Source organism: Erythrolamprus reginae, chromosome 5 (genome assembly GCF_031021105.1).
Source record: "Erythrolamprus reginae isolate rEryReg1 chromosome 5, rEryReg1.hap1, whole genome shotgun sequence".
In the NCBI taxonomy this organism is placed as follows: Eukaryota; Metazoa; Chordata; class Lepidosauria; order Squamata; family Dipsadidae; genus Erythrolamprus; species Erythrolamprus reginae.
This window is the reverse complement of record NC_091954.1, coordinates 24,737,348-24,849,681: the sequence shown is the minus strand read 5'-3', so window position 1 is coordinate 24,849,681 and position 112,334 is coordinate 24,737,348. Positions and strand designations below refer to the sequence as shown.

The 112,334-nt window shown below is 39.1% G+C and overlaps 2 protein-coding genes across 2 annotated transcripts; both read right to left on the bottom strand.

Moving 5' to 3' along the window:
• Positions 1 to 20,993: 20,993 nt before the first annotated feature.
• Positions 20,994 to 44,270, bottom strand: LOC139168384 (putative lysosomal acid lipase/cholesteryl ester hydrolase). The gene is made up of 9 exons (XM_070753963.1): positions 44,169 to 44,270; positions 42,488 to 42,605; positions 37,425 to 37,623; positions 36,527 to 36,636; positions 35,603 to 35,739; positions 34,870 to 35,016; positions 34,036 to 34,107; positions 22,173 to 22,238; positions 20,994 to 21,224 (listed from the first exon to the last, which is right to left on the bottom strand). Exons 1-9 carry the CDS (start codon positions 44,268 to 44,270, stop codon positions 20,994 to 20,996), a joined length of 1,182 nt encoding a protein of 393 aa, XP_070610064.1.
• A 22,653-nt stretch (positions 44,271 to 66,923) lies between these two features.
• Positions 66,924 to 90,700, bottom strand: LOC139168382 (putative lysosomal acid lipase/cholesteryl ester hydrolase). Its single transcript, XM_070753961.1, has 10 exons — positions 90,598 to 90,700; positions 88,331 to 88,448; positions 82,684 to 82,882; positions 81,785 to 81,894; positions 77,151 to 77,280; positions 75,444 to 75,450; positions 74,972 to 75,118; positions 74,153 to 74,224; positions 68,221 to 68,286; positions 66,924 to 67,272 (listed from the first exon to the last, which is right to left on the bottom strand). Exons 1-10 carry the CDS (start codon positions 90,697 to 90,699, stop codon positions 67,036 to 67,038), a joined length of 1,188 nt encoding a protein of 395 aa, XP_070610062.1. The 5' UTR covers position 90,700; the 3' UTR covers positions 66,924 to 67,035.
• Between the last annotated feature and the right edge of the window lie 21,634 nt (positions 90,701 to 112,334).

The following is a 112,334-nucleotide window of genomic DNA, read 5'->3' as shown; positions in this document are numbered from 1 at the left end:
ACCTAGAGAACTTGATACTGAATGGATCCTACATAAAGCTTGCAATGCAATATAATTTAAATAGCTCATAATTACAAGGTGCATTAAAATAAAGCCATGATCCTGATTACCTGTATTGCAGCTCCACTCATCCACAGATTGATTAATGTCATGGATATTGACCAATCTTTCAACTTGATTTTTCAATCTGATCTTTGTCAACAATGCATATCTATCAGATATTTTTAAAGAGCAGGATCAAGAAGCAGAATTGAAATGCAAGTCTGATTAATCAGTGGTACAACTTATTCTAAGACATTGTGGGTGGTTCATCACTGGAGGTTTTAAAGAAGAGACTAAGATCCCTGGTTCCCAGGGTGGGGCCCACGCCCCACAGGGAGGCACTTTCATTTTTAATGGGGGCAATTGTTTAAACCTAGTTAATGGCCTTTTAGGCTTCCTCCATGTGAGTAGTTCACTTTTTGAATAATAAGAATTATATGTCATGGGGAGGGGGGAGGCCTCTCAGGATTTTAGAGATGCTTAGGTGGGGCATGGCCAAAAAAAGGTTGGGAACTACTGGACTGGATAGTCACTTCACTGAAATGGTGTAGGATCTCTTGCTTGATCAGAGGTTTGGACTAGAAAGTCTCCAATGTCTCTTCCAGGTCTATTCTGATTCAACTTCTGATTCAAAACCTGGTCAGGAAATATTTTTGAATGAGTTTTTATTTCTAGGTCAGATAAATTGATGCACTGATGGTCTGACCAAACCTTTATGTATGTAAAAATCAGAAGGAAAGAAGAAAACAATCAACTGTCCAATGAATGGCCTCAGTTACAATACTGATGAGTGTGCTTCTGAAAGACTTGAGAACAGATTGTTATGGAAAAAAATAATTTTGCGTGGTCATTTTGTGGCACGTAAAGGCAATGGCATTTATACTTAATTGATCAAAGGCAGTTACAGGTCTCATGGTTCTTTTTCCATTCCCATTGCTGAATGCACTTCGTAGGATTATTGTAGGAAAAAGAGGAGGAGGAAGGAGCATTATGAACATTTGTTACCTTGAATGACATATAAAGTAATAAAGCTGGGGTTTAAAAAATCAAATAAATAATCAATCTAGAAATCCTAGAGAATGGGTAAAAGAGGATTTGGAAAAACACAGGTGACTCACTCTGACAGCTAATAATATAAACATGTTGGTGTGCTTATGCACATCCCTTACAGACCTCTTAGGAATGGAATGAGGTCAACAGTAGACAGTTTAAGGTTAAAGTTATAGGACTTGGGGAAAGAAAGATTGTATTCCAGGAATTGACCACTCTGTTGCTGATTTAGAACTCCTCCGCATTTGATCTGACCTAGTTAAATAGTGTTGATTTCCTACAATTTAACCAACAGCTATAAATATTTCCAAACTAAAAATGTAAGATTTGGTGAAATGTGACTTATACAGGTTTATACAGTATATGAAAATATGTAGATGTTTATATTCTTTTTTTATATATGGTGGAGGAGTAACTATCTATCTTTTTGAAAATATTATCTTCTCCTCACAAAGACCCCAATTCTGCAGTGTTGGGCTGAGCACTTCCAATCTGTATTGAACTGCCCATCTTCCATCATCAATGAGGCGATCGACAGAATGATCAACAAAACCAATCCCAATAACCTATTTTCCAACAAACAATTTGGTTTCAGCAAAAGAAAATATCCTGTAATCTGCAACTCTTACACTGCAAAAACACATGGACCACTCAACTTGATCGGAGTAAAACAATAGACGCAATTTACATAGACCTTTGCAAAGGCTTTGATTCAGTAGTACATAACAAACTACTTCTGAAACTAAAATCCTATGGCATCTCTGGACCACTGCATGACTGGATAACCGTGTTCCTGTCTAATAATTGTCAAAATAGGAAGTGCTATATCAAATCCTCCTCCTATCAACAGTGGTGTCCCTCAAGGCAGTGTTCTAGGATCAACACTTTTCATACTCTACATAAAAGATCTTTGTGATCATATTATAGGGAGCTGTGTTTTCTTTGCTGATGATGTTGAACTATTTAATACCACCGACAATGCTGCTTTCCTTCAAAAAGACCTTGACCATGTAGCAGAATGGTCAAACAACTGGCAACTTCAAATCTCAACCAACAAATGCCCTGTCTTATACATGTCAGTCATGAAGGCCTGTGGTGCATCATTTCAAAGTTTGGGTGTCCTGATAAATTCATCCTGTTGGTACGTCAATTTCACAACAGTATAATGGTACATGTGCTTGACAATGGAGGGGTTTCAGAGGTCTTTCCCATCCCAAATGGTACTGACTTTGTTCAGCATAATGTTTTCAGCCATGCTGTCAGATATCTTCCAGAACAGTTCCTTGTGAGTTAGCCTAAGATACAGAACCAATGCAAAACTGTTCAGTCTACGAAGACTTCAGGCTGTCACCAAGATAAAGGAGACTGTGCTACACGATGTCATCTTTGCTGATGACTGTGCCCTGAATGCTGGATCAGAGAAGGAAATGCAAGCCAGTGTTGATAATTTTGCAGCAGCATGCGACAACTTTGTTTTCCTTATCAACATAAAGAAGACCAAAGTGATGCGTCATCCAGCCCCGAAAGTCAAACACCAAGAGCCCACCATCACAGTAAAGGGACAAAAGCTACAAGCAGTGGACCAATTTACATACCTTGGCAGCACTCTCTCCCATACAGTGACAATTGACATTGAGGTCAGCTGCAGAATCGCCAAGGCAAGCTCTGCATTTGTCACACAAATGAACAACGTGTGGAACCAACCTGAAATAAACCTTGCTACAAAGTTCAAAGTCTACCGAGCAGTAGTGCTAACTTCTCTGTTGTATGCCAGTGAGACTTGGACTCAGTGAAGGGCCACCAAAAATGTTACTACCAGTGTGGAGGAAAAGTAAATCAATCGCAAGTTTCAGACCTGTAAAAGTCAATATTGACCCGGACAGTATAGTGTAACAATTAGCACGTAGCAACAGGTAAACCAACCCCCCCCCCCAACCCCCCGCAAACCACACTGATAATAAGAACCCCTCAAAAGAGGAAAAGTAAATCAATCACAAGTTTCAGACCTGTAAAAGTCAATCAATCACAAGTTTCAGACCTGTAAAACTCTTCGGGTCAAATAGACCCGAAACAGTACACGTGTATAATTACGTTTTTCTGAAAAAATAAAATTAAAAATTAATTTTTAATTTCATTTTTCATTTGTTTATGATCAGTCATGTTCACATACAGTTTACTAATGAAATAGGTATTCAAAGAAAAACCCCACTTACAGTAGCTAAAATCAACAGTTTAACTCTGTTGTTATGTTCAGGTCTATTTGACCCGAAACCATACATGTGTATAGTAATTATGAACAGAACAGAAGGGTTTTAAACAAATAATTGCCTTACCACTATCAAGCTATTCACTAAGGCTGCATTACTATTACTATTAGTCTTCTCATCGTTCCCATCTCCTCCCACTTATGATTGTATGACTGTAACTTGTTGGGTGTATCCTTACGATTAATATTAATATTGTTTCCTGATTGCTTATTTTTATCCTATGACAATCATTACATGTTGCACCTATGATTCTTGAGAAATATAACTTGTCTTTTTATGTACATTGAGAGCATATGCAGCAAAGACAAATTCCTTGTGTCAATAAAGAATTCTATTCTATTCTATGATGGCTGAGCACTTACTCAGCATTGCTTCTTTTGAATATTGTTTCCACTTGATCCCATCAAATGAATCAATGTTCAGACTTATCATATATTTGTTTCAGTATTGGGACTGATTACTCTGATAATATCAAGGCAGTCTATTCAGATAATTACAATTCTTCCCTTGTGGATCAAATGAGGAATCAGGTGAGCTAATAAAACAGAATATAGGAGATGTGAAAGGAGACGGAGGCAGGTGGGTGGGGCCAATCAAAATTTTCCCTACCAGTTTTTTGAACCAATCAAATTTTTCATTACCTGGCCATGAAAAACAGTCAGAACCGGTAGCATTTCACCCCTGGACTACACAAACTCTCTTTTATACTCTGCAATTCCAAAAGATTTCAAGAAAAAGGGTAGTTTGGCTGGGGAATCACGGCAGCAGGTTTTATTTTGCATGAAAGAAATCATGCTTTTAAATTTTTTTTGGAAGGGAGAATGTCACTAGAAATGCACGCTTGGTTTCCTTGTTAGTAATTGCTTTGGGGTTGGGGTTTTTTGTGTGTAGGTGTGTATGTGTGAGGCCAGGGGCCTAAAACTCTCCTTTTGTTGTTGTTGTTGTGTGGTTTACGTGCAAATGCACGCAGGGACCTGGGGAAATGTCCTAGTGGTTGTGTGTTGTGAGCACCCAGCTTTTGTGCCATAGAAACGGGCCGGGCGGTAGGGTTGCAAAAAAAGCGGCTATTGTGGTGGGGATTCCGACAGGCTTATTTGTGGTTGGGACGGAGGGGAGGGGCGGTCCATGGAGAGACAAGTGTAGAGACACCCCCCCACACACACACCTCTAAGTGTATCTCATGGGATGTGTGACCATGCAAAAGTGACGCCTTCAGATCGTTTATCTCCAATGCTTTTTCTTGTTTGTGTTGTTTTGTTTGGTTTTGTTTGAAATTAACCTGCTGAAAGTTTGCCTTGCTCGGGATAAGACTGAAGTTTTGCACCAGAGGCCATTCAAAGTGCGAGGGAACAAAGGCATAAAAATAAAAATAAGGCCATTAGAATTTTTTATTTTGAACCCCATCCTGCTGCTGATGAGATTCAGTTTCCTTGTATATGTCCAGCCCATCTCTCTCCTTTCCCTCCTTCCTTCCCTCCCTCTTTCCTTCCTTCCTTCCTCTTTATTCCTTTCCTTTCACTTTTTCCCTTTTCCTCCCTCTCTCCCTCCCTTCTCCTTCCTTCCTTTCTTCCTTCCTCTTTCTTTCTTCCTTTCTCTCTCTTTCTTTTCCTCCCTCCCTTCTCCTTCCTTCTCTCTCTTTCTTTTCCTCCCTCTCTCCCTCCCTTCTCCTCCCTCCCTTCCTCTCTCCCTTCCCCTTCCTTCCTCCTTCCCTTCCCCTTCCTTCCTTCCTCTTTCTTCCTTTCTCTCTCTTCCTTTTCCTCCCTTTCTCCCTCCCTTCTCTTTCCTTGCTTCCTCTTTATTCCATCTTTCTTTCTCTCTTTCTTTTCCTCCCTCCCTTCTCTTTCCTTCCTTCCTTCCCTTCCTCTTTCTCTTTCTTTCTTTCTTTCTTTTCCTCCCCTTTCCTTCTCTTTCTTTTCTTCCTTTCTGTAATCTCACGTTACAACCTTTTGCAGGAGCCCCATGATTGTGTGATCAAAACTTGGCCACAGTTTCATATTTATGATGGTTGCGGTGTCCTGAGGTCACGTGACCCCCTTTTGTGTGACTGTCTCACAAGCAAAGACAATGGGGAGAAGCCAGATTCACTTAACGGCCAAGTTTCTAACTGATCCACGCCCAGGCATGAAAATGTGCCGCTCAGACATTATACTTTTCTGCTCACACTGAAAAAGAATTAGAGGGAACATTGATTGTGAGGCCTCAAAATTGCTATTTCCCCACGTAGCACTATCAACAGTGTAGAATGTAGCTACTGTCTAGAGCAGGGATCCTCAAACTTGGCAACTTTAAGACTTGTGGACTTCAACTCTCAGAATTCTCCACACAGCTATGCTGACTGTGCAGCTATGTAGCTATGCTGGCTGAAGAATTCTGGGAGTTGAAGTCCACAAGTCTTAAAGTTGCCAAGTTTGAAGACCTCTGGTCTAGAGGGTTTGGCATGCTTGTTGCCAAAAAGGAATATGGGGTCTTCTCATATGTCAAAAGTACAAACCCAAAAGTGCATGAAAACCCATTTAACAAGAAAGGGGATCATAATAATACATGTGAGAACTGTTTGTGAGAATGTCTGTCAAGCTAGCAGAGACATGTAAGTTCCTGACCTTTTGCTGTGTGTTGTTGAATCTTCCTTTCAACAATGTTGAAAGCAAGCAATTGACCACCAGAGAAAGCTTGCTGGTTCTATAAGAAGATATTAGATAGCAAGCATAAGAGTTATCGGATCTTCAATGCTTTTGAAGACCAGGTCAGATAGTAATAATTCCAAATTGGTTAGTAAGTTGCTAGAAAAAATAGCAGACTACTAGATGATACCATCCAAAGATTGGCCCTCTTCCTCTTTGGAGGAGGCCTCACAAAACTAATCTTTAGTAATCTCCCAGAAAAATCGTTTTGAGATGACCATCTTACTTTGTAACTTCATCAGTGTTATTTCCAATTAAGAACAAGATAATCATTTTAAATGAAAAGAGTTGATGTCTGTTATGCCGGCCCTTCACTAAGAGCCCCTCTAATGAATTAGCAAGGTAAACTCAGACACACACACTGTCTCAGAGTAAACAGAAAGTCAGTTTATCAAACCAAAAGTATTGCACGCACGCACTTTAAACCGCCAAAGTGCTCTCCCACAAACCACAAGCCTGGAATGCTGTGAAAAGCAAAAACAAAACAGAGCAAATAAAGGCAGCTGTGAAAGCATCACAGCCACCCCCCTTCAAGAGTCCACAAGATGTACTTAGATGTGAAATATCCAAAAAGACTTTGTAAGTCCTGGAACAGTCCAAATCAAACAACACTCGTCCGCCTCAAACAGATAAACTTCCATATGCGCTCTCTGCAACGCTGGTCATTTATCAGCAACCCCATTAGCCTAATTACATCAGCCACAGGTGTTTTATCACCAGCGATACCTACACAGTTGGTCCCTTCTAGCCATGAGCCTGCGCATTCTGGCATCAATCCACCGATCCTCCACCTCCGAGTCTGATGACTCACTAATGGGGTCATTCCCTAATGGGGTGGTTGCATCCATTTCTCTATCTGATCCTTCTTCTCCCCCAGCATCTGACCTAGGTGATGACTCCTCGCTGTCAGAAGCTGATGGCAGTAAAACAAGTCTCTGGGAACCTGAGGATTCTCCTAAGCCAACATCCAAATTCCCGGTTGCAGGAGCTGGCCCAGAGCCAACCACAACAATGTCATTATATATTTTGATTAAATCGAAAACATGTCTCCTCCATAGGGAAAAATATATTTCTCTGGGTTATTTCTGAAAAGTTATTCTCTATAAAACGCTAATGGCTCCAGTAGCAGATTATCATTCCTTTCATTAACCACACCTTGATGGGGGTGGAGGTGGAGTAGCAGTTCAGATTTACTGTTCTTTGCACTCCAATAAACCCATAAATAGCTCAGAGGGTGGCTTATGTGCTGTCTCTTCTTGCTATGCAGTGAAATCTTTTTCCTGCTCCCATTCTCATAACTAATATCATTTACAAATCAGCTTATTTTGTGTCTCAAGTATATGGAAGAGCATATTAGTACTAAGCTCTTCTTAACAATATTGCAGGCAGTTGGATTGCCCAGTTTCTCTACCATTTGAGTCTTTCCTCATCAGCACCACAGCAGAGTTGCCAATAAAGCTGCAATCTTGACATAAGTGTTGTAGGAGGCAGTTGTCTTGGAGTTTTGTAGCCACTAGCAGAGTATAGTAGCCAAACATCCTTTGGAAGGCTTCCAAAAGAGATGAAAAGAAAGCATAGCCAATACATTGAGACAAAGCACAATGTAAAAACATGCAAATACTTCACAAGTTGGCCTTTAGCAGAAGTCCAACAGTCCAGGGTGCAGTTATTTATGCACATTTATAGGAAGATATAAATAAGCCATCTGTTTAGGATCCAGTACTTTTGGGTCTGTCTTGATTTTGTATCTGTCTAATTTTGTATCTGTCTAATTGACTTTGTGGCTTCATCTTCAGATTTAGTGACTTACCAGTTTTGGAAAAATTAATCCTGCTGGAACATGCAATAATTAGTTATATCTAAAAATTCTAGCTAGACACACTTGACCGAGCTTAGTTTATATGTCTTCATATATTCATATGAATTTAGGAAAAAATAAAAATAAATAAAAAAGAAGCTACACGCCAATCTATACCTATATTTTCATTACATTGGGGAAAGAGGACAGAGGTTTTTTAGGTAAAGGTAAAACATACGTGCTAGTTGTTTCCAACTCTAGGGGGCGGTGCTCATCTTTATTTCTAAATTGAAGAGCCAGCACTGTCTGATGACGATTTTGTGGTCATGTGGCTGGCATGACTAAAAGCTGAAGGCACATGGATTGCTGTTACTTTCCCACCAAAGATTGCCTCTATTTTTCTACTTGCATTTTTGCATGCTTTCAGACTGCTAGGTTGGCAGAAGTAATGGGAGCTTACTATGTGGCACTAGGGATTCAAACTGTTGAACTGCTGACCTTTCTGATCAACAAATCTTAGACACTGAGCCACCGCATAATGTTTTTTATCTGTCCTAATTGGAAGTGTTTGTTGGAATATTTGGAAGTATTAGTCATCATTCTGGGATCTGGCTCTCCAAATTATTTATACTCCATAATCCTTAACCCATGCTCCAAAGTCAAAATTATTAATCACCCCTATTCTTGTAACAACAATTACTTGAATTCAATTTTAAAAGTGTTATTCTTACCTGTTAACTTATTATTCAGGAGATCTTGAGTACTGAAAAGATGCTGCATAAGGTTTAACAGAATATAGTAAAGCACCAGTAAGACAATGAATCCAGAAATTTAAGCAATTATAAATGATGATGTAGGCACCGACCTGAACAAATTTGTTTAGACATTCTGAATGTCTTCAGGTAAATCTGCACCAACTTTAATTTCTTAAATGTTCAGTTTTGCCTGACTCAAGTTTAAGGTTCAAAATAGACATCCTTTTCAATGATGTTATTTAAATTAAACCTGTATAATGAATCAAGGAATTTTCTTTTCAGGAAATATGCATTTGTGAGAGAATTGTTGCTTGGCCTACAAGTTGTTTTGAATTTAGACTTAGTCTTACTCATAAAAGAGCCACCCTAACAAGTGACTATTAGTTGATACAATGGAATGTGCACTTCAAAAAGCAGTGATGAAAATTTTGGGCAAAACAGAGGTTTCCTAGAGAGAGGCTTGATTTAAGAGATTGGAGTAGGGCATGGCCAATGTCCCAGCAATACGGGGTTCTGCACTCTGCATAAAACCCCAAACCCCAGCTGTTAGTAGACCTGGAACCATACCAGAATCAGGTTAGATCTGCCCTGAGGGGCAGTGGAGAAGTGAGGCACTAGTCAGGTGCCTGGAGGGAGGGGCTTGCACACACACCCCCTCAAGAGCTGCCACCAGCCTCTTGGCCATCAGCTGAAGGAACAAGTCTGTTGCCATAGCTGGTTTGGCCATGACTGGATTGATTGATTGAATGGAGATATCATGGATTGCCTGATTGATAAGATCTAAGTGTTTGTGCTGGAGAGAAGTGAAGAAGAACAGAGTTGGGTGAGTGTTTGGTTGATTTAACGATAAAGAAGAAAACTTAAAACTTAAAAGGAACTAAAATGTAGTGAGCAGCTACCTAGCAATTGGAAATAACATAGAGAGACTTAAAGGAACAAGTCCTTTTATGAAGGAACAAGTCTAAAAACCCTATTTGGATTTGGTTAGAGTTAAAGAGAGTGAAAAAGAGTAAGAATAAAAATTTGGAAAAAAATATTTTATAAGTCAAAAGTGGTTTTAAAATACAGACTTTCACCTTTTTTTTTTTTACCCTGCTGTTCTGTTTAGAAAAAATACCTAATCTTATGTTCCCGGGTCTATTTGACCCGGACTGCAAATTGATCATTTTAGGTACTTATATTTGGTCTTTTTGAAAGCTTTTTTCACCTGGAAACAAGTTTGAACATTTCTGCACACAATGGAATGAAAATTGAACTGAAAAAATTAATCCTTATTGGTTTATTTTGCACATAAATGTGCCTCCCCCCCGTTTTTGTGAAATGTTTTTCAGTTTATGGATAGTTTTGCTTGCAAAATGCATTCTATTTTACTGAAGTTGGTATGGGATTGGTAGATTGAACATTTCTGCACACAATGATATGAAAATTGAAATGAAAAAAGTAAATCTTATTGGTTTATTTTTCTGATATAATGCATGCCCCCCCTGTTTCTGTGAAATAGTCTTCACTTTATGGATAGTTTTGTTATCAAAATGCATTCTATTTTACTAAAGTTGGTGTGGGATTTGTAGCTTGAACATTTCTGAACATAATGATATGAAAATTGAACTGGAAAAATTGATGCATATTGGTTTATTTTGCACATAAAGTTATTTCAATTTATATTAAAAAATATGCTGTTAATTTCAAACTTACATACTTTTTTTTAGTAAAATGGATTTCTTTCATAAAATTAGTTCTCTGGCTACAATGTGGTTGATTTTCAAAAGGATATTCCAAATATTTCTAGCCAAATATGTATAACAAGTGACAATAATGGCACACAGCAAGGCCGAGGGGGGGTGGCCCTTTTGTGGCAAAAATAAACCAATAAGAACCATTTTTTTCAGTTCATTTATATTTTTCTTATGTTCAGGATTGTTCAATTTAGTATATCAAACCTTTTGGGGGAAAATTCCTTAGGGATTTGTAGCCTTAAAAAATATAAATTGACATGAAATTCAGAAAGGATGGGGGGAGGGGCTTTTTGATCAAAATAGAAATATAAGTCTCAATTTTTCCATTTCAATTTTCATATCATTATGTTCATAAATGTTCAAACTAGTTTTCCAGTTGAAAAGGTTTTCAAAAAGATCAAATTCAAGTACCTAAAAAAAATATTTTTGGTCCGGTCATATACGAACAGAAACAGATTCGAAGTTATGATTTTTTCCCCCCAGAAAACAATTAGCCACCACCCCAAAAATATTTTTTGAGTAAATGAATGCCTAATATTTTAAAGAATATTTCGGATTTGGAGCATAAAAAAATAAAAAGTGAACATGGTTGCAAGCAGCCAAGGGGGGGGGGGGAGGCCTTATTTCTGATGTTAAAAAACCAGTAAGAATCATTTTTTTCAGTTCCTTTATATTTTTCTTATATTCAGAAATGTTCAAGCTACCAATCCCACACCAACTTCAGTAAAATAGAATGCATTTTGCAAGCAAAACTATCCATAACTTGAAAAACATTTCACAAAAACGGGGGGGAGGCACATTTATGTGCAAAATAAACCAATAAGGATTAATTTTTTCAGTTCAATTTTCATTCCATTGTGTGCAGAAATGTTCAGACTACTTTCCAAGTGAAAAAAGCTTTCAAAAAGACCAAACATAAGCACTGCAAATGAAGAGTTTTCGGTCCGGGTCAGGGTGACCCGGGAACAGAAGATTTGTAACTTTTTTTGCCCAGCAAAAACTAAGCCCCCCACCCCCCAAAAAAAATTCTCATAGAGAGAACCCCTGAAATGATGAACAGTCATGAAATTTCAAGTTTCAGATATGCAGGGAAAATTTTTTACAGGGACTCAAACTTGGCTTCCGGTCACATACCACCCGAACAGAACAGCAGGGTTTTAAAAGAGCTTTTTGGGAAGCAACATCGCCATCTGCTGGATATAAATATTGCAACTGATTGTGGAAAGATTTGGATTTGGACAGCTGCAAATTGACCTTGCTCGATAAGTAGAAGTTTGAAAGAACTTTATGATGTACTGTTTTGGTGAATTTTGGATTGGATTGAATGGAAATGCCAAGAGATTATATGGATTTAGGCTTATTTTGTGAATTGTGAACTTGAAAACATGGAAGTGTGTATCTATGAAGAATTGATTGAGATGATTAAAAAAATTTATGAAGATATAAAAAATTGCATTTTAGAAACCAGGGGTGAAAAACAAGTAGAAATGAAATTGGACTATAAATAATATTTAGAATATACAATGATTATTGATATTGTTGGAATGTTACAAGATTTGTATAATTATTCTCTTCAAAGATTTCTATATAAGATTATATAATTGACAAATGGAATTTTTTGTTGTTGTGGAGATACAAGAATGTTATTAACCAATGGATGGAAATGTAGAGATAAGACTAGATGTTTTTAAAAAAAGAAAACAAAAATGGAAAGAGACACAAAATGGGGAAAGATATTAGAAATTTAGGGCATTTACAAATGACAGAATAAAAATAAAAATATTAGTTAAGATACAAATTGAGGAAAGGGAGGAGTATAACCTTAAAAAAAAAGAGAGATAATGAATAATTTTGGAAGATAAACAATGGCAAATAATTAGGAAAAAAAAGAAAATTAAAGCCGGTAGACTCAGGTGATAAAAATAGGAGGTGAGGAGGCAGCATTAGATAATAGTAGATATACTTGGAAGATTATATTATATATTTAAAACTGGTTAAAGGGAAGCTGTAAGTTTAAGAATAACAGTGATGTTATTGGGTTTTGGATTGCTTGTCTGTTAACCACGTAACGGATTAGGACTCAAGGAAGTACAAGAAGGAGAAAGAGGAAGGAGAAAGGAAGGAAGGGGAGAGTGGTAGGAGGGAAGTGGGTAAGAGAGAGAGAGAGAGGAAAAAGAAGGTAGAGGGAAAAGTGGAAGATAGAGGAAGGGGAATAATATGAAATATAGAAGGAAAACAGATGGGAGATAAGGGTAAAAAAGTGCAAATTTAAGATATTTATTTTGAATAGATATACAGTAAGTATGTAATGTGTTGATATTATGGTTTATGTATGGATGTAAAGTTTGTGAAAAAATAAATAAAAATAAAAAAGAATTAAGGCATTGTGATTTCTGAACTGGATTGGGTAGGAAGAGATTCAAGGTAGTCACACCCTAGAATAGGGTTGGATTAGGTGGATTAGGTGGTTATTATTTTAGTTTGGCAAGATTCTATCCATTAGGTGTAGGCAACTAAGGACTGAACTTGATTGTGTTTTGCTGTTTTGGTTCTGGGCATGGGCCAGATGGTTACATTTAAATTAAATCCCACTGATTTCAATTAATAGGATTAATTAACCTTAATCACAATTAAGTCTGGATCCACCCTGTTTCTCATAGTAAAAAAAAATTACATTGTACAGACTATACACTTGCACTGTTCAGGTCATATACCAAAAAAGGTTTATTTTAGGTACTTAAATTTGGTCTTTTTTTGAAAACCCTTTTCACTGGGATACTAATTTAAACTTTTCTGAACACAATGAGAGTAAAATTGAGATGAAAAAATTAATGCTTATATTTTTATTTTGCTCCCAAAAGCCCACCCCTAGAGTTTTTGTGAAATTTTTCCAATTTATGGTTAGTTTAGCCTGTAAACTCCATTCAATTTTGCTAATCCTGGTGTTGGATTAGTAGTTTGAACATTTCTGAACAAAATGAAATGAAAATTGAGCTGAAAAAATTGATGCGTACTTGTTTATTTTGCTCATAAGAGCCCCCCCCCCTTTTCTCAAGGATGTCACTTTATAAATTTTTCTAGGCTCCTAATTCCAAATATTTTCAATAACTTTGGCATTGAATTACCAGTTTGAACATTTCTGAACATAATGAAATGAAAATTGAACTGAAAACGTTGATGCTTATTTGTTTATTTTGCTCATAAAAGGCCACCACCAGGCTGTTTTCTGTTTTTTCAGTTTATATACAAAACATGCTGTTAATTTCAAAATTACATACTTGTTTTTAGTAAAATGGATTTCTTTCATAAAATTAGTTGTCTGCCTATCATGTACTTGCTTTTCCAAAGGATATTCCAAGTATTTTCAGCAAAATCTATATAAAAACTGAACATAATGGCACACAGCAAGACGGTGGGGTGGGGGCCCTTTGTGAGCAAAATAAACAAATAAGCATTGTCTTTTTCAGTAAAAGCTGCATATCATTATGTTCAGAAATGTTAAATTTAGTATAATAAATTATAAAAACCATAACTTGGAAGGCAATTGTTAGAAATTTCCACAAAATGCTAACATATATCATTTTACTGTTAATTACCTGAAAAATATCATTGCAACCCAACACTGCTGCTCAATCCTTGAAGGTTATATAGAAAAAACCGAATTTTAACAGCTTTCCAAACATTTTACGAGCAAAAAACCACCATCACTTTGGGAGAGCAAATTCTGAGAGAAGGGAGTCATAGCAGGAAATGTCTGTTTCTCAGCCTCCCAGCAAAAGATGTAGGGAGTTGGGGGAGGATTAATGACCTGAGATGAACTATTAAATTATATTAGACAAACAGATTCCACCTATTTATCTGTTCTAATCTATGATTTAATAAAAACTCTTTTTAAATTAAAAACAGAGGTGGGTTTCTGCTGGTTCAGACTGGTCCTTTAGAACCAGTAGTGGTAATTTCCCCTGGCTCGCCGAATTAGCAGTGATGGCCGGCTGGCCAAGTCCCTGAACCAGCTATCTCAGGTGTAGGGAGGCCCTAGATATACCCATGTGATATACCCATTTATCTGTAATCTTTATTGGAAAATAGATACTCATTAAGGTAATATCCAAAGTATCAAAATATGATTTACAACTGACAAACCAAAATAATGATTTTAGATGCTTTACAACAGGGATGTCAAATTGGTGGCCCTTGGGCTGGCTGTATCACATGCAGGCCATGCCCACCCAAGCTCCATGAAAGAGAAAATATTGTGAAACATTACGTGGCAGTGACGTGATGCAGTGAGTTTGACACCCATGTTCTACATCACCTTGATCTTTTTAAATTAACATTTGAAGGTCAACTGAACAGCTAAGCACAGAAAAGCAAAATTTCTTCCATATTTTTTTTAAAATAAAAATAATAGTGAAATAATCTTGCAATAGCATCAATACAGACAATTACAGTAGAATTTTCTATAATTTATTTATAATCTAAAGTTTTGCTACTCTGATCCGATATCTGGAAGACTAGAAATAGATTTAAGTATTTTTATATTTTTAGTTTTGCTTTCACCATTAACATCAACCTTACCTGTCAGGCTCAGCTCACAGATGAGACAATTGAGTCCAATCCTTTTATTGTTTATACCCAATAAACAGAATCTTGCCAAACTAAAGCCATAACTTTCTACCCTATTGAGATATCCTGAGAGATTCTAAAGTATGGCTTCCCTGAACGTCTTCCCTTCTGCCCTATCCAGCTTGGGACTGCACAATTTCTTCATCCGGGTCTCTTTCTAGGAAAAATAAGTTGGCCAAAAGTCCATCCCCTTTTGGCCAACTCAACATGCAGGTACATGTTAAATAGCTTTGTAGGTCATTACCAACACTTTGAATTGTGTCTGGAAACCAATCGGCAACCAATGCAGTCCGCAGATTTAAAGAACATAAATAATCATGTAATATTAAAAAATTAGGTAAAGAAAAGATCACATTATCATTGCACAATCTTTAAATGTGACAGTTAGGAAATTAATTTCATCTGCATAATTTCTCAGAAAGAGCCATAAAAGTTCTCTAAAAGAGAACCATGGAAACCTTGACAAAAAATTGTAAAAATGTAAAAGTCTTTACACAAAGGGTAAAAACAGTCCAACCTATCAAAAACAGCATCACAAAAAACATATCAGGAACATAAGTTAAAATAGGGAAGAAGATAGTAAAACAGAACTATTGAACTATATCTTTCAAAGATCCTGGAGGACCAAAGAATTGCCAGAGGACTGGAAAAGAGCTGATATAGTTTCCATCTTCAAAAAAAGGTAAAAATTAGATCCATTAAACTACAGATTTATCAGCCTGACCAGAGAAGATTCTGGAAAAATAATCAAGCAATGAATCAACGAACACCTAGAAACAAACAAAGTAACAACCAAAAATAATAGCAGCTTAAAGTATAAACAAACATTGCCTCTAGTAATCTCTTAAGCATCTTGTGCTGCTATATAACATTCTACTCACCCAAATGATATTGAATCCACTTCAAATGATATTGATAAATATTTCTGGATAATATCTTTATGTTTTAATGCATACTTTATAAACAATACTGTGTTTTCATTCAAAATGTATTTTTGTAGTACATTTCGCTGAGATAAGCATCCTGGTTTGATACACGCAGGATAATAATTAGTGTTGGGCGAACCCAATGAAGTTCGGGTTCGGCGAACTCACCCGAACTTTGCCGTGAAGTTTGTGTGAGTTCACCGAACCGGAACCCCAACTTTTGCTTGCAGCAAGCCACTGCAGCGTCCTTTTCTATAAAAATAAACAAGGAGGTGGGGAATTCCCACCTCCTTTTGCTTCCTTTTATTTTTACAGAAAAGGATGCCGCACTGGTGCTGCAAGCAAAAGGAGGTGGGAAATCCCATGAAGGGATTCCGGGGGCGGAGCTTTGATGTCACAGAGACTCCTTCCTCCCTGTTTCGGCCGGCCAGGAAGATGCGCGTATCATGCCGTCTTGATTGCATCAGCGGAATCCCGCCCGGCTGCTCTGTTTAGGGTGACCCGCTCCCTTCTTAACCAGGGGGGAGTTGTGGAGCCCTTGCAGAGTAGTGCCGAGGATTTAAAACATTTTTCGCTGATAAAATCGCTCGGATCCAAGCGGATCTCGACTCCAATTGGAAAACAGAGTCGACTGACAACGAGTCAGTCGAGGTGACTGGGGCCCGTACTTGTCCACCTGTATGGGAAGAGTTTGATCTGGTGACACCTGATGAAGTGGACAAGGCCATTGGAGCTGTGAGTTCCGCCACCTGCTTACTGGATCCGTGTCCCTCCTGGCTGGTTTCGGCCAGCAGGGAGGTGACACGGAGCTGGGTCCAGGAGATTGTCAACGCCTCCTTGAGGAGGGGGTCCTTTCCGGCTCCCTATAAGGAGACACTTAATAGTGCCACACTTAATAACTATCGTCCAGTCTCCAACCTTCCCTTTATGGAGAAGGTTGTTGAGAAGGTGGTGGCGCTCCAGCTCTAGCGGTCCTTGGAAGAAGCCGATTATCTAGGTCCTCAACAGTCGGGTTCCAGGCCTGGTTACAGCACAGAAACTGCTTTGGTCGCGTTGATGGATGATCTCTGGCGGGCCCGGGACAGGGGTTTATCCTCTGTCCTGATGCTTCTTGACCTCTCAGCGGCTTTCGATACCATCGACCATGGTATTCTTCTGCACCGGCTGGAGGGGTTGGGAGTGGGAGGCACTGTCCTTCCTTCACCGATTCTCCTCCTACCTATCTGGTCGGTCACAGTTGGTGTTAGTGGGGGTTCAGAGGTTGATCCCGAGGTCTCTCCCTTGTGGGGTACCTCAGGGGTCGGTCCTCTCCCCCCTGCTATTTAATATCTACATGAAACCGCTGGGTGAGATCATCCAAGGGCATGGGGTGAGGTATAATCAGTACACTGATGATACCCAGCTTTACATCTCCACCCCATGTCCAGTCAGTGAAGCAGTGGAAGTGATGTGCCGTTGTCTGGAGGCTGTTGGGGCCTGGATGGGTGTCAACAGACTCAAACTCAACCCTGATAAGATGGAGTGGCTGTGGATTATGCCTCCCAAGGCCAATTCCATCCGTCCGTCCATCATCCTGGGGGGGAAATCATTGACCCCCTCAGAGAGGGTCCGCAACTTGGGCGTCCTCCTCGATCCACAGCTCACTTTAGAGAAACATCTTTCGGCTGTGGCGAGAGGGGCGTTTGCCCTGGTTCGTCTGGTGCACCAGTTGCGGCCCTATTTGGACCGGGAGTCGCTGCTCACAGTCACTCATGCCCTCATCATCTCGAGGCTTGACTACTGTAATGCTCTCTACATGGGGCTACCTTTGAAAAGTGTTCGGAAACTTCAGGTCGTGCAGAATGCAGCTGCGAGAGCAATCATGGGCTTTCCCAAATATGCCCATGTTACACCAACACTCTGCAGTCTGCATTGGTTGCCGATCAGTTTACGGTCACAATTTAAAGTGTTGGTTATGACCTATAAAGCCCTTCATGGCAGCGGACCAGATTATCTCAGGGACCGCCTTCTGCTGCACGAATCCCAGCGACCAGTTAGGTCCCACAGAGTGGGTCTTCTCCGGGTCCCGTCAACTAAACAATGTTGCTTGGCGGGACCCAAGGGAAGAGCCTTCTCTGTGGTGGCCCCGGCCCTCTGGAACCAACTCCCCCCAGAGATTAGAGTTGCCCCCACCCTCCTTGCCTTTCGTAAGCTTCTTAAAAACCACCTCTGCCACCAGGCATGGGGGAACTGAGATACTCTTTCCCCCTAGGCCTTTACAATTTTATGCATGGTATGTCTGTACGTATGTTTGGTTTTATAATAAGGGTTTTAACTGTTTTAATATTGGATTTTTATATGCTGTTTTTATTACTGTTGTTAGCCGCCCCGAGTCTACGGAGAGGGGCGGCATACAAATCCAATAAATAAATAAATAAATAAAATAAAATAAGTCTCTGTGACATCAAAGCCCCGGCCCCGGAATTCCTTCATGGGATTTCCCACCTCCTTTTGCTTCCAGCACCTCAAGCAAAAGGAGGTGGGAAATCCCATGATGGGATTCCCCACTCTCCTCCCAGGCAGTGGCGTTTTGCGGTGTTTGGCCAAACCCAAACCTGAACTTTTTTAAAAGTTCGGGTTTGGATTTGGCATGCTGAATACTGCAAAGTTCGGCACGATCCCGAACTTTGCAGGTTCAATTCGCCCAACACTAATAATAATGTATTTTTTGTTCCTGAATGTTATATAAAGTTTGACTTGATGTGATGTGATTATCATATTCATCAATCTCAATGTTGAAAGAAAGTGAAGTAGTGGACATGATGTGCTGGTGTCTGGAGGCTGTGAGGGTCTGGATGGGAGGCTCAAGCTCAACCCGGAGAAGACTGAATGGCTGTGGGCATTGCCTCCCAAGGACTATTCCAAGGACTATTCCATCTTTCCATCCTTAGTCCTGGCGGGTGGGTGTTGTGGTTGGCTCTGGGCCAGCTCCTGTGGGGGTTGATGTGGGAGAATCCTCCCATTGTCTGAGGCCAGTTTTACTGCCGACTGCTTCCAACAGCAAAACGTCTGTAGCAGATAGTGAAAGTGAAGTGGGATCCACAGAAGGGTAATTACAGGCAGCCCATTAGATAGTCGCCCCATGAGTGACTCATCATCATTATCATCATTGGATTTGGAAGGGGAAACATTAATAGATGTGCACAGATGCAAGGCAATGTCAAGGAAAAAGCAACTGCATAAATACTACAGGAAATAAGGGAGATCACCTGTGGCTGGGGGTAATTAGGCTAATGGGGCTGCTGTTAAATTGCAAGCATTCTTGCATCTGGGCGTGGAAGTTTATCCGTTCGGTGAAAGAGAGACGTGTACTTTGCATCAGGATTCTACAAGGACTCTTTGAACTGTTTCCAGGACTTTTGAACTAAATCATAGTTAGGTTTGTGACTTGAGAACTCTTGAAGGGGGCTGGCTGTGATGTCTTTACAGCTGCCTTTTATCTGCTTTGTGTTTGTTTATTGTTCTTCACAGAATTCAAGGCTGTTGCTTTGAAGGAGAGCACTTTGACTGACTATAAGTGTGTTTGGTTCGTACTTTCCTTTTGATAAAACCTCAACTGTACTTTCCTTTTGATAAAACCTCAATACTTTTGAACTTAATTGGGGGCTCATGTTGAGAAGCCCGGCAGAACAGTGGGAACCATTAAAGCCATCAGAGAGAGTCTGCAACCTGGGTGTCCTCCTAGATCTGTAGCTGAGACTGGAACAACATCTCTTGGCTGTGGCTAGAGGGTGGTTTGCACAGGTTCGCCTAGTGTACCAGTTGCGGCCCTTTCTGGGTCAGGAATCTCTTCTCACATCTCATCATCTTACATCTTGACTATTGAAATCCGCTCTACATGGGGCTACCATTGAAAAGCATTCAGAAACTACAATCGTTCCAGAATGCAGTCACATGAGCTGCTGTGGGTATGCCTAGGTACACCTACATCACACCAACACTCTGTGAGCTGGCTCCCAATCATTTTCCAGATGCAATTCAAGGTGTTGGTTATCACCTTTAAAACCCTACATGGCTGAAGATCAGATTATTTATGGGACCGCCTTCTGCTGCCACATGGGAGAGCCTTCTCTACGGCAGCTCTGGCTCTCTGGAACCAACTGTCCCAGAGATCAACACAGTCCCCACCCTCCTGGATTTCCAAAAGGTCGATGACCTATACCATCTAGCTCCAGCCATGGATAGGAATGATATATTTTGGAATTTTAAACTGTTATTGCATTGTTTTAAACTGTAAAAAATTATTAAATTAAATTAAATTAAATTAAATTAAATTAAATTAAATTAAATTAAATTAAATTAAATTAAATTAAATTAAATTAAATTAAATTAAATTAAATTAAATTAAATTAAATTAAATTAAATTAAATTAAATTAAATTAAATTAAATTAAATTAAATTAAATTAAATTAAATTAAATTAAATTAAATTAAATTAAATTAAATTAAATTAAATTAAATTTATTAAATTAAATTTTAAATTAAATTTTAAATTAAATTTTAAATTAGTAGTTATTCTGAATGTAATGGAATTACGGTAAGTGAAAACAATATTCAAACAGGCATTACTAAAACAGCCATAACCCAATAAATGCCTGCATCAATTCATGTATGAGAACAAGTTTGCAATAGTGAGTAAAGCATCAGGCTAAAAACCAAGACACTGTGACAGACCTTTTTCTTTTGTACTTGTGTACCTGTGTAGTCTGTAAAACTATTTTGCTACAACAAAACTTTTTGTTCACCCATATTGAGTACAACAGAAAGAAAAACAGACACTGTGGAACAACTATCTACATATACATGGATCACATTAATAAAATATATCAGCTAATCTACTCAAGAAACTTTGATTTACATGAATTTCTGTAAAATAAGCAATCAAGTAAAGTAATGATCTAAACAAGTATAAAAGTAGTAAACTAGAGAAAAAATAGAAAACATGAAATTATTAAAGGGTATGCATAATTTGCTTTTTAATAATCTCATTTCATTTAGAAAGCTACATGCTAAGATTTCAAGAAACAGGCAAGCGGCTGAAATATTGTTTTCTCCAGAGATTCCAATACTGATACTAATGCTTCTGCATCAGTTCAAGAATATCGGGATAACAGCGTTGTACGCCATCCAAACCCAAGATAGGATCAAAATGTTGCCAGTCAGGAATATCTTTATAGAAAACTAAATAAGTGATTCGAGTAATCAATGATTCAATATTTCTTCTTTTTGTAGCAATATCTTTTCCTCCACTCCATACGGCTACTGGTACATGAACGTCTTCTATTTTATAAAATGGAGGTGTTGTCTATGGATGAAGAAAAAAAGAAGAATGTGATTTGAGAATCACCCACTGTGCAGAGAAGTTGTCTGATGGATTCATGGAATGTTGACAGCTGATTAAAGTCAACTGTCAGAATTATCTTTCAATCATAGAAAAGTTATGATGAGTAGGTGTCTAATTGTTAAAGTGTGGCACCAGAAAGCAAGAGGACAGCAATTTCAAGAGGATATCACTAATAACTTTGATAAAAAATGGTATTAACTTATGATACCTTTCCATCTCCTCCTTCTATGGCTGTGAGGGCAAACCTCTGGCACGGGTGCCACAGGTGGCACACAAAACCATATCTGCAGGCACATGAGGTGTTGCCCTATGTCAGCTCCAGGACACATGTTCACACTGGCCAGTTGAACTAGTTCTTCCTCAGGGCGTGGGGAGGCCATTTTTGCCTTCTCCAGGCTTCAGGAGAGCCTACTGAAGCTTGGGGAAGGCGAAAAATGGCACAATAGGCCTCTTGAAAGTTCAGAAACTAACTTTCGGTAGGCCCATTTGACCCATTTTTCACCATCCATAGGTTCCGGAGGCTTCAGTGAAGTATGTGTGCTTGTGTGTGGGGAAGCGTGGGGGGAGGGGCAGTTGTGTAAGCATGCATGGGGGAAAAGCATAGTATTAGGGGTGTGGGCACATTCATGCATGCTATTGCAGGCATGCACACTCTTTTGACACCTGAGGGAAAAAAGGTTTGCTATCACTGTTCTATGGTCTTGCAGCCAGATGATACTGTCTTAATTTCAGGTGTTTAGAGAAAGTGAACATCTAAATGTGTGCTTACTATCACATTTTTTTTTGTTCAGAGATTGTTCCTATGGCTTTGCTTTCGTCTCCTTTACTTCTGAAGCAGCCACCATTACCATTTTAGCATTTACCACTAGTATTTCACTAGAATTTTAAAAAAATCATACTTTTTCTTACCGTGTTGTATATTTCCTTGTTCTTATCACCATAGTCATAACGTTTGAATTCCCCAGAAAGTATAATCTAAAAGGAAATGAAACTATTATCTACAATTTAAAAATTAATCATAAATTCTTACTGTTAAGAAATATTAATGTGACTTCCGGTTTGGAACGGAACTGCAGTGGGAAATCCGGGACAGGGCTCTGTCCCCGACACTCCCTTTCCCCCCCCCCCAAAGATCGCCGTTTTGCGATCTGATCGGGCTTGGATGGTCTGATCAAAGAACAGGGGGTCTCCTGGATCCCAAGGAGCCAACGGCAAAGCTCCGGAGGGAAGGGATTGCCCCGCAGCTTTGGGGAAGGAAGAACCATGTCTTGGTTTTCGCCAAGGACACGGCCACAGCAGCACGACCGCACCAGAGGAAGGGAGAGACGATTAGAAGAAGTCAACAAAAATAAGACTGATAGAGAAGAACAAAAGAGAAGAAAATAAGAAAGTTACAATATTAAATTCTTGGATTCCACAACTTTTAAAGTTAAAAGAAATTATTTTTTAAATTAAAGGCGGACAAGAGAAGTAAGGAAAAGTTTGTCCGGTTCCTGTGTGTGCGTCCTCTCCTTGGTTTTGCCGTGGGAGAGTTAAGAGCTGGGAGCCTCGATCAGCTGGGGCTCGGAAGATGGCGGCCGCTGTGGAGCGAGCGAACTTGACAGCCAGGCAGACCAAGACGCCGAGCAGCTGTGTGGTGGGTGCGCTCGGCGCTGGAGGAGACCTGGCGGACGGAGGACCGACCATTGCGATAGGAGAGAGGAGATTGAAAGGAGACCAAGGGAGGAGGACTGGTAGATCAAGGTCTGATGGTGGGAGAGTTTTACAGACATGGATGCCCCCCTCCCTAGTCTGGGGGGGGAGGGAGAGAGATGCTGAATGATCCTTGACTTTTGAATAACCTCTGCCCCTGAGAACTTGGCACTTTGAGAAAATTGGCACTTTTGAGGAACTTGGCACTTTGAAAAACTTGGCACTTTGAAAAACTTGACACTTTGGGAAACTTGGCACTTTGAGAACTTAGCACTTTTATTAGTTGCTGCTGACCGTATTTCCTAATCGAATTGAATTATTCATTATTACCTATGTTTGTATTTTTATTGTTATTTTTAGTCAGTTTTAATAGTGTTTTTAATATTAATATCGTTCTTAATTGCTATTTTTATACTGCTATCAATTTAATTGCTTTTTTAACATAATTGGGGTTTTATATAATGGGTGACTGGGGTACATATACTTGTGGGTATGAATGGAATGATTGGTATGATTGGGGGGGTGGGGGGTGGGGGGGATATGGTATGGATGAGTTGATTGACAGTAGTGCGAAAGACAGTTTTGGCCCACCTGACGCCCGGGAGACAGGGGAGGGAGGGACACCGATCTCTGGGGTGGCAGAGGGTCGGAATATTTCAGTGTTGCTGGGGAGAGGCAGATATGGCGGGGGCCACAGAGCTAGCCGTTCCAGGTGAACGAGGGACCGTTGCTTAATAACGGTCCCTTGTTCCGGCTCTGTGAGCCCAATCTTGGGTACTGGTGATGAGTGTAACTCTGGCCCTGGACTCAGGTTGCTGCTGCTTAATGCCAGGTCGGTGGTCAATAAAGCTCTCCTCATCCGGGATCTGATCCTGGATGAGGAGGCCGACCTGGCATGTATTACTGAAACCTGGCTGGGCCCAGAGGGAGGTGTTCCTCTCTCTGAGTTTCAGAGAGCTGGGTTTCAGATATGGCACCAACCTCGACCCCAGGGAAGGGGGGGAGGAGTGGCTGGGTTTCAGATATGGCACCAACCTCGACCCCAGGGAAGGGGGGGAGGAGTGGCTATTATAGCCAGGGAGAGCCTTTGCCTACGTGGACTCATTGCTCCGGAAATTGCGGGTTGCGAGTCACTCTTGATGAAGTTGGACTTAGGGGTTCAGGTGGGCTTATTTCTCACGTACCTGCCTCCCAGCTGCGTGTCAAAAGCCCTGCCTGTGCTACTCGAGGAGGTAGCCGGGTTGGCGGTGGAGTTCCCCAGACTTATTGTCTTGGGGGACTTCAATCTGCCATCACTCGGCGAAACCTCTGGGTTGGCACAGGAGTTCATGGCCACCATGACAGCCATGGACCTGACTCAAGTGGTACGGGGTCCGACTCATGAGGGGGGGCACGCACCTGACATGGTATTCCTTTCCGAGCAATTGAGCAATGGTCTGAGACTAAGGGGCTTAGAAGCAGTGCCTTTGTCATGGTCAGACCATTTTCTACTACGGCTTGACTTCCTGGCTCCAATCCTTCCCTGCAGGGAGGCGGAACCAATGAAGATGTTCCGCCCCAGACGCCTGATGGACCCAGAGGGCTTTCAGACGGCGCTTGGGGTTATTCCAGAGGCACTCATCCACAGTTCGGCGGAGTCTCTTGCGGAGGCCTGGAATACGGCTGCTGCGGAGGCTCTCGACCGGATTGCGCCTTTGCGACCTCTCCATGGCGCTAGACCCCGTAGAGCCCCATGGTTCAACGAGGAGCTCTGGGAGTTGAAACGCCAAAAGAGACGTCTAGAGAAGCGATGGAGGAAGAGCAGGTCTGAATCTGATCAAACACTTGTAAGAGCTCATATTAAGACTTACAAAGTGGCGCTCAAGGCGGCAAGATGCGCGTACCATGCCTCCTTGATTGCATCAGCGGAATCCCGCCCGGCCGCTCTGTTTAGGGTGACCCGCTCCCTTCTTAACCAGGGGGGAGTTGGGGAGCCCTTGCAGAGTAGTGCCGAGGAGTTTAACACGTTTTTCGCTGATAAAGTCGCTCAGATCCGGGCTGACCTCGACTCCAATTGTAAAACAGAGTCGACTGACAATGAGTCAGTCGAGGTGACTGGGGCACGTACTTGTCCACCTGTCTGGGAAGAGTTTGATCTGGTGACACCTGATGAAGTGGACAAGGCCATTGGAGCTGTGAGTTCCGCCACCTGTTTACTGGACCCGTGTCCCTCCTGGTTGGTCTCGGCCAGCAGGGAGGTGACACGGAGCTGGGCCCAGGAGATTACCAACGCTTCCTTGGGGAGGGGAGTTTTCCATCACTCTATAAAGAAGCGCTTGTGCGCCCCCTCCTCAAGAAGCCTTCCCTGGACCCAGCCATACTCAACAACTATCGTCCAGTCTCCAACCTTCCCTTCATGGGGAAGGTTGTCGAGAAGGTGGTGGCACTCCAGCTCCAGCGGTCCTTGGAAGAAGCCGATTATCTAGGTCCCCAGCAGTCGGGCTTCAGGCCCGGTTACAGCACGGAAACCGCTTTGGTCGCGTTGATGGATGATCTCTGGCGGGCCCGGGACAGGGGTTTATCCTCTGTCCTGGTGCTCCTCGATCTCTCAGCGGCTTTCGATACCATCGACCATGGTATCCTTCTGCACCGGTTGGAGGGGTTGGGGGTGGGAGGCACTGTGCTTCAGTGGTTCTCCTCCTACCTCTCTGGCCGGTCGCAGTCGGTGTTAGTGGGGGTCAGAGGTCGACTCCGAGGTCTCTCCCTTGTGGAGTACCTCAGGGGTCGGTCCTCTCCCCCTTGCTATTTAACATCTACATGAAACCGCTGGGTGAGATCATCCAAGGACATGGGGTGAGGTATCATCAATATGCCGATGATACCCAGCTTTACATCTCCACCCCATGCCCAGTCAACGAAGCGGTGGAAGTGATGTGCCGGTGCCTGGAGGCTGTTGGGGCCTGGATGGGTGTCAACAGACTCAAGCTCAACCCGGATAAGACGGAGTGGCTGTGGGTTTTGCCTCCCAAGGACAATCCCATCTGTCCATCCATTACCCTGGGGGGGGAATTACTGACCCCCTCAGAGAGGGTCCGCAACTTGGGCGTCCTCCTCGATCCACAGCTCACATTAGAGAACCATCTTTCAGCTGTGGCGAGGGGGGCGTTTGCCCAGGTCCGCCTGGTGCACCAGTTGCGGCCCTATCTGGACCGGGACTCATTGCTCACAGTCACTCATGCCCTCATCACCTCGAGGTTCGACTACTGTAATGCTCTCTACATGGGGCTACCTTTGAAAAGTGTTCGGAAACTTCAGATCGTGCAGAATGCAGCTGCGAGAGCAGTCATGGGCCTACCCAGGTATGCCCATGTTTCACCATCACTCCGCAGTCTGCATTGGCTGCCGATCAGTTTCCGGTCACAATTCAAAGTGTTGGTTATGACCTTTAAAGCCCTTCATGGCACTGGACCAGAATATCTCCGAGACCGCCTTCTGTCGCACGAATCCCAGCGACCGATTAGGTCCCACAGAGTGGGCCTCCTCCGGGTCCCGTCAACTAAACAATGTCGGTTGGCGGGCCCCAGGGGGAGAGCCTTCTCTGTGGCGGCACCGACTCTCTGGAACCAACTCCCCCCGGAGATCAGAACTGCCCCTACTCTTCCTGCCTTCCGTAAACTCCTCAAAACCCACCTTTGCCGTCAGGCATGGGGAAACTAAACATCTTCCCCTGGGCACGTTGAATTTATATATGGTATGCTTGTGTGTGTGTGTGTATGTTAGTATAGGGGTTTTTCTTAAATTTATAATATTTTAATTAACTGGATTATGTATTGGATTGTCTTTTCACTTGTTGTGAGCCGCCCCGAGTTTTCGGAGAGGGGCAGCATACAAATCCAAATAATAAATAATAAATAAATAAATATCCTTGGGCAAAAGGGAACAAGCAGCCAGAACTTTTTTTTCTCTCAAGCATAAATCGTAAAAATAGAAAGAAATATCATCTTTTATGGTTGATTTCCCATTCCTGAAGAGAAATCTAGGGGATGAGGGCAGATGAAGAATGGTGAATTAAGAATCACAAATTTAAGTTCTAAAGGAAAAGGGAAAAGAGAATTGGAAGCAGCTATTGTTCCTGGACTTCTTTTTGTTTGTGGAAGGATCATCTTTTTTGAAAACAAACAGAACTTAAATTTATATAAAAGTTAAAAAGGAAAGAATAGATACATTGGAACAGAAAATACACTAATAAAAATAAAAGACTGAGCTGTAATGGATTAATTGGCTTTTTGAAATTTGAAATTTGCACCTTATATTCGCTTTAAATTTATTACGAATCAATGAGCTGGAAGAAGATTAAATTGGACCGTTTAGAAGATTTAAAAGTGGAAATGGGCGATCTGAAAGCAGACACAGGTGAAATGAAGGAAAGGATGAAAGAACTAGACAACAAAGTAGCAGAAATACAACAGACTTTGAAAGAGAATGAACAAAAAAAGCACAGATAATTATATTAAAAGAATTTCATATTAAAAAAACTAATAGAAAATTGTTATGTAATTCAAAATTAGGGAATATTTTTACTAGTCTATCAGATCAAAAAAAGAGAGGTATTGCAATATATAGAGAGAATTCAATAAACTCCAAACAACTATATACTGTTCAGGAGGGTAGAACTTTAATTGTACAAGTGAATATAGATCCAAAACCTCTCATTATTGTCTCCATTTATGCACCGAATGATAGTCAAGCAGAATTTTATAAACAATTACATTAAAAGATAAATGAATTAGCTATTGAGAACATGATTATAATAGGCGATTTTAAAGCAATTTCAAACAGATTACTGTACTGGATCATTCAGGGAAAAAGAAAGACAAGAAAAAGAAAACAATATTACCCACAACTTTTCAGAAAATGAGATCGGAATTATTATTAAATGACATCTGGCGGGAGCGACATCCCCTAACTAGACAATATACCTACTACTCAAATCCTCATAAAATTTGGACAAGAATAGATATGGCCTGGGCCTCGAAGTACAATTACAGAACAAATTAAAGAAATAGAGATAGACATTAACACATGGGCGGACCACAATCCCTTAGTTATATATTGGAAAAGACATAGAAAACAAATCAAATGGCAGATGAATAGAAACATTATAAGAGACCCACAGTAGAAGGAATGGATAGAAAAAGAATTAGATTTTTTTTAAAAAAATAATAAAAACTCAGAAACATCTTTACAAAACTTATGGGACACTGCAAATGCATATATTAGGGGCCTAACGATTTCTTATACTGTGAGGAAAAACAAAGAAAAAAAGAAACAATATGAACAATTAGAAAAAGAATTAAAGGAATTAGAAGTAGTGTCACAACATAATTCAGATGACCAAAAAATAAAAGGATAAAGCTTATAGAACAAGAACAAATAGCCGAAAAAAAGCCAGACAGGAATACTTTGAACATGCAAATAAACCAGGACGATGGCTTGCATTTAAACTAAGAAAACATAGACAATCAAAAGTAATAAAGAAATTGGTAGATGATAAAGGAAAAATAAAATTTAAAACTGAGGAAAAATCAAAAATAGTGGAGGAATTTTATAAGGAGCTTTATAAGAAAAAAATAATAAAAGAAGAAGAAATTTTCCAATACAGTGATCCCCCGGTTATTGCGTTCCCGACCATTGCGAACAGGCTAATTTGCGATTTTTCAACCCGGAAGTCAAAACACCATCTGCGCATGCGTGCCCTTTTTTCTATGGGCACGCATGCGTAGATGGCGCCGGGCAGATCAGCTGCTGGGTGGCTTCCCTGGGTCTTCCCCCTCTTGCTGGCGGGAGGGCGAAGCCCCCCCAGCACCCGCTCGCCCGCCGTTCGCCCGGCCACCCGCCCTTCGCTGCTCGCCCGCCCGCCCTTCGCCCGGCCACTCGCCGTTTGCCCGCCCTTCGCCGCTCGCCCGCCCTTCGCCCTTCGCCCGGGAAGTTCGCCAGGAGTCAGTGGAGAAGCCGCGCGCCTGTTTTAAAACGATCGGAGCCGGCCTGGGGGGGCTTTCCAGCAACCCCCGAGCCCCCAACCCGGGCTCGGGGGTTGCTGGAAAGCCCCCCCAGGCCGGCTGCGACGTTTTAAAACACGCGCGCCGCTTCGCAGCTGTCTCCTGAAGCCGAACGCTAACTTCCGTGTTCGGCTTCAGGAGATAGCTGCAAAGCGGTGCGGGTGTTTTAAAACGTCGCAGCCGGCCTGGGGGGCTCGGGGGCTTGCCCCCGAGGCCCCCAGGCTGGCTGCGACGTTTTAAAACACGCCCGCGGCTTCTCCGCTGACTCCTGGCGAACTTCCCCGCTTTAGGAGTCAGCGGAGAAGCTGCGCACCTGTTATAAAACGATCGGAGCCGGCCTGGGGGGGCTTTTCAGCAACCCCCGAGCCCCCAACCCGGGCTCGGGGGTTGCTGGAAAGCCCCCCCAGGCCGGCTCCGATCGTTTTAAAACAGGTGCGCTGCTTCTCCGCTGACTCCTAAAGCGGGGAAGTTCGCCAGGAGTCAGCGGAGAAGCCTCGCTGCTGCGGCGGAAGTAAAAACACCATCTGCACATGCGCAGATGGTGTTTTTACTTCCGCAGCGCTACTTCGTGAAAACCCGCTCATTGCGGGGGGTCCTGGAACGGAACCCTCGCAATGATCGGGGGATCACTGTATATGAATTCCTCGGCTTTACCTTTATTATCCAAAGAACAACAGATGAGCCTAAATAGTCAATTTACTATGGCTGAACTACAGACAATCTTAAAAAACCAAAAGAACAATAAAGCTATAGATCCAGATGCCATTCTGGCAGAATGGTATAAAATAGAAAGTAATGTAGTAATGACAAATATGTTGGAAATCTTTAATTGGATTATAATGGATGATAAAATCCCTAAATCAGGGTCAGAAGCACTAATAAGTCTAATACATAAAACAGGTACAGATAAAGATAAGATACAAAATTATAGACCAATATCCCTATTAAATGTTTATTATAAAATTTTTACTTCTATTTACGCACTAAGACTTAAAAAGATTTTAAGTGAAATAATACATGAAGATCAAAATGGCTTTCTACCAGGTAGACAAATAAAAAACAATTTAAGAACGATCATTAATATGCTAGAATTTTATGAACAACATCCAGGAAGACAGATGTCATTAGTATTTCTAAATGCAAAAAAGCCTTTGATAATGTAGATTGGACAGTTATTAAAATGCAATTAAATAAAATGAGATTTGGAACAAAATTTGTTAATGTAATAGATGCAATATATTCAAATCAAACAGCAAAAATTATACTAAACAATGAACAACTTGAAAATTTTTAGATTTTTAAAGGGGTGAGACAGGGTGCCCTCACTCACCTCTATTGTTTATATTAACCTTGGAAGTTTTGTTGATCAAGATAAGGGCAAATAATAAAATTAAAGGGTTAAACATTGGAAAAGAAATTTATAAAGTACAAGCCTTTGCTGATGATGTGGCTTTTATAATTGAAAATCCCATAATATCAATACCAAATTTAATAGAAATAATAGAAGAATATGGTAAAATTGCAGGTTTAAAAAGTAATAGAAATAAGACACAACTATTAACTAAAAATATGACAGAAACACAAATAAGACAATTAGAACAAGTGACCGATATGAAGATAGTTAAGAAAGTGAAATATTTAGGAAGTTGGATCACTGTATAAACAATTTCTTTAAAAAATGACAATTATTTGAAACTTATTGGCAAAATTAAAAAAAAGATTTAGAAATATGAAATAACTTACAACTATCCTTCTTAGGGAGAATTTCAACAATCAAGATGAATATCCTACCAAAAGTATTATTTTTATTCCAGGTGATACCCATAAACCCAGGAGGGAACTTTTTTAAAGAATTAACAAAGATAGTTAAGAAAGTTGTATGGCAAGGGAAAAAGACAAGAATAAAAGTAAGTGCATTAGAAGATATTAAAGAAAGAGGAGGCTTTGCTTTACCAAATTGGAAGTTATATTATCAGGCTGCAGCCCTATCTTGGATTAAAGATTGGATAACCCTAGAAAATAGAAGATTACTAAACTTGGAAGGCTATGATCTTATGCTGGGCTGGCACGCATTTATCTGGTATGATAAAGATAAAACACATTCTTACTTTAAAAAACACACAATGAGAAAATCCCTATTAGAGGTTTGGAAGGACAGAAAGATCCATTTTTAATTATCCCTGAGTGGATTTCTCCAATAGAAGCAGTTTGTCACCCTAACCTAATCCAAGAAAGGAAGATAACGAAATATAAAGAATTAATAGATGAACAAATGAAATTAAAATCACGACAAAAATTGCAAGAAGAGGTAATAATAATTGATTGGTGGCAATATGTACAGATCCAGTCTAGGTATCAAAAAGATATCAAAACATATACATTCAGGAAGAGTAAAAATTATTTAGGGAATTTGTTAATTACTAATCAGAAAAAACTAATAGGGAAAGCATATAAATACATGATAAGTAATAAAAATATAGATCAGACATTAAAAGACAATATGATAAGTTGGTGTAAAAATATAGGAAAAGAAATTGATTTTGGAAACCTGGGAAAAGGTTTGGACATATAATTGGAAAATAACGAGTTTCATTGAAAGAAAACCAGATTAAGATGTTTTATAGGTGGCACTTGCCACCCAATAGAATTGCTAAGATGTTCCCAAATATATCCCCAAACTGTTGGAAAGGTAAACAAGAAATAGGTTCCTATTATCATCAGTGCCACAAAGCTAAATTATATTGGAATAGAATAGAAAGATGGATAAAAGAAATTATGCTACATGAGATTAAGAAAACTCCAGAATTTTTCTTGTTAGGTATAAAAAAACCAAAATTATAAAAAGGATATTTTTTATCTAATAACCCACATTTTGACAGCGGCAAGGATAGTTTATGAAGTAATAAGGAAAATGATAGAATGCGCAGAAATGGATATGATGACGAGGCGGTTAAAAAATAAAGAAGAATCTGATTTTTATAATATTTCGGAAAAGATTTACCGTATGTATAGTTGAATAAAAAATGGTTAAATGAATGGAATACAAAGAAAAATGTATATTAATTGGATTTTTTCTTTTTTTTACTTCCTTTTTTATTATTATTAAGAAAGGTTAAATTACATTTAAAAAAAACTTCTTTTCTTACCTAAAATATTGTATTGATTTTACAAATTCTAGTGTTTTTCTTTTCTGTATTAGAAAGACTTCTACTACGAGCGGGACAATTGTATGTCTGTCCTGTTCGTCCTTTTATGATAATCAATAAAAATACTTTTTTAAAAAAGAAATATTAATGTGATATATATATATATATGTACAATATTTTTTATCTGGAATATTATAAAGAAAATAAGTGAAAAATAATATTTACTATTTTATTATTTTTTATTTTGCTAAGTATGTAAAGTAATAGCATATTGAATAAATTTTAAAATGTCAAATATGTACAACTAATAAAAGGAACTAACCCAAATGTAATGTGAAATCTTAAATAAAAAATAAAACTTGAGATAAAAAATATCTTAGATTGGTGCTGAACAGACATTTACATGGAAATGAAGTATAGTGAATGTGTTGTGGTTGGCTCTGGCCCAGCTCCTGCCCCAAGGAATGTGTAGGTGGATGCAGGGGAAACATCAACATTGCCGACAGAGTCAGATAGTGCAGTTTCCTCGGACGAAGAATAAGGTGGTGATGACTTGGAAGAGGGGGGCTTGGCACACAGCCCAGGAAGCCAGTCTCCATTATCTTCGGTCGATTCGGACGAGGAAGTGTTAGACCCACGCATGCGCAGAATTATGCATAGAAGAGACCAGCTGAAGAAATATTACAGGAGATAAGAGAGGCCACCTGTGTGTGGGTTGGGCTCCAGTAATTAGAGCTGCTGATATAAATAGCAAAGTGTGTGTGTGTCACTTCGTGGAAGAAGGAGGGCTGTGATGTTTCTTCATAGCTGCTAGCTAAGTACTTAGGACTGATTAAGGGGATTGTACAGCCTACAAGGTTGTTTTGGGACTAGTACTTTTTGCAATACAAAAAGGGTGCTTTGTTTCTTTTGAATTTCGTGATAAAGAACATTGTTTTGAACTTTCAAGTGGGTGGGTGTCTGAAATTTTTACCCTTGAATTTTCGGGAGACTCATACCATAGAGAACGGCAGAACATAATGAAGGATTGTTGGAAATTAATTCCTCCTAGATTTTGGAAAATTACCTTTATGATAAAAATAACAACATGGACCCATACATGTCCACATATCTTAGATTTTATCACATTTATTTATCCAATTTATCTGCCCATGATTTGTCTAAGCAGTTTTACAATAAAAACAAAAGCAATAAAACATTTTAAAATAACCAGAAGAAACAATACAAAAACAAAAGTATGCTTTCAAGTTAAACTTAAGTATGAAAGAGTTAGTTTTATAACTTAACTGTGTACAGTACAATAGCATATAGATTTCTACCTTTTTAGTACATTTTAATTACTGCCATGTAATACTAACTATGATTTCACTTTTTTGGCTGTACAGCTAATACAGTACATAGTAACAGTATAAAATACAGTAACTTGCCAGAGTCCCCTCTTAGTGTCCTCTCTATTTGGTAAAGATGAGAGAGAGTTCCTTGATATTGGTATATAAATCATTGTTTTGTGCAAAAATTATTTATAAAGCACTAACAGTAAAAAAAACACTTTAATGGTAATGAAGCGGTTGTTGTATAATATTGATTTTATTTTATTTTTAAAATCAAATATCAAACAATTTATTATTAGGTTTGGAAGGAGAAGGACTCTTAGATACCATGTTTCTTGACTAAGGAACCCCACAATGTGGTAAGTGGGCGGGGGGGGACTCTCTATCAAAAAACATTTTATTAAAAAATGTAAGCAAGTAAAAAATGTTAAAACTACATGACCAATAAACAAACAAGTAACCCTATTTAACATGCATTTTATACTCATACAAACCAATTATATAAGTATAACACTTTGACATCCATTTCGATTTGCCTTGAAAATAAACTTAAACCATGCTCTACCTGACTCCAATGATTGATGTTTTTTACTGATGTAAAATCAGGATTGATCCCGGCATACACATCTGCCCGACTCTGAAAAATCAAAAATAATCTACATTTTTATCCTGAGGGAATACAGTATATGAAAAGATTACTTATTGTTATGTACTTATATTGTTAAGATACAAGGAAATTGGGGAAATAACTGTTTCCTCCCATACTTCAATTTTTAAAAATAAATTGCACACAACCACAGACAATAGGAAAACACTATTGGGACAATATGTGAATACCGGTAAGTAATTTCTTATTATATGCCTTTAAAAATGTCTCCCCAAATGTTTATAATAATTTTTCCTTGAATTTGTAATGGTGAACTAGGGGCCAGTTCACTAAATTTATCTCAATCTGATTGGCTGGAGAGAACCAATTACATCATTCTACTTTCTCAAAATTTTAATATATAGAATGGAAGTTGCAATGACTAGTAGCAGGAAAGTTATAAAATGCCTGAATCTGCTTCAGGCCATTTTTTAAAAAAAATATTTGTCAAACAGAAATTACAAATTTCAACAAACAAAATAAGAAAATCTAATCTGATAGGGATGATAGGCATACCAGTATGTCTATGACGATAGGCATACATGCACACCTTCCCCTTAGGAACCTCCTAAACATGGAGTGAGATCCACAGAAGTCAAATTGGAATTAAAATTGAATATTAATGGCTGAGACAACTGAATCAGGTTAGATATTCCAGACTGACAATTCTGTTACAAAACTAAATTTTTGTACTTCATTTGGCTAAAAGTACCTTCTTTATAGAAAGTATAAATAAAAATAGAGCTTACTTACTACATTTAGATTTTTTTGGTTAAACCCTCCTGCAAGGAAAATATTTTGTAGGCACAGTCGGTCAATTCCTGGGTAGCTGCATGCATAAATCAAATTGGTTTTAACTTTCTCACTAAAAATGGAAAATTCTTTAGTGCCCCATATAAGCTGCAAAATAAAATGACCCATCAATATTTTTTATAATTTAAAAAAAAATATATAAATATTTTGAAAACAAGTGTTTTGTCAGAGTATTACTGTACTTACAGACAAAAGGAAATAAAAAAGAAGTTAATAGTAAATATTAACATACAAACTAATAGCAATAGTAATAATACGATAGCTGTGATAAAATAGTATAACCAAAAAGTTAAATGTCTAAATGTCTTTTTACATTTTCTTATTTGTATTTTTATCCATCACTATAGTTATATACATCTTTATTTTCAATATTTACATTATTAATATTCATAATATTACTTTCTCAAATTTCTACCTCTTGCCTCTATTCAGTCATAAAATTTATCCCATATCTGATAGTACTCTGAAGATTCTTTATTTTTTATTTTTTTATTAATTTAATTTAATAATTTAATGCTGATTAGTGTACATTCAAAGTGAAAATAAAGTTTCTATTCTATTCTATTCTATTCTTCTTATAAGGTTTAAGTGTTAAAAACATGCATTAGCCCCCTATAGCTGGGTTTAGACTCTATAGCATACAGGTAGAACACCTGAATAGGTAAATTCCTACTTCTCTGAGTCGGTCTGGAATTCTTCCAATTATACCAAGTGTCCCACTAACGCCTTTCAAGGAGTAAGCAGGTGTAAGGCTTATAAAGAGCTTCACTTTATCAGTGAGGCAGGGCAGGTTCGCAAAAGCCACGAAACCTGCAAAAAAGGAAGGATTAAAATATCAGGATTGCATGATTCCTCTATGTACTTTTAGGGATGGCCTGAATCTTATCCCTCTTTTTGAGAAAATCTCTTTCTCCCCACATACAAATTAAACCCCACAATTTTTATATTTCTAGTGTTGGAAGGTTTTATTTATTAATTCTCAGCCTGGGGAGAATTCTTTTTTATGAAAAAAGAAAAATAATTGTTTCTGTGTTCCAACAAAACACAAACTCTGCTATGTTTCCCACTTGAATCTTAAAGAATTTCACTGCTTCTATCGGTCCTTTTTATCTAAAATTTGTTCCCATTGTCAGTTAATGCCTCTACCTAATGTACTTGATAGTGGGGAGAAACACTTAAAAGACATGAACTGTCAATCAATTTAATGAAATATTGTTGAATATGCCCTTTATTGGTTAGAAGGCCTCACAATTCATTCTACCAATTCTACATCCATAGCAGTAGTGGGATTCAAAAAAAATTACTACCAGTTCTGTGGGTGTGGCTTTGTGGGCATGGTGTAGCTTTGTGAGCATGGCTTGGTGGGTGTGGCAGGTGAAGGATATAGAAAAATCTCCATTCCCTCCCTACTCCAGGTTAATGCAAAATCCCCATTTCCTCCTGATCGGCTGGGACTCTGGAGGCAAATATATGGGGGTGGGACCAGTCAGAGGTGGTATTTACCTATTCTCCGAACTACTAAAAAATTTCACTACTGCCGGTAGATAGAAAAAACTGTTTGATTATAAAATGATACCAAAACTGTGTCTTAACTTACCTATTCCTCCTCCTTGGGAATGTCCAACATAATGTAAAGAGTCTTGTTTTGTTTTATGTAGAATGAAGTTTATTGTTGCTGGGATATCATAAATTGCCATTTCATGAAAACTACAACACAAAAATACATAAAAATACAAAACTGTAACTTTATTTGCTTCTTACTATCCTTGGACCTTAGTGTTGGGCCTGGTAATGGAATTGGTAATAGTAATTTAATGGGGCCTTGGTCTGGAGGCTCTTAAGGAATTCATATTATTGCACTGTTCTGTACTGCACTCTTTGGATTGTACTGTACTATGCTATGCTACACTATACTACACCTTTTTTTTCCTTTAAGCCTACTTTTTTGTGGTATATGACTCATTCCAGGACATTAATTAGTAATCATGCATTACATTGGCATCCTTCAGTCTCGAAAACCATGGTATCATGCTCTGGATTCCCCAGAATCTTAGTCATCATAAGATGGCCATATATAAGAAATATGTGTAATATGTTCCCATATTCTAGATATCTTGGTCAAAGAATCTTCCTCTAACTTTACATTTAAATTCAGAAGCTTCAGTAACCCATGAAAAATAAACAGATTAAAATTTACAAATCTTTTTTTTCCTCCCTACTTTCTGTCTTCAAAATTCACATTTTTGCCAAGGCAACCAAAAGCTTTTTAATGAAGCAAACTAGAATAAAAATATATCACGGTTAAACAAAATAACATGTTATTTTTATGTATTTCTATTTTGTGACATTGCTTTTTAAGTAAATGCTTAATGTATCTATTTTAAACTTGGCTAATATAAAATGCAAATGTTCATTCTTAATTTACATTGAACCTAAAACAATAAATTTGTAGAATTGACCGAATGTTTTCATTATCAATTTTCCTTAAAATTTACCTGAAATTCCAGAATTTTTGCTGGTAAATTGAAAACTCTTTGTGCTTTCTAGACCAAGTGGTCCCTCTAAAATTTATTATCCAGACATCATAGCCAGCATCTGCTAGGAAAAATCCCAGGCTGTTGCTAGGAAGATTTGCGATCCAACATCTCCCTTCCCACAGAAAGCCATGTCCCAATAAAACAATTGGTCTGGGTCCTGCAAGAATACATGATTTATTGTATGTTATCTATAAATACAAGGCTCTTCCAGAAACAGTGTATTAATCGAGGAAATACATTCTGCCTTGTTTAAATGCCTTTCCAGCAACACACAAAATATGAGCCAGCAATGTACAGCAGCGGCTAAAAAAACCAAAACAATCTTAAGCTGCATCAACAGGGAGATACACTCCAAGACTAAGGAGGTATTAATACCACTCTATAATGCCCTAGTCAGACCACACCTAGAGTACTGCATTCAATTTTGGTCACCCCATTACAAAAAGAACATTGGAACTCTAGAGAAAGTACAGAAAAGAGCAACTAAAATGATAAACCAAGACATATGAAGAGAGGTTGATGGAACTGGGCATTGATAGCTTATCCAAAAGGAGGCCAAGGGGGCATGATGGCAGCATACAGATATTTGAGGGGTTGCCACAAAGAGGAGGGGGTCACACTATTATCCATGGCACCAGAAGGCCAGACCAGGAGCAACGGATGGAAACTGACCAAGGAGAGATTCAACCTGGAAATAAGGAAGAACTTCCTGATGGTGAGAGTGATCAACCAGCCTGCTGGCAGAGGTTGTGAATGTCCCATCACTTGACACATTCAAAAGAAAATTGGACTGCCATCTGGTGGGGTGGTGTAAGGTTTCCTGCTTGAGCAGGAGGTTGGACTTGATGACTTGCAAGGTCCCTTTCAACTCTATAAATAAATAAATAAATAAATAAATAAATAAATAAATAAATAAATAAATAAATAAATAAATAAATAAATAAATAAATAAATAAATAAATAAATAAATAAATAAATAAATAAATAAATAAATAAATAAATAAATAAATAAATAAATAAATAAATAAATAAATAAATAAATAAATAAATAAATAAATAAATAAATAAATAAACAAACAAACAAACAAACAAACAAACAAACAAACAAACAAACAAACAAACAAATAAATAAATAAATAAATAAATAAATAAACAAATAAACAAATAAACAAATAAACAAACAAACAAATAAATAAACAAACAAACAAACAAACATTTACATTACAATTTTGTAGAGACCTGCATTAAAAGGTCAAAATATAACTTGGATCCTTGCACATTTGTTGAGAGCCCCATAAATCAAATGCCAAATTATTATGGGCCAACTACAAGAACCTTGGAAAACATGTAGTTAGTGTAATGTATTCTGAATAGGGGCTATATATTGCTACACAAACTGTCAGCCGTGGTTTGCCCTTCAAATCCAGATATCTGCAAAATCTTAATTATGCTACCCTAATCCATCACTGATATTTGTTTCATAATATCTGTAAACTAATGAACTGAAATAAATCGGGGGGACAGATGGGACTGAGTCCATGGAGAGGGGTGGCATACAAGTCAAATTAATAATAGTAATAGTAATAGTAATAGTAATAGTAATAGTAATAGTAATAATAGTAATACATTGGATAAAAATTGAGAATATTAAATATATAATAACATAAGAGGTTTGATGGAGCTATAAATTACATAATTCCCTAAAATCATTCCTGGAGCCAAAATAATTGTGGTAACCCATGCATCATCAGTATCATCTTTACAGAAGCAGTCTGGCTATCATATGATTCACCAGCTGTAGCTTCCAAGCTGACCTTAGGGGGAACCCAATTTACACCATATAGTATTCAGTTTGTCAGGTGCACATGGTTCCTGTCACAAAGGTGCCCTGGTCCATGGAGCGCTGTAATTGCTCTGGTGGTTGATGCTTGAAGGGGACTCTTGACCTGGTTTTTCTTTCCAGCAATGTAAAGTAGAACTAGGAAGATGCACAAGTCATGGACCAGCTCTTTGGGGGTGAGCCTGACCTTATCAAGACCAGGATCAAAGTTAATGGATCCCCATAAAGTAGCAATTCTAATTGTCAGCAGGATTTTATGAGCTTGTTTTAGCCCAAGATTGACTCAGTCTTCCATCCTTCTGAGGTGGGTAAAATGAGGACTCAAATTTTTGGGGTAATATGCTGTCTCTGAAAACTGCTTAGAAAAGGTTGTAAAGCACTGTGTATATAAGTCTAAGTGCTAATGCTATTGCTATCTAGTCCCTTGAAGCCTCCAGTACCATTTCAAAACTTCACTAACTCTAAGTCTTGCAATATTGCCTACTGGAGCAATCAATCAAGGCTTGACTAGTCTCCCTTCATTATTACTAATAGGGACTACACTTTCAGGTGGGAATTATTTATGGATAACCACATAGTAATGCTTATTACTCCCAGCTCTTGATGCTAGTTTAGGAACATACCATAGTTCAGGGATGTCACAATCATGTTTATACTTTGTCTACCATCTCAATTAGAATGGACAATGCGGTTTCTGTTTCATGACCAAGATTCAGAGTAATGAAGATATTACTTCCCCTGGATTCCTCTATAATGGGAACGTTTTCTCAAAATCTTTTCCTAATGTTGGAGATCAGTGTAAGGTTGGAGATTAAGTGAAAGTTCTCAAGTACAGCTGGAATAAGGATTATTCCCTTTAGAAGACAGATTGCCATGTTTCTTTCATGACAAGGCAAATGGCATAATTTTCCCTTAGAGAAACTTCACATATTACTTTGGGCCTGACACCTTAACTATCTCCTGAATCCAGCCACAGGTGCTCCACCTGTAAGAGCCAGAAGGTGCTTGTATCCAGATCACCAAAGGCAAAGCTCTCATTATGAAGAAACCTATCATTGCTTTGGTTCCACAAGTTCAAAGGAATATTGGAATGAACCACCAATCATAATATACTGCTAACACCTGCACATTGTAGAATGGTAATATAATATTCAAGCTAAATATCTATGGCTTAAAAAGAAGCTATTTTCCAAAGTTGAAAACAGAAATAGCTTTGCACTCTTCCACTGCCCCAGGGGTGGGTTCCAAATATTAGCAGCCTGCTGATTATGTAATTTTGGAGTCAAGGATCTGGCTCTGTCTGTGCCCATCCATTTCTGCTGCCATCTCTTTTTCTGATTTTCCTTTGTTTGGATGGCTTCTCCTTGTTCTGTGCTTTGAAAAAAAGCCTCCCCACCCACCCACCCCGTTAAAACTGACCTTTATTTCTTTGCCTAAAGCACAGCTAGTCAGTTCCATAGCTGTGTTTTGGGCTGAATCCACCTTCTGAACATGCACAGAAGTCAAATTGCTTGAGCGCGCATGTGCAAAATGTCACAATGCAAACCAGCGGGGATGGTCATTGGAACCCACCCCTCAAAGGCAGATTGAGTTTTTAACCCTGGTGTTCTGTTCGGGTCTGTGAGACCCGAAATCAAAATTTGAGACCCTGTAAAAAGGTTTCCCTGGATATCTGAAACTTGAAATTTCATGACTTTGCAACATTTCAGGGGTTCTCGCTATCATAATTTTTTTTGGGGGGGGGGGGGGGGGCTTCTTTCTTGCTTAAAAAAATAGGCCTAAAGTTCTGTTCCCGGGTCGCCCTCACCCGGCTGGAAAATTCTTCATTTGAGGTACTTATGTTTGGTCAATTTGAAAACTTTTTTCACTTGGAAAGTAGTCTGAACATTTCTGCACACCATGATAGGAAAATTGAATGGAAAAAAAATAATACTTATTGGTTTATTTTGATCATAAAAGGCACCCCCCCTTTTTATGAACTTTTTTTCAATTTATAGATAGTTTAGCCTGCAAAATGTGTTCAATTTTACTAAATTTGGTGTGGGATTGGTAGTTTGAACATTTCTGAACATAGGAGAACTATAAATGAACTGAAAAAATGATGCTTATTGGGGGCTTTTATCAGAAATAAGGCCTCACGCCCCCCCCCCCCCCCCAAAAAAAATTCTTGAAACCATTTTCACTTAAAAAAAATTTAGGATCTAAATCAGAAATATTTTTAATATCTTAGGCATTGATTTACTAAATTTAACATTGCTGATCATCATAAAAATATTTTTTGGGGTGTGGGGGCTAACTTTTTTCTGGGCAAAATTTTACCTACACTTGTACTGTTCCTGGGTCTATTTGACCTGAAAAAGAAATTCTTTTAGGTACTTAAATTTTGTCTTTTTGAAAACTTTTTTCACTGGGAAACTAGATTGAACATTTCTGAACAAAATGATATGAAAATTGAACTGAAAATATTGATGCTTATTGGTTTATTTTCATCAAAAAGACCCCTCCCCCAATTTTTGAGCATTTTGTGTCAGTTTATATTTTTTTTAGGCTACAAATCTCCAAGGGATTTTCCCCCAAAAGGTTTGATGTACAAAATTGAACATTCCTGATCATAAGAAAAATATAAATGAACTGAAAAAATTGATGCTTACCGGTTTATTTTTGAATATAAGATCATATGGTCTTATAGTCGAGTATAAGCCTACTCGAGTATAAGCCTATTTGAGTATAAGCATGGGGGGCCTTTTATGAGCAAAATAAACCAATAAGCATCATTTATTTTCAGTTCAATTTTCATATCATTATGTTCAGAAATATTCAAGCTACAAATCCCACATCAACTTTAGTAAAATAGAACGAATTTTGCAGGCAAAACTATCTATAAATTGAAAAAAAATTCACAAAAACGGGGGGGCGCATTTTATCAGCAAAATAAACCAATAAGCATTATTATTTTTCTTTCAGTTTTCATTTCATTGTGTGCAGAAATGTTCAAACCTGTTTCCAAGTGAAAAAAAGCTTTAAAAAAGACCAAATATAAGTACCAAAAATGAACAATTTACCGTCCGGGTCAAATAGACTGGGGAACAGAACTTTAAGGTGTGTTTTTGAGCAGAACAGCATTAATGACCACTTGAATATATATGTAATCGAATGTGGAAATGCCACATTTCAGACTTACCTTCATGCTGGGGACAGTGTTTTCCATGAGGAATCCTGTTTAACTGAAGATAATAGCCATCATCAGTCAGAACTTGATACTCTTCACTGGGGTAGCCCCAATATTGGATGATTTCAGTCTGTAAATGAAATAAATTTGTACTCAATATCTAAGGTGAACAGCTATTTTCAATAAGTTAAATATACAGTGGTACCTCAAGATACGAACCCCTCGTCTTACGAACAACTCAAGATATGAACCCGGGGTTCAGAAAAAATTTGCCTCTTCTTACGAACTTTTTTCATCTTACGAACGCCAAACCCGAATTTCCGGGTTCAGCGTTCGGGAGGCTGCTGGGAAGCCCCCCGGCTGTTTTAAAAGGTGACAGCCGGGCGGCGGGGCTTCCCAGCAGCCTCCAAACGCCGAATGCGGAAGTTCGGGTTTGGCGTTCGGTTTCGGGATGCTGCTGGAAAGCCACCCGGCTGTTTTAAAAGGTGACAGCCAGGCTGGGGGGCTCCCCAGCAACCTCCCGAACCTGGAAGTTCGGCAAAAGTTTGGGGTTCGGGAGGTTGCTGGGAAGCCCCCCAGCCCGGCTGTCACCATTTAAAACAGCCGGGCGGCTTTCCAGCAGCCTCCCGAAGCCGAACGCCAAACCCGAACTTCCGCGTTCGGTGTTCGGAGGCTGCTGGGAAGCCCCGCCACCCGGCTGTCACCTTTTAAAACAGCCTGGGGGCTTCTCGGCGGCCTCCCAAATGCCGAACCCAGAAGTTCGGGTTTGGCGTTCGGCATTCGGGAGGTCGCTGAGAAGCCCCCAGGCTGTTTTAAAAGGTGACAGCCGGGCGGCAGCGTTTTTGTGCTGGTTTTTTTTTTTGGTTGCACGGATATAATTGACTTTACATTGTTTCCTATGGGAAACAATGTTTCGTCTTACAAACCTTTCATCTTACGAACCTCCCCCTGGAACCAATTAGGTTCGTAAGACGAGGTATGACTGTACTTCTGCTCCATATATCTTTGTGGATTTATCATGGGTCATGATCAAAACATTTAAATATGTTAAAGGGTTAAATAAGGTTCAGGATAGAAGTGCTTTTAATAGGAAAGTGAACACAAGAACAAGGGGGCACAATCTGAGGTTGGTTGGGGGAAAGATCAGAAGCAACATGAGAAAATATTATTTTACTGAAAGAGTAGTAGATGCTTGGAACAAACTTCCAGCAGACATAGTTGGTAAATCCACAGTAACTGAATTTAAACATGCCTAGGATAAACATCCATCCATCCTAAGATGATATAGACTTTCTTAACTTTTTCTTTGAAACTTTTTTTTTCTCATTTCCTATAAGAAAAAAACAACAACCAAGACAAACTTGTTTTCCAAAAGACAGTTGCCTTTTGGAAAAAGCATTTCTGGGACAACTTGGGTTAACCAGAATCTCTCTAAATTACTTTAGAGGTTCTTCCTAAGTGATGAGTTAAGATACTCTTCGTATGTCAAGGACTGAAGCAATGAACACAATCACAAAAAAAATATTATTGTTTTATGTAAACCAGTGTTTCCCAACCTTGACAACTTGAAGATATCTGGACTTCAACTCCCAGAAGTCCCCAGCCAGCATTCACTGTCTGGGGACTTCTGGGAGTTGAAGTCCAAATATCTTCAAGTTGCCAAGGTTGGGAAACATTGATGTAAACAACTTACGATTTTCATAAATCCTTCAGGATTCAAATGTCTTCTGTTGAAAGAGCATTCTGAATTTGTAGTCTTCTGGATTAAGCATACCAATGCCAGAAGCACCCACATCCCACCTGTGAGTAAAATAATTATATTTTAAGATTATAATTTTAATGCCTGAAAATCTTCAGGAATCATTTTTGATAGGTATTAGAATATATTTCCCAAAGGCCTGACTGTATTGTCTTCACAACTAAAACAATTTGGCAACTTTTATTAGTTGGCATTTCCTAGATTTATGTTCTGAGAATAGCTGACCATTCTCACTATAGGAATAATAATTATACTAATAAAAAAAATCTATTCTTTTTTTTAAAAAAAACCCTATTTACATTCAAAAAATAATTTAAAGTCATTTAAGAAGTATTAAATATTAGGAAAACCAGCAAGCCATGTCAAGCCGAACTCTTTATTCAGTAAAGCAGAACAACCAGAATGATAGGAACATCGGAAAATGATTCATCTCGGCCGTGCTCTGACATCTCTTTTATACATGTGCTATCAGGCACAGCAGCCAATAGCAGGCACAGGAGCGCCCACTCTATGCAATAGCCCAGTGTTTCCCAACCTTGGCAACTTGAAGATATTTGGACTCGCATTCGCTGGCTGGGGAATTCTGGGAGTTGAAGTCCAGATATCTTCAAGTTGCCAAGGTTGGGAAACACTGCAATAGCCAATCAACATGGTCCATGTGATTAAGGATGCAGGGATGCAACAAGAAAATATTATTAAAGAAAAGATCTTGGTTTTGATAACTACAAAACCTGTTCTTCTACACTATAAATGTCTGTGTGGATTGAAGTATGTGGTATGCTTTCCTCATTGTCATGTACTGAAAATAAAAACAAGGTACATGAGAATGAGGGAGGTGTGTCACATATTTCAATGCATACATGTAGGAAAACAGAGTTTTGACTGCTCTATTTTTTCAAAGTATTGGATAATAATCATTCTGAAACCTGACTCTTTAAATGACTCAAACTCCATGATCCCCAGCTAGAATTATTGGTCAGTTCTGTCACTGCAAGAAAATTAAATTCAGTAGTAAAAGTCTAATGCTTACCTGTTAAGTTTATTGTCCTGGAGACCTTGAATACTGAAGAGATGCTGCATAAAGTTTAACAGAATATGCTAAGTACAAGTAAGTTGGTGAATGTAACAATTTAGGTTATTATAAATGATGATGTAAGAGATAAGCTGAACAAATTTTCTAAGAAAACCCTTAGGTTAAAATCTATATCCAGTAAAAGTTTTCAGTTGGCTGACTCAGGGAAACAAAAGACAATCCAGGAAAACAGAAACCGCCACACAATTGTCTGAGGCTTCTCATTATCTGTATGTCTCATTATGCTTAAGGATGTTCACTTTTTATGGGATTTGGACATGAAACACCTTGGGAAAGAACTCATGGATGGTGCCTCTTTATGAAATTTTAAAAGTAGGTTGATAAAAGCTTTGAAGACTCCTTTTTAAATTCTAAGATCAATGAAAGATTAAATCCTGCAGTGTCGTAGGAAAAATTTACAAGTCAAAGCAAAAAGAAGGAATATAAAATTGAACTATTTGATCAGCAATGATATATTTATTTGATATTTCTGTAACTTCTAATGAATCTTTTGCTTAACTATGATGGAAAGAATGATGATGATGATGATGTATAGATTTTATTTATTTTTTCTGTTTAAAACTTTTATGTAGCTGCCCATCTTGTTTAATAATTAATTAAACAATATAAATAATAAAATAACATGATACATAAATAGATTAATACTACAAGCAATAAAAGCCTGGCACTGATAAAAGTTAGATCAGTTAGGTTCTGGGCACAGTTAGGTTCTTGGCAGAAGAATGTTTTCTATTTTTAACTTTAAAAGAAGGTGAAAATTTAGAATATATACGGTAATCTTCAACTTACAACCAGAATTGGAACCAAATGTTCCATTGCTAACCAAGGAGATTGACTTTACAACCTTTTGCTAAGCAAATCCCTTAAATTGTTAAGTGAATCAGCTAATTAAGTGAATGTCTTAGATCATTTAAGATAAGTATTCCAAGGTCCTTGTCTATGAGGTCATATCCATATTTGTGTTCTGGTTTTTGTTGCCAGTCCATTTGTTGGTTGAGATTTGGAGTTGCCAATTGTTTGACCATTCTTACACATAGTCAAGGTTGCTTTGTAGGGCAGCAGCATTGTTGTTGGTGTTAAATAGTTTTACATCATCAGTGAAGAGGACACGGCTGTTTATAATATGATTGCAAAGATCATTTATATAAAGTAGAAAGAGTGTGAGTCTTAAAACACTGCCTTGGGGGACACCACTATTAAACTGATGCAGGATTTGATAGGGTACTCCCTACTTTGACTATTTGTTGCCTGTTTGACAGGAATGCAGCTATCTACTTATGCAGGGATCCAGAAATGCCATAAAAGTTTAGTTTTAATAGTAGTTTGTCATTGTGATGATGTTTGTTCATCATGTTTGAAGAGGACCTTAACATCTAACAGGTTGTGGGCTGTCCATGATGTGTCCACTGGTGGCTGATAAGGCCTATAAGGGAATGAAATGTTCTGCCACATGTCGGGCAGACATGTGAAGGCATCATTGTTGCAACATTTGCAGATTCTGATTGTAGCCTAGGTTTGGCAGGGCACTCAGAGGCGATCTGGTGGTAGCCTTGCATAGATAGCCTTGCCTTCAGTAGGAATCTGGTAGTAGCCTTGCCTCAGGGACTATTCCCATTTGGTGGTAGCCTTGTATTTGGTGGGAATCTGGCAGTAGCCTCTGGAACACAGCAGGATCCAGTGGCAGCCTTGTCTCAGCAGCCTTGCCTTCAGCAGGGAACCTGGTGGGGATCTGGTGGTAGCCTTGCCTCAGATTTGGCGGTGATCTTCAGCGGAGATGGCAATCTGGTGAGAGCACGAGCCTCACCTTGGCTGGGGATACGACTTCACCTTCATCAGGGATATGGTGGGAGCCTCACCGTCTGTGATCCAGTGATCTGACGGGATCCTTGCTTTCTTTCGGCCCAACTTATGTCACAGGGGTTTTATGGGGAAATTTATTTTATTTTATTTATTTATTTATTTATTTATTTATTACATTTGTATGCCGCCCCTCTCCGTAGACTCGGGCGGCTAACAACAGTAAAAAAACCAATATGAACAAATCTAATATTAAAAGTAATGTAAAAAACCCCAATTTAAGAAACCAATCATACATACAGACATACCATGCATAAATTTTATAAGCCTAGAGGGAAGGGAATATCTCAGTTCCCCCATGCCTGACGACAGAGGTGAGTTTTAAGGCGCTTACAAAAGGCAAGGAGGGGGGGCAACTCTGATATCTGGGGGGAGTTGGTTCCAGAGGATCAGGGCCGCCACAGAGAAGGTTCTTCCCCTGGGTCCCACCAAATGACATTGTTTAGTCAATGGGACCCGGAGAAGGCCAACTCTGTGGGACCTAACTGGTCGCTGGGATTCGTGCGGCAGAAGACGGTCCCAGAGATATTCTGGTCCAATGCCATGAAGGACTTTATAGGTCATAACCAACACTTTGAATTGTGACCAGAAACCGATGGGCAACCAATGCAGACTGCGGATTGTTGGTTTGACAGGGGCTCTCGCAGCTGCATTCTGCACAATCTGAAGTTTCCGAACATTTTTCAAAGGTAGCCCCATGTAGAGAGCGTTACAGTAGTCGAGCCTCAAGGTGATGAGGACATGAGTGACTGTGAGCAGTGAGTCCCGGTCCAAATAGGGCCGCAACTGGTGCACCAGGCGGACCTGGGCAAACGCCCCCCTCGCCACAGCTGAAAGATGTTTCTCTAATGTGAGCTGTGGATCGAGGAGGATGCCCAAGTTGCGAACCCTCTCTGAGGGGGTTAATGATTTCCCCCCCCCCCCCAGGGTACTGAACGGACAGATTGAGTTGTCCTTGGGAGGCAAAGCCCACAGCCACTCCGTCTTATCAGGGTTGAGTTTAGTCTGTTGGCACCCATCCAGACCCCAACAGCCTCCAGACACTGGCACATCACTTCCACTGCTTCACTGACTGGACAAGTGGTGGAGATGTAGAGCTTGGTATCATCTGCATATTGATGATACCTCACCCCATGCCCTTGGATAATTTCACCAAGCAGTTTCATGTAGATATTAAATAATAGGGGGGAGAGAACCGACCCCTGAGGTACCCCACAAGGGAGAGACCTAGAGGTCGACCTCTGACCCCCCACTAACACTGCTGTGACCGACCGGAGAGGTAGGAGGAGAACCACTGGAGAACAGTGCCTCCCACTCCCAACCCCTCCAGCCGGCGCAGAAGGATACCATGGTCGATGGTATTGAAAGCGTCTCAGAGGTCAAGAAGCACCAGGACAGAGGATAAACCCCTGTCCCAGGCACACCAGAGATCATCCATCAGAGCAACCAAAGCAGTTTCCGTGCTGTAACCGGGCCTGAATCCTGACTGTTGAGGGCCTAGATAATCGGCTTCTTCCAAGGACCGCTGGAGCTGGAGCGCCATCACCTTCTCAACAATCTTCCCCATAAAGGGAAGGTTGGAGACTGGTCGATAGTTATTGAGAATGGCTGGGTCCAGGGAAGGCTTCTTGAGGAGGGGGCGCACAAGTGCCTCCTTGTAGGGATCCGGAAAGGACCCCCTCCCCAAAGAAGCATTGACAATTTCCTGGACCCAGCTCTGTGTCACCTCCCTGCTGGCCGAAACCAGCCAGGAGGGACACGGATCCAGTAAGCAGGTGGCGGAACTCACAGTTCCAATGGCTTTTTCCAATTCATCAGCTATCACCAGATCAAACTCTTCCCAGGCAGATGGACAAGTACAGGCCCTGGTCACCTCGACAGACTTGTTGTCAGTCAACTCTGTTTTCCAATTGGAGTTGAGGTCCGCTCGGATCCGAGCGATTTTATCAGCGAAAAACATGTTAAAATCCTCGGCACTACTCTGCAAGGGCTCCCCAACTCCCCCCTGGTTAAGAAGGGAACGGGTCACCCTAAACATAGTGGCCGCGTGGGATTCCGCTGATGCAATCAAGGCGGCATGATATGTGCATCTTGCCGCCTTGAGCGCCAGTTTGTAAGTCTTAATATGAGCTCTTACAAGTGTTCGATCGGATTTGGACTTACTCTTCCTCTATCACTTCTCTAGACATCTCTTCTGGCGTTTCAACTCCCAGAGCTCCTCATTGAACCATGGAGCTCTACGGGGTCTAGTGCCACGGAGAGGTCGCAACAGTGCAATTCGGTCAAGAGCCTCCGCGGCAGCCTTGTTCCAGGCCTCAGCCAGAGACTCTGCCGAGCTGTGGACGAGTGTATCTGGAATAACCCCAAGCACCTTCTGAAAACCCTCTGGATCAATCAGGTGTCTGGGGCAGAACAACCTAATCGGTTCCGCCTCTCTGCGGGGAAGGATTGGAGCCAGGAAGTCAAGCCACAGCAGAAAATGGTCCGACCATGACAAAGGCAACACTTCTAAGCCCCTTAGTCTCAGACCATTACTCAATTGCTCAGAGAGGAATACCATGTCAGGTGCATGCCCCCCCTTGTGAGTCGGACCCTGTACTACTTGGGTCAGGTCCATGGCTGTCATGGTGGCCATGAACTCCTGTGCCAGTCGAGATGTTTTGCTGAGTGACAGCAGGTTAAATTCCCCCAAGACAATGAGTCTGGGGAGCCCCACCGCCAACCCGGCTACCTCTTCTAGTAGCACAGGCAGGGCTTGTGACACGCAGCTGGGAGGAAAGATGAATATGGGAAAAATGTAATTTATGAATGAGATCAATTATGTGAATGGGAGAAGGAAAAAGATTTCACTGCATAGTAAGAAGGGACAGCACATAAGCCACCCTCTAAGCTATTAGTGGGTTTGTTGACATTTCTTGCAATAGAAACAACTTGACAAGTATTTAAAAATCAACCATTCTAAGAGGTGATTGTTTCTTACAGAGAGGCACAAATCCAAGAGACATACAAGGGAGTAGCAAATCTTGTATAAAACCATTTAATCATGTTAGCTGATATTCACTGGGGAAATAAGGAGGCAACAAGTGTGCAAAGAACAGTAAATCTGAACCGCAATTCCTCCTCCAAACCCAGCAAGGTGTGGTCAATGAAAGCAATGATAATCCACTACTGGCGCCATTAGCATTTTATAGAGAATCACTTTTCAGAAATAATCCAGAGAAATATATTTTTAATTTAATCAAAATATATAATGACATTAACTCTTTTCACTTAAAATGATTATCTTGATCTTCATTGGAAATAACACTGATGAAGTTACAATGTAAGATGGTCAGAGGTGGGCTACTAAGGTGGGACGGTGACGTGTGCTCACCCCCGTGGCTCTGAGTGCTAGTGGAGTCCAGCACAATTATGCTACTACTTTTATTCATTTATAAACCTTAAAAACATGAAAGAAAAAAACAAACAAGTAAAACACTGTACAATACAAACTAAAAACAAAATATACATCCACACATTTATACCTCTAGGATTATTTTATGGTACTTATATTGAATATTTTGTACTTATTTACTATTTTTCCCCAGTTCTATATTAATAACATTACTTGTACTAAATTAATCATTAATATACTATTTTATTTCCTTCTGTCAAGCCACTCATACTCAAGCCACTCATACAATAAGTTCCAAGTTCCGTAATATTCTTCTTTCTCTTCTCCAAGGTGGGTGGAGCTAGCCTCCAATTATGGTTTAAGACCGCCCTATGACCAATAAGGACTGAATCTTTAGTTTTTTAAAGTACTACTATTTCCTGTATCCCCCCCCCTCTTTAGATTCAGTCCTTTGACTGAAAGGGCACGTGCAACTATTCCATCCTTGTACTCTAAGTCACAGAATTCTTGTTATTTTAAATTTCTTTAGGTTCGTGTAGAAAGGTCAATCTTTAATTGGTATGGGATTCAATCGATATTGCCCAAGTGCATTATTTTACATTTGACAGTCAGTCTTCTCTGATTAAAGTATGACAATATGCAAGTCTTGCTGCATATACTCATATCTGTTTGGAAGAGATGACTGTGAACAAGGAACAGAGAAAAAGGGAGGAAGAAACTCTTAAGGTAACAAGTGACAACAGAAACAAACAAATATGTGTGTGTGTGAGAGAGAGAGAGAGAGAGACAGAGAGAGAGAGAGAGAGAGAGACATGTTTTTACTGAACTTTGAAAATTAAGGGAGACTAGGATACATCTATTTCGGCCTTGTTCTGGCCTCATCAGCTAGCCATACCCTCTCACTGGGATTTGAACTTGCAGCCTTTGCCTTGTAAGGCAGAGAATTAATTTCTAGGTTACAGTATCTAATCCCTTCAACTTTGTACCAGGAAAGGGTTACGTTTTTTCTGTCGAATCACCCTGGTATATTGAAGGAGCATCACAGCTTCCTTTTTGCCTCTCGGCCCAACCAAGGACCATTTCCAAGGCAGTTAATTTATTCATAGGCGACACATTATATTCTGTATGTGACACATGTTTTTGCTGAATTTTGAAAATTAAGGGAGATTAGGATAGATTCAGGGTTGATTTGTAACAATAGCTTATTCTTGGTTGTCAACTTTGTATATTTACTATAATCCTACAGCAGCTAGCCTTGGTTTGTCAGCCAACAGTCCTGAGTCCTGTAGCCCATTTGTTGCCAGATATCCAATAACCTCAATATTTAGTGTTGTCTTTATTGTCCTGGGCAATGACCGATCCAGTATGGATCTGTAAATTAGAACTCATTATATATTTTTATGGGGAAGAAACTGTTTGATGGTTCCTTGGTATGTTCAGTTTGGTTGAATCTATGGCATAACTCTCATCTTGCACAGAGCACCCAAGCCCCACAAGCACATCAAAGTAATAGTATTATGATGATGTTTATTAGATTCACTGTTGCATTTCATTACATATATTTTTAAACAGTGTTTGTACATCATCTGAGAATTCAAATGGTTGGAAAAAGAAGATGAATAAACTGGGAAGGAATAGATGCAACTTTCCCTTAGTGGCCTCTCTATTTGGATAATGATGATAGGGATAGTGTCGGCAAACAAGAGTTCCTTGATGTAAGTATAAAATTCATGTTAAGCATTTGTTTTCTGCAAAAATCATTTCTTAATTCTTAATAGAAAAACCACTTCTCTAATAATGAGACATGCCTACCGTTCCTGTCCTAATGTCTTTTTTATCTTTTCTATCTCTACTTTATACTTATATTATGTTAAACATACTACAATACAATACTATATTTGCATGACAACTAAAATAAATAAATAAATAAATAAATAAAATAAATAAATAAATAATCTTATTTGGATTTCCCAGGAAATCACTAGAGGTGGAGACATGCATTGGTACCAGTTTTGTTTTCTTTTAAAAGTCAAAAATCAAATGATTTCTTATTTGATACTGTATCTGGGAGCTGCAAGGAAGAACTTAGATAGCCACATTCCTAGCCCAAGGAATCCCATAATGCAGTAATCAAATTCTTTATAGGCTATTTTATAAAAAAAATATAGATAAGTAAAAAAAATAATTTTAAAACTACACGACCAAGAAACATTTGTGGTTACATATTTGTACCCATATCAACCATTTGCTTAATATAAAACACTGATATCTCAATTTTGACATGCCTGGAAATTAACTAACAAATTTAAGTACAGTACTGTACTTGGCTCCAGTGATTCATAGTTTTTACAGATGAGTAATCAGGATTGATCCCAACATATACATCTGCCCGACACTGAAAAATGAGAATGAATTTACATTTTTACTCTGAGGGTATATGTGAAAGGATTCTTTTATTGTTCTACTCTTATAAAATATAAACAAATGAGCAAAAATCTGTTCTTTCCCCTTCCCATGCTTCAATTTTAAGAAACAAGTTGCACACAACCATAGAAAATAGAAAAACACTTTTGTAACTATAAGTGATCTGCTGTTATATGCCTTTAAAAATACCTGTTCATAATAACTTTTGCCCTCCAAATCTTGAATTTCTGATGCTTGGCTGAGTTTATATATTGACTTTGGCTCAGTCCAATTGGTTGGGGAGAACCAATTGCACCAATGTTCTCAGTATACGGAACAGTAGATGTAGTGCTGATAACAGGAATGTTATAGAACTTTTGAATCTACTTGAAACGGGTGTCCAAGTGCCGCCTCTATGTTGGTTGAGGCAGGCAGGATTCCCTTGGGTACTATTTGTTAGGGGTCAAGGGAAAGGGAGGGTTTTGTCTTCTCTTTCTGTTCAAGATCCCCGTGTACAATTGGTGGGCCACTGTGTGACACAGAATACTGGACTCAATGGGCTTTGGCCTGATTCAGCATGGCTCTTCTTATGTTTTCTCCCTGAATGGAAGCAGGCACAGCCGTAATTGCTGGCAGCCCCAAAACCAGGACAACCTGGAACCAAGATTGTGCAGGAACAGTCTATGAAATTGGGTGAAATTTTTTACCAACTTTTATTTTAATGACTTGCAATAACAAGAAGAATATGAAAACAAAACTCTTACGCTTAAAATAGAGGTGAATTGAAACATGGAGGGGAAAAATACCGTATTTTCCGGCGTATAAGACGACTGGGCGTATAAGACGACCCCCTAACTTTTCCAGTTAAAATATAGAATTTGAGATATACTCGCCGTATAAGACTACCCCTCTTCTGTACATCATAGACCTGACTGAGTCTAGGTCTATGATGTACTTGCATTGAGAAAAAAATCATTTCTGAACATGATAACACAATATTTTAATTACTAATGATGAAGATCTTATTGTTAAAATTATGAATGAATTATTTAGAGAGAGAGAGCCAAGTGGCAGCACTCTTCTGTCTATCTCTCCATATGTCTCTGTCTATCTGTCTTGTCTGCCTCTCATATTTCTCCTCACCACAATTAAGTTTATTATTATAACTCATCATAATTTGTCAACACAAAAAGGTGAACCTGGCTATTTTTCTTTCTCCTACCATCTATTCTGTAGGTATCTTTCAGTCTAACATGCAGCATGCTGACACCTATGTGAGAATCTATTATGGAATGAGAATCTGTATGTGATATCATGATATGGCAATCCAAACAGCCCATCCATTTTTTCCTCTTTCCGCACTTTCTGTCTTTATCCTCTTGCAATGTCACTTAAACAGATTTTAACTTGTCGGGTTTAATTAGTGACCCTGCCAATTTTCAGTACTGTGCAGTGTGCTATGATACAGAGCAGGGTGAATAATATGACCTCAGCTTTTAAAGTTATTTTAAAATGTTGCCTAAGAAATATGGAAAGATAATTCTTTTTGGAGGAAAAGTACATTTTCAATGGTTAAACATAAGAACAAATACAAACAGGCAGAAATAAATGCATCCAGTTTAACATTCAATAATTTCCCTGGCACTTTTTATTGAAATGAACAAGTTCATACATTCAATTTTGCAACCACTAATAATGTTGGTCAAGTAGGTACAAAAATACCTGGGGAAATGATCAAAGTCTTTCTCTCTCCCCCTCTCTCTCCCTCTTTCTCTCTTGCTATCTCTTTCTCTCTCTTTTTTGCTTTCTCTCTTTCTCTCCCCCTCTCTCTCCTTCTCTTACTATCTCTTTCTCTCTCTTTATGTCTCCCCTCTCTCCCTCTCTCTTGCCATCTCTTTCTCTCCCTCTCTCTTTCTCTCTCTCCCTCTCTTGCTATCTCTTTCTTTCTTTCCCCCCTCTCTCCCTCTCTCTTTCTCTCTCTCTCCCTCTGTTGCTATCCCCCCTCTCTCTTTCTCTCTCTCCCTCTCTTGCTATCTCTTTCTTTCTTTCCCCCCTCTCTCCCTCTCTCTTTCTCTCTCTCCCTCTGTTGCTATCCCCCTCTCTTTCTCTCTGTCCCTCTCTTGCTAACCCCCTGTCTCCCTCTCTTGCTATCTCTTTCTCTCCCCCCTCTCTCTTTCTCTCTCCCTCTCTTGCTATCTCTTTCTCTCCCCCCTCTCTCTTTCTCTCTCCCTCTCATGCTATCTCTTTCTCTCCCCCTCTCTCCATCTCTCTTTCTCTCTCTCCCTCTCTTGCTATCTCTTTCTTTCTCTTTCTGCCCCCCCTCTCCCTCTCTCTTTCTCTCTCTCCTTCTCTTTCTCCCTCTGTTGCTATCCCCCCTCTCTCTTTCTCTCTGTCCCTCTGTTGCTAACCCCCCCCTCTCTCCCTCTCTTGCTATCTCTTTCTCTCCCCCCCCCCTCTCTCCCTCTTTTTTTCTCTCAGCAGCAGCAGCAGGGTGATCAGCTGTGAGGCGGAGCTACGGAACCGAGGCACGGATGGCGGCGGCTAGACATATAGCGTGTGGGCGAGCCTGTGCTTTGCGCAGGCTCGCCCAGCTGGGAGGCGGTGTTCTCGCCCCTCCCAGCTGAAACTGAGGTCCGGCCGGGGCGATTCTTCCCCGGCCGGACAGGCACGCTGGTGCTGCCAAAGGCAGCGTGTGGGCGAGCCTGTGCTTTGCGCAGGCTCGCCCAGCTGGGAGGCGGTGTTCTCGCCCCTCCCAGCTGAAACTGAGGTCCGGCCGGGGCGATTCTTCCCCGGCCGGACAGGCACGCTGGTGCTGCCAAAGGCAGCGTGTGGGCGAGCCTGTGCTTTGCGCAGGCTCGCCCAGCTGGGAGGCGGTGTTCTCGCCCCTCCCAGCTGAAACTGAGGTCCGGCCGGGGCGATTCTTCCCCGGCCGGACAGGCACGCTGGTGCTGCCAAAGGCAGCGTGTGGGCGAGCCTGTGCTTTGCGCAGGCTCGCCCAGCTGGGAGGCGGTGTTCTCGCCCCTCCCAGCCATCGCAAATATCGGCGCCACTGTCCTATATCCGGCGTATAAGACGACCCCCCCACTTTGGAAAAGATTTTCAGGGGTTAAAAAGTCGTCTTATACGCCGGAAAATACGGTAACTGGAAACAATAAGGCAGAAAAGACCCAAGAGAAGCTATAAGTATACAGACAGTGTGGGGAAAAAGCCCAAATAATTTGAAAGCGGCTTTAGGGAGAAATTATTTCATTATTTGAATTTCTAAACCTCTTGGATTTATCTGATAATCATCTGTTTTTGACACAATGTTTACTTGGATCGGGATATAAGAGAGATATAAGAGAAAGAAGAGAAAGATATAAGAGATATAAGAGAAAGAAAAGTACTGCAAGAGTATACTTAAGTAATCTAATACACACAAAATCAAATATACAAGAGAGAAGCAACAACATCTGGTGAATGGCTTGACCTTGACTCTGGGATTCTTTTTCCAGTAGTCTTCAGGGTCAAGCCATTCACCAGATATTGTTGTTTCTCTTTTGTATATTTGACTTTGTGTGTATTAGATTACTTTCATTGTATACTGTGACTATAGTGTTGCAGTATATTTCTTTCTCCAGTAGATGGCATTCAATATTGGTTTGTTTGTTTGTTTACTTTTGAAGAGTTACAAAAGAAACTAATTTGCAAATAACTAAATCTTATTAAAATTGACTATTAGATTATAGATTGGAAAGACTGGAAGAATTTAGTGAATTAACCTTGACTAATTTGCACTTTGACTATTAATGTTACTTAATAGAATATTTTAAATGGCAAAAGAAGAAAAGATTAGAAGAAAAGAGAGAAGAAGGAAATAAAACTTTAAAATTTGGACAATTGGGAGATATATAATTAGGGGATTATAAGGCTATAAATTATTATGAAATAAAATGTGGGATTTTGTAGGTGTAACTATGGGATTGATGTAATTTGATTAAATTGAAACTTCTTAAATGTTGAGATATTGGAATAATAGAAATACATTTGTATTAATTCTGTATTAAATCACTATAAAATGGAACTAGAGATGTATGAAGAAATATTGTGCATATTAAAAATGTGTGTGAATCCTTAAGAAACAACAAAGGGACAAAGGGATTGTTCAAAGATACAGAAATGAATGTAGAAGCTACTCAATTCAAGAAATAGATGAGGAACTAGAAAAAAGCAGGGAAAGGGGAGAATAAAAATAAGAAGCAAGAAGTTAAGAACAAAGAGAATAAGAGACAAACACACAATACTACAATTTATAAAGGTACAGAGAGAAGAGAAAAACCCCTGTAAAAACAAAAATAAAAGGAAGTTTTGTGGCTGGGTGTTCAAAAATGCAACATAAAGAGACAAAAGGCACTCAGAAGGGAAAGTTTAGTAGACACAAAAAAATTAAAAAGAGATACAAGATTCCAATAGAGAGAGACATAAAAAATTGACTAAAAAATTTAATGAACAGTGAAATTTTAGAAAGACTAAGAGATGATGGATAATGAGAAAATATATTAATAAAATGGGAAAGCACCACAACCCCAATAGTTTAGGTTAGTAGATGATAAATTTAAGATTAGATAATTTAACAAGAGTACTAATATTAATAATGTGTTAAAAGATATTCTTAATGCAAAATATTAATGATTAGAAATGGTGGGGATTTTGGGATACACTTCTCTGATCGATTGAATATTTAATAATTGGCACTATTAGTAATCCCATACATTTGGAATATTGATGTTATGGTGGAATAATGAGTGATTTTTTAAAATCAACTTTATGGTCAACTTTATGGTCAACTTTATCGAAAGCTTTGCTGAAGTCTAAGTATATGAAGTCCACTATGTTGCGCTGGTCTACTGATTTGGTTATGGTGTTGAAAAAGGATATAAAATTGGTTTGGCATGATTTGTTTCTGACAAACCCGTGTTGGCTGCTGGATATTATCCTGTTTGTTTCCAGGTAGTGGCAAACCTGGTTTTTTATTATTTTCTCCAGTATTTTTCCAAGTATTGAAGTCAGACTAATAGGTCTGTGTTTGTCTGGATCTGTCTTTTTACCTTTTTTGTGGATGGGAACTACATCAGCTCGTTTCCAGTCATCTGGTAGGTCTCCAGTGGCCCAAGATTTTTGGTAGATGAGGAGAAGAGGTTCCGCTATGGTGTCTGTGTCACACTGTGTATTGCCAGCCCCAGAGACATTCAAAGACATTCAGTAATTAATTAGTTAACACTGTTTATGTTAGTTAGCTCCACCCATGATGATGTAAAATCCTGCCTGTCATACTTCCATCACTTCCTTTCTTCTCCAGAAGAATCCATCTTCCTTCTATTGTCTTCAAAGATGTAACACACATAGAAATTGCATCTGAAACGCATTAGATATTTTTCTTATTTTTCTTAATAAAAGTAACTTCGTTTGCATAGTTCCCTCTAAGCTGAGCAGTGAGCATTCGCTCACTTAAAAATCATCATCAACTCAGAGTTTTCCAAACCTGCCCAGAAGCCGAGAGAGAAAGAGTGAGAGGGAAGGAGAGAGAGAGGAAGAGAGGAAGAGAGGAAGAGAGAGAAACAGATAGAAAAAAGAGAGGAAGGAAAAGAGAAAGAAAAAGAATGGGAGTAAGGAAGAGAGAAAGAAAATCAAAATCTAGTTTGAAACTACCTCAACTATTTAAGTGGCATTTTGATATTGATAGAGTTGCCCTATTATGAGCTCACTGTTATAGACACATAGTACAGCATTTTATTTTGAAATTCTCTGAGGCAAAACAGGGTGGGTTTTTTATTTGTTTGTTTGTTTGTTTGTTTGTTTGTTTATTTGTTTATTTGTTTATTTGTTTGTTTGTTTGTTTGTGTGTTTGTGTGTTTGTGTGTTTGTTTATTTGTTTATTTGTGTATTTGTGTATTTGTGTATTTGTGTATTTGTTTATTTGTTTATTTGTGTATTTGTTTATTTGTTTATTTGTTTATTTGTTTATTTGTTTATTTGTTTATTTGTTTATTTGTTTATTTGTTTATTTGTTTATTTGTTTATTTGTTTATTTGTTTATTTGTTTATTTGTTTATTTGTTTATTTGTTTATTTGTTTATTTGTTTATTTGTTTATTTGTTTATTTGTTTATTTGTTTATTTGTTTATTTGTTTATTTGTTTATTTGTTTATTTGTTTATTTGTTTATTTGTTTATTTGTTTATTTGTTTATTTGTTTATTTGTTTATTTGTTTATTTGTTTATTTGTTTATTTGTTTATTTGTTTATTTGTTTATTTGTTTATTTGTTTATTTGTTTATTTGTTTATTTGTTTATTTGTTTATTTGTTTATTTGTTTATTTGTTTATTTGTTTATTTGTTTATTTGTTTATTTGTTTATTTGTTTATTTGTTTATTTGTTTATTTGTTTATTTGTTTATTTGTTTATTTGTTTATTTGTTTATTATTTATGTGCCGCCCAGTCCCAAAGGGACTGCCGCTCAGACACTATACTTTTCCGCCCCCCCCCCCAAAAAAAAATTAGAGGGAACACTGTTCGTTTGAAAGCTGTTTCTCTACTTTAATCCATCAACTCTCAGATTTGATTTATTATGGTCCATGTGGGCTGTAATTTATCTCTAAATCTGTCAGTCTGCCAGTTCTTTTAGGACTCTCGGGTGAGGTCCTTCAGGTCCCGGTGATTTGTACTCATTGAGCTCCCACAAGTAGTCCCTAATAGTAGCTTTATCTGTGTTGAGTTCAATTCCTGGGCTGTTTATTGCAGTTAAGTTGTAGCTTGGTTGGTTGGTTCCTTTATGTGTGAAGACTGATGTAAAGTAGGCATTGAGCAGATGTGCTTTATCTCTGTTATCTGTGATTTCATTACCATCTTTATTTTTTAGTATAGTGACTGTTTCCTTGATTTTCTTCTTGTTGTTTATGTGATGGAAGAAACTTTTTTTGTTGTCATTAACTTTCATTACAAGGTATTGTTCGTGTTGAGCTTTTGCTGTTCTTATTTTTTGTTTGCAGGTTCTGGCTGTTTGCTGATATTCCACCTTGGTTATGAGTCCTTCTTCCCATTTATTGTATTTGGCTTTTTTTCTTTTACGTTGTCTATGAGGTCCTTGTTTAGCCATGCTGGTTTCATTTTAGTTTTTCTGCTTTTCTTTTTCATGGGGATTGAATTGTTTTGGGCCTCAATTATAGTGTTTTTAAGGGCTTCCCAGGCTTCCTGTGTGAATTTACTCTTTAGAAGTTCCTTCCAGGGTTTATTTTTCAGGCTTGCTCTGAGCTTGTTAAAGTACGCTTTTCTAAAGTCTGGGACTATAATGGATTTGGGTGTTGTAGTTAGTGATTGCACAATGTTGAATTTTAGGATGATGTGGTCACTCTCACCTAGCGTCCCTTCTCCTTCTATTCCCTCTATCATTTCTTCCCTGTTTGTTAGAATTAGGTCTAGTATTGCAGTCTCTCTGGTTGCTGTTTCCACTTTTTGAGTTAGAAAGTTGTCGGCGAGGCTGGTGAGAAATCTGTCAGACTTTCCACTTGGTGCTGAGTTTGTTTTCCAGTTAATGTCGGGGTAGTTAAAGTCCCCCATTATCGTTGTGCTGTGCTTGTTGCATATTGCTGATAGTTGGGTAGATCCATTGTATCTGTTTGGTTTGGTGGCCTGTAGTATACTCCAATTGTAACATTGCCCCTTTTTTCTTTTATGTTACCACATATGGTTTCTAGGAGGTTTTCTTCTTTGGATTGATATAGCTCAGTGGCGGTGTAGTGATCTTTTATGTATAGTGCAACTCCACCTCCTTTCTTGTTTGACCTGTTTTTCTTTAAGAGATTGTAGCCCTTTATCTGTGTGTTCCAGTCATGTGATTCATCCCACCATGTTTCTGTAATACCAATTAGATCGTATTGGCCCTCATGTATTATTTATTTATTTATTTATTTATTTATTTATTTATTTATTTATTTATTTATTGTATTTGTATGCCGTCCCTCTCCGTAGACTCGGGGCGGCTAACAACAATAATAAAAAACAGCATGTAAATCCAATACTAAAACAACTAAAAAAACCTTATTTTAAAACCAATCATACATTAGTAATTCTTGTTCATCTTGTTTGTTCCCCAGGCTTTGTGCATTAGTGTACAGGCATTTTAGGTGTTTGTGTCTGATTCTGGGCGGACATTTTTTATCCTCTGGTTTATTTGTGGGCTTAACCTGTACCCCTTTCTTGTTTTGTTCATTATTAAGTTTCTTACTTTAGTCACCCACCCCTCTCAGTTCTAGTTTAAAGCCCTCCAAATAAGTTGGGCTAGTTGATTTCCAAGGAGGTTCTTTCCAGCTCTGGTAAGGTGTAGCCCGTCTCTTGCTAGAAGCCCTTCTTGAAGGTATTGTAGACCGTGGTCAAGGAATCCAAAGTTATTTTGGCGACACCATCTCTTTAGCCAGAGGTTTGTTTGTGGGATTTTGCATTCTCTGACAGGATGTTGTCCTCTTGTGGGTAGAATAGAGGAGAAGGCAACCTGTGCCCCTATCTTTTTGACAGTATTGCCCAAGTGGTCGTAGTCTTTTGTAATTTGATTCATGTCTTTCCTTGTGTCGTTTGTTCCTGCATGGATCACCATTAGGGGGTAGTAGTCAGTGGGCTTTAGGATTTTTGTGAGGTTTAGCGCTATGTCAGAGATTTTGGCTCCAGGGAGGCAGCTCACCTCTCTGGATTGATTGTCCGGTCTGCAGATGGCAGGTTCAGTTCCCCTGAGAATTGAGTCACCAATTACCACCACTCTCCTTTTCTTTTTGGTTGGGTTGGGGAGAGGGGGGCTAGCCTTCGTTATGACTGTGTTTGATGGTGTTGTATTGTTGTGCTTGGTTCTTGGTGGCTCCTTGTCAGGTGTTTGTTGATCTTCTTGTGCCAGGAGTACTGCATATTTGTTACTTGTAGGCACTGGGGTTGGAGGGAGGTGGGTTGGAGGGAGGTGGGTTGGAGTTGGTGGGAGTTTGGGGATGGTTTGTTTTTTTTTCTTTGGGTGATGTGTGTCCAGTCATTTTCAACCTCGGGGGGATTGGTTCTGATGTGCTCTTCTGTGGTGTTGGATGTGTTGGGAGTATATTGGTCTTTCTTGTTTTGATGTTGGTGCTGCAGGGTTTTGAGGTTTCTCTCTAGGTTTTCTATTTTTTCCTCAAGTAATTGGATTACTTTACATTTGTTGCAAGTGAAGTTTTGGAAGTTTGAGGGTAGGAGTGTATACATGGAGCACAGTGTGCAACTCACTAGGAAGTCAGCTTTTTCATCTTCTTTGTGTGTGGTGGGTTTGCCTTCCATGTGGGTAGTAGGAGTGTCTTCTCTCTGAGTGCGTGGTTCGTTCTTCATGGTAGGAGACTGGTAGTGGAGTAGTTGATGAGTGCTGCTGATGAGTGCTGTTTTTGTATTTAGTTGTGTTTTGGTTGGTCTTGTTTTTGCTGATTTATTAGTTGATTATGCTTTGATTAAGCGTAAGGCTCTGGGGAAGCTCCTGCGTCAGCTGGGTGCCGGGTGTGATGCCGGGACTCAAGGAGGGCTCGGTGCGTCTTCCGCTGTTGTCGACGGTTCCATGGAAGCTCCCATGTCAGCTGGGTGCCGGGTTTGATGCCGGGGGCTAGAGGAGGGCTCCGGGCTGAGTTAGAGTCCTCCGCTGTCGTTGGGGGCTCTGGGGAGGCTCCCGCATTGGTAGAGTACCAGGTGTGATGCCGGGGGGCTCAAGGAGAGTTCCAAAAATCTTGCCCCAAATCTCTCAAAAAATTGCTCCCCCCAAAGCTTCCTATCTAGCCCCAAATCTCTCCAAATATCACTGCCCCAAAAGCTTCCTATTTAGTCCCAAATCTCTTTGAATTGTGTCTGGAAACCAATCGGCAACGAATGCAGTCCGCAGATTTAAAGAACATAAATAATCATGTAATATAAAAAAATTAGGTAAAGAAAATATCACATTTTCATTGCACAATGTTTAAATGTGACAAAAAATTGTAAAAATGTAAAAGTCTTTAAACAAAGGGTAAAAACAGTCCAACCTATCAAAAACAGCATCACAAAAAACATATCAGGAACATAAGTTAAAATAGGGAAGAAGATAATAAAACAGAACTATTGAACTATATCTTTCAAAGATCCTGGAGGACCAAACAATTGCCAGAGGACTGGAAAAGAGCTGATATAGTTTCCATCTTCAAAAAAGGGAAAAAAATTAGATCCAGGAAACTACAGACTTATCAGCCTGACCAGAGAAGATTCTGGAAAAATAATCAAGCAATGAATCAACTAACACCTAGAAACAAACAAAGTAATAACCAAAAATAATAGCAGCTTAAAGTATAAACAAACATTGCCTCTAGTAATCTCTTAAGCATCTTGTGCTGCTATATAACGTTCTACTCACCAAAATGATATTGAATCCACTTCAAATGATATTGATAATTATTTCTGGATAATATCTTTATGTTTTAATGCATACTTTATAAACAATACTGTGTTTTCATTCAAAATGTATTTTTGCAGTACATTTCGCTGAGATAAGCGTCCTGCTTTGATACACACAGGATAATAATTAGTGCTGGGTGAACCCAATGAAGTTCGGGTTCGGCGAACTCACCCGAACTTTGCCGTGAAGTTCGGATGAGTTCACCGAACTGGAACCCAAACTTTTGCTTCCAGCAAGCCACTGCAGCGTCCTTTTCTGTAAAAATAAACAAGGAGGTGGGGAATTCCCACCTCCCCTTGCTTCCTTTTATTTTTACAGAAAAGGATGCCACAGTGATGCTGCAAGCAAAAGGAGGTGGGAAATCCCATGAAGGGATTCCGGGGGCAGAGCTTTGATGTCACGGAGAGTCCTTCCTCCCCCGTTTCGGCCGGCCAGGAAGTAGTCTCTGTGACATCAAAGCCCCGGCCCCGGAATCCCTTTGTGGGATTTCCCACCTCCTTTTGCTTGCAGCACCTCAAGCAAAAGGAGGTGGGAAATCCCATGATGGGATTCCCCACTCTCCTCCCAGGCGGTGGCGTTTTGCGGTGTTCGGCTGAACCCGAACTTTTAAAAGTTTGGGTTTGGATTTGGCATCCTGAACACTGCAAACTTCGGCACGAACCCGAAGTTTGCAGGTTCGGTTCGCCCAACACTAATAATAATGTATTTTTTGTTCCTGAATGTAATATAAAGTTTGACTTGATGTGATGTGATTATCATATTCATCAATCTCAATGTTGAAAGAAAGCGAAGTAGTGGACATGATGTGCTGGTGTATGGAGGCTGTGAGGGTCTGGATGGGAGGCTCAAGCTGAACCCGGAGAAGACTGAATGGCTGTGGGCATTGCCTCCCAAGGACTATTCCAAGGACTATTCCATCTATCCATCCTTAGTCCTGGAGGGTGGGTGTTGTGGCTGGCTCTGGGCCAGCTCCTGTGGGGATGATGTGGGAGAATCCTCCCATTGTCCGAGGCCAGTTTTACTGCCGACTGCTTCTGACAGCGAAGCGTCTGTAGCAGATAGTGAAAGTGAAGTGGGATCCACAGAAGGGTAATTACAGGCAGCCCATTAGATAGTCACCCCGTGAGTGACTCATCATCATTATCATCATTGGATTTGGAAGGGGAGACATTCATAGATGTGCACAGATGCAGGGCAATGTCAAGGAAAGATCAACTGCTTAAATACTATAGGAAATAAGGGAGATCACCTGTGGCTGGGGGTAATTAGGCTAATGGGGCTGCTGTTAAATTGCAAGCATTCTTGCATCTGGGCGTGGAAGTTTATCCGTTCGGTGAAAGAGAGACATGTACTTTGCATCAGGATTCTACAAGGACTCTTTGAAGACTTTTGAATTAAATCATAGTTAGGTTTGTGACTTGGGAACTCTTGAAGGGGGGTGGCTGTGATGTCTTTACAGCTGCCTTTTATCTGCTTTGTGTTTGTTTATTGTTCTTCACAACATTCAAGGCTGTTGCTTTGAAGGAGAGCCCTTTGACTGACTATAAGTGTGTTTGGTTTGTATTTTGCTTTTGATAAAACAGTGTAATTGACTTCAACTATGTGTGTCTGAATTTATACTTTTGAACTTAATTGGGGGCTCATGTCGAGAAGCCCAGCAGAACAGTGGGAACCATTAAAGCCATCAGAGAGAGTCTGCAACCTGGGTGTCCTCCTAGATCTGGAGCTGGAACTGGAACAACATCTCTTGGCTGTGGCTAGGGGGTGGTTTGCGCCGGTTCGCCTAGTGCACCAGTTGCGGCCCTTTCTGGGTCAGGAATCTCTTCTCACAACTCATCATCTTACATCTTGACTATTGAAATCCGCTCTACATGGGGCTACCCTTGAAAAGCATTCAGAAACTACAATTGTTCCAGAATGCAGTCACATGAGCTGTTGTGGGTATGCCTAGGTACACCTACATCACACCAACACTCTGTGAGCTGGCTCCCAATCATTTTCCAGATGCAATTCAAGGTGTTGGTTATCACCTTTAAAACCCTACATGGCTGAAGATCAGATTATTTATGGGACCGCCTTCTGCTGCCACATGGGAGAGCCTTCTCTACGGCAGCTCTGGCTCTCTGGAACCAAATGTCCCAGAGATCCACATAGTTCCCACCCTCCTGGATTTCCAAAAGGCCGATGACCTATGCAATCTAGCTCCAGCCATGGATAGGAATGATATATTTTGGGAATTTAAACTGTTATTGCATTGTTTTAAAATGTAAATTTTAAAAAATTAAATTAAATTAAATTAAATTAAATTAAATTAAATTAAATTAAATTAAATTAAATTAAATTAAATTAAATTAAATTAAATTAAATTAAATTAAATTAAATTAAATTAAATTAAATTAAATTAAATTAAATTAAATTAAATTAAATTAAATTAAATTAAATTAAATTAAATTAAATTAAATTAAATTAAATTAAATTAAATTAAATTAAATTAAATTAAATTAAATTAAATTAAATTAAATTAAATTAAATTAAATTAAATTAAATTAAATTAAATTAAATTAAATTAAATTAAATTAAATTAAATTAAATTAAATTAAATTAAATTAAATTAAATTAAATTAATTAAATTAAATTAAATTAAATTAAATTAAATTAAATTAAATTAAATTAAATTAAATTAAATTAAATTAAATTAAATTAAATTAAATTAAATTAAATTAAATTAAATTAAATTAAATTAAATTAAATTAAATTAAATTAAATTAAATTAAATTAAATTAAATTAAATTAAATTAAATTAAATTAAATTAAATTAAATTAAATTAAATTAAATTAAATTAAATTAAATTAAATTAAATTAAATTAAATTAAATTAAATTAAATTAAATTAAATTAAATTAAATTAAATTAAATTAAATTAAATTAAATTAAATTAAATTAAATTAAATTAAATTAAATTAAATTAAATTAAATTAAATTAAATTAAATTAAATTAAATTAAATTAAATTAAATTAAATTAAATTAAATTAAATTAAATTTTAAATTAAATTAAATCTGAATGTAATGTAATTAAGTGAAAACAATATTCAAACAGGCATTACTGAAACAACCATAACCCAATAAATGCCTGCATCAATTCATTTATGAGAACAAGTTTGCAATAGTGAGTAAAGCATCAGGCTAAAAACCAAGACACTGTGACAGACTTTTTCCTTTGTACCTGTGTAGTCTGTAAAACTATTTTGCTACAACAAAACTTTTTGTTCACCCATATTGAGTAGAACAGAAAGAAAAACAGACACTATGGAACAATTATCTACATAGAGCACATTAATAAAATATATCAGCTAATCTGCTCAAGAAACTTTGATTTACATGAATTTCTGTAATACAAGCAATCAAGTAAAGTAATGAACTAAACAAGTATAAAAGTAGTAAACTAGAGAAAAAATAGAAAACATGAAATTATTAAAGGGTATGCATAATTTGCTTTTTAATAATATCGTTTCATTTAGAAAGCTACATGCTAAGATTTCAAGAAACAGGCAAGCGGCTGAAATATTGTTTTCTCCACAGATTCCAATACTGATACTAATGCTTGTATTTCTGCATCAGTTCAAGAATATCGGGATAACAGCGTTGTACCGCATCCAAACCCAAGACAGCATCAAAATGTTGCCAGTCAGGAATATCTTTATAAAAAACTAAATTAGTGATTCGAGCAATCAATGATTCAACATTTCTTCTTGTTGTAGCAATATCTTTTCCTCCACTCCATACGGCTACTGGTACATGAACGTCTTCTATTTTATAAAATGGAGGTGTTGTCTATGGATGAAGAAAAAAAGAAGAATGTGATTTGAGAATCACCCACTGTGCAGAGAAGTTGTCTGATGGATTCATGGAATGTTGACAGCTGGTTAAAGTCAACTGTCAGAATTAGCTTACAATCATAGAAAAGTTATGATGAGTAGGTGACTAATTGTTAAGGTGTGGCACCAGAAAGCAAGAGGACAGCAATTTCAAGAGGATATCACTAATAACTTTGATAAAAAAAGGTATTAACTTATGATACCTTTCCATTTCCTCCTTCTTTGTCTGTGAGGACAAACCTCTGGCACGAGTGCCACAGGTGGCATGCAAAGCCATATCTGCAGGCACATGAGGTGTTGCCCTATGTCAGCTCCAGGACACATGTTCACACTGGCCAGTTGAACTAGTTCTTCCTCAGGGCGTGGGGAGGCCATTTTTGCCTTCTCCAGGCTTCAGGAGAGACTACTGAAGCCTGGGGAAGGTGAAAAATGGCACAATAGGCCTATTGAAAGTTCAGAAACTAACTTTCGGTAGGCCCATTTGACCCATTTTTCACCATCCATAGGCTCCGGAGGCTTCAGTGAAGTATGTGTGCTTGTGTGTGGGGAAGCGTGGTGGGAGGGGCAGTTGTGTAAGCATGCATGGGGGAAAAGCATAGTATTATGGGTGTGGGCACATTCATGCATGCTATTGCAGGCATGCACACTCTTTTGACACCTGAGGGAAAAAAGGTTTGCTATCACTGTTCTATGGTCTTGCAGCCAGATGATACTGTCTTAATTTCAAGTGTTTAGAGAAAGTGAACATCTAAATTTGTGTTTACTATCACATTTTCTTTTGTTCAGAGATTGTTCCTATGGCTTTGCTTTCCTCTCCTTTACTTCTGAAGCAGCCACCATTACCATTTTAGCATTTACCACTAGTATTTCACTAGAAATTTTTAAAAATCATACTTTTTCTTACCGTGTTGTATATTTCCTTGTTCTTATCACCATAGTCATAATGTTTGAATTCCCCAGAAAGTATAATCTAAAAGGAAATGAAACTATTATCTACAATTTAAAAATTAATCATAAATTCTTACTGTTAAGAAATATTAATGTGACTTCCAGTTTGGAACGGAGCTGCAGCGGGAGATCCGGGACAGGGCTCTGTCCCCGACACTCCCTTCCCCCCCCAAAGGTCACTGTTTTGCGATCTGATCATGCTCGGACGGCCTGATCAAAGAACAGGGGGTCTCTTGGATCCCGAGGAGCCAACGGCAAAGCTCCGGCGGGAAGGGATTTTTTATTTTTTATTCATTTATTTATTTTATTTTTTATTTATTAGATTTGTATGCCGCCCCTCTCCGAAGACTCGGGGCGGCTAACAACAATATGAAAAGACAATGTAAACAAATGTAATATTAAAAACAATCTAAAAAACCCCAATTTAAAGAACCACTCATACATACAAGGATACCATGTATAAATTCTATAAGCCTAGGGGGAAGGGAAATTTCAATTCCCCCATGCCTGATGACAGAGGTGGGTTTTAAGGAGCTTGCGAAAGGCTCTGATATCTGGGGGGAGCTGGTTCCAGAGGGTCGGGGCCACCACAGAGAAGGCTCTTCTCCTGGGTCCCGCCAAACGACATTGCTTAGTCGACGGGACCTGGAGAAGGCCAACTCTGTGGGACCTAACCGGTCTCTGGGATTCGTGCGGCAGAAGGCGGTCCCGGAAATATTCTGGTCCGATGCCATGAAGGGCTTTATAGGTCATAACCAACACTGAATTGTGACAGGAAATTGATCAGCAACCAATGCAGGATTGCCCCGCAGCTTTGGGGAAGGAAGAACCATGTCTTGGTTTTCGCCGAGGACACGGCCACAGCAGCACGACCGCACCAGAGGAAGGGAGAGACGATTAGAAGAAGTCAACAAAAATAAGACTGATAGAGAAGAACAAAAGAGAAGAAAAGAAGAAAGTAAGTTACAATATTAAATTCTTGGATTCCACAACTTTTAAAGATAAAAGAAATTATTTTTTAAATTAAAGGTGGACAAGAGAAGGAAGGAAAAGTTTATATCCTTGGGCAAAAGGGAACAAGCAGCCGGAACTTTTTTTTCTCTCAAGCATAAATCGTAAAAATAGAAAGAAATATCATCTTTTATGGTTGATTTCCCATTCCTGAAGAGAAATCTAGGGGATGAGGGCAGATGAAGAATGATGAATTAAGAATCACGAATTTAAGACCTAAAAGAACAGGGAAAAGAGAATTGGAAGCAGCTATTGTTCCCGGACTTATTTTTGTTTGTGGAAGGATCACCTTTTTTGAAAACAAACAGAACTTAAATTTATGTAAAAGTTAAAAAGGAAAGAATAAATACAGTGGAACAGAAAATACACCTAATAAAAATAAAAGACTGAACTGTAATGGATTAATCGGCTTTTTGAAATTTGAAATTTGCACCTTATATTTGCTTTAAATAATTAGGAATCAACGAGCTGGAAGAAGATTAAATTGGACAATTAATTGAGCTAATTGTGGATGAATAAAATTAGTTGTGGACTATAATGGGATTATAAATTTAATTTGGACTATAACTTGATACAATTTGACTGCAACTATAATTTGGATTACAATTTTGAACTTGAATTATACATTAAGACAATTTGGACTTTATTGGAATACAATGGATTTATAACTTTACCTTGGACTCAACCCTGCCATAATTTGCCACAATTTATTGGACTATAATTGGATTATAATTTCAATTTGGACTATAATCAGCTATATTCTGGATTAAATATTAGACTATTTCCTAAGATCAACTTTATCCTGGAGGAAGACTTTGGTGGCTAAACCTGACTTTAGAAGAAATCTACTTTAAGTATATAAAACCCCCTTTCCTTTTTTCATTGGTATATTTGGTATTCTTTTAAGAGTTATATTGTATACTTTATTTTTTTAGCTATTTTAGTGCTCTTTGTCTCATTTATATGATTCTCTTTCTCAATTCTCTTTAGATTGCCAAACTATATAATGAATTGGATAACCCTAGAAAATAGAAGATTACTAAACTTGGAAGGCTATGATCTTATGCTGGGCTGGCACGCATTTATCTGGTATGATAAAGATAAAACACATTCTTACTTTAAAAAACACACAATGAGAAAATCCCTATTAGAGGTTTGGAAGGACATAAAGAAAGATCAATTTTTAACTATCCCTGAGTGGATTTCTCCAATAGAAGCAGTTTGTCACCCTAACTTAATCCAAGAAAGGAAGATAACGAAATATAAAGAATTAATAGATGAACAAATGAAATTAAAATCACGACAAAAATTGCAAGAAGAGGGGATAATAATTGATTGGTGGCAATATGTACAGATCCACTCTAGGTATCAAAAAGATATCAAAACATATACATTCAGGAAGAGTAAAAATTATTTAGGGAATTTGTTAATTACTAATCAGAAAAAACTAATAGGGAAAGCATATAAATACATGATAAGTTATAAAAATATAGATCAGACATTAAAAGACGATATGATAAGTTGGTGTAAAAACATAGGAAAAGAAATTGATTTGGAAACCTGGGAAAAGGTTTGGACATATAATTGGAAAATAACGAGATCAGTTTCATTGAAAGAAAACCAGATTAAGATGTTTTATAGGTGGCACTTGCCACCCAATAGAATTGCTAAGATGTTCCCAAATATGTCCCCAAACTGTTGGAAATGTAAACAAGAAATAGTTTCCTATTATCATCAGTGGTGGACTTGCCACAAAGCTAAATTATATTGGAATAGAATAGAAAGATGGATAAAAGAAATTACGCTACATGAGATTAAGAAAACTCCAGAATTTTTCTTGTTAGGTATAAAAAACCAAAATTATAAAAAGGATATTTTTTATCTAATAACCCACATTTTGACAGCGGCTAGGATAGTTTATGCACAAAAATGGAAAGAAGAAGACATCCCTATGGAGGATGAAGTAATAAGGAAAATTATAGAATGTGCAGAAATGGATATGATGATGAGGCAGTTAAAAAATCAAGAAGAATCTAAGTTTTATAATATTTGGGAAAAGATTTCTGTATGGTTGAATTAAGAAAAGGTTAAATGAATGGAATACAAAGAAAAATGTACAGTGATCCCCCGGTTATTGCGTCCCCAACCATTGCGAACAGGGTAATTTGCGATTTTTGAACCCGGAAGTCAAAACACCATCTACGCATGCGTGCCCTTTTTTCTATGGGCACGCATGCGTAGATGGCGCCCGGCAGATCAGCTGCTGGGCGGCTTCCCTGGGTCTTCCCCCTCTTGCTGGCGGGAGGGCGAGCAGCGGGCATCAGCAAGGAGTTTCCACACCACCCACGCAAACTCCTCGCTGCCGCCCGCCCTTCGCCTGCCCACACCGTTCATTCTCGCCGCTTTGGAGCTGAGTCCTGAAGCGAATTCGCTTCAGGACTCAGCTCCAAAGCGGCGAGAGCGAGCGTGGACAAGCCGTTTGCTGGCGCTGGCTCTCGGCGCTTTTGAGCTGAGTCCTGAAGCGAATTTGCTCCAGGAGTCAGCTCGAAAGCGCCGAGAGCCAGCGCCAGCTAACGGCTTGTCGCCGCCGGCATGGGGGGCTTGCCAGCACCCCCCGGACCCCCAACCTGGGTTTGGGGGGCTGCTAGGAAGCCCCCCATGCCGGCGGCGATGTTTTAAAATAGCCGCGCCGCCCCCAATCTTCGGCTCCTCGCTAGCGCTGCGGGAGTAAAAACACCATCTGCACATGCGCAGATGGTGTTTTTACTTCCGCAGCGCTACTTCGCGAAAACCCGCTCGTTGCGAGGGGTCCTGGAACGGAACCCTCGCAACGAGCGGGGGATCACTGTATATGAATTGGATTTTTTCTCTTTTTTTACTTCCTTTATTATTATTATTATTAAGAAAGGTTAAATTACATGAAAAAAACTTCTTTTCTTACCTAAAATACTGTCTTGATTTTACAAATTCTAGTATTTTTCTTTTCTGTATTAGAAAGACTTCTGCTACGAGGGGGGCAATTATAGCCCCTGTATATGTTAAATGTATGTCTGTCCTGTTCGTCCTTTTATGATAATCAATAAAAATACTTTTTTAACAAAGAAATATTAATATGATAGATATATATGTACAATATTTTTTATTTGGAATATTATAAAGAAAATACAAAATTATTTAAAAGAGCAAAACCGCTAAACAGTGAAAAATAATATTTACTATTTTATTATTTTTTATTTTGCTAAGTATGTAAAGTAATAGCATATTGAATAAATTTTAAAATGTCAAATATGTACAACTAATAAAAGGAACTAACCCAAATGTAATGTGAAATCTTAAATAAAAAATAAAACTTGAGATAAAAAATATCTTATATTGGTGCTGAACAGACCTTTACATGGAAATGTATAGTGAATGTGTTGAGGCTGGCTCTGGCCCAGCTTCTGCCCCAAGGAATGTAGAGGTGGAGGCAGGGGAAACATCAACATGTCATAGGCCTGTTTTATTGCCGAAAGAGTCAGGTAGTGCAGTTTCCTCGGACGAAGAAGAAGGTGGGGGGTGACTTGGAAGAGGGGGGCTTGGCACACAGCCCAGGAACCCAATCTCCATTATGTTTGGTCGATTTCGATGAGGAAGTGTTAGACCTACGCATGTGCAGAATTATGCATAGAAGAGACCAATTGAAGAAATATTACAGGAGATAAGAGAGGCCACCTGTGTTTGGGTAGGGCTCCAGTAATTAGAGCTGCTGATATAAATAGCAGTGTGCTGGCTTGGCCGTTGTGGAAGATTATCTGATCGTAGTTTCTTCAGGACCGTGCCTTGCTGTTTCTGAACTTTGTTTGTTGATTTTTCACAACTTGGAAACCAAAGCAGAGAAAAATGTGTGTGTCTTACTTCATGGAAGAAGGAGGGCTGTGACGTTTCTTCACAGCTGCTAGCTAAGTACTTAGGACTGATTAAGGGGATTGTACAGCCTACAAGGTTGTTTTGGGACTAGTACTTTTTATAATACAAAAAGGGTGATTTGTTTCTTTTGAATTTTGTGATAAAGAACATTGTTTTTGAACTTTCAAGTGGGTGTGGGTCTGAAATTTTTACCCTTGAATTTTTCGGAGACTCATACCATAGAGCCCGGCAGAACAGAATGAAGGATTGTTGGAAATTAATTCCTCGTAGATTTTGGAAAATTACCTTTATGATAAAAATAACAACATGGACCCATACATGTCCACATATCTTAGATTTTATCACATTTATTTATCCAATTTATCTGGCCATGATTTGTCTAAGCGGTTTTACAATAAAAACAAAAGCAACACAACATTTTAAAATAACCAGATACTGTACAGCCAAAAAAGTGAAATCACAGCTAGTACAGTACATAGTAACAGTATAAAATACAGTAACTTGCCAGAGTCCCCTCTTAGTGTCCTCTCTATTTGGTAATGATGAGAGAGAGTTCCTTGATGTTGGTATATAAATCATTGTTTTGTGCAAAAATTATTTATAAAGCACTAACAGTAAAAAAAACACTTTAATGGTAATGAAGTGGTTGTTGTATAATATTGATTTTATTTTATTTTTAAAATCAAATATCAAACAATTTATTATTAGGTTTGGAAGGAGAAGGACTCTTAGATACCATGTTTCTTGACTAAGGAACCCCACAATGTGGTAAGTGGGGGGGGGGACTCTCTATCAAAAAACATTTTATTAAAAAATGGAAGCAAGTAAAAATGTTAAAACTACATGACCAATAAACAAACAAGTAACCCTATTTAACATGCATTTTATACTCATACAAACCATTTAGATAAGTATAACACTTTGACCTCCATTTCGATTTGCCTTGAAAATAAACTTAAACCATGCTCTACCTGACTCCAATGATTGATGTCTTTTACTGATGTATCCTCAGGACTGAACCCGGCATACACATCTGCCCGACTCTGAAAAATCAAAAAGAATCTACATTTTTATCCTGAGGGAATATATGAAAAGATTACTTATTGTTATGTTGTTGTAAGATACAAAGAAATTGGGGAAATAACTGTTTCCTCCCATACTTCAATTTTTTTTAAAAAAAATTGCACATAACCACAGACAATAGGAAAACACTATTGGGACAATATGTGAATAAGTAATTTCTTATTATATGCCTTTAAAAATGTCTCCCCAAATATTTATAATAATTTTTCCTTGAATTTGTAATGGTGAACTAGGGGCCAGTTCACTAAATTTATCTCAATCTGATCGGCTGGAGAGAACCAATTACATCATTCTACTTTCTCAATATTTTAATATATAGAATGGAAGTTGCAATGACTAGTAGCAGAAAAGTTACAAAATGCCTGAATCTGTTTCAGGCCATTTTTTAAAAAAATTATTTGTCAAACAGAAATTACAAATTTCAACAAACAAAATAAGAAAATCTAATCTGATAGGGATGATAGGCATACCAGTATGTCTATGACGATAGGCATACATGCACACCTTCCCCTTAGGAACCTCCTAAACATGGAGTGAGATCCACAGAAGTCAAATTGGAATTAAAATTGAATATTAATGGCTGAGACAACTGAATCAGGTTAGATATTCCAGACTGACAATTCTGTTAAAAAACTAAATTTTTGTACTTCATTTGGCTAAAAGTACCTTCTTTATAAAAAGTATAAATAAAAATAGAGCTTACTTACTACATTTAGATTTTTTGGGTTAAACCCTCCTATAAGGAAAATGCTTTGTAGGCATAGTTGGTCAATTCCTGGGTAGCTGCATGCATAAATCAAATTGGTTTTAACTTTCTCACTAAAAATGGAAAATTCTTTAGTGCCCCATATAAGCTGCAAAATAAAATGACCCATCAATATTTTTTATAATTTTGAAAAAAATGTATAAATATTTTGAAAACAAGTGCCTTGTCAGAGTATCATTGTACTTACAGATAAAAGGAAACAAAAAAAAGTTAATAGTAAATATTAACATACAAACTAATAGCAATAGTAATAATACGATAGCTGTGATAAAATAATATAACCAAAAAGTTTAGACTAAATGTCTTTTTACATTTTCTTATTTGCATTTTTATCCATCACTATAGTTATATACATTTTTATTTTCAATATTTACATTATTAATATTCATAATATTACTTTCTCAAATTTCTACCTCTTGCCTCTATTCAGTCATAAAATTTATCCCATATCTGATAGTACTCTGAAGATTCTTTATTTTTATTTTTTTTATTAATTTAATTTAATAATTTCATGCTGATTAGTGTACATTCAAAGTGAAAATAAAGTTTCTATTCTATTATATTCTGTTCTGTTCTGTTCTATTCTATTCTATTCTTCTTATAAGGTTTAAGTGTTAAAAACATGCATTAGCCCCCTATAGCTGGGTTTAGACTCTATAGCAGAGGTCCCCAACCGCCGGTCCGCGGACCGGGACCGGGCCGTTGGGGTTTTCCAGCCGGTCCGCGGCGCCGCTGCCCTCCCGGCAGAGGACATTATGCAGGACAGGGTGGGGTGTCGGGCAGGGCGGGGAGAATCAGGAGGCTCCTTTGGCGGCTGGGGGCTGCCTGGCTTTGTGATTTTGGCTGGGGGGGAGTTAGGAAGGTCCTACTTCTCCCCCCCCCCAGCCAAAAACTCAAAGCCTATTTGCTGGATATGGGCGATGAGCGGGACGAGCGGCGCCGAAGCCGGTGGCTGTGGCAGCTGCTGCAAGAGGCTTCCGCGCCGCTCTGTCCCACTCATCGCCCGTATCCAGCAGATAGGCTTTGAGTTTTTGGCTGGGGGGGGACTTAGGAAGGTCCTACTTCTCCCCCCCACCAGCCAAAATCTCAAAGCCTATCTGCTGGATACGGGCGATGAGCGGGACGAGCGGCGCTGAAGCCGGTGGCTGTGGCAGCTGCTGCAAGAGGCTTCCGCGCCGCTCTGTCCCACTCATCGCCCGTATCCAGCAGATAGGCTTTGAGTTTTTGGCTGGGGGGGGACTTAGGAAGGTCCTACTTCTCCCCCCCCCAGCCAAAATCTCAAAGCCTATCTGCTGGATACGGGCGATGAGCGGGACGAGCGGCGCCGAAGCCGGTGGCTGTGGCAGCTGCTGCAAGAGGCTTCCGCGCCGCTCTGTCCCACTCATCGCCCGTATCCAGCAGATAGGCTTTGAGTTTTTGGCTGGGGGGAACTTAGGAAGGTCCTACTTCTCCCCCCCCAGCCAAAAACTCAAAGCCTATCTGCTGGATACGGGCGATGAGCGGGACGAGCGGCGCCGAAGCCGGTGGCTGTGGCAGCTGCTGCAAGAGGCTTCTGCGCCGCTCTGTCCCACTCATCGCCCGTATCCAGCAGATAGGCTTTGAGTTTTTGGCTGGGGGGGGGGACTTAGGAAGGTCCTACTTCTCCCCCCCCCAGCCAAAAACTCAAAGCCTATCTGCTGGATACGGGCGATGAGCGGGACGAGCGGTGCCGAAGCCGGTGGCTGTGGCAGCTGCTGCAAGAGGCTTCCGGGCCGCTCTGTCCCACTCATCGCCCGTATCCAGCAGATAGGCTTTGAATTTTTGGCTGGGGGGGGAGAAGTAGGACCTTCCTAACTCCCCCCCCAGCCAAAATCACAAAGCCAGGCAGCCCCCAGCCGCCAAAGGAGCCTCCTGATTCTCCCCGCCCTGTGGAGAAGTGTGGAGGGCTGCGTCACTAAGCTCCACCCCTCCATAACCCCACCCCCATTTGACCAAAGCCCCCCCCCCCCCACCGGGCCGTGGAAAACTGGTCTAGCTTAAAGCCGGTCCCTGGTGCAAAAAAGGTTGGGGACCTCTGCTCTATAGCATACAGGTGGAACACCTGAATAGGTAAATACCTACTTCTCTGAGTAGGTAAATACCTACTTCTCTGAATTCTTCCAATTACACCAAGTAGCCCACTAACACCTTCCAGGTTATAAGCAGGTGTAAGGCTTATAAAGAGCTTCACTCTATCAGTGATGCAGGGCAGGTTCGCAAAAGCCACGTAACCTGCAAAAAAGGAAGGATTAAAATATCAGGATTGCATGATTCCTCTATGTATTTTTAGGGATGGCCTGAATCTTATCCCTCTTTTTGAGAAAATCTCTTTCTCCCCACATACAAATTAAACCCCACAATTTTTATATTTCTACTGTTGGAAGGTTTTATTTATTAATTCTCAGTCTGGGGAGAATTCTTTTTTATGAAAAAAGAAAAAGAATTGTTTGGGTGTTCCAAGAAAACACAAACTCTGCTATGTTTCCCATTTGAAACTTAAAGAATTTCACTGCTTCTATTGGTCATTTTTATCTAAAATTTGTTCCCATTGTCAGTTAATGCCTTTAACTGATCTACTTGATAGTGGGGAGAAACACTTAAAAGACATAAACTGTCAATCAATTGAATGAAGTATTGTTGAATATGCCCATTATTGGTTAGAACAGTGTTTTTCAACCGGTGTGCCACGGCACACTGGTGTGCCGTGAGACATTATCAGGTGTGCCGTGAAGCTCAGCTTCTGAGACCGGAAGCTGAGCTTTATTCTTCGCGCCCAGCTGGAGCTTCCCAGTGGAGGCGGCAACAAGTGTCCTTTCGGGCCCGGCGGGAGGGCAATGGCAGCGGAAACAGGAGGCTGCCGGGTGCAGCGGCCCCGGGCACCATTCCCTGTAGGCTGGGCACACCTGCGCCAGCGTACCCCAAAATTCCCCCCACGCACCCTTTTCCAGGGGCGTGCAGGGAGCCGCGGCCACCCGCCCGCCTGCCCGATTTCCCTCCGCACGGCTGTGGACGCGGATCCACTGCCCTCGCCAGCCTGATCTCCCTCCACCCGGCTGGGGAGGTGGATTCGCTGCCCCCGCCAGCCCGATTTCCCTCCGCCCGGCTGGGGAGGTGGATTCGCCGCCCCCACCAGCCCGATTTCCCTCCAGTGGCTGGGGACGCAGATCTACTGCCCTCGCCAGCCTGATCTCCCTCCGTGTGTGGGGCGGGCCAACAAACCGACGACCAGGGGCTGTCCGTCCGTGTTGGGTGGTGCAGGGCAGGCACAGGCAGCCCCAGGGGAGAACAAGGCAGGGAGAGAAAGGAAAGAGAGAGAAAGGGAGGGAGAGAAAATTGAATGAAGGAGGGAGAGAAAGAAAGAGTAAGAGGTAGAAAGGATAGAGAAAAAGGAAGAGAAAGGGAGGGGGAGAAAGGAAAGAGGGAGGAAGGGGGGAGAGAAAGAAGATATGAAGGAGGGAGAAAAAGAAAGAGATAGAAAGGAAAGGGAGAGAAAGGAATGAGAGAGAAAGGGAGGGAGAGAAAGGGAATGAAAGAGGGAGAAGGGGTGAGAGATAGAAAGGATAGACAGAAAGGGAGAGAAAGGAAAGAGAGAAAGGGAGGGAGAGGAAGGAAAGAGAGATGAGAGAGGAAGGAGGAGACAGAAAGAGAGGAAGGAAGGAAGAGAGAAAGAAAGAGGGATGGAGAGAGAAAGGAAGGAAGAGAGAGAAAGAGGGAGGGAGAGAGAAATAGAGTGAAAGGGAGAAAGAGAGATTTTTTTGTCCAAACGTTTTTAGCCCCCCCCCCCTCAATGTTCCCCAGGATTTTGAAATTATGAAAAATGTGCCGCGGCTCCAAAAAGGTTGGGAAACACTGGGTTAGAAGGCCTAACAAATCATTCTACCAATTCTACATCCATAGCAGTAGTGGGATTCAAAAAAATGTACTACCAGTTCTGTGGGTGTGGCTTTGTGGCCATGGCTTGGTGGGTGTGGCAGGTAAAGGACATAGAAAAATCTCCATTCCCTCCCTACTCCAGGTTAATGCAAAATCCCCATTTCCTCCTGATCGGCTGGGACTCTGGAGGCAAATATATGGGGGCGGGACCAGTCAGAGGTGGTATTTACCTATTCTCCAAACTACTAAAAAATTTCACTACTGGTTCTCCAGAACTGATCAGAACCTGCTGAAACCCATCTCTGATCCATAGAGAGCAACTATAGTATCTTATAACCTAAGCATATCTAACAATGAGCATAAAACATTATTTTGGCACTTTTCCCATTATTTGTCCATCTGTTATGGTCTTTAGCCCTAAGCTCTGAAATCCAATCATACTTATCTGCAGTGATACCAAACGTTTTACTACAACACTGTGGGCATGGCTTATGCAGGATGTCCTGCATTTTCTTTCAACATCTTTCAGTGCAAATTGGGTGTTCTGGGGTGGAGCTCCATTTTCACTACCCCACTGTGTTGCGCCCCCCCCCCATCTGGGCAGTAGCCCACCCATGCCTATCTGGTGAAAGATTTAATAAGAAAAAGAGAGAGATTGCAAGAAGCAGAGAAACTACCAACATAGAAGTTGTAACAGTTAGTGGTGACTGAAGTTGATCTAATTGGTCTGTCACTTGGATGTCTGCTTGATATCTAATCTGGGCAGCATATTTGTCTTGATAAAAATGAATTTGGTTTCTGTGTAATATTGGTCTTATCTTCAGTTCTCAATAATGTCTCAAGGGATTTCACTTCAAGAACTCAAATAAAGTTTCTCCCCTAGTTGGAGTAAATATCTGTTAATTAATGTCAGAAACCTATGTAGTAGTTGTCCATGATGTAAACAGTTAATTCTAAGATTTCTCTCAACTCACAACTCAGCAAGATTTTTTAGAAGTAGGTTATACCGGATGCAAAAATTCCAATGGGTATTCAACTTCTAAAGGTCTCAATAGAAGATTGTGCTGCTGATGTTATACAATTTGTTACTGAAATGTCTACAAGAAAGCCACCAAGTGAGAGAGAGTACAGGGGTCCTACAAATAAGAAGTCTAAATATAAACAAATTTGGGGAGCAATATTAAGATACTCCCCTTTTTTTAATCTAAAGGAGAATGCCACTTATTACATATATATATATATATATATATATATATATGTGTGTGTGTGTGTGTGTGTGTGTGTGTGTGTGTGTTTTCGTAGATTTTCACAGGTATATGTATGTAGATTGTTCTGAGTTCGGGTTTTGCCCCGTGTAATATTTTGAGTGTCTATGCGACGTTTCGGTGAAATCAGCTAAAAACATTTAACATATATGTATGTATGTATGTATATATATATATATATATATATATATATATATATATATATATATATATATATATATATATATATATATATATATATATGTAGATTGTTCTGAGTTCGGGTTTTGCCCTGTGTAATGTTTTGCATGTCTATGCGACGTTTCGGTAAAATCACATTTACCATCATCAGGCTGGAGTTCCAATCTCTGTGTTTTTGCAAATGAATATTAGCAACTGACATTCCTTCTTAGCATGTAGTGTGGGGGTGGAGATTTGCTTTGAATGTAGCAAATAGATTGGGTGACTATGCTTCCGTGATCTGATTGGTTGGTGTAATCATGGTTATAGAAGGAATGGTATGAAGATTATGAAGTGTTTTGTTTAAGTCTGATTTCCAAATATAAAATTCTAAAATCATAATAATTAAAGGATTGACATATTGATTATAATGAAGTTTTTATTTTGTTTAAGGCTGGTTTCCAAATCTCTGGCAGACGTGAGGTATCATCCCGTTTATTTAAACAAAAAGATCTTTTTTCAATTTCAATAGCTTCTAGAGAGATTCTTTTATATAAATTCTCTGTTTTGTGGAGTAATTTAGAACAGGGCACGAAATTGACTTTGAAAAAACTAAATTACTCCACAAAACAGAGAATTTATATAAAAGAATCTCTCTAGAAGCTATTGAAATTGAAAAAAGATCTTTTTGTTTAAATAAACGGGATGATACCTCACGTCTGCCAGAGATTTGGAAACCAGCCTTAAACAAAATAAAAACTTCATTATAATCAATATGTCAATCCTTTAATTATTATGATTTTAGAATTTTATATTTGGAAATCAGACTTAAACAAAACACTTCATAATCTTCATACCATTCCTTCTATAACCATGATTACACCAACCAATCAGATCACGGAAGCATAGTCACCCAATCTATTTGCTACATTCAAAGCAAATCTCCACCCCCACACTACATGCTAAGAAGGAATGTCAGTTGCTAATATTCATTTGCAAAAACACAGAGATTGGAACTCCAGCCTGATGATGGTAAATGTGATTTTACCGAAACGTCGCATAGACATGCAAAACATTACACAGGGCAAAACCCGAACTCAGAACAATCTACATACATATACCCGTGAAAATTTACGAAAACATATATATATATATATATATATATATATATATATATATATATATATATATATATATATATATAACGGTCTTGGTATACAGTGATCCCCCGCTCGTTGCGAGGGTTCCGTTCCAGGACCCCCCGCAACGAGCGGGTTTTCGCGAAGTAGCGCTGCGGAAGTAAAAACACCATCTGCGCATGTGCAGATGGTGTTTTTACTCCCGCAGCGCTAGCGAGGTCAGCTAGGCGTTTGGTTCTGAGCCCAAAAGATAAAATCCAATTGAAATACCAAGGAATCTATGACTGTGTCTTAACTTACCTAGTCCTGCTCCTTGGGAATGTCCAACATAATATAAAGAGTCTTGTTTTGTTTTATTTAGAATGAGGTTTATTGTTGCTGGGATATCATAAATTGCCATTTCATGAAAACTATAACACAAAAATACATAAAAATACACAACTGTAACTTTATTTGCTTCTTACTATCCTTGAACCTTAATGTTGGACCTGGTAATGGTATTGGTAATAGTAATTTAATGGGGCCTTGGTCTGAAGGCTCTTAAGGAATTTATATTATTGCACTGTTCTGTACTGTACTGTACTCTTTGGATTGTACTGTACTATGCTATGCTATACTATATTACACTTTTTTTTACTTTAAGCCTACTTTTTGTGGTATATGACTCATTCCAGGACATTATTTAGTAATCATGCATTACATTGGCATCCTTCAGTCTCGAAAACCATGGTATCATGCTCTGGATTCCCCAGAATCTTAGTAATCATAAGATGGCCATATATAAGAAATATGTGTAATATGTTCCCATATCCTAGATATCTTGGTCAAAGAATCTTCCTCTATCTGTACCTTTAAAATACAGAAGCTTCAGTAACCCATGAAAAATAAACAGATTAAAATGTACAAATATTTTTTCTCCCTATTTTCTGTCTTCAAAATTCACATTTTTGCCAAGGCAACCAAAAGCTTTTAAATGAAGAAAACTAGAATAAAAATATATCACGGTTAAACAAAATAACATGTTATTTTTATGTATTTCTATTTTGTGACATTGCTTTTTAAGTAAATGCTTACTGTATCTATTTTAAACTTGGCTAATATAAAATGCAAATGTTCATTCTTAATTTACATTCACCCTAAAACAATAAATTTGTAGAATTGACCAAATTTTTTCATTATCAATTTTCCTTAAAATTTACCTGAAATTCCAGAATTCTTGCTGGTAAATTGAAAACTTTTTGTGCTTTTTAGACGAAGTGGTCCCTCTAAAATTTATTATCCAGACATCATAGCCAGCATCTGCTAGGAAAAATCCCAGGCTGTTGCTAGGAAGATTTGCGATCCAACATCTCCCATCCCACAGAAAGCCATGTCCCAATAAAACAATTGGTCTGGGTTCTGCCAAGGAATCCAAGAATACATGATTTATTGTATGTTATCTATAAATACAAGGCTCTTCCAGAAACAATGTATTAATTGAGAAAATACATTCTGCCTTGTTTAAATGCCTTTGCAGCAACACACAAAATATGAGCCAGCAATATGCAGCAGCGGCTAAAAAAACCAACACAATTTTAACCTGCATCAACAGGGAGATACACTCCAAGACTAAGGAGGTATTAATACCACTCTTTAATGCCCTAGCCAGACCACACCTAGAGTACTGCATTCAATTTTGGTCACCCCATTACAAAAAGAACATTGAAACTCTAGAGAAAGTACAGAAAAGAGCAACTAAAATGATAAAGGGACTGGAAACCAAGACATATGAAGAGAGGTTGCTGGAACTGGGCATGGATAGTTTAGCCAAAAGGAGGACCAAGGGGACATGATGGCAGCATACAGATATTTGAGGGGTTGCCACAAAGAGGAGGGGGTCACACTATTATCCATGGCACCAGAGGGCCAGACCAGGAGCAACGGATGGAAAGTGACCAAGGAGAGATTCAACCTGGAAATAAGGAAGAACTTCCTGATGGTGAGAGTGATCAACCAGCCTGCCGGCAGAGGTTGTGAATGTCCCATCACTTGACACATTCAAAAGAAAATTGGACTGCCATCTGGTTGGGGTGGTGTAATGTTTCCTGCTTGAGCAGGAGGTTGGACTTGATAACTTGAAAGGTCCCTTTCAAACAAACAAACAAACAAACAAACAAACAAACATTTACATTACAATTTTGTAGAGACCTGGATTAAAAGGTCAAAATATAACTTGGACCCTTGCACATTTGTTGAGAGCCCCATAAATCAAATGCCAAATTATTATGGGCCAACTACAAGAACCTTGGAAAAGATGCAGTTAGTGTAATGTATTCTGAATAGGGGCTATATACAGTAGTCCCTCGCTGTATCGCGCTTCACCTACTGCGGCTTCACTTCATTGCGGGTTTTCAAGAAATATTAATGATAAAAATCATTCTCAGATCTTCGCTGGTTCGCGGGTTTCTGAGGAAGTCGATTGGCAGATTTAAACAGCCCGCGGAACTCAATCGGCAGGTTTTTCAAAAAAAAAATATCTAAAATTGTAAATACTGTATTTAAATACTGTATCTAAAATAAATACTGTGTGGGAAGGGTTTATAAACACTTAAAACAATGAAAACCTACCAAACAATTACAATATAAATACTTAAATAAGTACTATCAGTCGATAAATTCCCCATAGCGGATTTCACCTATCGTGGCTGGGTCTGGAACGTAACACCAGCGATAGGTGAGTTCTTACTGTATTGCTACACAAACTGTCAGCCGCGGTTTGGCCTTCAAATCCAGATATCTGCAAAATCTTAATTATGCTACCCTAATCCATCACTGATATTTGTTTCATAACATCTGTAAACTGATGAACTGAAATAAATCGGGGGGACAGATGGGACTGAGTCTACGGAGAGGGGTGGCATACAAATCAAATTAATAATAATAATAATAATAATAATAGTAATAATAGTAATAATAGTAATAATAGTAATAATAGTAATAATAGTAATAATAGTAGTAATAATAGTAATAATAGTAATAATAGTAATAATAGTAATAATAGTAATAATAGTAATAATAGTAATAGTAATAATAGTAGTAATAGTAGTAATAGTAGTAATAGTAGTAATAGTAGTAATAATAGTAATAATAGTAGTAATAGTAGTAATAATAGTAATAATAGTAATAATAATAGTAATAATAGTAATAATAGTAATAATAGTAATAATAGTAATAATAGTAATAATAGTAATAATAGTAATAAATTGGACAAAAATGGAGAATATTAAATATATAATAACATAAGAGTTTGATGGAGCTATAAATTACATAATTCCCTAAAATCATTCCTGGAGCCAAAATAATTGTGGTAACCCATGCATCATCAGTATCATCTTTACAGAAGCAGTCTGGCTATCATATGGTTCACCAGCTGTAGCTTCCAGGCTGACCTTAGGGGGAACCCAATTTACACCATATAAGGGGCGTGCATAAGTGCACCAGTGTGCCTTCCGTCCCCTGTCCAATTGTCTCTCCTTATCTCATTTATCCTTTCTTCCTTTCATATATGATCTCCTATACTTATATATCTTTTCTTCTCTCCTTTTCTTCATTTATATTACTACATATCTATTCTCTTCAATGTGTATTACGTATTGGACTAACTAACTAACTAACTAACTAACTAACTAACTAACTAACTAACTAACTAAATATAGTATTCAGTTTGTCAGATGCACATGGTTCCTGTCACAAAGGTGCCCTGGTCCATGGAGCGCTGTAATTGCTCTTGTGGTTGATGCTGGAAGGGGACTCTTGACCTGGCTTTTCTTTCCAGCAATGTAAAGTAGAACTAGGAAGATGCACAAGTCATGGACCAGCTCTTTGGGGTGAGCCTGACCTTATCAAGACCAGGATCAAAGTTAATGGATCCCCATAAAGTAGCAATTCTAATTGTCAGCAGGATTTTATATGAGCTTGTTTTAGCCCAAGATTGACTCAGCCTTCCATCCTTCTGAGGTAGGTAAAATGAGGACTCAATTTTTTGGGGTAATATGCTGTCTCTGAAAACTGCTTAGAAAGGGTTGCAAAGCACTGTGTATATAAGTCTAAGTGCTAATGCTATTGCTATCTAGTCCCTCGAAGCCTCCAGTACCATTTCAAAACTTCACTAACTCTAAGTCTTGCAATATTCCCTACTGGAGCAATCAATCAAGGCTTGACTAGTCTCCCTTCATTATTACCAATAGGGACTACACATTCAGGTGGGAGTTATTTACGGATAACCACGTAGTAATGCTTACTACTCCCAGCTCTTGATGCTAGTTTAGGAACATACCATAGTTCAGGGGTGTCACAATCATGTTTATACTTTGTCTACCATCTCAATTAGAATGGACAATGCGGTTTCTGTTTCATGACCAAGATTCAGAGTAATGAAGATATCACTTCTCCTGGATTCCTCTATAATGGGAACGTTTTCTTAAAAACTTTTCCTAATATTGGAGATCAGTGTAAGGTTGGAGATTAAGTGAAAGTTCTCAAGTACAGCTGGAATAAGGATTATTCCCTTTAGAAGACAGATTGCCATGTTTCTTTCATGACAAGGCAAATGGCATAATTTTCCCTTAGAGAAACTTCACATATTACTTTGGGCCTGACACCTTAACTATCTCCTGAATCCAGCCACAGGTGCTCCACCTGTAAGAGCCAGAAGGTGCTTGTATCCAGATCACCAAAGGCAAAGCTCTCATTATGAAGAAACCTATCATTGCTTTGGTTCCACAAGTTCCACAAGTTCAAAGGAATATTGGAATGAACCACCCATCATAATATACTGCTAACACCTGCACATTGTAGAATATATAATACGGCTTAAAAAGAAGCTATTTTCCAAAGTTGAAAACAGAAATAGCTTTGTACTCTTCCACTGCCCCAGAGGTGGGTTCCGAACGTTAGCAACCTGCTGATGATGTAATTTTGGAGTCAGGAATCTGGCTCTGTCTGTGCCCATCCATTTCTGCTGCCATCTCTTTTTCTGATTTTCCTTTGTTTGGATGGCTTCTCCTTGTTCTGTGCTTTGAAAAAAGCCTCCCCGCCCACCCTGTTAAAACTGACCTTTATTTCTTTGCCTAAAGCACAGCTGATCAGCTCCATAGCTGTGTTTTGGGCTTAATCCACTTTCTGAACATGCATAGAAGTCAAATTGCTTGAGCGCGTATGTGCAAAATGTCACAATGCAAACCAGTGGGGATGGTCATTGGAACCCACCCCTGCCCTATCCCCAAAGGCAGACTAAGTTTTAAACCTGGTGTTCTGTTCGGGTCTGTGAGACCCGAAATCAAAATTTGAGACCCTGTAAAAAGGTTTCCCTGCATATCTGAAACATGAAATTTCATGACTTTGCAACATTTCAGGGGTTCTCTTTCTGAGAATTTTTTTGGGGGGGTGGGGGCTTCGTTCTTGCTGGGGAAAAATAGGCCTAATGTTCTGTTCCCGGGTCTCCCTGACCCGGCTGGAAAATTCTTCATTTGAGGTGCTTATGTTTGGTCAATTTGAAAACCTTTTTCACTTGTAAAGTAGTCTGAACATTTCTGCACACAATGATATGAAAATTGAACTGAAAAAAATAATGCTTATTGGTTTATTTTGATCATAAAAGGCAGCCCCCCTTTTTGTGAACTTTTTTTTTCAATTTATAGATAGTTTAGCCTGCAAAATGCGTTCAATTTTACTAAAGTTGGTGTGGGATTGGTAGTTTGAACATTTCTGAACATAAGAAAAGTATAAATGAACTGAAAAAAATGATGCTTATTGGGTTTTTTATCAGAAATAAGTCCTCACCCCCCCCCCAAACAAATGCTTGAAACAATTTTCACTTTAAAAAAAATTAGGATCCAAATCAGAAATATTTTTAATATCTTAGGCATTGATTTACTAAATTTAACACTGCTGATCATCATAAAAATATTTTTGGGGTGTGGGGGCTAACTTTTTTCTGGGCAAAATTTTACCTACACTTTGTACTGTTCCTGGGTCTATTTGACCCGAAAAATAAATTCTTTTAGGTACTTAAATTTGGTGTTTTTGAAAACCTTTTTCACTGGAAAACTAGTTTGAACATTTCTGAACAAAATGATATGAAAATTGAACTGAAAATATTGATGCTTATTGATTTATTTTCATCAAAAATACCCCCCCAATTTTTGAGCATTTTGTGTCAGTTTATATTTTTTTAGACTACAAATCTCCAAAGGATTTCCCCCCAAAAGGTTTGATATAGAAAATTGAACATTCCTGATCAAAAGAAAAATATAAATGAACTGAAAAAATTGATGCTTATCGGTTTATTTTTGAATATAAGATCATATGGTCTTATACTCAAGTATAAGCCTACTCGAGTATAAGCCAATTTGAGAATGAGCATGGGGGGCCTTTTATGAGCAAAATAAACCAATAAGCATCATTTTTTTCAGTTCAATTTTCATATCATTATGTTCAGAAATGTTCAAGCTACCAATCCCACATCAACTTTAGTAAAATAGAATGAATTTTGCAGGCAAAACTATCTATAAATTGAAAATAAATTCACAAAAATGGGGGGGTGCATTTTATCAGCAAAATAAACCAATAAGCATTATTTTTTTCTTTCAATTTTCATTTCATTGTGTGCAGAAATGTTCAAAGTTGTTTCCAAGTGAAAAAAGTTTTCAAAAAGACCAAATATAAGTACCTAAAATGAACAATTTGTGGTCCGGGTCAAATAGACCCAGGAACAGAACTTTAGGATGTGTTTTTGAGCAGAACAGCATTAATGACCACTTGAATATATATGTAATCCAATGTGGAAATGCCACATTTCAGACTTACCTTCATGCTGGGGACAGTGTTTTCCATGAGGAATCCTGTTTAACTGAAGATAATAGCCATCATCAGTCAGAACTTGATACTGTTCACTGGGATAGCCCCAATATTGGATGACTTCAGTCTGTAAATGAAATAAATTTGTACTCAATATCTAAGGTGAACAGCTATTTTCAATAAGTTGAATATACTTCTGCTCCATATATCTTTGTGGATTTATCATGGGTCATGATCAAAACATTTAAATATGTTAAAAGGTTAAATAAGGTTCAGGATGGAAGTGTTTTTAATAGGAAAGTGAACACAAGAACAAGGGGGCACAATGTGAGGTTGGTTGGGAGAAAGATCAGAAGCAACATGAGAAAATATTATTTTACTGAAAGATGCTTGGAACAAACTTCCAGCTGACGTAGTTGGTAAATCCACAGTAACTGAATTTAAACATGCCTGGGATAAACATCCATCCATCCTAAGATGATATACATAAAATAGTATAAGGACAGACCAGATGGACCATCAGGTCTTTTTCTGCCGTCAATCTTACATGTTTCTATCTTCAGATTTAGTGAATTAGCAATCCTGGATTCAAACAAATTCAAACTTAATATTAACCACTCCAAACTTGACTGTAAAAAATATGACTTTAGCAATCGAGTTGTTGAAGCATGGAACTCATTACCGAACTCAGTAGTGTCAACCCCTAACCCCCAACATTTTTCCCTTAGACTATCCACAATTGACCTCTCCAGGTTCCTAAGAGGTTAGTAAGGGGTGTACATAAGTGCACCAGTGTGCCTTTCATCCCCTGTCCAATTGTCTCTCCTTTATCTCATATAGCTTTTCTTCCTTTCATATATCTTCTCCTCTATTTTTATATCTTTTCTTCTATCCTTTTCTTTATATATATTACTACATGTCTATTCTCTTCAATATGTATTGTGTATTGGACAAACAAACAAACAAACAAACAAATAAATAATGGAATATGCAGAAATTATAAATACAGAACAGTTAAAAGCTATGCCTGAACTGCATGTTAGATCACAGACAGACCAATTAGAATATAGTACAACTGGCTGACATTTGGTAGGTGTAATAGCAGCTCTTTTGTTGACTGTTGATTTGCTTCTAAAATTTGTATGATGGGTCAAATGAATGCTCTTGTCACATGGCTTGTGTTTCTCTCCAAGCATCTCAGGTATCAGAAAACAAATGGAGAGTCCACGCCTCATGAATCCCAGTCATTTTTGCTTAGTTTTGGTAGAGCTGGCTTGATGTGAGGGTTCTGATCAATGCTCTAATAAAATCAGGAGCCTCAAGCCATTTTGAATTTTTTTTAAAAAAAAAAATCCAGTTGTTTATTAAGAATGCCATGTTGGCACAACCAGCTCTGACTTCACCCAGTTTGCGCCTAGCCTCTGACCCCGTTACTCTTCCACCCAAGGTATGTCACCAATCAAATTCCCTAATGAACAATTTCATGGGTTGTAGAAGTCACTCTCTCTGGCCTTAGTAGGGCTCCATGGAGATGGCCTTGACTTTGGCCAGCTAGGATATGTTTTGTTTTGACTGACGTGTGAATTCCTCACTAAAGTTGCGAGGCACGATTTCCCGTCTCCTATGGCAACTCTGGAGCTGTTCAAGAAAGCTTCTCAATTTGACAGTTTTGCTAAATGAGTTACTCTTAGGATAGGTCTGTACCTTGTAATTATGTACTGTTATCCCTACTGGGTAGCGGAATAGAACATGTTCTGGTTCTGTCATATTATAATAACATAACATCATTATAAATAGTGGAGCTTCAGAACAAATGGATTTCTACTTCAGAGGTTGTCTCACTCAAAGGTGCCTTTTCCAGAAGGCAATGAGACTTTCTTAACTTTTTCTTTGAAACATTTCTTTTCTCATTTCTTATAAGAAAAAAAAAACCCAAGACAAACTTGTTTTCCAAAAGACAGTTGCCTTTTGGAAAAAGCATTTTTGGGACAACCTGGATTAACCAGAATCTCCCTAAATTACTTTAGAGGTTCTTCCCAAGTGATGAGTTAAGATACTCTTGGTATGTCAAGGACTGAAGCAATGAACACAATCAGAAAAAAATATATTCTTGTTTTATGTAAACCAGTGTTTCCCAACCTTGACAACTTGAAGATATCTGGCCTTCAACTCCCAGAAGTCCCCAGCCAGCATTCACTGTCTGGGGAATTCTGGGAGTTGAAGTCCAAATGTCTTCAAGTTGCCAAGGTTGGGAAACACTGATATAAACAACTTACGGGTTTCATAAATCCTTCAGGATTCAAATGTCTTCTGTTGAAAGAGTATTCTGAATTTGTAGTCTTCTGGATTAAGCATACCAATGCCAGAAGCACCCACATCCCACCTGTGAGTAAAATAATTATATTTTAAGATTATAATTTTAATGCCTGAAAATCTTCAGGAATCATTTTTGATAGGTATTAGAATATATTTCCCAAAGGCCTGACTGTATTGTCTTCACAACTAAAACAATTTGGCAACTTTTATTAGTTGGCATTTCCTAGATTTATGCTCTGAGAATAGCCGACCATTCTCACTATAGGAATAATAGTTATACTAATAAAAACAATCTATTCTTTTTTTTAAAAAAAACTATTTACATTCAAAAAATAATTTAAAGTCATTTAAGAAGTGTTAAATATTAGGAAAACTAGCAAGCCATCTCAAGCCGAACTCTTTATTCAGTAAAGCAGAACAACCAGAATGATAGGAACATTGGAAAATGATTCATCTCGGCCATGCTCTGACATCTCTTTTATACATGAGCTGTCAGGCACAGCAGCCTACAGCAGGCACAGGAGCTCCCACTCTAGGCAATAGCCCAGTGTTTCCCAACCTTGGAAACCTGAAGATATTTGGACTTCAACTCCCAGAATTCCCCAGCCAGCAAATGCTGGCTGGGGAATTCTGGGAGTTGAAGTCCAGATATCTTCAAGTTGCCAAGGTTGGGAAACACTGCAATAGCCAATCAACATGGTCCATGTGATTAAGGATGCAGGGATGCAACAAGAAAATATTATTAAAGAAAAGATCTTGGTTTTGATAACTACAAAACCTGTTCGTCTACACTATAAATGTATGTGTGGATTGAAGTATGTGGTATGCTTTCCTCATTGTCATGTACTGAAAATGAAAACAAGGTACATGAGAATGAGGGAAGTATGTCACATATTTCAATGCATACATGTAGGAAAACAGAGTTTTGACTGCTCTATGTTTTCAAAGTATTGGATAATAATCATTCTGAAACCTGACTCTTTAAATGACTCAAACTCCATGATCCCCAGCTAGAATTATTGGTCAGTTCTGTCACTGCAAGAAAATTAAATTCAGTAGTAAAAGTCTAATGCTTACCTGTTAAGTTTATTGTCCTGGAAACCTGGAATACTGAAGAGATGCTGCATAAAGTTTAACAGAATATGCTAAGTACAAGTAAGTTGGTGAATGTAACAATTTAGGTGATTATAAATGATGATGTAAGAGATAAGCTGAACAAATTTTCTAAGAAAACCCTTAGGTTAAAATCTGTATCCAGTAAAAGTTTTCAGTTGGCTGACTCAGGGAAACAAAAGACAATCCAGGAAAACAGAAACCGCCACACAATTGTCTGAGGCTTCTCATTATCTGTATGTCTCATTATGCTTAAGGATGTTCACTTTTTATGGGATTTGGACATGAAACACCTTGGGAAAGAACTCATGGATGGTGCCTCTTTATGAAATTTTAAAAGTAGGTTGGTAAAAGCTTTGAAGACTCCTTTTTAAATTCTAAGATCAATGAAAGATTAAATCCTGCAGTGTCATAGGAAAAATTTACAAGTCAAAGCAAAAAGAAGGAATATAAAATTGAACTATTTGATCAGCAATGATATATTTATTTGATATTTCTGTAACTTCTAATGAATCTTTTGCTTAACTATGATGGAAAGAATGATGATGATGATGTATAGATTTTATTTATTTTTTCTGTTTAAAACTTTTATGTAGCTGCCCATCTTGTTTAATAATTAATTAAACAATATAAATAATAAAATAACATGATACATAAATAGATTAATACTACAAGCAATAAAAGCCTGGCACTGATAAAAGTTAGATCAGTTAGGTTCTGGGCACAGTTAGGTTCTTGGCAGAAGAATGTTTTCTGTTTTTAACTTTAAAAGAAGGTGAAAATTTAGAACATATAATCTTCAACTTACAACCAGAATTGGAACCAAATGTTCCATTGCTAAGCAAGGAGATTGAATTTACAACCTTTTGCTAAGCAAATCCCTTAAATTGTTAAGTGAATCAGCTAATTAAGTGAATGTCTTAGATCATTTAAGATAAGTATTCCAAGGTCCTTATCTATGAGGTCATATCCATATTTGTGTTCTGGTTTTTGTTGCCAGTCCATTTGTTGGTTGAGATTTGGAGTTGCCAATTGTTTGACCATTCTTACACATAGTCAAGGTTGCTTTGTAGGGCAGCAGCATTGTTGTTGGTGTTAAATAGTTTTACATCATCAGTGAAGAGGACACAGCTGTTTATAATGTGATTGCAAAGATCATTTATATAAAGTAGAAAGTGTGTGAGTCTTAAAACACTGCCTTGGGGGACACCACTGTTAAACTGATGCAGGATTTGATAGGGTACTCCCTACTTTGACTATTTGTTGCCTGTTTGACAGGAATGCAGCTATCTACTTGTGCAGGGATCCAGAAATGCCATAAAAATTTAGTTTTAATAGTAGTTTGTCATTGTGATGATGTTTGTTCATCATTTTTATTTATTTTTTATTTATTTATTTTGTCCAATACACAATGAGGGTTTTAGTGAGTATATATCAATATACACATAGTAAAATACATGATGAAGGTTATAGAGGAGATACTCGTAGTAAAATATATCTAAGAAAGAATAGAAAAGAAGATATAGGAATAGAATATATAGGAATAGAATATATAGAATATATACACATATATATACATACACATACACATACACATACACATACACATACACATACACATACATACATACATACATACATATATATATATATATATATATATATATACATATATATATATATACATATATATATATAGGAATAGAGTATATCATGAAAGAATAGAAGAAGAGATATAGGATATATAGGAGAGTAATAGGACAGGGGACGGAAGGCACTCTAGTGCACTTGTACTCGCCCCTTACTGACCTCTTAGGAATCTGGATAGGTCAACCGTAGATAATCTAAGGGTAAAGTGTTGGGGGTTTGGGGATGACACTATGGAGTCCGGTAATGAGTTCCACGCTTCGACAACTCTGTTACTGAAGTCATATTTTTTACAGTCAAGTTTGGAGCGGTTAATATTAAGTTTAAATCTGTTGTGTGCTCTTGTGTTGTTGTGGTTGAAGCTGAAGTAGTCGCCGACAGGCAGGACGTTGCAGCATATGATCTTGTGGGCAATACTTAGATCTTTCTTTAAGGCGTCTTAGTTCTAAACTTTCTAGGCCCAGGATTGAAAGTCTAGTCTCATAGGGTATTCTATTTCGAGTGGAGGAGTGAAGGGCTCTTCTGGTGAAGTATCTTTGAACATTTTCAAGGGTGTTAATGTCTGAGATACGATATGGGTTCCAAACAGATGAGCTGTATTCGAGGATGGGTCTGGCAAAAGTTTTGTAAGCTCTAGTAAGTAGTGTGAGATTGCCAGAGCAGAAGCTACGTAGGATTAGGTTTACAACTCTTGAAGCCTTCTTGGCTATATTGTTGCAGTGGGCTTTGGCACTTAAATCTTTTGTTATTAGTATACCAAGGTCTTTAACCGAGTGGGGATTATCTGTGATAATTTGATTATTCAGTTCGTATTTGTTGTTCAGATTCTTCTTCCCAATGTGTAGGACAGAGCATTTGCTAGTTGAGATTTGGAGTTGCCATGTGTTAGACCACTCAGAAACAGCGTCAAGGTCTTTTTGGAGAGTAGTTGTGTTATCGGTGGTGTTGAAGAGTTTTACATCATCGGCGAAGAGGACACAGTTGCTTGTGATGTAATCGCAAAGGTCATTGATGTAGAGAATGAAGAGCGATGGTCCCAGTACACTACCTTGGGGAACACTGCTTTTAACTGGGACGGGGGTGGATATGGTGCTTCCTATTTTGACCACTTGTTGTCTGTTTGACAGGAATGCTGTAATCCATCTGTGGAGGGATCCTGAGATACCATAGGATTTGAGTTTTAGGAGTAGTTTGTCGTGGACCACTGAATCAAAGGCTTTGCAGAAGTCAATATAAATTGCATCTGTAGATTTCCCCTGCTCCCACCGCCCTCCCTCCGGGCCCCAAAGGACATTGGTTGCCGCCCCCGCCAGGGAAGCTCCAGCTGGTGGGGCGCTGCTGGTGCCTCCGCCCTAGAGCTCTTGCCACCGCCATCCCCGAGCTACTACTTGGTGCCGTTGCTGATGGTGCCCTCCTCCTCTTGCTGCCGGTGCGAAGAATGAAGCTCTCCTTTTTCCCCGCCTTCCTTCTTTGGGGCAGGAGAGCGCCAGCAATAGCGGCATCGGAAAGTAGCCGCACCGGCAGTGCCCCACCCAGCTGGAGCTGCCCTAGGAGTTTGGCGGCACACCTAACCATGTCTCGCGGCACACTAGTGTGCCGCGACACACTGGTTGGGAAACGCTGCTATAAGGGAATGAAATGTTCTGCCACATGTCGGGCAGACATGTGAAGGCATAATTGTTGCAACATTTGCAGATTCTGATTGTAGCCTAGCTTTGGCAGGGCACTCAGAGGCGATCTGGTGGTAGCCTTGCATAGATAGCCTTGCCTTCAGTAGGAATCTGGTAGTAGCTTTGCCTCAGGGACTATTCCCATTTGGTGGTAGCCTTGTATTTGGTGGGAATCTGGCAGTAGCCTCTGGAACACAGCAGGATCCAGTGGCAGCCTTGTCTCAGCAGCCTTGCCTTCAGCAGGGAACCTGGTGGGGATCTGGTGGTAGCCTTACCTCAGATTTGGCGGTGATCTTCAGCGGAGATGGCAATCTGGTGAGAGCACGAGCCTCACCTTGGCTGGGGATACGACTTCACCTTCATCAGGGATATGGTGGGAGCCTCACCGTCTGTGATCCAGTGATCTGACGGGATCCTCGCTTTCTTTCGGCCCAACTTATGTCACAGGGGTTTTATGGGGAAATTTATTTTATTTATTTATTTATTTATTTATTTATTTATTTATTTATTTATTTATTTATTTATTTATTTATTTATTTATTTATTTATTTATTTATTTATTTATTTATTTATTTATTTATTTATTTATTTATTTATTTATTTATTTATTTATTACATTTGTATGCCGCCCCTCTCCGTAGACTCGGGCGGCTAACAACAGTAAAAAACCCAATATGAACAAATCTAATATTAAAAGTAATGTAAAAAACCCCAATTTAAGAAACCAATCATACATACAGACATACCAAGCATAAATTTTATAAGCCTAGAGGGAAGGGAATATCTCAGTTCCCCCATGCCTGACGACAGAGGTGAGTTTTAAGGCACTTATAAAAGGCAAGGAGGATGGGGGCAACTCTGATATCTGGGGGGAGTTGGTTCCAGAAGATCGGGGCCGCCACAGAGAAGGCTCTTCCCTTGGGTTCCACCAAATGACATTGTTTAGTCAACGGGACCCGGAGAAGGCCAACTCTGTGGGACCTAACTGGTCGCTGGGATTCGTGCGGCAGAAGACGGTCCCAGAGATATTCTGGTCCAATGCCATGAAGGACTTTATAGGTCATAACCAACACTTTGAATTGTGACCGGAAACCGATGGGCAACCAATGCAGACTGCGGAGTGTTGGTGTGACATGGGCTCTCGCAGATTCATTCTGCATGATCTGAAGTTTCTGAACACTTTTCAAAGGTAGCCCCATGTAGAGAGCGTTACAGCAGTCGAGCCTCGAGGTGATGATGGTGTGAGTGACTGTGAGCAGTGAGTCCTGATCCAAATAGGGCCGCAACTGGTGCACCAGGCGGACCTGGGCAAACGCCCCCCCTCGCCACAGCTGAAAGATGTTTCTCTAATGTGAGCTGTGGATCGAGGAGGACGCCCAAGTTGCGAACCCTCTCTGAGGGGGTTAATGATTCCCCCCCCCAGGGTAATGAACGGACAGATGGAGTTGTCCTTGGGAGGCAAAACCCACAGCCACTCCGTCTTATCAGGGTTGAGTTTAGTCTGTTGGCACCCATCCAGACCCCAACAGCCTCCAGACACTGGCACATCACTTCCACTGCTTCACTGACTGGACAAGGGGTGGAGATGTAGAGCTGGGTATCATCTGCATATTGATGATACCTCACCCCATGCCCTTGGATAATCTCACCAAGCAGTTTCATGTAGAAATTAAATAGTAGGGGGGAGAGGACTGACCCGTGAAGTACCTCACAAGGGAGAGACCTAGAGGTCGACCTCTGACCCCCCACTAACACCAACTGCGACCGACCGGTGTGGTAGGAGGAGAACCACTGGAGAACAGTGCCTCCCACTCCCAACCCCTCCAGCCGGCGCAGAAGGATACCATTGTCGATGGTATCAAAAGCCTCTGAGAGGTCAAGAAGCACCAGGACAGAGGATAAACCCCCGTCCCGGGCACGCCAGAGATCATCCATCAGAGCGACCAAAGCAGTTTCCGTGCTGTAGCTGGGCCTGAATCCTGACTGTTGAGGGCCTAGATAATCAGCTTCTTCCAAGGACTGCTGGAGCTGGAGCGCCACCACCTTCTCAACAACCTTCCCCATAAAGGGAAGGATAGAGACTGGGCGATAGTTATTGAGAATGGGTGGGTCCAGGGAAGGCTTCTTGTTAGCTGATATTCACTGGGGACATAAGGAGGCAACAAGTGTGCAAAGAACAGTAAATCTGAACCGCAATTCCACCTCCACACCCAGCAAGGTGTGGTCAATGAAAGCAATGATAATCCACTACTGGCGCCATTAGCATTTTATAGAGAATCACATTTCAGAAATAATCCATAGAAATATATTTTTAATTTAATTTATATATTTTTATAATGAAATTAACTCTTTTCACTTAAAATGCTTATCTTGTTCTTCATTGGAAATAACACTGATGAAGTTACAATGTAAGATGGTCAGAGGTGGGCTACTAAGGTGGGACGGTGATGTGTGCTAGCGGAGTCCAGCACAATTATGCTACTACTTTTATTCATTTATAAACTTTAAAAACATGAAAGAAAAAAACAAACAAACAAGTAAAACACTACAATACAAACCAAAAACAAAATATACATCCACACATTTATACCTCTAGGATTATTTTACGGTACTTATATTGAATATTTTGTACTTATTTACTATTTTTACCTAGTTCTACTATCATTGTAATCAGTATACTTCTAAGAATATTAATTATAACACCTTGCTTAATATATAAATTTCTGAATATTAATATAATAAAATATATAAATATTTGTCCTTGTTATATTAATAACAATACTTGTACTAAATTAATCATTAATATACTATTTTATTTCCTTCTGTCAAGCCACTCATACTCAAGCCACTCATACAATAAGTTCCAAGTTTAGAAACATAGAAGACTGACGGCAGAAAAAGACCTCATGGTCCATCTAGTCTGCCCTTATACTATTTCCTGTATTTTATCTTACAATGGATATATGTTTATCCCAGGCATGTTTAAATTCAGTTACTGTGGATTTACCAACCACGTCTGCTGGAAGTTTGTTCCAAGGATCTACTACTCTTTCAGTAAAATAATATTTTCGTAATATTCTTCTTTCTCTTCTCCAAGGTGGGTGGAGCTAGCCTCCAACTATGGTTTAAGACCGCCCTATGACCAATGAGGACTGAATCTTTAGTTTTTTAAAGTACTACTATTTCCTGTATCCCCCCTCTTTAGATTCAGTCCTTTGACTGAAAGGGCATGTGCAACTATTCCATCCTTGGACTCTAAGTCACAGAATTCTTGTTATTTTAAATTTCTTTAGGTTCATGTAGAAAGGCCAATCTTTAATTGGTATGGGATTCGATCGATATTGCCCAAGTGCATTATTTTACATTTGATAGTCAGTCTTCTCTGATTAAAGTATGACAATATGCAAGTCTTGCTGCATATACTCATATCTGTTTGGAAGAGATGACTGTGAGCAAGGGACAGAGAAAAAGGGAGGAAGAAACTCTTAAGGTAACAAGGGACAACAGAAACAAACAAATATGTGTGTGTGTGTGAGAGAGAGAGAGAGAGAGACAGAGAGAGAGAGAGAGAGACAGACAGACAGACAGACAGACAGACAGACAGACAGACAGACAGACAGACATGTTTTTACTGAACTTTGAAAATTAAGGGAGACTAGGATACATCTATTTTGGCCTTGTTCTGGCCTCATCAGCTAGCCATACCCTCTCACTGGGATTTGAACTTGCAGCCTTTGCCTTGTAAGGCAGAGAATTAATTTCTAGGTTACAGTATCTAATCCCTTCAACTTTGTACCAGGAAAGGGTTACGTTTTTTCTGTCGAATCACCCTGGTATATTGAAGGAGCATCACAGCTTCCTTTTTGCCTCTCGGCCCAAGGACCATTTCCAAGGCAGTTAATTTATTTATAGGTGACACATTATATTCTGTATGTGACACATGTTTTTGCTGAATTTTGAAAATTAAGGGAGATTAGGATAGATCTATTTCAGGGTTGATTTGTAACAATAGCTTATTCTTGGTTGTCAACTTTGTATATTTACTGTAATCCTACAGCAGCTAGCCTTGGTTTGTCAGCCAACAGTCCTGAGTCCTGTAGCCCATTTGTTGCCAGATATCCAATAACCTCAATATTTAGTGTTGTCTTTATTGTCCTGGGCAATGACCGATCCAGTATGGATCTGTAAATTAGAACTCATTATATATTTTTATGGGGAAGAAACTGTTTGATGGTTCCTTGGTATGTTCAGTTTGGTTGAATCTATGGCATAACTCTCATCTTGCACAGAGCACCCAAGCCCCACAAGCACATCAAAGTAATAGTATTATGATGATGTTTATTAGATTCACTGTTGCATTTCATTACATATATTTTTAAACAGTGTTTGGACATCATCTGAGAATTCAAATGGTTGGAAAAAGAAGATGAATAAACTGGGAAGGAATAGATGCAACTTTCCCTTAGTGGCCTCTCTATTTGGATAATGATGATAGGGATAGTGTCGGCAAACAAGAGTTCCTTGATGTAAGTATAAAATTCATGCTAAGCATTTGTTTTCTGCAAAAATCATTTCTTAATTCTTAATAGAAAAACCACTTCTCTAATAATGAGACGTGCCTACCGTTCCTGTCCTAATGTCTTTTTTATCTTTTCTATCTCTACTTTGTACTTATATTATGTTAAACATACTACAATACAATACTATATTTGTATGACAACTAAAATAAATAAATAAATAAATAAATAAAATAAATATATAATCTTATTTGGATTTCCCAGGAAATCACTAGAGGTGGAGACATGCATTGGTACCAGTTTTGTTTTCTTTTAAAAGTCAAAAATCAAATGATTTCTTATTTGATACTATATCTGGGAGCTGCAAGGAAGAACTTAGACAGCCACATTCCTAGCCCAAGGAATCCCATAATGCAGTAATCAAATTCTTTATAGGCTATTTTATAAAAAAAATATAGATAAGTAAAAAAAATAATTTTAAAACTACACGACCAAGAAACATTTGTGGTTACATATTTGTACCCATATCAACCATTTGCTTAATATAAAACACTGATATCTCAATTTTGACATGCCTGGAAATTAACTAACAAAATTTAAGTACAGTACTGTACTTGGCTCCAGTGATTCATAGTTTTTACAGATGAGTAATCAGGATTGATCCCAACATATACATCTGCCCGACACTGAAAAATGAGAATGAATTTACATTTTTACTCTGAGGGTATATATGAAAGGATTCTTTTATTGTTCTACTCTTATAAAATATAAACAAATGAGCAAAAATCTGTTCTTTCCCCTTCCCATGCTTCAATTTTAAGAAACAAGTTGCACACAACCATAGAAAATAGAAAAACACTTTTGTAACTATAAGTGATCTGCTGTTATATGCCTTTAAAAATACCTGTTCATAATAACTTTTGCCCTCCAAATCTTGAATTTCTGATGCTTGGCTGAGTTTATATATTGACTTTGGCTCAGTCCAATTGGTTGGGGAGAACCAATTGCACCAATGTTCTCAGTATACGGAACAGTAGATGTAGTGCTGATAACAGGAATGTTATAGAACTTTTGAATCTACTTGAAACGGGTGTCCAAGTGCCGCCTCTATGTTGGTTGAGGCAGGCAGGATTCCCTTGGGTACTATTTGTTAGGGGTCAAGGGAAAGGGAGGGTTTTGTCTTCTCTTTCTGTTCAAGATCCCCGTGTACAATTGGTGGGCCACTGTGTGACACAGAATACTGGACTCAATGGGCTTTGGCCTGATTCAGCATGGCTCTTCTTATGTTTTCTCCCTGAATGGAATCAGGCACAGCCGTAATTGCTGGCAGCCCCAAAACCAGGACAACCTGGAACCAAGATTGTGCAGGAACAGTCTATGAAATTGGGTGAAATTTTTTACCAACTTTTATTTTAATGACTTGCAATAACAAGAAGAATATGAAAACAAAACTCTTACGCTTAAAATAGAGGTGAATTGAAACATGGAGGGGAAAAATAACTGGAAACAATAAGGCAGAAAAGACCCAAGAGAAGCTATAAGAATACAGACAGTGTGGGGGGGAAAGCCCAAATAATTTGAAAGCGGCTTTAGGGAGAAATTATTTCATTATTTGAATTTCTAAACCTCTTGGATTTATCTGATAATCATCTGTTTTTGACACAATGTTTACTTGGATCGGGATATAAGAGAGATATAAGAGAAAGAAGAGAAAGATATAAGAGATATAAGAGAAAGAAAAGTACTGCAAGAGTATACTTAAGTAATCTAATACACACAAAATCAAATATACAAGAGAGAAGCAACAACATCTGGTGAATGGCTTGACCTTGACTCTGGAATTCTTTTTCCAGTAGTCTTCAGGGTCAAGCAATTCACCAGATATTGTTGTTTCTCTTTTGTATATTTGACTTTGTGTGTATTAGATTACAGTGATCCCTCGATTAGCACGGTCTCGATTAGTGCGAAACGCTACAACACGGTTTTTCAAAAAATATTAATTAAAAAATATTCCACGGTTTTTTTGCTATACCACGGTTTTTCCCACCCGATGACATCATACGTCATCACCAAGAGTCACTTCTCTGTCTCTTTCTCTTTCTTTCCTGTCATTCTCTGCTTCAATCATTTTCTCATTTCTCTTTTTTTCTCCCCTTTTTTCTATCATTTCTCTCTCTCTTTCTTCCTCTCTCACACTCTCTTCCTCCCTCTCTCATCTCTTTCTTTCCTTCTCTCTCTTTCCTTCTCTCTCCCCCCCTCCACTTGCCCACGAGAAGAAAAAAAGCAACCTCTGCTGGGCAGCTCCCCTTGTGCCCCCGCTTTGTGCCTGCCTCTTGTCCCTCTCTTTTGGGGATTTTTTTTTCTTTTCTGTCTGAGTGCGTCTGTGTGAGCGCGAGAGAGGGAGTGCGTGTATGTGTGTGTGTGTCTGTTGCGGCTTGGGCTGGTCGGCCTCGGAGGCGGGAGAAGGCGAAGAGGTAGCAAGCGGGGAACCCGGCGGGGTGGATGGCGGCGGCGGCGTGTGTGTGTGTGGTGGCCGCCTTCAGCTTGGGGTCGCCGCCGGCGTGCTCGAAGGACGTGCCGCCGCCCGCCTTAGAGCCCTCGAAAGCCTCGTCGTCTTCTGTGCTCTGCTCGCCGCTGCTCTCCAAGCGGGGCGCAGCGGCTGGGAGCGCACGCCTTTTCTCCCCTGCGTGGATCCTGGCTAGCCGTCGCGCCTCTCTTGAAGATGGGGAGCCTGGCGACGCGCTGTTTTCCCCCACCGAGGACAATCGGGGTAAACTCTTTTGGTTGGGAACCAACCGGCCCGGTGCTCTTTTGGCTCTCTTGGGGTTTCCCCTTTGCCTGGGCAGCAGAAAGACCCAGGGAAGGTTCCTTTGGCCGCCCAACAGCTGATCTGCTCTGCAGCGCGGCAGCAGCGAGGAGCCGAAGATGGGGTTTCCCCTTTGCCTGGGCAACGGGGAAACTCCATCTTTGGCTCCTCACTGCTTCCGCGCTGCGGAGCAGATCAGCTGTTGGGCGGCCAAAGGAACCTTCCCTGGGTCTTCCCCGCTGCCCACACGCAAACTCCACCATCTGCGCATGTGCGGCCTTGGGAAAAAAAGGGCGCGCATGCGCAGATGGTGTTTTTACTTCCGCACCACTATAACACGGAAAATCGATTAGCGCGGGAGGTCTTGGAACGTAACCCCCGCGCTAATCGAGGGATCACTGTACTTTCATTGTATACTGTGACTATAGTGTTGCAATATATTTCTTTCTCCAGTAGATGGCATTCAATATTGGTTTGTTTGTTTGTTTACTTTTGAAGAGTTACAAAAGAAACTAATTTGCAAATAACTAAATCTTATTAAAATTGACTATTAGATTATAGATTGGAAAGACTGGAAGAATTTAGTGAATTAACCTGGACTAATTTGCACTTGGACTATTAATGTTACTTAATAGAATATTTTAAATGGCAAAAGAAGAAAAGATCAGAAGAAAAGAGTGAAGAAGGAAATAAAACTTTAAAATTTGGACAATTGGGAGATATATAATTAGGGGATTATAAGGCTATAAATTATTATGAAATAAAATGTGGGATTTTGGAGGTGTAACTATGGGATAGATGTAATTTGATTAAATGGAAACTTCTTAAATGTTGAGATATTGGAATAATAGAAATACATTTGTATTAATTCTGTATTAAATCACTATAAAATGGAACTAGAGATGTATGAAGAAATATTGTGCATATTAAAAATGTATGTGAATCCTTAAGAAACAACAAAGGGACAAAGGGATTGTTTAAAGATACAGAAATGAATGTAGAAGCTACTCAATTCAAGAAATAGATGAGAAACTAGAAAAAAGCAGGGAAAGGGGAGAATAAAAATAAGAAGCAAGAAGTTAAGAACAAAGAGAATAAGAGACAAACACACAATACTACAATTTATAAAGGTACAGAGAGAAGAGAAAAACCCCTTTAAAAACAAAAATAAAAGGAAGTTTTGTGGCTGGGTGTTCAAAAATGCAACATAAAGAGACAAAAGGCACTCAGAAGGGAAAGTTTAGTAGACACAAAAAAATTAAAAAGAGATACAAGATTCCAATAGAGAGAGACATAAAAAATTGACTAAAAAAATTAATGAACAGTGAAATTTTAGAAAGACTAAGAGATGATGGATAATGAGAAAATATATTAATAAAATGGGAAAGCACCACAACCCCAATAGTTTAGGTTAGTAGATGATAAATTTAAGATTAGATAATTTAACAAGAGTACTAATATTAATAATGTGTTAAAAGATATTCTTAATGCAAAATATTAATGATTAGAAATGGTGGGGATTTTGGGATACACTTCTCTGATCGATTGAATATTTAATAATTGGCACTATTAGTAATCCCATACATTTGGAATATTGATGTTATGGTGGAATAATGAGTGATTTTTTAAAATCAACTTTATGGTCAACTTTATGGTCAACTTTATCGAAAGCTTTGCTGAAGTCTAAGTATATGAGGTCCACTATGTTGCGCTGGTCTACTGATTTGGTTATGGTGTTGAAAAAGGATATAAGATTCGTTTGGCATGATTTGTTTCTGACAAACCCGTGTTGGCTGCTGGATATTATCCTGTTTGTTTCCAGGTAGTGGCAAAGCTGGTTTTTTATTATTTTCTCCAGTATTTTTCCCGGTATTGAAGTCAGACTAATAGGTCTGTGTTTGTCTGGATCTGTCTTTTTACCTTTTTTGTGGATGGGAACTACATCAGCTCGTTTCCAGTCATCTGGTAGGTCTCCAGTGGCCCAAGATTTTTGGTAGATGAGGAGAAGAGGTTCCGCTATGGTGTCTGTGTCACACTGTGTATTGCCAGCCCCAGAGACATTCAGAGACATTCAGTAATTAATTAGTTAACACTGTTTATGTTAGTTAGCTCCACCCATGATGATTTAAAATCCTGCCTGTCATACTTCCATCACTTCCTTTCTTCTCCAGAAGAATCCATCTTCCTTCTATTGTCTTCAAAGATGTAACACACATAGAAATTGCCTCTGAAACGCATTAGATATTTTTCTTATTTTTCTTAATAAAAGTAACTTCGTTTGCATAGTTCCCTCTAAGCTGAGCAGTGAGCATTCGCTCACTTAAAAATCATCATCAACTCAGAGTTTTCCAAACCTGCCCAGAAGCCGAGAGAGAAAGAGTGAGAGGGAAGGAGAGAGAAAGGAAGAGAGGAAGAGAGGAAGAGAGAGAAACAGATAGAAAAAAGAGAGGAAGGAAAAGAGAAAGAAAAAGAATGGGAGTAAGGAAGAGAGAAAGAAAATCAAAATCTAGTTTGAAACTAGCTCAACTATTTAAGTGGCATTTTGATATTGATAGAGTTGCCCTATTATGAGCTCACTGTTATAGACACACAGTACAGTATTTTATTTTGAAATTCTCTGAGGCAAAACAGGGTGGGTTGTTTGTTTGTTTATTTGTTTATTTGTTTATTTGTTTATTTGTTTATTTGTTTATTTGTTTATTTGTTCATTTGTTCATTTGTTCATTTGTTCATTTGTTCATTTGTTCATTTGTTCATTTGTTCATTTGTTCATTTGTTCATTTGTTCATTTGTTCATTTGTTCATTTGTTCATTTGTTCATTTGTTCATTTGTTCATTTGTTCATTTGTTCATTTGTTCATTTGTTTATTATTTCTGTGCCGCCCAGTCCCAAAGGGACTGCCGCTCAGACACTATACTTTTCCGCCCACCCCCCAAAAAAATTAGAGGGAACACTGTTCGTTTGAAAGCTGTTTCTCTACTTTAATCCATCAACTCTCAGATTTGATTTATTATGGTCCATGTAGGCTGTAATTTATCTCTAAATCTGTCAGTCTGCCAGTTCTTTTAGGACTCTGGGGTGAAGTCCGTCAGGTCCCGGTGATTTGTATTCATTGAGCTCCCACAAGTAGTCCCTAATAGTAGCTTTATCTGCGTTGAGTTCAATTCCGGGGCTGTTTATTGCAGTTAAGTTGTAGCTTGGTTGGTTGGTTCCTTTATGTGTGAAGACTGATGTAAAGTAGGCATTGAGCAGATGTGCTTTATCTCTGTTATCTGTGATTTCATTACCATCTTTATTTTTTAGTATAGTGACTGTTTCCTTGATTTTCTTCTTGTTGTTTATGAGATGGAAGAAACTTTTTTTGTTGTCATTAACTTTCATTGCAAGGTATTGTTCGTGTTTAGCTTTTGCTGTTCTTATTTTTTGTTTGCAGGTTCTGGCTGTTTGCTGATATTCCACCTTGGTTATGAGTCCTTCTTTCCATTTATTGTATTTGGCTTTTTTTCTTTTACGTTGTCTATGAGGTCCTTGTTTAGCCATGCTGGTTTCATTTTAGTTTTTCTGCTTTTCTTTTTCATGGGGATTGAATTGTTCTGGGCCTCAATTATAGTGTTTTTTAGGGCTTCCCAGGCTTCCTGTGTGGATTTACTCTTTAGAAGTTCCTTCCAGGGTTTATTTTTCAGGTTTGCTCTGAGCTTGTTAAAGTACGCTTTTCTAAAGTCTGGGACTATAATGGATTTGGGTGTTGTAGTTAGTGATTGCACAATGTTGAATTTTAGGATGATGTGGTCACTCTCACCTAGCGTCCCTTCTCCTTCTATTCCCTCTATCATTTCTTCCCTGTTTGTTAGAATTAGGTCTAGTATTGCAGTCCCTCTGGTTGCTGTTTCCACTTTTTGAGTTAGAAAGTTGTCGGCGAGGCTGGTGAGAAATCTGTCAGACTTTCCACTTGGTGCTGAGTTTGTTTTCCAGTTAATGTCGGGGTAGTTAAAGTCCCCCATTATTGTTGTGCTGTGCTTGTTGCATATTGCTGATAGTTGGGTTGTAAAGAGGTTATCCATTGTATCTGTTTGGTTTGGTGGCCTGTAGTATACTCCAATTGTAACATTGCCCCTTTTTTCTTTTATGTTAACCCATATGGTTTCTAGGAGGTTTTCTTCTTTGGATTGATATAGCTCAGTGGCGGTGTAGTGATCTTTTATGTATAGTGCAACTCCACCTCCTTTCTTGTTTGACCTGTTTTTCTTTAAGAGATTGTAGCCCTTTATCTGTGTGTTCCAGTCATGTGATTCATCCCACCATGTTTCTGTAATACCAATTAGATCGTATTGGCCCTCATGTATTATTTATTTATTTATTTATTTATTGTATTTGTATGCCGCCCCTCTCCGTAGACTCGGGGCGGCTAACAACAATAATAAAAAACAGCATGTAAATCCAATACTAAAACAACTAAAAAAACCTTATTTTAAAACCAATCATACATTAGTAATTCTTGTTCATCTTGTTTGTTCCCCAGGCTTTGTGCATTAGTGTACAGGCATTTCAGGTGTTCGTGTCTGATTCTGGGCGGACATTTTTTATCCTCTGGTTTATTTGTGGGCTTAACCTGTACCCCTTTCTTGTTTTGTTCATTATTAAGTCTCTTACTTTAGTCACCCACCCCTCTCAGTTCTAGTTTAAAGCCCTCCAAATAAGTTGGGCTAGTTGATTTCCAAGGAGGTTCTTTCCAGCTCTGGTAAGGTGTAGCCCGTCTCTTGCTAGAAGCCCTTCTTGAAAGTATTGTAGACCGTGGTCAAGGAATTGGAGTTGGTGGGAGTTTGGGGATGGTTTGGTTTTTTTTCTTTGGGTGATGTGTGTCCAGTCATTTTCAACCTCGGGGGGATTGGTTCTGATGTGCTCTTCTGTGGTGTTGGATGTGTTGGGAGTATATTGGTCTTTCTTGTTTTGATGTTGGTGCTGCAGGGTTTTGAGGTTTCTCTCTAGGTTTTCTATTTTTTCCTCAAGTAATTGGATTACTTTACATTTGTTGCAAGTGAAGTTTTGGAAGTTTGAGGATAGGAGTGTATACATGGAGCACAGTGTGCAACTCACTAGGAAGTCAGCTTTTTCATCTTCTTTGTGTGTGGTGGGTTTGCCTTCCATGTGGGTAGTAGGAGTGTCTTCTCTCTGAGTGCGTGGTTCGTTCTTCATGGTAGGAGACTGGTAGTGGAGTAGTTGATGAGTGCTGCTGTTGAGTGCTGTTTTTGTATTTAGTTGTGTTTTGGTTGGTCTTGTTTTTGCTGATTTATTAGTTGATTATGCTTTGATTAAGTGTAAGGCTCTGGGGAAGCTCCTGCGTCAGCTGGGTGCCGGGTGTGATGCCGGGACTCAAGGAGGGCTCGGTGCGTCTTCCGCTGTTGTCGACGGTTCCATGGAAGCTCCCGTGTCAGCTGGGTGCCGGGTTTGATGCTGGGGGCTAGAGGAGGGCTCCGGGCTGAGTTAGAGTCCTCCGCTGTCGTTGGGGGCTCTGGGGAGGCTCCCGCATCGGTAGAGTACCAGGTGTGATGCCGGGGGGCTCAATGAGGGCTCCAAAAATCTTGCCCCAAATCTCTCAAAAAATTGCTCCCCCCAAAGCTTCCTATCTAGCCCCAATCTCTCCAAATATCACTGCCCCAAAAGCTTCCTATCTAGCCCCAAATCTCTTTGAATTGTGTCTGGAAACCAATCGGCAACGAATGCAGTCCGCAGATTTAAAGAACATAAATAATCATGTAATATAAAAAAATTAGGTAAAGAAAATATCACATTTTCATTGCACAATCTTTAAATGTGACAGTTAGGAAATTAATTTCATCTGCATAATTTCTCAGAAAGAGCCATAAAGGTTCTCTAAAAGAGAACCATGGAAACCTTGACAAAAAATTGTAAAAATGTAAAAGTCTTTACACAAAGGGTAAAAACAGTCCAACCTATCAAAAACAGCATCACAAAAAACATATCAGGAACATAAGTTAAATAGGGAAGAAGATAATAAAACAGAACTATTGAACTATATCTTTCAAAGATCCTGGAGGACCAAAGAATTGCCAGAGGACTGGAAAAGAGCTGATATAGTTTCCATCTTCAAAAAAGGGGAAAAAATTAGATCCAGGAAACTACAGACTTATCAGCCTGACCAGAGAAGATTCTGGAAAAATAATCAAGCAATGAATCAACTAACACCTAGAAACAAACAAAGTAATAACCAAAAATAATAGCAGCTTAAAGTATAAACAAACATTGCCTCTAGTAATCTCTTAAGCATCTTGTGCTGCTATACAGTGATCCCCCGGTTATTGCGTTCCCGACCATTGCGAACAGGGTAATTTGCGATTTTTCAACCCGGAAGTCAAAACGCCCTTTTTTCTATGGGCACGCATGCGTAGATGGTGCCCGGCAGATCAGCTGCTGGGTGGCTTCCCTGGGTCTTCCCCCTCTTGCTGGCGGGAGGGCGAGCAGCGGGCATCAGCAAGGAGTTTCCCCACCGCCCACGCAAACTCCTCGCTGCCGCCCGCCCTTCGCCCGCCCACACCGTTCATTCTCGCCGCTTTGGAGCTGAGTCCTGAAGCGAATTCGCTTCAGGACTCAGCTCGAAAGCGGCCAGAGCGAGCGCGGACAAGCCGTTCGCTGGCGCTAGCTCTCGCCTGCCTGCCCGCTAGCGAGGAGCCGCCTGCCTGCCCGCTAGCGAGGAGTCGAAGATTGGGGGCGGCTAGGAAGCCCCCCATGCCGGCGGGGACATTTTAAAACACCCGCGCGACTTTCCAATGAGTCCCAAAGACAACGCGTTTGTCTTTGGGACTCTGGAAAGTCGCGCGGGTGTTTTAAAACATCCCCGCCAACATGGGGGGCTCGCTAGCACACCCCCGAACCCCCAACCCGGGTTTGGGGGTGTGCTAGCGAGCCCCCCATGTCGGCAGGGATGTTTTAAAACACCCGCGTGACTTTCCAATGAGTCCCGAAGACAACGCGTTTGTCTTCGGGACTCATTGGAAAGTCGCGCGGGTGTTTTAAAATGTCCCCGCCGGCATGGGGGGCTTCCTAGCCGCCCCCAATCTTCGACTCCTCGCTAGCGCTGCGGAAGTAAAAGCACCATCTGCACATGCGCAGATGGTGTTTTTACTTCCGCAGCGCTACTTCGCGAAAACCCGCTCGTTGCGGGGGGTCCTGGAACGGAACCCTCGCAACGAGCGGGGGATCACTGTATAACGTTCTACTCACCAAAATGATATTGAATCCACTTCAAATGATATTGATAATTATTTCTGGATAATATCTTTATGTTTTAATGCATACTTTATAAACAATACTGTGTTTTCATTCAAAATGTATTTTTGCAGTACATTTCGCTGAGATAAGCGTCCTGCTTTGATACACACAGGATAATAATTAGTGCTGGGCGAACCCAATGAAGTTCGGGTTCGGCGAACTCACCCGAACTTTGCCTTGAAGTTCGGATGAGTTCACCGAACTAGAACCCAGACTTTTGCTTCCAGCAAGCCACTGCAGCGTCCTTTTCTGTAAAAATAAACAAGGAGGTGGGGAATTCCCACCTCCCTTTGCTTCCTTTTATTTTTACAGAAAAGGATGCCGCAGTGATGCTGCAAGCAAAAGGAGGTGGGAAATCCCATGAAGGGATTCTGGGGGCGGAGCTTTGATGTCACGGAGAGTCCTTCCTCCCCCGTTTCGTCCGGCCAGGAAGTAGTCTCTGTGACATCAAAGCCCCGGCCCCGGAATCCCTTCGTGGGATTTCCCACCTCCTTTTGCTTGCAGCACCTCAAGCAAAAGGAGGTGGGAAATCCCATGATGGGATTCCCCACTCTCCTCCTGGGCGGCGGCGTTTTTTGGTGTTCGGCTGAACCCGAACTTTAAAAAGTTTGGGTTTGGATTTGGCATCCTGAACACTGCAAACTTCGGCACGAACCCGAAGTTTGCAGGTTCGGTTCGCCCAACACTAATAATAATGTATTTTTTGTTCCTGAATGTAATATAAAGTTTGACTTGATGTGATGTGATTATCATATTCATCAATCTCAATGTTGAAAGAAAGCGAAGTAGTGGACATGATGTGCTGGTGTCTGGAGGCTGTGAGGGTCTGGATGGGAGGCTCAAGCTCAACCCGGACAAGACTGAATGGCTGTGGGCATTGCCTCCCAAGGACTATTCCAAGGACTATTCCATCTATCCATCCTTAGTCCTGGAGGGTGGGTGTTGTGGCTGGCTCTGGGCCAGCTCCTGTGGGGGTTGATGTGGGAGAATCCTCCCATTGTCCGAGGCCAGTTTTACTGCCGACTGCTTCCAACAGCAAAACGTCTGTAGCAGATAGTGAAAGTGAAGTGAGATCCACAGAAGGGTAATTACAGGCAGCCCATTAGATAGTCGCCCCGTGAGTGACTCATCATCATTATCATCATTGGATTTGGAACAGGAGACATTCATAGATGTGCACAGATGCAGGGCAATGTCAAGGAAAGATCAACTGCTTAAATACTACAGGAAATAAGGGAGATCACCTGTGGCTGGGGGTAATTAGGCTAATGGGGCTGCTGTTAAATTGCAAGCATTCTTGCATCTGGGCGTGGAAGTTTATCCGTTCGGTAAAAGAGAGACATGTACTTTGCATCAGGATTCTACAAGGACTCTTTGAACTGTTTCCAGGACTTTTGAACTAAATCATAGTTAGGTTTGTGACTTGGGAACTCTTGAAGGGGGCTGGCTGTGATGTCTCTACAGCTGCCTTTTATCTGCTTTGTGTTTGTTTATTGTTCTTCACAACATTCAAGGCTGTTGCTTTGAAGGAGAGCACTTTGACTGACTATAAGTGTGTTTGGTTTGTATTTTGCTTTTGATAAAACAGTGTAATTGACTTCAACTATGTGTGTCTGAATTTATACTTTTGAACTTAATTGGGGGCTCATGTCGAGAAGCCCGGAAGAACAGTGGGAAACATTAAAGCCATCAGAGAGAGTCTGCAACCTGGGTGTCCTCCTAGATCTGGAGCTGAAACTGGAACAACATCTCTTGGCTGTGGCTAGGGGGTGGTTTGCGCCGGTTCGCCTAGTGCACCAGTTGCGGCCCTTTCTGGGTCAGGAATCTCTTCTCACAACTCATCATCTTACATCTTGACTATTGAAATCCGCTCTACATGGGGCTACCCTTGAAAAGCATTCAGAAACTACAATTGTTCCAGAATGCAGTCACATGAGCTGTTGTGGGTATGCCTAGGTACACCTACATCATACCAACACTCTGTGAGCTGGCTCCCAATCATTTTCCAGATGCAATTCAAGGTGTTAGTTATCACCTTTAAAACCCTACATGGCTGAAGATCAGATTATTTATGGGACCGCCTTCTGCTGCCACATGGGAGAGCCTTCTCTACGGCAGCTCTGGCTCTCTGGAACCAAATGTCCCAGAGATCCACACAGTTCCCACCCTCCTGGATTTCCAAAAGGCCGATGACCTATGCCATCTAGCTCCAGCCATGGATAGGAATGATATATTTTGGGAATTTAAACTGTTATTGCATTGTTTTAAAATGTAAATTTTAAAAAATTAAAATTAAATTAAAAATTAAATTAAAAATTAAATTAAAAATTAAATTAAAAATTAAATTAAATTAAATTAAATTAAAAATTAAATTAAATTAAATTAAATTAAATTAAATTAAATTAAATTAAATTAAATTAAATTAAATTAAATTAAATTAAATTAAATTAAATTAAATTAAATTAAATTAAATTAAATTAAATTAAATTAAATTAAATTAAATTAAATTAAATTAAATTAAATTAAATTAAATTAAATTAAATTAAATTAAATTAAATTAAATTAAATTAAATTAAATTAAATTATTAAATTAAATTAAATTAAATTAAATTAAATTAAATTAAATTAAATTAAATTAAATTAAATTAAATTAAAT

Bases quoted from the DNA above. Each gene is read 5' to 3' on its own strand.
- LOC139168384 (XM_070753963.1), bottom strand. From the start codon at position 44,270: ATGTGGGTGCTTCTGGCATTGGTATGCTTAATCCAGAAGACTACAAAT. The intron at 36,637-37,424 runs GTAAATTTTAAG...TTTGTGTTGTAG, and splicing joins CAAAAATTCTGGAATTTCAG to TTTTCATGAAATGGCAATTT. The intron at 35,740-36,526 runs GTAAGTTAAGAC...CCTTTTTTGCAG, and splicing joins TTCCCAAGGAGGAGGAATAG to GTTTCGTGGCTTTTGCGAAC.
- LOC139168382 (XM_070753961.1), bottom strand. From the start codon at position 90,699: ATGTGGGTGCTTCTGGCATTGGTATGCTTAATCCAGAAGACTACAAAT. The intron at 82,883-88,330 runs GTAAGTCTGAAA...ATTCCTTGGCAG, and splicing joins ACACTGTCCCCAGCATGAAG to AACCCAGACCAATTGTTTTA. The intron at 77,281-81,784 runs GTAAGTTAAGAC...CCTTTTTTGCAG, and splicing joins TTCCCAAGGAGCAGGACTAG to GTTACGTGGCTTTTGCGAAC.